Source organism: Podarcis vaucheri (genome assembly GCF_965113315.1).
Source record: "Podarcis vaucheri genome assembly, chromosome: 9".
Lineage (NCBI taxonomy): Eukaryota > Metazoa > Chordata > Lepidosauria > Squamata > Lacertidae > Podarcis > Podarcis vaucheri.
This window is the reverse complement of record NC_138767.1, coordinates 78,215,170-78,329,722: the sequence shown is the minus strand read 5'-3', so window position 1 is coordinate 78,329,722 and position 114,553 is coordinate 78,215,170. Positions and strand designations below refer to the sequence as shown.

Genomic DNA, 114,553 nt, shown 5'->3' with positions numbered 1-114,553 from the left:
AAGGAGGAGAATTAATACACAGGCTTTAGAATTTCTTGGAACGCCTGATGGAGGCATACAGAATTTGGACCCCCTTTGACTTTGAACTCCCTGCACATGAGTTAATGGTAAATGCCTCCCTCATAGGACAATGTGCAAAGGACATTAGAACCAAAATCCAAAAACAGCCTGGGTTCCAGGGCATGTCCAGATTTCAGGTCATGGCCATCGTTTAGAAGGTGTTTGAACAAAGAGGAGAGGCTGAGAAGAGGGAGAAAAAGCAGTGGAGGAAAGAAAAGGCAGCAGTGTTAGGCACAGCAATGGCTCACAGGCCAGGGACCCGAGGGGTCCGCCGTAGCCATTCAGAGACCCGCGGCCAAGGGGGAGGAAGATGCCTGTTCAGCAACAGCAAGGCCATAAGAATTACCCCTGTGAAAGGCTGCATGGAGCCAATTGGGAAGCCTGGTCAAAACGCATGTATTACTGGCTGGCAGAAAAGCAACTATGGGAAAGTACACAGGCTGAAACAGGCTTTGCCCAGCCCATTAAGAAGTTTACAGGCGCAGTGGAGGCTTGTGAAGGAGACGTGGCTGATGCTCTAGAGAAGCCCTGGGTTGCGTGGCAGGGATTGAAGACGGCATGTCAGGCTGCAGTGGAAGCCAGACCAGAGGGGCCTAGAGGATGCCCAGAAAGAGTACCAAGCCCAGAGGGGGCTGAGTACCAAGCCCAGAGGGGGCTGAGGCTGCTTTGGGAAGTTGTTTCTACGGTTCAACGCATCTGTGTGATGCACTGTGTGTTGGAGAAAGGCTGAAAAGGCAGTTGCAAGCTGTTCCTCAGGCAATGGAGCACCCAAAAGTGGGGGTGCAGGCCAGGCAAGCCATTCCAAGAGTTCTGAGGAGGCCAAAGTCTCCAAGAGTTATTTGTCCTCTGAGGTGAAGTCCAACAGCGAAAGGCATTGCCATGCAATTGGCAGCTGGATGCAAGGCTAACATCTATATTGATTCTAAATATGCCTTCTTAACCCTGCATGCGCATGGTGCCCTATGGAAAGAGCGGGGCTTGAGTGGAGCCCACGGGAAAGCTCTGAAATACGTTCCAGAAGTTGAGACGTTACTAGAAACTGTATGGGCCCCCAAAGAGATTGCTGTAATGCACTGCAAAGGCCATGATAGAGGTTGGGACATGGTCACCAGAGGCAACCGGAAAGCAGATAATGCAGCTTGTGAGGCAGCTCTGAAACCTCCACCAGTGGTCACCACCGCCCTCAACCCAGCTACCCTGTTGCCGGTAGGAGAAGGTGAGGAGCAGACGCACGATTGCATTGAGGTTATGGACACAAGACTGGACCAGGAGAAGTGGCCAGAGGAAATCGATTGGCAGACAGAGTGGCCAAGGAAGCAGCCCGGGAACCGGCCCCGCCTCAGTTATTGGAACAGTGGTCCCAGAAGGGATCTTGAGCACTGCTGACAAACCAGATACTATGTATCCACCCACATGAGGCCAGATGCCACAACCAAGCAGCTGGAGAAGTATGTCTATATAGCCAACCTTTATCAACTGGCAGCCCAGATTTCCAGGAAATGCCTGCTATGCCAAAAGAATAATCCCAGAACTCACTCCAGACGATGTGGAACCACGTTACACCCTTGATGAACAGCAGTGGACCAGCCAAGAAGGAGCAACGCTCCAGGAAGGACCAGACAGCCGTGTTTTTGTGCCCCAACATCTGGCCAGCACAATTGTAAAGAATTACCACGAGTCCACCCATTTGGGAGGCCCAGCTGCTAAAGCACACCTTGGGAGAATATTCTATCTCAACTAACTGCTGCTATAACTAACTGCTGCTATATCCCAAAACTGTGCCCTGTGCGCCAACCAAGAGACTGAGACTATCACCCTTTGAACTTCTATATGGCAGGCCAACCCCTTTCGTCCGAGACATCCCCGCCAGTTTGGGGCAGATGGGAGATCACATCACCCAAGAACAAGTGCAATCCCTGTGTTTGTTGTGTGTGTGTGTTTGCTTCCTTTCCAGGTATTCCCTCGAGCGTACACCTGCAGTCCCGCGGCAGTCTCGCTGAGCCGGTTCACCAGTTCCTCTGGGTGACAGCGTCTGGCGACCCCCTCATCCCCAACTGCAGTGAAAGTAGTCGAGGTGATCCCCTGGGTACATCACACGCATCTGAAGAAGGGTGTCTGGACTTGCAAGAGAAATCCTGCTGACCCTCTGAAGTTGATCATCACCTTGTGTCTGACGCTACCAGGGAAAAAGCGTTAGGCCACGGGCAACGAGATCCTGCGACTAATCATCACAAGGACAGTTACAAAGACTTTCTCTTTTCTCTCTTATTTTCTTTATTGACTTGCTAATGTCTTATTGCCCTGACCCTACCGAACCATACCAACCCTATTGGCCTGCTGACCTCTGCTATGACTGGTTTGTCTTGCCGGTGGTAAGAGACGGCATACTCGTAGGCTCTTGGGAACGAGGGTTCAATAGGGCGGCCGCAGTACAGCATCCCACTCTCCCACTGTGGCTCTTTATTCACTGCATTGCCCAGCGCACTTGGATGTGGCTCCTCCGGGGAGCTGCAGGATTGGTCGAAATCTATCGAGTTCTAGACCGCTCTTGTGGTTGTGGGAGAATAGCCTGCTGGTTGCAGGGTAGAGCACTGTACCAACCCCATTTGATAATCAGGTGCACATTAAAATTACTGAACAGGTGCCTGTAAGTTCTGCAGCCCCACCTGTGGTTGTCGTGGTGGCTCAAGCCTCCCAAAATCCCAGAATACTACCTGAACTACTGGGCCTGGTAACTCCACACCTAATACCCTTGAATGTGGCAGGGTATTCTTGTGGCTGCATAAGAGTTGCCGCCCAGTAGACAGACAGGGCACCTAGTTCCGGAAGAATTGGATGGGAGGGGTGCCCGCGGGCAGGGTCCCCAACGTAGAAACTTGCTCTCCAGCAAATTTAGAGGCACCACTAGGACTTTTGGTATTGGGACCAGAACCCCTTGATATAGTCACCCCGTGTGTCAGGCCGTTGCAGGGGTGGATATATTCTTGTGGGTGCATGGTGATATATGAAGAGGGGGAAGCCCCTTTTGGGTATAATCTCTTGAGGAGACAACATGAGGGCCCAGTCCACCCACAAGGGATTCTAGGGAAATTGCTCCATATAGTGGGTGCCTCAGCAAAAAGGTGGAGAGTCACCCCTGAGGCCCAGCGAATAATTGAATATGAATATCAGTGGGCCCTTCAGCAGTAAAAGAACATTAGGAATGGCCCCCGAGTATTGGTGGGAGGAACTATGGAAATATTGGGGTTGGTGGGTAGGCGTGGTATGTACTGCCCTACTTCTCTGGATACTCCTGTATTTTTGCTGGCATTGGCCAAAGCGGGAAAGAGTTCCCTGGTCTCCCCTGCCAACTTTTCCCGTCTAATGACTGAGTGGGGCGTCCATAACCCCTACACTAGGTGTTTACAAGTGGCTGAAGTGGTAACCCATTCTGCCAATAAGTCACCCCAACAGATGCCACGAGTGGACTACCACTCCTCCCACTACCAATTAACCGTTCCGCCATTGGTCAATGCAGCTACATGTACGCATGTCCTGGCTCTCTATGATGTGGTACCTATAGGTCCATCAAAATGAAAATGCAGAACCATAATCGGTCGGCATTTTCATGATGGAAAGGGGGGAATGAAGTAGTGAGGACCAGGGGTCCACCTGGGTCCACTTTGGAGAGCCGGGCTGGAGCCATGTTATAAGCTGAAAGCTAAAAAAGACATTTCTCTCTCCCCTGCTTGCCCCTGCTTGCAAAAACAATATTTTTGCAACACAGCGAGTTTGCAAGAGGATGCGGTCAGGGGATTTTGGAGCTGTTCTGAGAAACTGTTCGTTTGCCCAGGATGTCTAGCCCACCACAAGGTTCTAAGCCGAGCAACCTGTTAAAACCACAAAAGAGGAGGGGGTCAAGGAGCATTTACTGGAACCAGTAAAAGGGGTCAGAAAGATTTTAAACTCGCAGCGCCACCTAGTGTATAATGCAGTTTGGAACCGAAAGACCAACATCAATTATTTAATTGGTTGAGCTTCAATGAATATGCATAAAGGGGAATGTTTGAGGGCTGGGTCAAGGGTTGAACCATTGTTTTGCCTAAGGGGATAAAAACTGTTTGCCCCTGGTGTTCGGGGGCATTTTCTCTCATTTTGGCAGCTGAATGCACCCCTTTGCTTTGCTTGTCTGACAAATAAACCAAAGTCAATAAAACTTTTGTAATTAAAATATTGCTGCCTGGATTTTTTCCATTCTGGTCTGTATTCTGAAGTCTCTAACAAACACACTGATCCCTGGACCATCCGTGGGCCAGATTGAGAAGGCAATTGGGCCAGATCTGGCCCATGGGCCTTCGGTTGCCTGCCCCTGTACTAGAGGGATCCTGCATTTGTGAGCGCAGACTGGCTGAACCACTTCCAAGCGGAGGCAGCAGCCTGAACTGATGCTGGGGGTTAGTGGCAGCACTCCCTCCTTCCTCCTGAGCTTGGTACACACCTCAACAGAGAATCAGGTTCATATTTATTAGTTTACTTATTAATTAATTATTATTATCATTATTATTATACTCCACCTTTCCACCTGACATGGCTCAAGGCAGCTTCCTGATAAAAATAAGAACTGCTTAAAAACACAGGGGGAAAAAACAATCATTAAAAACAATTCAACATTGATAGAATTAGAATGATATACATATATAAAATCTTAAAACCATACAAATAATTGCAAGAAAAACAGCAGGGCACCAGCATTTTCATTAAAAAGCAGCGAGTTCCCCAATAATAAATAATAATAATAATTTTTTATTTATACCCCACCCTTCCTGGTTTAAAAACCGGGCTCAGGGCGGCTAACAGCAAACATAAAACATTGATTAAAGTGTGACTATAAAACAGCATAAAACACAACATAAAATGCAGCATCAATATCAATCAAATTCAAAAATTCAGGGGTCATTTGGGGGGGACGGACAACCCAGTCAGTAGACATCGAATGATCACCAGGGCTAACTGGCCCAAAGCCTGTTGCAACAGGAAAGTCCACCCGCCTGAGAAAGGACAGCAAGGAGGGGGCCAGTTTGGTTTCTCTAGGGAGGGAGGTCCAAACCATGGAGCCACCACTGAGAAGGCCCTCCCTCTCCCACGTCCCCACCAACCCAGGCACCCAATTGGCTTGCTCTGCCACTGGTTACCTGTACTGTAATGGATAAAAAGGTAAAGGTAAAGGGATCTCTGACCATTAGGTCCAGTTGTGCCTGACTCTGGGGTTGCGGCGCTTATCTCGCTTTATTGGCTGAGGGAGCCGGCGTACAGCATCCGGGTCATGTGGCCAGCATGACTAAGCCACTTCTGGCGAACAGAAACACCGTTTACCTTCCTGCCAGAGCGGTACCTATTTATCTACTTGCACTTTGACGTGCTTTCGAACTGCTAGGTGGGCAGGAGCAGGGACCGAGCAACAGGAGCTCAACCTGTCGCAGGGATTCAAACCGCCGACCTTCTGATCGGCAAGCCCTAGGCTCTGTGGTTTAGACCACAGCGCCACCCGCGTCCCTCTTGGGAGTGTTTAGGGGAGGTGAAAATGTTTTAATAAATAAATTTGTTTGTGGGTTTTTTAAACAAATAAAGGATGGACTTTAGCTTATTACTGTTTCTCTTTTGCCATCACAGAGGTGGGATTAAGGATGGAGATATCATTGTTAAGGTGAATGGGCGCCCATTGGAGACTTCTGCTGACCTGCAAGATGCAGTAATGAATGAATCACCTCTACTACTTGAAGTCAGAAGGGGAAACGATGACTTGTTGTTTAACATAGAACCTGAAGAGCTTATGTAAAACAAACTGAGGAAGATCATTGCAACACAATTAAACTCATTTATTCTGGAACATCAGATACCTGTAATGGATAGTCTTTAGCAAATACTTATCTCTGGCCCCACATATTTATCTCTGGTACAATTTTGTGCTTTATACTTGCTCTACTTACTAATCTGAAACAAAATGCTCCTTTAAGTCTTGCTCTGGGCATGTAGTATGGTCCATGCATCCTGATTGCCCCGGGCAGCTAAATGACTGGGGCCTGGTTTGGGTGTGCATTCATTCACTTTCAAATATAGGACAGGACAGTAAACACTGGGAGAACAACAGCTAAAAGTGAGCAACTTCTTTTTAGAAATAGACGTGTTTCTTTATGCCACCGTATCGCATGATTTGCGCATGTTCGGTTTGTTGCCCATTACAGATTTGAAACCTCTGAAATCCTGCCACCTGGTTCCTTAAACCCACAGTCTTTCCTCTGCAGAACCCTTCGCATTTGCTGCTGCTATCTGCCCAGCTAATTTTGAATGTATCCCCTTTCCACTAATGGTGATCCTACAAATCTCTTGACAGATGTCACAAAAAAGAGATGAATTCTTTCTTCCCTGAATAAAGGTTTGAAAAGGGTTTCAGGGAAAATAATTGAGAAAACTTGCTAACCAAATAAGGAGCTCTTGGAGCTTTTAAGTTATGTTCTGATATCACTATTATAAGCCAGTTAGCACACATATTTTATTGAGCAGCAGTATAAATATAGTGTAACAATAATAAATGGTTTCCCCTCACCTTCTTTTCTTACAACTCATTTTGAAGCCTTACTTTTGGACAGTTAAGTACTTGAGTCGTTGTTTAAAGCAAGATGTTTAATTGATTTAAAATAAATAACAAAGTAAGCACCCAGTTACTCTTTCTGTGTCTGTGTCAAAGACAAAAAAAAAAAAAAAAAAAAAAGGCTTATCACCAAGTCTGGGCTTTGTCTGAGGGAAAACTCTGGCAGCAGTAACTTGTTTCGGTCAAGTTTCGGTCAAGAGAATGAAAGCATGAGAGCTTCATTAGCTAGCTTATTCTGTTATTCCCAGAAAGAGGTATCACAAGCCCATCACATTACTCAGAATTTGATCAGAGTCCCAGCATAGTTAATGAGAAAACTTTAGTGGAAACTTGATATGAATCTTCTTAAAGTTAACATAGAAATTTGTGAGACCTCATGTATTCATAAAAGAGGCAGTTGTTCCATAAGAATGAGTGCAATACAATGATCCTGTAGATGGGGTTATCAACCAAGAGTGGTTTTCTTTCAGTTTAACCGGTTCTGCACAACCTGCTAGATAGTATATTTGACTACTAAAACAAGTGAGGGGGGGCTGTGCAATATTTACCCAGGATTCTGGCACAAAGTGGGTCGTGCTTTCTAGTTTCACCAATGGTGCCACAGAGGAGTTCCTTGGTCCTGTTGGCAATGGCCTGTCCCCTCTTGAGTTAGGGGTCCCATGGGTTGTGGTGGTCAGGTATAGAGTACAGGGAACTCACTGGTTCAGCTTACTGGTTAGGTCTTGAAGAACAGGAACCAAATAAGATAAGTCCAGAAGTTCAGTCTGGGCCAAGTGAAAGATCACAGAGAACCCTGGAGAGCTCCATCGTTGGCAACAACTCTCTGCAGTCCTGCGAAAGCTCTTCAGCCTGATACCTCCTGTTAGGCCTGGTCCCTTTGAGGAGCTGTTTGTTATTCAAAGGGCTGTGGTTCCACTAGCTCCTAGAGGTGCTAAGGAGGGATGTCCTCTGTGCTGTAGGAGGTGGACAAGGATGGTCCAGAAGTGGAGGACAATGGTGTCCTCTGCCTCTGAGCTGGATTGCATATTGTTGGCCCAAGAACAGGATACCCAAACATTTTGCTAGTGTCACTGAGTCCCAAGGTGTTGGCAAAGGAGGAGGAACAGAAGGGTGGCATTGCAGGGCGGGCTAAGACTGGGCAACAGATGGGAGGAGGCTTGGTAACCCCCTTCCAAGGAGATGGCTGCCTTGGCTGAGGATGCAGGACTCCCTACTGGGGAAAGGAGCACAGCAACAGACTCCAGGGAGGCTGCCAGACCAGTGCTGGAGGCTGAGGAACCAGAAAAGGGAAGGGCACAGCCTGGTTGCCCACGGCCTGCCTGGCAGTGCTCCCGTCACTGGGGATTGGTGCATCTTCCCCAATGCAGTGAGCATTTGCACACTCAGCCATCTCAAAAGGCACGCGGATCTTGTGAGTAAATGCTCAGCAGCTGGGAGTGCCAACCCGTTGGGACCATTCTGCAGTTCCCATGCAAATCTGAGCTCTTTGCCTTCTTTAATTATTATTTGCTGATATTTTGTGCATTATAATATTCCAAGGTTATTGATTATTTGATTCAAGTTGTTTATTTTAAGTCATATATTTTATTGCGTCTTATTTGAATGGCATTGGGTTATTATATGATGTATGGTCTTTGCTGTATATTTTGTAGCTTCTTCAGCTTGCAAACTGCCTTGTGTATAGCAATATAGCAAGGCGGTGTACAAATTAAAAGTTTGGATGCTGATGAAGAGGTTGGATCACTGCTTCTAGCCTGACTGCCCTCACATTTCCTGCATCAATCCTGAGCCTAACAGCTACTGTGATTCATCGCCTATTCCTGCAAGTCTGCAAGTCTTCTTCGCTTCAATAAAGGCCTCTTCCTTACTCTCAAGTAAGAGTCTCTGTTGCCTCAGCCTGGATAGGCATCAGGAGAGCGAGGACACTAGTGGGAGAATATGACAAGATCAATGGGATGCCAGGGAAGGGTGGCATTTAACAAAGATAATTCACACACACACATACTTCCACACGTGTGGGCCCTCTCCATTAGAAAGCCGATTCTGACTTGGTGCCACATGTGTAAAGCCAACTTAGAATGTGACAGGTCAAACAAGTCATACATAAGATCAGGGTGTCTCCTTGGCCCCCAGATTAACATTTACTGGAAGCAAATAACCAGTAGTCTAATGACTTAAGTACAAAACCAGTCAAAGGAAGAAAATGTTCCTTGCTTCCTTCTCAGCCTGCCATTGAATGAGTTAAGAATGAAGTCAGAAGGTGCCACAGCGCTGACTAGCAACTGCCTCATCCTTCAGTTGTTTCAAAACAATGTCTTGGCAATTCCTACATTTCTATGGTTACTAGAGAATAATGGGAAAATAGCTGAACTGAGTTGCTACAACCTGCTGGCAAAAAATAGTTTTGTAGGAAAAATACTATGAGAGAAAAACCTCGAGTTGTACATGACTACCCAACCAACAAATTTTGGGGACTTTAGCTTACAATTATAGAGCACCAAGGGGCCAAATTACACTTCTCTCAGGAGGACATAGCAATCAGACAACAGGCAAAAGTTTAGACTCAAAGAATATACTATTAGTGCAAAAGATAATTCTGTTTTTATGTTTGGATAGGGTTGGGGAACTTCCAGTTGACATGCCAGTCTTGGTCTGCCATGCATGCCAAACTGCAAAGATAATTCACGGCTATTTTCCCCAAATTACGCCCACCTAATGAAGTCCTACCTGATGGGTAGGAGGGGAGGGATAAATCCTGTGTTGGCTGTCCGTATCTGTTCCTAACCCTGCTCTTCAGGTTAAGTCCTGCTCAGTTTGGCAACTTCCAAGCAAACCCCTCCCAGGTTCAGAAAGGGGGTTGCGTTAAAAACCAGGCTCAAACAACCCACTTCCCACAGACATTTTAGCAGGGCTTTCCATATATCTGGAAGGGTTTTACATTCAAGCCTGCTGAAGCTTTGCTTTAGCAGTGGCTTGCAGGGTGCTTATACATTTATATTATGTCACTGTGTTGTCAGGTGACCGACAGGCTGGAAGCCCCACCCAATAAGGATCTGGCTTGGTAAGCACTAGATTAATCTATGATATGTAGCTATGGCAGGTGAAAATATGAATCGCTGATAAAAATGGGAGTCAGGTTACTTGCAGGAGCATGACCAACTTCAAGTTGATGAAGCCCAGGGGGCTGACAGGATGGGTCCAAAGAGCCTGGCACCTTGGAAGAGGCCGTGAGGCATCCTGTCCTTAAGAGGTCCTCCCTGGAATCTGAGGATTTAAATAACTACCATCCAGCCACCAGTACCTCAAGTATGCTACTCAAGAGGACTGTGACCACCCAACTCCAGGCACCCTTGGATTGAACTGATTATCTCCACCCATTCCATCATCATCACCATCATCACCATAATAATTTATTTATACCCCGCCCATCTGGCTGGGTTCCCCCAGCCACTCTGGGCGGCTTCCAACAAAATATTAAAATACAGTGGTCTGTTAAACATTAAAAGCTTCCCTAAACAGGGCTGTCTTCAGATGTCTTCTAAAAGTCTGGTAGTTGTTCTTCTCTTTGACATCTGGTGGGAGGGTGTTCCACAGGGCGGGTGCCACTACCGAGAAGGCCCTCTGCCTGGTTCCCTGTAACTTGGCTTCTCACAGTGAGGGAACCGTCAGAAGGTCTTCGGAGCTGGACCTCAGTGTCCTTTGACTTTTAGGCCTGGTTCTGGCATTGATACAGCTTTGGTTGTTGGGGTGGATAGGAGAGAGACCAGAGGAGGACAACCCTGTCAGTTCTTCTTGAACACTCAGCTACTTTGATACAATTGGTCCTGCTATTCTCCTGGAGCAGCTCTGTGGGTTGGGAGTGAAACCACAGAAATATGGTGGTTTCAATCCTATCTGGGGGCCATTTCCAGAAAGTAACTTACAGTTAATTCTGCTCAGCCCCAGAGCAGTTATTCTGTGGGGTCCCAGAGGGCTCCATCTTTTCACCAAGGCTATTTAACATTTATGAAGAACCATCAGCTGCAGTGGTCGTCAAAGAGTTTGCAGTTCGGTGCCATAAATATGCTGATGGCACCCAGCTCCAGCTCTCTCTATCATCTCATCCAGATGAATCTCTGTCTGTGATGAATCAGTTCCCGGAGGCAATAATGGGTTGGATGAGAGCCAATAAACTGAAAATGAGTCCCAGCATCTGCATCCAAGATTTAATCCGATGTTCCAGTGTTTTGCAATAGTACTCCAAGATTCAGTGGCTTGATAACATGACAACTTGGATCCTTAAGTCTAAACAGGCACACGCATTATTGTCTGACTACAATTCACCTTAACTGCCTTATCTGGATTCGACAGCCATATTTCCAAGAAATACGGACCTCACTTAGCAGGTTGGCACCATGTTCTTTGAGGCACATTCAGCAAAGGGAAGAAACAAGAATCCACCACAGGACCCACTCATCTCACATGGAAACTATTTTGATCCTCTTTTCACAACACCCACTTTTCCCTGCAGAATTAAAGGTACCAGCCATGATGGCAATGTTCTGCCCATATGTTCTGTTTACTAGTTGAGAGTTGTGAAGGGAGCACTCTTGCGCTCATGGCCCGCTTGCAGGCTTCCTCTTGGCATGTGGCTGGTCAATGTGGGAACAGGAGGCTGAGCTAGATTCAGGAGGGCTTCTCACTGGTTCTTAATGGAGCTGGGTCCTTAATCCACCCCCCTTTAAACACAGGGCTCCTAATCTGACAGAGGCAGCAGTTCTGGGAGTGGGGCCATTGACCCTTTCATCCTTGGTTATTTCTGCCTTCTAAACTGCCCACAAACCTCTGCTGTCAGTTTCCCATGTGTGTGGGGGGTGGGGAGACAGTAGCTTCTGGTGTTGGTGGGGATTTAGTTTGGGGAAATGATGAAGGAAGGAAGAGGCAGATACCTTTATCCTCAGTCCTGCTCATCCAAACAATTTAGGTCAGGCTTGGTAGTAGAGCAACTGTTTTGCATGCAGAAGGTTCCAGGTTAAATCCCCAGGATCTCTTCTTCTTCTTCTTCTTCTTCTTTGGCAATCCCTCGTAGCCAAGTAAGATTGTCTTCCATAAATATGGTTTTAGCAGTGAGTCGGTAAGTGACTGTGGAGGCCAATTCTGGATCCACACATCCTTCTACAGTGGGGACATTGGTTACCGGGCAGGAGTTGATCACGGTGAGTGGTTGGCAAGCGTGCCTTCCTCTTAGCATGCTTCTTCCTTTCATCCTGAGTTTGTGCTTCTTCAAAGTCAATGACACCTTTGGAAAGGCTGTTCTCCAATTGGAGTGCTCGCAGGCCAGTATTTCCTAATTGTCAGTGTTTATTCTACGTTTTTTTAAGATTTGCCTTGAGAGAGTCTTTAAACCTCTTTTGTTGACCACCAGCATTACGCTTTCCATTTTTAAGTTCAGAATAGAGTAGTTGCTTTGGAAGTCGATAATCAGACCTTCGAACAATATGACCAGTCCAATGAAGTTGATGTTGAAGAATCATTACTTTGACACTGGTGATCTTTGCTTCTTCCAGTACACTGGCATTGGTTTGCCTGTCTTCCCAAGTGATATGTAAATTTTTTCAGAGACACTGTTGATGGAATCTTTTGAGGAGTTGGAGGTGGTGTTTATAAGTGGTCCATGTTTCACAAGCATACAGTAAGGTTGGTAAGTACAATAGCTTTGTAAACAAGCATTTTGGTTTCCCTGCTAATATCCCGGTCCTCAAACACTCTGCACTTCAATTGGGAGAAAGCTGCACTCGCAGAGCTCAGGCGATGTTGGATTTTGGCATTAGTGTTGACCCTTGTTGAAAGATAACTGCCCAGGTAGGAGAAGTGATTGACACTTTCCAACGCTACACCATTGAGTTTGATTTGTGGTGCTGTAGTGGGATTGTTTTGTGCTTGTTGCTACAGCACTTTAGTTTTTTGGAAGTTGAGCAATAGGCCAAGCTTTTTGTAAGCTTCTGCAAAGATATTTAGGATGGTTTGGAGGTCATCCTCTGAGTGTGCACACACTACGTTGTCATCAACATATTGAAGCTCTGTGATGGAAGTTATGGTAACCTTACTCTTTGCTTTCAGCCTACACAGATTAAAGAGCTTTCCATCTGTTCTATATATGATTTCTACTCCGGTGGGGAGTTTCCCTTTGACAAAGTGTAGGATCATGGCGATGAAAATAATAAATAGAGTTGGGGCGATAACACAACCCTGTTTAACACCTGATCCCATAGTGAATGGTTTACTTTGAGAGCCATTGTTATCTGCAATTGTTGCTGTCATATTATTATGGAGGAACCGAAGGATGTTCACAAATTTATCTGGACAGCTGATTTTCAGGAAAGTCCACAGGGCATTACAATTTACAGCGTCGAAGGCCTTAGCCAAGTCAATAAATGCCATGTGCAGCAATTGGTTTTGCTCTCTGAATTTTTCTTGAAGCTGTGAGCAGTGAAAATCATGTCCACTGTCCCCCTAGAAGGTCGAAAACCATTTTGGGATTCAGGAAGCCTCAAATATTGTTAGGAGACAGTGTGCTAAGATCCTTGCAAGGATTTTGCCAGCCACAGCTAATAAAGAGATGCCGCAATAGTTTCCGCAATCCGTTCTATCACCTTTTTTTAAAAGAGATTGATAATTTTGGCATCCCTAAAGTCTGCTGGGATCTCCTCTGTCTCCCATTTTCCCCCGATGAGCTTGTGAAGTTGTTCTGTTAGTTCAATTCCACCCACTTTGAAGACTTTGGCAGGTATCCCATCAAGACCGCTGGCTTTGTTGTTTTTCATTTGGTTAATAGCTGTACACAACTCACCCAGATCTGGAGATACTGCAAGCTCATCTCCAATTTGTTTTTGTGGAATTTGTGAGAGGACCTCAGCAGCTGCGAAAGACTCCTGCATGAAGCCTTGGAGAGCTGCCAGTCACTGGAGACAGCAATGAGCCAGATGAACCAAGGGTGTGACTCAGTTTAGGGCAGCTTCCTATGTTCCTAACCCCAAACAGCTGCACCAAAGTTTCAAAAAACAAACAAAAGCACCCGGTGGAGATGCTGATCCCAGTCTTTCTGCGTCATGTCTAGTTTGTCTCCAAGAGAACACGACTAATTGAAAACTGACAGACCCTTCTAACCCTATTAGTGGCAGCTTCGGGGTGGTGGGAGAGAAACAAGATCTTTAGCATCTCTTTAAAGTAGGTCTAGCACCAGATTCATTGGCCTTGTCTTCTCAGGACAGAGATGATGACTTCCATTTGTGCCTGATCTTTTACCATGATTAAAGCACAGGTTGTCGTCATAGAGACTGTAAATGTGTACGGTACAAAAGTGGGTGTCATAAGTATACATTAAATAAATAATGCTTTTTTAAAAAATATGCTCAGCACTGACCACTTTCTTTCTCAGTTGCATTCAATTTCCACCAAGGGGATACCAGCTCAGCTCAGCAAAACTTTACATGCTCACTTGCCTCAGTTTATTTGCTGGCCGCCACTATGGAAGCAGAAGTTTTCTTTCATAAATATGTTATCATTCCACTTCAAGGGCCAACTTACTAATGACAAAGAGCATGCATGGTTGGCTCTGACTTCCAGTGTTGCAGGATGAAGGTTTTGGTTTCTTTCTTTGTTTGTAAACAGTTTCCATCATGTGCAAATGTTGCTCCCAAGAGCTTTCGGGAGAATATTATTATTATTATTATTATTATTATTATTATTATTATTATTATTATTATTCTACAGCCCTTCCTCCAAAGGTCACAGGGCAGTCCACAAATACAAACATATTGTGCCATCTTGTTTCATCCGCCGCAGCTAACAGTCGCTCTGGGGTATGCAACAGCTCTAACACAACCCCTCCTATGGCTGCTTCTTTAAAAAGAGAACACCATTTGATAGATCTGCTGACAGATCTCTTATATCATATTAAATCTGGCTTTAATATTTATCAGAAAATAATAGCTTAGACTTGCAGGTAACAGTTCTGCCCCACCCCTGAGGCTTGCCAGCTGGCTGCCAGCGAGGTCCTTGATTGCAAAATTAGCCAATCAGCTGCTTTTTATCATACAAGTGAGCGAGGCAAAGGGCTGTTAACCTGCAACTCCCTCCTCCAGAGTAAACAGCAACAATGAAGGCCGCCAGAAATAATTCAACCCACATTATCTGCCTCAGAAAGGGCCAAACTATACAGGACACTAAATCTATCCCTTGGAAGCAGGATAGGTTTGTAAAATGTTTGCTTGTTTATTCACAAAATTTATACACCGCTTGAGTGTAAAAAAACCCCCACAACCTCAAAGTGGTTTACAAAATGTTAAAACAAGGAAACACAGAAAAAATTACAATACTTTAAAATATACAAAAAATTAAAATACTCAAATAGATTAAAATTCATATGAGCACTGCTAAGCCAGTGTGTTTTTAGCCAGTGCTGAAAAGAAGAGAGCAAAAGTGCCTGCTTGATATCAATAGGCCAGTGTTTCCCAACCTTTTTTGGGCAAAGGCACACTTGTTTCATGAAAAAAATCTCGAGGCACACCACCATTACAGCCCCGTGACATCAGCGCGCAGCGTCACGCCGGGAGGGACATGAATTGCTAGCAAATTACATAATCACCTCCTTGAGGGCTGGCTCATCTTCTCCGAAGGCAGAACCCCATTAATTAACAGCACAGACTCACACCATAGCCAAGACGAGGGGGAAAAACCTCAGTCATGCACAGTCATGCACATGTGGGGGCTAAATGAGGACGAAGACCGGGCAGAGAGCAGGGTTCAAATCACCCCACCTGGCCAGGACAATCCCTGTGTGCTCCCTTGGGCCACTCGCCTGACCCACCTTGCAGGGCTGTTGTTGCGAGGATAACACGGGGAGAACCACGCGCGCCCCCGGGAGCTCCTTGGAGGAGAAAGCGGGCGATGAATGCAATGCACGAAATATATGAGAGGCGACCAGGTTTTGCAGGTGAGGGGCCCCCGCCAGCCTCCGCTTCCAACACCCGGCGCAACGACGCCGAAGTTTCCCCCCGGGCTCGGCTCGGGGAGCAGCGCTGCTCCCCCCCCGGCTCCCCTTCGCCCTCCCGGCTCTCTCTGCCGCCCACTGGGGACCCCCCTTACCTGCCAAGTCCAGAGCGCCGGTGGAAGTTGCATGCATGCATGCAAGCAGGGCGCCGCGTTGCCATTGCATTGCACTGCACTCCATGCAACGCCTGCACGCATGCATTGCCTTGCACGCCCGCCAAGGGGTCTCCCCGCGGTCCGATGCGTCCCCTCCGGCGCGGATGCAGCATTGCAAAAATAAAAAAACCCCGACGCAGCCCTACCTGGGGGGCAGCCTCCGCCTCCTCCGCTCCGCCTCCGCGGGGATCCCCGGGCTCCATCCTGCCGCCCGATCTCCGCGGGGGCGCAGGCAGGCTGCGCGGGGTCTGCGCGGAAGAGCCCCTGCCCGCCCGGCCGTCGCCGCTGCGCTCATTCCATGGCCGGGAGAAGAGCGCTTCAAAGAAAACACCCGGCCCGCCAGGCCACGCTGGGAAACGCTGGGCGCGGAGCCCAAGGGCGAGGGGACTACGGATCCCGGCAGCCCCCGTGCCGGGGACGGAGGGGGAGAGGCCGGGTGCAGGGATGGAGGGACGGGTGGGCGAGCGAGCGAGTGAGTGGCAGCCGCCAAGCCTTGGCCGAGAGCCAGGAAGGGCCTCCCCGGAGGAGGAGGGAGGCGCAGAGCGGGAGGGAGGGAACCCCAGGGGTCATCTAGTGACGGCGCCCCAATCGAAAATTTGACTTTAAAAAAAAATCTTTCAAATTTTTTAATTTTTCCCGCGGCACACCAGGCAACATCTCGCGGCACACTAGTGTGCCGCGGAACAGTGGTTGGGAAACACTGCAATAGGCAGGGAGTTCCACACTAAACGACTGAATCCTTTGCTGTGATCCTGGTGATTATTAGCAATTAGTCTTGAAAGAAAAGCTCCCATTGGTTCCCAGGCCCTGAGCAGCTGAAGCACATATGGAGAGCAGCTCTGCCAAAGCCTTGTTCCCACTGTAGAAAAGGGGATTAAAGAGCTTTGCCTTTGTTTTGGCTTGGGTGGGAGTGAGTCAGTAGGTGGAGCCCATATTACTGGCGGTTCAGCACTTGCTCCATTCAAATATGGCCCCTGGTATAAATTAAACCCTGCTATTGCCAGCAAGGCCAATTTACACATTGGATCTGCCTAGCCCCATGTGGGGATATATTTCTCCAGTATATAATATGTGAAGTCTAGCACAACTCTCTCACCCCAAGCCAGAGGGTCCAGACAGGGCAGCTGTTGCACACAATGGTTTGGCTCGAGATGAGATTTCTGGTGAGGCAGTAAGAAATCATAGATCCAGCCAGAAGATTTGCAAGGCAAGGTGCATAAGAACATCCTAAAGTTCTATAGCCTGGGTTATTCCCTACAGATACCATAGAAAAGTATCAGGGCAACAGGTAGCCAAAGTACTGGTATCATCACTCTCAACCCTTGTGCGTTTAAAAGTATGTTTGCTTAACCTAAACCATAAGGTATTCATTACATTAGATGTACAATAGGTTATGCTGCACAGACCTCGACAGTGGAGTCCCTTGAGCTGCCATAGTTTCCTCAAAACTATTAATCACTGACAAGATGTCTCACACATCCAGTAAAATGGTTTCATCCAAATTCTATGAGTTTTATTCCATATTAAACAGATTTAATAGGAATTTTATGTCCAACTATTGAGATATAACATTCTAATAACACGTTACTGGAGCTCCACCAACTCTAACATATGCTTAACATATGATGATGATGATATAATCTTTATTGTAACAACTATCATTTCAACTGCTCAAAATACACCCCACCCCCATATAAAAGGGAGTGTTTCTATTTTTAGAACATCTCGCCTAGTGCCCATCACATCTTTGGGCAGCAAATTCCTCCTTAACGATGAAGCATTTTCCTTTTGCCTGCCCTGAACCTGCTGCTAAGGGTGAGTCAACGGAGCACATTCCACTGCCCTGGGCACCTTCAGGAGGAAAGATGGGATATAGCATGGGTTGGCAAACTATGGCCCAGGGGGCCGGATCTGGCCCAATTGCCTTCTGGATCTGACCCATGGACGGTCCGGGAATCGCTGCGTGGATTGGCGTGGGGATTCTGATAGTTCGGGCTGCGCCATTCCCCCCCCCTCACTGCGGTGGCACCTCCTCCCTCCCTCCTCTGGGCTTCTCCCCGCCCTGTCTAGAGAAGGAAGGGGGCTGGGCTTTGTTGAGCCGCCGTTGGCTGATCCCCATTTTAAGCAGCCCCTCTCTGGAGCCAGCCCTTTTGCACCGCTCATTGTGCCTCTACTGCCGCCAGCTCCTGCCGCTCGCAAGGCACAGGTAAGCAGCCACCGGGGCCCGTCCAGTGCTGTGGAGAAGGGAGGGGAGAGTCGGGGGGATCCCCCCCAAAATATAGTCTGACCCCCCACAAGGTCTGAGGGACAGTGGACAGGCCCCTTGCGGAAAAAGTTTGCTGACCCCTGGGATACAGAGTGATTTAATTACAGTGGTGCCCCACAAGACGAATGCCTCGCAAGACGGAAAACTCGCTAGACGAAAGAGTTTTCCGTTTTGGAGGTGCTTCGCAAAACGAATCTCCTATGGGCTTGCTTCGCAAGACGAAAATGTCTTGCGAGTTCCTGTGGATTTCCGCCCTCCTTTTTCTAAGCCGCTAAGCTGCTTATCAGCTGATCCAATAAGCCGCTAAAAGCCGCTAATAGCGCTAATCCGCTAATCCGTCAATGGGCTTGCTTCGCAAGACGAAAAAACTGCTAGACGAAGAGACTCTCAGAACGGATTTTTTTCGTCTTGCGAGGCACCACTGTAATAAATCCATGCCCTTTTTAAGGCAGGGGCACAGGGGGCAATTATTCCAAGCCTCACATGGGGGGGTCCTTACACATGGAGGCCACATCAACTCTCCCAATGTGCTTCGGCTGTTTGTTACGCACCTATTAGAATTTGGACAATAACACTAAAGGCTTCAATGTCTAGTTTGCCAAGACATCAAATGTTCAACTGAGGGCAGAATGCAAAGCTGTAGAAAATACTGCTCTCCAACAAGCAGACAGCGTAGAGAAAACATTGTGTCTGAACCCGGCACGCCATATTTGCACATTGGACAGAGTTGCACACCATTAATTTTTTGTAATGGTTAGCAAAGCGAAGGTTGCCCGGGCCACTTGCAGCTCCTTGTCAAGCAGTTGCTGTTGGTTTGATCTGAAGAGAAGTGCCCTCTGGAGAGCAGGACCCCAGATCCGCTCAGGGAGACAGGGAATTTTCTGCTTGTGAAGAAGAGAAGCTTGAAGATCTTGTACTGGTCTCCTGTAGAATGCTTCCACTAGAGGGGAATGCTGAGCTTCTTTGGCTGAAAAACTACCAGTTGAAATTGACCTAGGAGGGGAAGCTTAGCACTACCCTAGACTCAGCTTAGCCATTTTTACTGCCTTCAGCTCCAGAGCCACAGAAACCACCCTCTGCTGCCACCTACTGGAGGCTCCCCAGTTGGGGCTGCAGCCTCTCTATTTGTGTACTGCACCTTATATTTTTAATCTCCGGTTGATATAGAGATTAGTGTGGTTGTTAGTTAGAATATCCCCTATACACTGGAACCTGGTCCTGGGTGCAACCCAAGGGGGGGGCTACACCACAATTTCCATTCATTTTACAGTGGTGCCTCGCAAGATGGAATTAATTCGTTCCGCAAGTTTTTTCTTCTTGCGAGTTTTTCGTCTTGCGAAGCACGGTTTCCCATAGGAATGCATTGAAAATCAATCAATGCGTTCCTATGGAGACCGTCCGGTGACAGAGGGGACCTGTTTTAAAGCAAGGGAAGGGGCAGCGGAGAGATCGCTTCTCCCCGTTGCCGCCGCTTGGTTCAAAAGGGGTCCGGGGACAGAGGGGAAGGCGCGTGCGCGCCTTCCCCTCTGTCCCCTCTTTTGAAGCAAGGGGCGGAGGGGAGAAGATCGCCCCTCTGTCCCCGGAGATTGCGGGGCTGGCAATGGGGAGAAGCGATCTTCTCCCCGCCGCCCCTTGCTTCAAAAGAGGTCCGGGGTGCGGGGGCAAGCTTCGTTTTGCGAAGCAAGCCCATAGGGAAATTCGTCTTGCGAAGCAACTCGAAAACGAAAAAACCTTTCGTCTTGCAAGTTTTTCGTCTTGCGAGGCCTTCGTCTTGCGGGGCACCACTGTATTCTGCCTCTGTGTGAGTCTCTCTCTCTCTCTCACACACACACCACTCACACAATTTTACCTAAAACGCTTATGAAAACAGTAAACCCCAGGAAATAAAACTGAGGAGCCCATTTTCTCAGGTTTCCTATAGAAAAAAACCTAAAACTTGATTGGTTCTTTGTGTCCCTATGTTTGCATTCTTTAAAGACAAGAACTAGAGCATAGTGGAAACAGAACAGGTAGAGCACTGTGTGATGGTTATGCTCAAACCGCGTGCTGATGTGCATGATCCTACAGGAAATAAATTTGACTTCCATGTATGAACCTGCAGTAAGTAAAACCTAGAGGTGGCAAGTCCACTTGGATAATAAGCCACAATTCTGTTAAAGTACATTTTGCAGGTAATCAGTAAAATCTCTGACTCTGTTTCCAGATTTGTAAAAGGTGCTTGTCATCAAAAGTGATTTGTGAAAAGAAGAAGCAGATAAGCTTTTACAAAACTGCAGGAGTATATCCCAGTGCTGGTTGTTGGTAAGAGTATATATCCAAGTGTTGCTTATCAGGTAATGGAGGTAGTAGGCATAGGGATAAATAATAAAAGCGTTCCACGCAATATTTGGTTTCAGAGTGTGCAGTGAGAATTTGTGACTTGTTTTTCCTTGAGATGGTCAATGTTTGTGGACTCAAGCTGCAGAAAAGCATTCAGATGACTGAATGCTCGTGTGTGCCTTCTCTGCACATGAAAACTAGAGGTCAGGAAGAGGTAAGGTTAAAGCCATTCTCTCTGACATCTATCAAAGTCATCTTGTGAAATAACATGCTGACTTTACCTTGTTAAAAACAACAACGGTCTTCTGAACAGTGTGAACAGAAAAGATCCTTGCGAGAGGCCGAGGTTTCTGCACTCAGCATTCAAGATTGTACTTCAAACTGCTTTTTTTATTTTCAGCATTTTTATCCTTTTCAAGGGAACCAATAGTGTAGCAGAAAATTAAAGCAGAAATGTTCATTAATTTTATGGATTTTAAAAAATGCATATAAAATAAAACCATTTTATTCATCATTGTTAACATTTGCTGTATCTTGTCAGCACAAAACATTTTCCCCAAAATATGTAGCAGGTATAATATATATTATGTTTACCTTTCACAGATTAGGATTTTCTGACACCAACTTACACTTAAAATTAAAAAGTGCGGATAAAAAGTGCAGACTGTTGGTAAGGTGATATAAAGTTCAACATTTTCACTAACTTCAATTAGACCATGAATTAAACAAGAAACTATAAAAACATTTGACTACAGATGTACAAGATACGACAATTAATCAAAGTTAGAAAGTCCTCATCTGCTCTGTATTCCAGGAGAGTGAACTTGTTTTAGGTCTTCGGGCGAAATTGTGCATGCCCTCTGCAGGAACTCTAAGGGAACTACATAAGTTTACATGAACAGAGCACACTGCTGACTTTGCAAAGGTATAATTTCCCTTCAATTTGTTATAGCTATTTCCATACCTGGAATCCAGACTTCAACTATCATGGCCACTTCAGGCTCTGAGTAGCAGCCCATTTTAAAGTGACTTCATTTCCGCAAATCCTGACTGACTGACGCAGGTGGGAAAGCTGTAAACTGGGCTGCACTGTCCCTCACTGTGCCAGTAGTCATGGAAATGGGCTGAAATCCTATTTCAAAAGCCTTTCCTTCACAAAAATTACCTTCTTCAACATGATCCTTTAACTAATAATTTTAGATTACGATTTATTATCCACGCTGTCAGGGAAGAGTTAGAAGTTTCCAGTTTCCCAGAGGGAGAAAGCATTCCCCAAGGGGGGAAGGGGAGCAGTGAATCTAATAGAAGGGAGCAAGAGGAACAAGAGGAAGGGACCGGCTGTTCCCAGGAAAGGCCAGGGTTCAGTTCTAGCTCAGATTGGGAGAAGGGGAGATCCAAGCCAGCTCTAGCCAGGAGGGTAGGAAAAAGAGCAGGAAGCGAAGGGAAGGGCGCCTTCGCCATTTTGAGAGTGGCTGGTCACGGAGAAGCAGAGCTCAGAAGGTATCTGAAAGAAGTGACTCTGAGGAAGAATAGTTAAGAACTGTTTATAAGATTGTTTTGTTAATATGCAATAAAAAGTTATAAAAGAACAAGAAGTGTTTGTGTGGTGATCTGAAGAGGACAACGACCAGTCCGGACACACGCCCTTGCTGGGCCTCTCCAATATATCATTCCATTTACATTCTTGATCTTAGCCTACCTACAACAGGTTTATTAGTACAAAATTCTGACCACCAGGATGGCCTTTCCAACACCTTATGGCCTTGAAGAACGGCGCTCCACAGGTTTTTATACAGCTGGAGGGGGAGAAAAACAGAAATGGTTTCAGCAACAGCATTCATTTCCAAAATGTTCAGTCTTTGCAGTGGTGTCACCTTGATCTCAAGGAGGCACAATGAGACCTTCATTTAATAGTTTCCCTGTATCTTTACATTTGCCCATATCTCTTTTCTAGGGTGACTCAACACAACAGAGAATTCTTGCAGGTGCCATTCAGCAGAGGCTACAATTCCTGCTAAAATCCTCCTTTCTATGCAGCAAATAAAAGGAAACGAGCTCTGCCTTCCCTCACTCTTTTTCTCGGGGTTTCTTAACATAATAATAATAATAATAATAATAATAATAATAATACCTTTATTGTCGATGTACAACCAGTGTACAATGAAATTAACCGAGCCTTCCCCCCAAACACTCAATCTCATTGTATTCTGTGTGCTTGTCGCACAACACACCAACCCCGAAAGTCAGTTGCACTATATTATTTTCCGTTCATATTTCTGCCTCTCTCCTTAAAATCCCCAAAAGCTAGATAAAAAAAGAGGGAATGGTGACGCCACCACAGCTTGTGCTAGGGCCCACTTGTGGGTATCAAGGCATCAGGAGAAGGCCAATGTTTAGAGTAAATAAACAGATAAATCATTTCAAAAGAACATTATGGCTAAATTGAATTGAGCTGCAGAGTCTGAACAATGCAGTCAGGTTTATTATCAAAGAGCTGGTGAGCACATCATATGGTTTCCTCGGTAGCCTGTGCTAACAGTCAAAGTTCTTCAGTTTGTTAAGTTACTTCATTTACTTTGGCCTGGCGGAATCGTCTTCTAAATCCGTCTTCTAAAACGGTTACCTTCCCCAAGCAGAGGTGCCTCAAACTCAAGGATCAGAAAGGCTGGAATGTGCGGTTTGAGGTGGATTTACTTCCAGCATCAGAAGAATGCAACAGACCGTATTTTTTGCTCTATAAGACTCACTTTTTCCCTCCTAAAAAGTAAGGGGAAATATGTGTGCGTCTTATGGAGCGAATGAAGGCTTGCGCAGCTATCCCAGAAGCCAGAACAGCAAGAGGGATCGCTGCTTTCATTGCACAGCGATCCCTCTTGCTGTTCTGGCTTCTGAGATTCAGAATATTTTTTTTCTTGTTTTCCTTCTCCAAAAACTAGGTGCGTCTTGTGGTCTGGTGCGTCTTATAGAGCGAAAAATATGGTATATTCATGCTGCTAGACTGTGGGTCTTCCCTCTCAGCCACTCCCAAACACACACAGTTTCTAACTGTGACACAACAAAGTACAAATATTGAAAACACAAAGTTCAAAAAGAGGCACAGTAAACAGTCAGAGGTTTGCAAAAAGACTTGTTTACCTCTCCATCAGCCCTGCCAATTGGCGAGTTGAGAATGAAGTCCGGAGGAGCAATCACATCTACCAAAGCCACAGCCTCTTGCTTCAGCTGTGCAGGAAAAAAAGTTATAGAAACTGGGTATTCTGATTAGGTTTCTACAACAAGCAGAGCTGTAGCATAACTATTTTGGCAAGCCACTAACAGCCAACAGTTTCAGATTTCTAATATGGAAAGCTCCATAATGTTCTCCGATTTTCACTATCATAGAACCTCATGGGTCATCGCGTCCAACCCCGTGCAATGCAGGAATCAAGTGTGAAAAAAGCTCAACTATTTTGGGGGTTTCCTTAAAAAAACACTAAGAAGGATGTTCCAGGTCATTTTGAAGCATTTTGGGGTCTTCACTTGGGCCTGTGTGCCTCCAAATTTCTCTGTCGTGCTCATCAATCACAGCTCTGACTTCACTCATAAGTTAACAACAATGAAAGGCAAGAGTAGGCTCATATACCTTGCAAACCAATTGCTCTGAATGATACCCACGCATTTTACTTCATAGCTTTCAATCTAAAGGCTAGAGCCTTGCACTTCTTGTTTAAAGGAAGCTCAGAGTCTGGGGTCCCTGCTGCCCCTGGACTCTTAGTCTACAGTTACTCAGCATAATATTTAAACCAAAAGGGAACATACCTTTGAACACAGTTCTAGAATTGCATCTTGCACAAATCTGCCAGCATTTGCACCTGAAATGTAGCCACCTGAAAGATATTTATGATGACAATGAAGTTAAAGGACTCATATTGGATCAAAAAATCTGCTAGATCTGTGGGGTATGAAGAATGTTATCTAAAAGTGAGCAGGTTTCCCCTTCATGGCTGAATGGGAAGAGGACTTGGAATCTGGTGTCCAAGTGCCTAATTGTGGCTCTCTGGAAAGTGAAGAATACTGCCGAGTGCCAAAGCTGAGCTGGCCGTGGTCAGCGACAGTCCTGGGAGGAACAGACAGAGATAAGGCAAAAACTTTGTTTTCTACCTTCAAGTTCCTATTCTCCTCACAGAGCTACAATTCTCAGAATGGTTTAACAATCAATCCCTCTTCCCAGAGAACTCTGGGAACTGTAGCTGTGTGATGGGAATGGGGTTTCCCTAATAACTCTCAGACACTTAAACTACAATTCCCAGGATGCTTTGAGGGAAGCCATGGCTGTTTAAAGTGGTATGGTACTGCTTCAGATGTGCAGTGCAGATGGGGCCTTTAGTTACCTTGCTAGTTTTGCCTTTAAGAAGATTGCACTCCACAGCTTAAGGCAAGTTTTGTAAGAGGCTGGATGTCAGAAGAAAAGGTTTAGGAAATTCAGTATTGTATCTTAAAACACAGCTCCCCCAAGCTGTGCAGTAGAAGAGAACTGGGGCTAAAAGATCAGAGCTGTAAGACTGTATAACGCATTTACTGCTTCCTTGGTGCAGAAACTACACTGGGTGGCTCAACTTACTTACTTACTTAAATGCAGTAGTAAATTTGTAAGAGCCTTGAAGTGTTTGCAGATTCTAAATTTTACCATGTAGGCAAAATGTTGATCTCACCTTGGTAGAGCACTGACATGTGCTTATTTAAAGACCATAATCCATACAGCGAACATATATTCTTCAGTACCGGCTGGAGGCTAGCTGGTGTGTTGGAACTGTGAACGTAGTCATGATATCTTTGCAAAACAGTGTGCTCAATAAATGCTATAGCTAAAGAACGACAATAGTACACCTTGAAAAAAGAAAGAAAAATTCAACCACAGCTACAAATCCAGGCAAAGATTACTAACTGTTCAATAGCAATAGTTAAGTAAAAGGCACCCAAAAAGAAGTTGAAAGGGCCATTCTTACTATCCTCTCTGTATCCTTCAGGGCAATCTGTGCTGCATAAAAGTGATGCAGATTGTACTCTGAAGCAACTGTGTGAAGGAATGCTGGTGGCATATATAGAACTCAACATGACTGCATCCCAGCTGAACATCTCTCATGCGATTTCAGGGGGACAGGTATGCAAGACGGATCGTGACAATTCTGTAATATGAGGCAAGGTTGGGCATCATGTCTTGCAACTTTCATCACTAATCCGTTATCTGCTATTCTCTTGTTCCTCCCCCGGAGCTTCCTTTCAGTGGTTGGGCCTGAGAACGAGGCCACTGTCTCTGGGAAGGCCATAAGATCCTGCCTCCAGGGGTACTGTACATCACATGGTGTCAGTCTGTTACAGCAAACAAGGAAGCCCTTTGGTATCCTTAATGAGTAACAGCACCGTGGGACTCTCTGCTGTATTTATTACACTGTAGGTACCTTGGCAAATATTAAACTAGGATGAACCATCATAACTAAGTGATAATATTGGTCCCTCCAGCTCTTTAGAAACGTCCATTTCCAACCTCTAGCTTCATGAACCCTTAATTTGGATTGGTCTGCCACCATGACCCACTTTCCCCTTTTTTCGCTAGTATCCGTTCCTGACTTACCCCCACTATTTGACATGCCCATTCATGTGCTGGAGCTGCTGGGCATCTCTGGAGGAAGTCCAAACACTGGACTGACTTTGCCGATTTTTTCTGCTCCTTCTCCCATTATTTTCTCATGTTCTGCCCCTTCTCTGTTATCTTCCTGATGGAGCAATGATACCCCGATCCACACTCACTTGTAACCGTCCTCAGCACCCCTTCTCTACCTTTGACTCTCTTCCAAAGGCTTTAGTCATACTCGTTTCCCACCAGTGGCAGACTTGAGTACTATAGCATGATGTGTGAGGCCAAAATTTGGTGCCCCCTCTCCAGCCCTTGCACTGCCTTCCCAAAGATGGCTAAGTGAGGTACTGGGTTTGGGAAAGGAGGCACAGGGCTCTGGCAGGGTCCTAGAGCCCTCCCATCTCCTTCCCAAAGCTGGGAAGTGCTAACTAGTCTTTGGGAAAAAGGCAGGAGGACCCTAGGACCTTCTCAGAGCCCTGTGCCTCCTTCCCAAAGCCCAGTCCCTCACTTACTGGGCTCTGAGATGGTGCCCCCTTGGCGCAGCACCCAGTGCATGAGCATCGCTTGCAAAGCCCTAAATCCATCCCTGTTCCCATATTCACTGGAATCTTTCTGCCTCAAGTTTGGATGAGCTCTTAGGAAAGGCAACAGCATAGTGGGCATGGATCTGAATTATTATTGTTGTCATAGAGAGGGAATGAACTGTTACTGCCTGGACACAAAACTTAATCCAGGACTTGGGGTGCTCTGGACACATTCCATAAGGTTTCAGCCCAGCATTTGGGATAAAGAAGTTTGTGGCTCATTACACAAGAAATCTCCTGATGTCTAGATCACATTTTCCACCACTTGGTGTTAATCTCACGAGTTATTTCTTTTAAAGTAAAAAATGCATGCAGGAGGTTATTTGGCTGTAAGCCTGACGGCAGGGTTTATTCTTTTTAACTTAGTTGCTGCACAACAAAGCATGAACTTTAGCTCCAGCTGAGTTTGAGGTCCTAGGTGCTTTACTTTTCATATTTTTGTGAAAGGAAGTGTGCAATGTATAGTGCGTATGTGTAGGGGAGAGGCAGTGGTAAAGGGCAACGTCCATTAAAATAGCCCCGTGCATGAAATTGCTCCGCAACATAAAATCATACAATGTGTTTACCTGACTGTTGTTCCTTGCCTCAAATTCACTGCAACCACATTTTTCTTGGTTTCTCAGCTTCTGGAAACTCTCTTGGAGCAAGTAACAAACCAGCCACTTGTATCCTCTCAGAAGTACTGAAAAAAGAAATGTCAAAGGTTTAATGTTTTCATTCAAGATAATAATAAATCCTTATAAAGCAGACTGCAAATAATGCTGATAGTTTGCATCAGAATCTGAGTTTCTGTAATGCACAGTCTGCGTTTTGCAGAAATAAGGTTGAAAAGCATCCACAAAATTAAATATTTTGCTGCTGAAACTTAGCTGTCCTTCCTCTGCTCCACCCCAACAATTTGCTGTTCATATAAAGACAGAAGAAATAATTTCGCATTATACCAACTAATAGAGGATAGAGGGTTTTTTTTTTTTGATACTTCTATTTAAGGCTAGTGAACTAATTCATGCACACTTCAAAGCCCCATTTTTCCTATGTAAGACTGTATTCTCCTTCATCTCCAAAGCATCCTCCTCTCTACTCTCATGTTCATCACTAACAACATCGTCTGTACTGAACGTCTTTCCCAGGCATCATCCGCCCACAGGTCCCAGTTTCCCTGCTGATTTACACGCTCCCATGCCTCAAGCCCATTCTCTCCTCACAGAGTTTTCGTTTCCACTGTAACATATGGCATAAAGCTCCAGTCATCAAAATCTCAGTCAATCTCTACAAAAGAACTTAAAATTTATTTTGTCAAGCGATTCCCTCCCATTCTACTATCTCCAGGATGGGACAACCTTCCTCCTCTAGCAACCCACCCTCTAAACTGGTACTTGCCATAACAACCCCAGGGGGCTGGTGTGTGAATTAAAGGGAAGAGAGAATGGACAAGGACTTAACCGCAAGCCCTGAAAGGAAGAATAGTCAATGGTTTGTAGGGGAAAGGGGCCACACTCAAAATTATAAGCACATGACAAGAATTTGAACAGTTACCAGAAGAATCCATGCAGTCTTGAACATTTGACACTGTGAACTTCTGGCAGAGAATATGATCACAGTCTTCCAAAAAATCTACCGATCCCAATGGTGAAGCAATAGGACCTTTGTCTGAAATGCCAATGATACGAAAACTAAATACCAAGTCAAAGTGTGTTAATGTCTATGCACTAATGGCTTTGAAAGTCAATACAAGTCAAAAATCTGCTCATCGGTGCATTCAGCATGGCTAATCTGATTAAGCTATTTCCCCCATTTCTCCAACTTCAACCAAGCAAACTCTTTAACACATCTATGCTTCTGAGACACGGCCCTTTTATTTCTAAGTTGGAAGCCTTAAAAACAACCTCTATTAAGCTGTACTTTGCACATGATGCACAACTGTGCACTCCTTAGCCTAATTGCATCACATTCAAATTACGTTTTAAGTTAATTGGTTTAGGAACTTGAGTCAACTCTTCTTGAACTCACCCTAAGCAGAATAAAAACAAGGTACTCAGCGTGAAACAGTAGTCAGCCCTCCCTGGTATTCTCACATGACAATTAGACTGCTGTTCTGTTGTTTGAGGAGACCAGGGAGCACAGACTACTGTTTCACACTGAGTACCTTGTTTTTATTCTGCTTGGGATGAGTTCAAGAAGAGTTGATCCAGGTTCCCAAACCACAGAATATTATGGGTGCTAATTAAGTACCCACACCATTGTGTGTTAAAAATCATGCTTTCTACAGGATGTGCCTATTCTGAGATGCATGCTTAGTTGTGAGGCAGCAAAGTTACAGGTCACCCTCAGTGAAAGTCCGAAACCTGCCAGAAGGAACAAGGATGTGGTCCAAGCTAGATCTTGAACCAGATTCCATGAGAAACATCTAAAATACATCAAGACCGCAAAGCCCACAGCTGGGTATTGCCTTTATCAAAATCAAGCAAAAGGGTCACAAAAATATGGCAAGCTGTTATGCAAAACAGTGAGAGGAGGAAAAACCAAGCTTGTTCAAACAGAGACCACAGGCTGAGTTAAGCCCATAGCAGGTGCTACTTGATAGCAGGTTACACACACTCTTTGAGAAAACAAAGCCTAGCTTATAACTTTTGGGTCTGTTCTAAAAAAGGTATCACCCAACTGTGGACTTCTGGATTTCTGCTTACACTGCTTTTTTGGCAATATTTCAGTTTCTGATTGGGAGGTTTCTCTCATCTCTAACATTAAAACTGTCAAAGACACTAACATTTGCATCTACGGAGTCCAATGAACTCAAATTAAGAGTTCAAGTAAGGTCATTGTGACCCAAAACAGTACTAAGAATAGTTAAAAACAGGGTGCTTGAGTGCTGACCACCATTTCAACAGAAACACTGATAGGAATGCAGTAGTTCAACTTGGCAAACACACAACTGCATCTGCTGGCAGTTTTACCCCGTACCCACTTGGTGGGCTTCTGAGTCAGTGCAACATCCAAGTTCTACATACTAACCTTGGAGTTTGGCATTCATCCAGCCCAATAAGTAGTTGCTAGTTTGCTGTAGCAGAACATTATTGTCTCCTTCATAGGTGCAATTTGGGTCGTTGTCGTTACGGATATCACCCAGTCGATTCACTTTTGGAAAGAACAGTTAACATGTATCAGTGAGCTGTGCTTGTGATTTAAATTTTATAAAACCACTTACTGACAATTATGGGAAACAATTATCTGTCAAGTTCACTTACTGGCCAGATAGCCATGTCCTCCACAAGCTTCTCTGCATTCCTGAGTTCCTTGTTGAGTCAGCCAGGAGGCCAGCGGTTTCCCCGAAGTAGATAAAGCATGGATTTCACGCCCGAGTTCCGCCTTGTAGAACCAGAACGAACAATGAATATAGAACACAATAGCCAACATGCTCCATTAACCTTCTGGGTCCTCCTAGACCTGAGGAACCATCAACTTCAGCACAGAGCAGAGCAGCTATGGCAGAGGCCAAGGACGTAAATCAGGGGTTGGCAAGGTTTACCTCACCTGGGCTGGTTCACTCCAGCGGAGATCCCTCTGTGGGCTGGATCGTGTGGGTGCGCACCCGCGATTTTCAGCATCTGCACAGACGTGATTTCCAGCGTCTGCGCATGCGCAGACATAATTTCCAGCAATGTGAAAGAAACTCCCCGCCCCATGCTGGTTTAGCGCAGCACGCGGGAACTCGCCAAGCGAGCGGCTCGGTTCGGCTCGTGGGCCAGTTAAACAACCCCTGTGGGCTGCTTGTGGTCCATGGGCCTTAGGTTGCCAACCCCTGACGTAAATGCTCAACTCTAAGCCTCTTTGCGCAGGCTTCTGCGTTACCAACAACCAGTGCTTTTTTCGGGGGGGGGGGGACTGGGGGTACACATACCCTTCAACATTTTGTGAATCTAAGTTTGGCCTCAATGAGGGGCAGTATTTCAATATGAGTAGGAAAATGAGAGTACCCCTAAACATTATTTTAGAAAAAAAAGCACTGCCAACAACTGTGGGAACTGCACAAGCAGGATTACCAACAAACATACTAGCAATTTCCTGCTCTTTAGAGAATACACCTCAGTGCCTGTGCATTTCATAGAATCATAGAATCCTAGAGTTGGAAGAGACCACAAGGGTCATCGAGTCCAACCCCCTGACAAGCAGGAAACACCATCAGAGCACTCCTGACATATGGTTGTCAAGCCTCTGCTTAAAGACCTCCAAAGTAGGAGACTCCACCACACTCCTTGGCAGCAAATTCCACTGTCGAACAGCTCTTACTGTCAGGAAGTTCTGGAGCAGCAGAAAACAACCTTTCTCCCTCCTCTATGTGACATCCTTTTATATATTTGAACATGGCTATCATATCACCCCTTAACCTCCTCTTCTCCAGGCTAAACATGCCCAGCTCCCTTAGCTGTTCCTCATAAGGCATCGTTTCCAGGCCTTTGACCATTTTGGTTGCCCTCCTCTGGACACGTTCCAGTTTAGAACATGCAACACCTCCCCCCCCCCAAAGGGCTCAACTGTAAAATTACTGTACTATTAAATTTATAGATGCAGTTAAAAGAAATTATAACCCTAGCAACAACAGTGCCCCTCCTTCATGCTTACAAGTGATGTGTTTTAAAGAATAAATGAAAGATGCATGAGGGAAAAACAGAAGGAATGTAAAAGAGGAGGAGATTCAGCTGAGGTAAACCAAGACTAACATGTTTCAACTATTTCTTTTATTTAACAAAATCTAGATACCGCTTGATTGTAATACAGTAAAACCTCTAGGCAGTTTACAAGAATATTAAATGTATCATTACGAACAATTTAAAATGTTTAAAGATAAACAAAAATAAACAACCTGTTTCACAGTTAATTAAAATGTAATTCAGATATGACAAGATGCTCTTCCCCAAACGAATAATAAAATTTGGCTTTCATGATGTGTTCTTTACTGCATTATCTTCTCACTATTTATTTGGAAAATACAACCTTTGTACTGCTCCTATGTTGTGTAACTTTGATTATGTACTTCATTAACTGTATTTTTGATTTCGCATTAATAAAAAAAAAACCTTTATATATGTAAAAACAAGGCACTGAAGAAACAATAGGCTATATTTGTGAAATTTGTTGTGCATACAGAACTGAGTGTTTTACTCATATTCAGAAAGGTAACAGTGCTGTGCATTTTCCCACAGCTGGCAATACAGTTACTGTTTTCCTATCATGAAATTGGGGTGCAAGTTGCCATGTTCTGGGCTGCGAAGCATTTAGAACCCTCTGGTGAGCAGAATAGGTACACTCTTCAGACAGCGGGATGCTTGAATCCTGCCAGTCCAATAATGGACCAACTCATTTCCCGCGCAATGGCTTATAACGAAGAATTACTGACAAAACCTTACCTGCTGTGGACTTTTGTCCTTCATGAGGAGGCCTATGTGGAATTCCATGGAGTTTATGAACAGCATTTTGGAGAAATGGTCTAAGACATAGGTGGCTGCTAAATACGGCAGCAAGCGCCATTGCTGGAAGAAAAATGAAATTTGCATGAGGAAAAACTGAGAGATACACATCCTTTTAAAACACTTTAAAAACACACAGAGGAGACATTTTTGTCCCCTTTGTAAAAGTGGTAATTTTCTTAACCTTCTTTCAGTGATCGATCACTCTGAGGGCCTTCTGGTGGTTCCCTCATTGCAAGAAGTGAGGTTACAGGGAGCCAGGCAAAGGGCCTTCTTGGTAGTGGCACCTGCCCGGTGGAACACCCTCCCACACATGTCAAAGGAAATAAACAATTATCTGACTTTTAGAAGACATCTGAAGGTAGCCCTGTATCGGGAAGTTTTTAATGTGTGGTGTTTTGCTGTGGTTTTATAATTTGCTGGAAGCCACCCAGAGCGGATGGCACAACCCAGTCAAATCGGTGGCATGTAAAAAAAATTACAATCCTGCTTTATTCTGCCCCTGCAGCCCTCCTCCGCAAGCACTACTTTGGATTTTTCTGAGCCAGGATTTTTAAAACTCCAAATAGCAAAACGAAAGCATCCCTCCTCATTTAACAAGGAGCCACCATCCAGTTCCAACAAAACAGTTATCCTTGTTCATGAAGGGTGTTTGTTTTTAAGGTGTTATATGTTAAAGGATGTTATGTACTGAGTTGAATAGGATCCAAACTGCAGCAGTCTGATTGGTCCTAGAACAATAGGATTCAGAATGCAGCAGTCTGATTGGTCCTAGAACAATGCAGCAGTATGATTGGTTGGCAGGAACCACCCAATCCTGCTCCAGATAGAAGTGAATCCACAACCTGATTGGCTTACAGTAGAATTCCGGAATTAGCCAATCATGTGCAGCCCATTGTGTAAATAATGTACATAAAGCAGATACTGTGAGGGGACTTTCATTCATTCCTCCTCACCACTATGAGCTGAATAAAGAGCATGAAATCACTTTGCGACTCTGAGTATGTTTCAAAGGAGGACCCACTGGCCTATGTCTAAGACTTATGCTTAATTAGGGGTCTCACTGGGTGCAAAATCTGGCACTTCAGGCTTTTAAGGAGCACTCTAGATTTTCACCTGCATTTGGTATTCAAGAACAGGTATTTCTTCATCATCTGTTGGTCCAAATTGGCGCCGGGTAGCTGAGAAGCGAATTGCTATTGATATGGCGAGCTTCAAATTGACCACAGACATGGATATAATCATAACTCTTCCATTGGACAAAGCACCAAGAGAAACTCCTAAGCGCTGCTTGCGATCCTGGAGAAATAAGATAGGATAAGCGGAAAGGCTTTAAGGATTTGTTTGAACATTTTGTACCCAGAAAATTCTCCCCAAGTACACCAAGTGTTAACATTCAAAGTATAATATTGTGTTTATGTTCTTAATTATACTGCGATAAACTCTGGAGAGCATGTGAGGAAGAACTAAACAGATTAAGCAATAAAAGGAATCCTTAGTCAAGTGCAATTACGTAAGTTTTGCATTAAGCACACGGAACTTAGTTAAGCACAATTCATACCTTGAAGGCACTTGCATACGCTCCCTCAGCTGTGACATCTCCGGTTCGGTTCAGCAAGTTCCTTTTGGGTATCCTGACATTGTGGAACATTGCAAAGCTGCCAGTCCAAAAAGAATGAATTAAGAGAGAACACCTGCACGTCCAATGAGCTGTATAAATCAAATGCTGAATACAGAGACAGTTATTAGTTTCACAGAACCAAGAGCAGACATGATGTTAAATGCATGAATGCATTTAGTGTGTTTGCTTCTCCTTTCAGAATAACAGCTGCAGGGGGACTCCTAGGAAGATCACGCTGCATGGAGCATTTTCAGTTGCAGGCAACAGGTCCTGTTGCACTACGAGTTCCGTCATCCTTGACCACTGGTCATGTGGCTGGGGCTATGGGAGTTCAACATCTGGAGGCACCGGGTTGGCTCCATGTGACTTAACTCTATCATTCTTACATTTCAAGTTCTGGTTATAGGCCTCCCTGGGGATGTGAAGGCTCAGGGGGAAATATGGAAACATTGCAGGAGGGGACTGTTCCCCATTAACAGCTGTACCCACTACTACAACTTACTAGTTGCGTCATTTTAAAGGAAGCAATCAGGAAAACTATGTGCAGCACAATCCAACTGTCTCTTGGCAGGTGATGAGTGTGTGTGTGTGTGTGCATACACATGTGAGTGTAACGCAAGGAAGTGACAGTGAGCAACACGTATTTTCTAGAATGTAAATTCCACAAATAATCCAGTCGGTGTCTTGGTTTACTTCCTCACACAATCTGGTTTGCATTTGTTTTGAAGCTTTGCCGGTCATCCTTGGGACCAGACTCTTCAAGTCAGTGCTTCCAACCTATAAAATGAGGGTTTTCTAGAACACATGTTAAATGTTTGTCAATAATAGGCTGTGCATTCCGGGTCATGTGGCCAGCATGACTAAGCCACTTCTGGTGAACCAGAGCGGTGCACAGAAACGCCGTTTACCTTCCCGCTGGAGCAGTACCTATTTATCTACTTGCACTTGACGTGCTTTTGAACTGCTAGGTTGGCAGGCGCAGGGACCAAGCAACGGGAGCTCACCCTGTTGTGGGGATTCGAACCGCTGACCTTCTGATTGGCCAGCCCTAGGCTCTGCGGTTTAACCCACAGCACCACCTGCATCCTGAATTAATTGTATCACTCTCCAATTTGGAATATTTCTGCTCTTTAGACTATCTTTTAGTTGACTTTGAAAAAATGTTTGGGTTTTGCAATCATTCCTTGAGAGGGAGCAGAGATGACTGTGAGATTCCAAAGCTTCTCTCCACTCTTTCATGTAATGGCGCACAATGATGTGGCAATGTGCTTGAACCATCTCAGACTGGGACAGATCAACCTGAAGGTCCTTTCACTGTGCGATGCACATGCTAGGATTTCTGTTCTCGAGGTCTGCAGAAGTGACTTGTAACTTTTGCAACATTACTTTGAAGTTCAGAGTATTTTGGTTCAAACTTACCCATTATCTAATCCATTCTGCCCAAGTTTTCTACCTATATCACCAACCAACACCCCTGGCATGGGAAGAAGTGTTTTCGGATCTCGGATCTGTAAGAAATGCCTCCATTAAAACATTTACAAGAAGTCATTGAACCACCTTTTTGTTCCGGTTCAGAACTCTATACAATTAATTAGAAAAGTGTGCACATCTGTTTCAATGCATGCAACTGGTTGGATTATATAGCTATGATCTAAAACCCAATACACAACAAACTTCACATTTCCCACAGGCGCTTCTATGGGGCTCACAATGTCTTTCAGTACACGGCTCATTGTATGATTGCACTGTCAGGTGCCCTTCAGAGAAATATTTTTGTATCTGCTACAAGGGCATATGATGCTCCCCATCTTCATGGGTCTAAAGTAACACAGGACTCAGCAGCCCAGAGCTGTGCTCATCTACAGCTGCACTGTCTCTGAACTTACTGTCCAAACGCATACTGAGGGAGCAATGCAGATATTGCACTGGGTTGTACATTACTTTCTGCTTGGCCAAAGCAGGGCAAGGGCACTTGCAAGCCTTTCATACCCAGTAGAAAGATATTTGCCTGAAGAGGCGCCCCCCCCCCTTTAGTGACTCCAGAGTGATCTTATGCAATTTCCAGGCTAGCAAGTGACCGTTCCACAAAAAGTGTTTACAACTAGGAAATAGTAATAGGCAAATGCCACCAATGATCCAGGATAATGAAAAAGCTCTTGGCTTATTCCAATATTCTAGATTTAGATGAATTCATTCTCACCTGTACGACAAAGGAATGCAATCCATGGCACTGGCCATCCGGAGTATATAGCTGTGCGTAGACAACTGCATGAGTTGCATTCTTCCCCATGTTGCCAACCCAGAACTTTGCTGCTTCAAAATCCGGTGAGTGAATAATGAATTCCTACATAGTTGATAAGAGGGGGATGGGGAGAAAATTCTAAACACACTGTATATCTTCTCTGAAATATGAAGTTGGATGAATCTATTGACAACCTCTGTTCTGTGCTGTCGCAGCACAACCCCTGTCTACTTGGCGTTCAGCAGGGCTTTCTCTGAACTAAATGGCCACAGGACTGCAGCCTCAGTGAGCAGGACAGAAACGCAATGGAAAATAGTTTCACAGGCGTAAACAATACATACATTTTAGGAGAAAGGCTTCAAACAAAGCCACAGAGGCATTTTTCTTTTTACCACTGCACCACAGTCATGGAGCTCTTTTCCAAACTATTTACCAGCAGAAATGTGAGGCTGTTGGGTAGGGCTCTTCCCATGACAGGTCCCAATACAGTGGCCTGTCTGGATCAGGCTTTGCCCTCCGCCCTGCTTACTGCACAAGGGCTCCGGAAGCATCTCAGGGCCCTTGTACCATCTTCTCAGAGCCTAGCCATCAAGGCAAAGGACTAAAAAAAGCTCTTTCCAGGTTGGAATTCTCCTGTGCCTCATTCATTCATTCATTGGACCTGAGCCTACGTTTGTGATCATATAAATAGGTTACATGTGAGTTGCAGGTCCACTGTATAGAAAAGATTAGAGTACCTGGGTTCAGAAGTACAATGTCCTATTTTAATAAAAAATTAAGTGAAGAATATTAGAGAACTTTACAGGGCACTGCTACTAACTTGAGTAGTCGGGTCATATCTAGCTGTAGTCCGCATGTTCTTGGTATTGCTGCCATGGCTTAATTCAGTCAGAGCAAAACATCCAAAGTTCTGGAGACAAAAGACACAAACTGAGTAAGAACTTGTATGATTCAAACCAGGGTGGCGTAAACATTAGGGCAATGGGGGATCTCTGTTGTGAAAGAGCTGCCCTGGAGCTCCAGCTTACAAACTTAAAGATGTTCATCTGTGAGCTTCAAAGTCTAGTCCTTAAATGATTCAGAGTGGGCACACTGCCCTGCAGCCGGGTAGAGGTCACCCACTGACCAGCGGCTGCCCTTTGGGAAAGGGCATCTCCTCTGGCAGGCTAGGACAAGGAGGTGCCAACCCTCTGGAGGCTGCATTTGACAGGTGTGGGGTGTAGAATCATAGAATCATAGAGTTGGAAGAGACCACAAGGGCCATCGAGTCCAACCCCCTGCCAAGCAGGAAACACCATCAGAGCACTCCTGACATATGGTTGTCAAGCCTCTGCTTAAAGACCTCCAAAGTAGGAGACTCCACCACACTCCTTGGCAGCAAATTCCACTGTCGAACAGCTCTTACTGTCAGGAAGTTCTTCCTAATCTTTAGGTGGAATCTTCTTTCTTGTCGTTTGGATCCATTGCTCCGTGTCCGCTTCTCTGGAGCAGCAGAAAACAACCTTTCTCCCTCCTCTATGTGACATCCTTTTATATATTTGAACATGGCTATCATATCACCCCTTAACCTCCTCTTCTCCAGGCTAAACATGCCCAGCTCCCTTAGCCGTTCCTCATAAGGCATCATTTCCAGGCCTTTGACCATTTTGGTTGCCCTCCTCTGGACACGTTCCAGTTTGTCAGTGTCCTTCTTGAACTGTGTGCCCATCTTTCAAGCTCCTGTCAGGTGGCACCTGGAAATGCATGCCAGGCGTGATCAGTTCCACTCAGGAGCTCTCAGCTGAAGTTTTGATCCCTTCTGGAAGCTGCACGGCTTGCATTAGGAGGCTGTTTAAATTTGGCACCCAGTGCAATGCCAGCATCCTTCTTTCGGCAAGGATTACAGCTACTGTCAAAAGTTCCTGATTGGAACTGGTCCTGCCTGGAAGAAGTGGGCAGCAGGGCAGCATCGTAACACAAATGAATTATCTGGATTGTCATCTGCCTCCTGATTTTTCCTTTGAAGCCACGGCTGTGCTTGTCCCACACCTGGCACCATATGATGTTGGGTTAGGGACAGGTGGCCACGCATGGCTATTGTGAGGCTGCAGCAGCTCTAAAGTGAGCCCTGAAATGCACTATATTTATCATTTTTTAGCCATTTATTAAATTTGGATACCGCCCTTCATCTGCAAATCTCAGGGCAGTTCCTCCTTTCCCTCTCCTCCCACCTATCTGAGCTCAGTGTTTATATCACAATTCACAGGTGTAAACGTTTAGGATCAAGTCAAAAGGTAAATGTTAACACCAGGTCACCACAGCAACAAGCAAAATCCAAAGCAGGCATAGGCAAACTCAGCTCTCCAGATGTTGTGGGACTACAACTCCCATCATCCCTAGCTAACAGGACCAGTGGTCAGGGGTGATGGGAATTGTAGTCCCAAAACATCTGGAGGGCCAAGTTTGCCTATGCCTGATCCAAAGCTTAGTCAATGTATTAACAGTGAAAAAACACAAAATGAAAAAGTTTCCTTAAGAAGTTAAAATAAAACTCTTTGCTTTATCCAAAGGAGTGTGCATAGAGTCCTTTAGAAGGAGGATCAGCTTTCTCCAATCCCACTGTTCAGAGAAGCAGTACTTCCCTTTCTGAACATTTTTTTTATGCCAGGGTGGGGATTCTGTGGCCCTGTATATGTTGCCAGACTACAACTCCCATAATCCCTGGCTGCTGGTTGCACTGGCTGGTGCTAATGGGAACTGGAGTTCAACAACATCTACATGGCAACAGGCTCTTCATCCCTTGGCTAAGTTCACACCTTTTGAAAACTGTTTGGTTGTGGGAATAGGGGTCATGCACACAGAATTGACGTATACAGCTTAGGATACGAATGTGGAATCCTGCTTCTACCTGCATCACCCTTAACTGAAGCAAGGTGAGCATCTTTTGGACAGGTATGTTTGTGGCTTTGTGCTGAAGGACTGCACTCTGCTGATTTGATGCTGCAAGGCACTTCTTGAACTACTGCCTTATAAATTTGTATTAGATATTAGTGAAGATCCTGCAGTAGTTTCATAAATGATGAATAAGCAAACTGATCCAGATAATTCATCCCTTCCACTGTAAGAAACTTTAATTATGGTTTTCCGACAGAAACAGAGAAGCACTAGTAAATCAAAATGAAGTAACTCCATAGGAGATACTATTTTACAAGAGATTTGCAGGTATTGCTTCATTAGTATACGTAGCTAATAATCTTGTTTTTAGAAACACCATTAACTCAAAATTAGTGGCAGTATATATACTGGTATTTTAAAGCAAAGATTGATTTAGGTAGTTTAAAGAGTACCTTCATATTTTCATTATCTTTAATAAATTCTTCATGTCTTTTTGAGCCAGAACTCTCAATTGCACTTTTGAACACCTGTAAACATTAAAGACAATTAGCTGATGTAAATGATAAATAGTAAAAATATTTTTGTTAAAGTAGAGGAAGGGGTCAAAATGACATGTTCAATAAAGATTTGAGATAGAAAAGCATCACTGCTCACAGCTCAAACCACAAGTCAAGTGTTAAGTTGCTCCCTTCCTAGGAGAAAATGCTATTCTGTGATATTTTACGCTATTCTGCATCAGGAAACACAACTTCATTACAAGAAAATAATTTTCCTCCTGGTTTCAGCTGCAAAGTGAAATAATGAAAATAAAAATGAATGATTCCTTGATCTCTGGATTATTATTAAGCAATAGTACAATATCTTCTCAAGGCCGGTGAAGAGAACAGGTTTCATCCTAGAGCACTTGCCACCATCCCACAACCCTCTCAATCAATTTTCCAAAAAAGGGGTATTTGTAACTGGGCAGTAGTCGTCACGAGGCAATGGGCCGAGGGTGATTTTTTCAAGGAGTGGCCGTATCACTGTCTCTTTCAAGATGACCAGAACCACTCCATCCCAAAAGGATGTGTTGGCCACACCCAGGATGCATGTGATCATACACCCAACATGAAAAGAAGGGCAGGAGCCAATAAAATATGTCCCCAGGACACATCCGTTGATCCCAAAAGGGTGATGAGGCTGAATTGAACTGTTGAGTAAGTTTGACAATCACAATAAAATAAAACATGGAATGTGTTCGTTTTCAACCTTTGACACGCAAAGGCTCTGGTAAAGATCTAGTGAGGATATAGAGGTAAATCCTTCCACTGCCATAATGATGATGACGAAAATGATAATGATAATAATAATAATAATAATAATATTGTATTTATATCCCGTCCTCCCCAGCCAAAGCCAGGCTCAGAGCGGCTAACAACAGTAAAATAATACAGCATTCCAAAATTAAATCATTATAAAATCAGTTCAAATCAAATTAAGGGCAACCATTGGGCTAGAGTTCTGTGAGGATTACCAAAGGAGGGTAAGGCCTGGTGGAACAGCTCTGTCTTGCAGGCCCTGCGGAAAGATGTCAAGTCCCGCAGGGCCCTAGTCTCTTGTGACAGTGTTCCACCAGATCAGGGCCACAGCCAAAAAGCCCTGGCTCTGGTTGAGGCCAGCGTAACCTCCCTGTGGCCCCGGACCTCCAATATGTTTTTGTTTGAAGACCATAAGGTCCTCTGTGGGACATACCAGGAGACATACCATGTTTCAGGTCTTCCCATCCTGCCTCCTCCTCCTAATGGGAAGCTGGGGAGAGTTTGTTCTTCCTATTCATCAGGACTTTTGTGTTGCTGCCCACTGGTGTCAGAATAATGATACTACTTGTTTAAAAGGGTTTGTCAGGTGGAATGTCAGGTGGGAATTCTGCCTGTGTGGCACCATCCGTGTCTGTCCAAAAGGGAGAACTTTAGGAAGATGCTACATACTCTTTACACCATTAGGTCCTTCTTAACCCTAAAGGTTTCTTGGCCAGCTCAGATCACTGCTGTAAGCGACTAGGAGGTTTTGTAGACTGTCTGCTTTGCTCCCTGTATGACAAAAACCAGCTTAGCTTAAACCCAAAGGAGACAGTGCAATTCTGTTAGCTTCAATCAGAATCTGACCTAGCTCTGTATCAACACAGGGAAATGGTTTAAATAAAAGTAGAGAAACAGTAGTTTAATCATTTCTCACAGTCAGATGATTAGATGACATGATGAGATAATGGTTTATAATTCTGATACCAGTTTTATAAATTTATTTATTTATAAAAATGTTTATATACCACTGTATCATAAAAACATATCACAATGGTTTACAACCATATAAAAATATACCGTAAAACCAAAGAATTGTTACAATATGAGTACATCGCAGCTGCAAACTGGCAGCTTGTTTACATCCCATGATGTGGCTAGTCCTGGGAAAGAATCTTCCAGGCAGTTCACGGGATACACAAGGCTTTGTTCCGTGTGTAATATGAGACCTTCCTGTTGCGTTTGTAAAGGAAGTCTGAGTCACTTACTTGGAGAAGTTTGAACTGATCGGGCATGTTTTCTGTAGAGTTGTACAGTCAGAAATAAACAAGATGTAAAAGGACTTTCTGACTATTCTTCTTTCCCCTGTGAAAGGGGAGAAGGGAGAAGGGGGTGTGCATCTTCCCCACTGGGAGATGTGGCCTATCAAGATCTCCCTGGTTTGTCTGGGATGCCAGCCAGAGGAAGATCACCGGTAAACAAGCTCCGGGAGCGGGGAGAGAGGCCAGCCTCTCCCGAGGGGGCTAGTTTTACAACAAGTGGTAGCAGAACCGATGGACACTGGTTGTGCAACAAGTGGTAGCACGCGGATGGTGGCTACGAAGTAACGGCTAAGGACGGCTGGAGCACCGGTGGAGGCGTTTTTTGCTGATAAGCGACGTTCCACGGACCCCTGACAGTTGCTGATTTATGGCTGATGGTGAACGCGGATTGAAAGTTCTCCGGTTCGCTCAGAGAGGCTCCTGTTTTCGGATTAAAACAGAGCGGAGAGAAGGCCACATACCAAGCATTCCAGGGGAGCTGATAAAACTGCCACTGCCTGCCAACAAGTCGTGAGTACTTTACGGGCTGATTTATGGGCTCATTAGCTTCAAAGGAAAGAGTGAAGCAAGCCAGAGCAGTAAAAAGCTCAGAAGCTGGAAAAAAAAAAGCTGTTGGATTTTTCAGCGTTAGCTTGCTGTCTCGCAGGCTGTTGGAAGAGACTTTCCAAGCTGAGCTAGCTGCCAGGTGCTTGCAGCTTGTAAACAGCTCATAGACTTTTGGATTTTTCAGCACGTAGCTGAAAGCTGTAACTTGGAATCAAGATGGATGCCAAGAAAGGGGCAGGTTTACCTTATCCACCTCCCCTAACTAATGACAATTATTCCTCATGGTCTGTGAAAATGAAAGCCCTGCTTCAGAGTCAGAGAGTATTTGGAGTGATTAAAAATCCCGTTCCAGCTGCACCCACAGTAGCTCGGAATTCTCAGAATGTGAAAGCCAGGTCGGCTATTATTTTGTGTGTCTCTGATGATCAGCTTGTGCATATAGCAGATTTGCAATTTGCACACGAGATTTGGGAAACGCTACAGCAAATCCATCAAAAGGATGCCGCAGGCACAGCGCTGCTGTGCTTTGAAAAGCTCACAAACATGCGACTAGCACCTGATGGTGATGTCCAAGTGCATTTGACAGAGATGAAATTCTTACGCCAGCAGATGGCGCAACGCAATTTCCCTCTTCAGGAAGAAATATTTTGCTTCATGATAATTAACAGTTTGAACTGTACGTACAAAACAGTTGCAAGTCAATTGGGTTCTCTACCTGCCCGGGATCTCACGGTGGAGAGAATTTGTTCTGTGGTTCTTAATGAGAGAGACCGCCTTGCTGCAATAGCTGTTGCTGACAGGGGGAGTGAAGTTCGGAGTTCAAGCACCCCCACTGTGGTTGCCACTGAGGAGCAAGCTGTAGCTCTGAATGTTGTTCGTTGTTACAATTGTGGCCAGCCAGGGCATATTCAGAAGAACTGTAAAAGGCCACGTCAGCAAAAAGGAGCTAAAGGGAGCTCTGCAAAGCCTGAGGCTTCAAGCAAAGGTCATGCCAAGTCAAAGGCAAGACCAGCAAAGGCTTTAATATCGCCGGGAGCCTCTTCATTAGTTGAAAATGCGTTTATTCTGGACACGGGCTGCACCCAGCACCTAGCATCACGCAGGGAATTGTTTTCTACGTTTGAGAAGCAAAGCTTCACTGTGAAACAAGCCAATGGTCAAGAGATTGAAGCGACCGGGTTTGGAGCTGTTTATCTGGAAAGCCTGAACTTGACTATAAACAATGTGTATTATGTTCCTGATTTAAAGTTCAATCTGCTGAGTGTTTCTCAGATGACAAAGAAAGGACTGGTGTTGTCCTATGATAAGGAGAGTTGCAAAATCTTTAAAGACGGAGAGCTGTTTCTTTCTGCCAGAGAGAAAGATGGACTGTATCTATTGATTTTTGATAAGTCAGATTACAGAATGTGCACTGAATGTGATACTAAAATGTTTTCTCTTGCAGGTGTATCCAAGGATAAGAAGGCTGCAAAGATAACCAGTGTTTTTCAGCGAGTGTATGCTGATGTAATTGGTCCTCTAGCACCATCTAGAGGCAATGCAAAATACTATCTTGTATGTGTTGATCATTATTCTCAATATGTATGGGTATATGTATTGAAATCACCAAAAGAAGCCTTAGCAAGGTTTCAGGAGTTTTGTGACAAGGTTAAAAATGTTCATAATGCTAATATTGATTATCTTTTCACAGATGAAAAGCCAATTTTCCTTTTACAGGATTTTCAGGATTTCCTTAAGAAGCAAGGGATAGAGCATAAGGTTGCTGTTTCTGAAACTTCATGGAACAAGAGTATTTCTGTAAAGGTAAACAAAAAGTTGCAAAATGGCATGAAGGCACAATTGCTGAGTTCACATTTGCCACATGAGTTTTGGTCTGAATCTTTATCTTCTTTCTGTTACACTTGGGTAAGAAAGGTTTCAAAAGGTATGGAAAGTTCTCCTTTTGAGGAGCTCTTCCATAGGAAACCTTTTGTAACACATTTTAAGGTTTTTGGATCTCACGTCCGTACTGAAACTCCACAGGGGGTTAAGAATGCCAAAGGCATTTTTGTGGGTTATGAAAAGGGTCTCTACAGAGTAATTTTGTCTGAATCTGGTGAGGTGATTCTCACAAAGTTTCTAGAGAACACTCCTGGACAGGAGAGAGAGGTTTTTTCACACATTTCCTACTGATAACAGTTCAGATGATAATTCTGATTATTCTGGTACTGAGAGTGACACAGAAAGCTCAGAGAGTTCTGTTGACACAGTCATTGAGAGGAGTTCTCACACAATGTCTAGACCTACTGTTGGAAAACTAGCCCCCTCGGGAGAGGCTGGCAACTCTCCCAGGCTCCCGGGAACTTGTTTACCGGCAATCTCCCTGGCTGGCATCCCCGCAAGTCCAGGGTAGATCTTGATAGGTGACATCTTCCAGCTCGGAAGGTGCACACCCCCTCCCTCCTTGCATGCCAGCAAGAGAAAGGAGATAGTCAGAAAGTCTACATCTCTACAGTTTATTTCTGACTTTATAGCTGTACAAAAACATGACCGATCTGCTCAGTCTCCATCGAGCAAGTGACACAGACTTCCTTTACATACGCAACAGGAAGGTCTCATATTACACACTGAACAAAGCTTTGTGAAGCCTGTGAACTTCCGGGAAGATTCTTTCCCACAGCTAGCCACATCATGTGATGTTTTCACCAAGCTGCCAGTTTGCAGCTGCGTTGTTCTCATATCGTAGCACCTACACAGGTTAAGGCTGAACTAGAAGTGAACTGAACCACTATTTACTGTTGGGCGTGGTTCTCCAAAAGGTCCTGAGGATAAACCAGTCAGCAAACAGGATCAGCACCTCATACGCAGGTCTGAGAGAATCACAAAGGGCGTACCACCAAAAAGGTATTCTCAAGAGTTTGCTAACTCTGCTGTTGCATGTGTTACTATTGTTGACAACTCTAGACAAGTTAAAGGTGTGTCTAAGTCAGAGACAAAGACACAACTGGGAGTTACTGAGCGCAACACAACTTTCCCTACCCAAGGTAATGCAGAAGCACTCATTCCTTGGAAAACAGACAACCAGAGAGTTACACTGGTGAAACCAGTGGCAGGTAGTTCCAAAGGTGGAACTGAAACAACAGGGGATTGTTACGTGTATAACAACTGTTTGTTTTCTTCTCTGGATGAAGCTTTGTTCGCAGCTAACGTTGATTCATATGGGGGAGGATGTTACAATATGAGTACATTGCAGCTGCAAACTGGCAGCTTGTTTACATCCCATGATGTGGCTAGTCCTGGGAAAGAATCTTCCAGGCAGTTCACGGGATACACAAGGCTTTGTTCCGTGTGTAATATGAGACCTTCCTGTTGCGTTTGTAAAGGAAGTCTGAGTCACTTACTTGGAGAAGTTTGAACTGATCGGGAATGTTTTCTGTAGAGTTGTACAGTCAGAAATAAACAAGATGTAAAAGGACTTTCTGACTATTCTTCTTTCCCCTGTGAAAGGGGAGAAGGGAGAAGGGGGTGTGCATCTTCCCCACTGGGAGATGTCGCCTATCAAGATCTCCCTGGTCTGTCTGGGATGCCAGCCAGAGGAAGATCACCGGTAAACAAGCTCCGGGAGCGGGGAGAGAGGCCAGCCTCTCCCGAGGGGGCTAGTTTTCCAACAAGAATAACATTCTAAAACCACCCTGAGACCTCCGGGTATAGGGCGGTATATAAATTCAATACTACTAATAATGATACAGTGGTACTTCTAGTTGCGGACACGATCCATTTCAGGGTGCCATTCGCACCCCAAAAAGTCCGCAACTAGAGCAGCGCTTCTGCGCAAGTGCAGAGTGCAATAGGGTGCTTCTGCGCATGTGTGAAGCGCACAGAACGCTGTGTATACACTTCCAGGTTTGCCACGTTCGCAATCCCAAAATCCACAACATGAAGCGAACGCAACTAGAGGTATGACTGTAATAATAAGTGAAATAATAATAAGTGAAAAGCAATTTAAAAGCAAAAAGAAATTAAAAACAAATATCAATAGACTATTGTGGAGGGTGTATGTTCAAGCAATGAAGTTTTCACTACAATTACCACGTGAAAAAAGTGTCAAGCCACTGTAGCCTCTAAATCAAAAGCGTACATAGAGCAGCTCAGATGAAATCTCCAAAAATATTTATCCAAAATAAAAATGGAATGCTTTGCTAGTAGGCTTGAGTCTTTAAGGAAATCTATAAAAGAGCTTACACCTGCATTGTACATACCTGGGAATTTAGCAAATATTTGGCTCCTAGAGACCAGTCATACATCCCCAGGCAAGTAATCACCGCTACAACTTTTAATGGTTTCTCAATTATGTCTTCTAGCCGTAGAAAATCATATTCAAAGAGTTTCCTACAGCGGAGGAAGGTTAGTTCACGGTATTTCTCAAGAGGTAATTCTTCTCCAGTGTGACGAGCAAAGAGAGGGTCATTTTCAAGAGCCGAGAATATTCTGCTCTTCATGGAAGAAACACATCAGAATAGTTGAACGTCAGATTTGAATTTATCATTGAACTGAAGTATTCATATTTTATATATTAACACATTTAGTCATTTCCCTATGCCATAAGAAATGTACAAGGACAATCAGGAAGCCGTTTAAAACTTAATAAATGTCAACCATCTTAAAAGCAATATTACATAAGTTCACATCCAAATGTTGCCTCACTGATTAAAAGCTCTTTGAATCATTATTATAGATATTGCATTTCATGTACTGCACTAAAAGCAGTAGAAGTTTGGATCTGATAAAGAAGTGCATAATTTCAATTTTATACCAATATAATTGTGAGGTTTTCCTCCAGATCAAAAACACAATACAGAAGAAATCTATCCCCTCCTCAAAAGGCTTCCAATATTTTTGAGAATATTGTTTTTACCCAGTCCTAGATGGAAAACCCTTTAAGCATGAACATCATGCACAGTCCTATCAAAATGTAAAGTAACTTACTGGACGGCCATTTACACTGACAAAAACAAAAACACCTCAAATCCCTGTTTATCAAGGATCATGGCTCTCTTGACCCAAGAAAAGGTCCCTGGCCATGTGAATCCCTTAACCCTAACCCCCCAGGAACCAGAATTTAATGGTACATATTGGATACTTTAAGGGGGGTTATGACAGATTGTGTTTAATTTGCAACATCGCTTTTAAAGAAATATTATTCTAAGCCTTACTTTAAAACGGAGGAGATCTTCTTCCTCTACGAAGAGTGCCATCTCTTTCCAGCTGAAGGATGCTTTCTTCCGGTAGGCATCCAGCGGTCCGCTGGGTAGGTCTGGGAGCACCAAAGTGTTCCAAGAGCTGACCTTTTCCCGATCACTGACAGATGCCATCTTAACATGCAATGTTCTGTAAGCAAACCCAAAAATCATTCAAAGCAAATGCCTTTTCAAAAAAGAAGAAATCCTTCAAAAGTTACTTGTGGAGGATAACAGAGCCAGTGTAGGCCATCCTCTCAGTGTACATTAACAGCTCCTGGTGCTGTGGGTTAAACCACAAAGCCTAGGACTTGCTGATTAGAAGGTCGGCAGTTCGAATCCGCACGACAGGGTGAGCGCCCGTTGTTCGGTCCCTTCTCCTGCCAACCTAGCAATACGAAAACACGTCAAAGTGCAAGTAGATAAATAGGTACCACTCCGGTGGGAAGGTAAACTGTGTTTCCGTGAGCTGCTCTGGTTCGCCAGAAGCGACTTAGTCCTGCTGGCCACATGACCCAGAAGCTGTACGCTGGCTCCCTCGGCCAGTAAAGCGAGATGAGCGCCACAACCCCAGAGTCGGCCACGACTGGACCTAATGGTCAGGGGTCCCTTTACCTTTAAAAGAGAGGTTGCTGCTGCTAAAAACGTTCCCTTTTCTCTCTCTGACTGGATACGGGAACTGTCTTTGGTCAATGTAAATAAACTTTGACCCTGCACAAAGAAAGCTACAAGGGGTGCTTAGATACAAGAAGGAGCAGCTGGTTTATGGGCCTGTTGACACGTTCACTGCCTCTCGTGCCATTGCTTTCATAAGCAGGTAATCGCTACTTATGCAAGGCAGCGCCCGAGTCCAACTTCCACGGACTGCGCAATCGGACAGGTTCGTTGGGCAAGCAGCTCCCACTCCGGGCAAGGGCGCTTCCCCAGCCAAGGCGCGCAAGGCGGCCCTCCAGCCCCCGCGGAGCCCCGGCGCACGCAGCAGCCAGCCGGGGCTCCTTTTCCAGCGACGCGTTTGCGCCCCTTCCCACTCGCGGCAAAGGTCCCCGAGGGGATCTTGCGGCGAGTCGCGCAAGCAGTGGCGTAGCGTGGGTTGTCAGCACCCGGGGCAAGGCAAGTAATTTGCGCCCCCTGACCCGTGGATTTGCGCCCCCTAACCCTAAACCCCAGATGTTGCGCCCGGTGCGCCCGGCCCCCCTGCACCTCCCACGCTACGCCACTGCGCGCAAGTGAGCGGGAGGCTGGGGGGGGGGGGAGGCGCCGCCAAGCAGCCCTTTTCTGCGCGAAGGGGAAAGAGGTGGGAGGCCCCCGCCGACTCCCCCGGGACTTGAGGCACCCGCACCCACCGTCTCTCCACGGTCACGGAAAACGCGAGGTCGCCGCGCTGCGCACCTTCCCCGACGGCGACAGACTTCGCTCCGCGCCCCGCCCCGAGCGCGCGCAAAGAAACACGCCCCGCCCTCTGATAGGACGCGCGCAGAAGCGCTCAGCGCCGCCTCCCGCGGAGCCCCGGGGCGCGCATCCAAGCCAGCCCCGGACTGAACGGGCTTCCTGCAGCGCGCCTGGGCTCTCCGTCGCCTCTGACGGGTCTCAATCCGTGTCTGAACTTACGAGACGCCGCCTCTCAGCCCAAGACCCCAGGGCGGCTTGCGGCGCGGAGAATCGCGCTGACTTCCGCACCTGCGGCTGCCTTTTCTTCGGCGGTGAGAGCTTTGCAGCCGCCGTGAAGTGACATGGAAATCCTGCCTTGCCCCCTGTTTGTTGGATGGCCACCTGCCGTGGATGCGTTGGTTCAGATTCCTGCATTGCCCGGGGGTTGGGCTAGATGACCTCTGGAGGTCCCTCCCAACTCCCCCAGGATTCTATGTTGCTTCCTCCAAATGGTGCCAAAGGGGAAGAGGTTTCTTATCTCTCGTTGTTGTTCTTGCAAGCGACTCCTCCCGGAATATCCCCACGAGCAAGGGAAGCGCGCCGCTCTTGACCTTTTTCATAGCTCTCTGGGTGAGATGGAGCGGAAGAGCGGGGCGGGGACAGCTCCTCGCCCGGATGTGACGTCGTCAACCCGCGCCGCCCGCCATGGAGCTGCTGGCGGAGGCCTCCCTGCGGGGCTCGGCGCTGCTCCCGGGGGGCTTCTGGGCGGCGGTGGGCGTGTGGCTGGAGAAGCCCCAGGTGGCCAACAAGCGGCTGTGCGGCGCTCGGCAGGACGGGGCTTGGCGGGCCGCTCGGCCCGGGGCAGGCGGGGAGGGGAGCCCCGGCAGGCGGGCGCTGGAGGCCGCGTGCGAGGCCTTCTGCCGCTGCTGCCGCGAGGACTTCGAAGCCCTGGGCCTCGCCGGCCCCGCCGAGGAGGAGCTGGAGGTGGTGCTCCGGACGCTCGTGCCCAAGGCTTGCTCTCCCGCGCCCGCCAGGGAGATGGTCGTCAAAGGTGACTTCGGGGCGGAAGGAGGAGGAGGGGGGGGGATCGGGGCGGCCGCTTCGGCCCTGCCTCGCGTCGGCTGCGGCTCCCCAGAGCGAGCTCGGACCTTGGGCGGGTTGAGGGGCTTTGCTTGTATGCCCCGCCGCGAAATGTAGGGCAGAGTGACAATAGAAGGCAGTCAGGTTTTCCGCCGTGGAAGGCTAATAATAATAATAATTTACACCCCGCCCATCTGGGCAGCTTCCAATCGAGTGTTAAAAACAATACAGCATCAGACATTAAAAACTTCCCTAAACTTCAGCTGTTTTTTAAAAGTAAAATAGTTGTTTATTGCCTTGACATCTGCTGAGAGGGTGTTCCACAGGGCGGGCGCCACCACCGAGAAGGTCCTCTGCCTGGTTCCCTGTAACATCACTTCTCGCAGCGAGGGAACTGCCAGAAGGCCCTCTTTGGAGCTGGACCTCAGTGTCCGGGCAGAACGATGGGGGTGGAGACGCTCCTTCAGGTATACAGGAGCCACTCTGTGCGGAGCAAACGGAGAACGCTAAGGGCTTGTCCACAGTTCCACTTGGCCCATGCCTAGAAAACACAGGTCTGAGCAGTTTCCCGTTTGGCCCACCACTTCCCCCAGGAAAACTTGCTCTTTGCTGCTGAATTGGGAGCAGTCGTCCATCTGCGGAAAATCCAGTTCACGTTTGCTCTGATTCAGCTGTAAAAAGCGGGTTTCTTGGGGCGGGTGGAAGCAATGTGGCAAGCGGAAGTTTGGGTGAGCCCTAGCTTTGTCCAAACTGGCCCAAAGCAAAGAGAAAACATTCAGAACATCCAAAATGAAAAGTATTGGATATATATATATCACACACACACACACACACAGAGAGAGAGAGAGAGAGAAAGTCAGTAAATTCAAAAATCAGCTATGTGCTTGATCTTGGTGGGCAGAGACACCTTATTACTACAGTGGTACCTCAGGTTACATACGCTTCAGGTTACAGACTCCGCTAACCCAGAAATAGTACCTCAGATTAAGAACTTTGCTTCAGGATGAGAACAGAAATTGCATGGCGGTGGCAGCGGGAGGCCCCATTAGCTAAAGTGGTGCTTCAGGTTAAGAGTGCACCTCTGGAACGAATTAAGTATGTAACCAGAGTTACCACTGTATAGGCAATGGCTTCCTTGTGTCAGTGTGGCTCCGCTAACTAGCAGCACTGTGTATTTCTATGTTCAGCGCAGGTGGGAAATTAAGCATTGGGCCTTGCTAGGAAAGGGCTTGAGCATCAAATGGCAAGAGCCTCCACAGCCATCCACAATAGGGTGTTGGCCTGCTTACAATGTTGTTGTAAAGGTTGCAGCAATATGATGCAATATAATGCTGCAATATGATGCAATATAATGCTGGCCTACTTACAATGTTATTGTAAAGTTTGCAGCAATATGATGTATGCTACGTAAGTCTTAAACACTACTCTGTTTCCCAAAGGTAAATAAAACCTACTGTTGTGAAATATTTACAGATATATTTAATGGGACCGTAACTTTTTTGCCATTGGTACAAACCCATGATGGGAAATACAAGATCATGAAGAGCAATATTTATCAAGTTCGACTTCTGCATACACAAGACAATGAATGGTGGGTGCTGAGAAGATTTTTCACTCTTTGGAATGTATTTGTCATGTGGAATTATTACGGTGTGTGTGGTGGCTAGAGTATAACATTTTTGGAAATTTATGAAACCATTAAATAAAAATCATGCACACCCAACTTACACATTGAAATATAAGCAGTTGACTGCTTCCTGACACACCTAAACCTATTTCACTACTTTGGTAGCATAAAAAGCATTTATAATTGAGGTGGCATACAGGCAACTCCCCATTTATGTGTGGGTTCAACTGCAGGTCTATCCTCTTCTGGGGCTGAAAACAGCGTATGTGTCAGCAGTCACGCATCACTTAAGCGCATAGAAAATAATTGCCACCTGTATATAATTTTTACTATTTAGCCTATATATGAAATTTAAAAAGCAGTCCTATCTCTGTATGTTTACTCAGACTTACCCTGATATATGGAGTGTTTCCCAGTTGTACACATAGGACTGCCGCCTCAAAAGTATGGAGGCCCAAATTAAGGCAAGCAAAATCATGAATACTCATCCTAGAAAAAGAGTGCTCCAAACTTCTGCACGGTGCTACAATAAAATTTATTTATACCAAAATTGTCTCCTGCTGTCATGGTATTAAGGGCAGAGCACAGCATATTACTTGTGGAAAATAAACACCCTTAAATGCTAGTATGCAAAACAGTAATATAGTAAGCCCACAACTTGCATAGGAGTTGCATTCCAAGGGTTTGCCTGCAAAGGCAAAACTTTGCAAAGTCCAGAAGACCCCTGGAACCACCCCTGCGTGACTGCATTACTAGGTTCTGAAAAGGTTTGAGGCCTCTGGAAGGCTGTGGGAGCCTCCCATGAGATCCAGTAAGCAAGGTGGTGGGCTTAAAAGCCCTTTTCGGGCAGGAAAATCTGGCACAGGAAAAGCTTTTTAAGTAATCTGTCTTGCTTGCCCAGCTCCGGGGAGGTCATGCAAGATCTAATGAGGCCTTTTGAGATCTCGAGATGGCTCATTCCGACCCGTGATAGAAACTCAGCTAATCACCAAATGGTACCTTAAAACCCAAGTTATGGTTGCCATAACGGAACGTATTTTTTAAAAAATGAAATTTATTGTTGTTATGATTAACATTTTCATTTCTATACCACTTTGAGAAAATAATCTCAAAGTGGTTTACCTACTTACTGGTAATTTATAGAGAAGCCCCATAGCAGAAGTCCTCTAGGAAGCCAGTGTGGTGGTGTGGTTAGTGTCGGACTAGGACCATGGATATTGGGGTTCAAATCCCCAGTCAGTCATAAAGCTCACAGGGTGACCTTGGGCCAGGCACAGCCTCTTAACTTACCTCACAGGGTTTTCGTAGGGATTAACTGAGGAGGGTGAACTGTGTACTCCTTGGAGGAAAAAGGTGGGAGAGAAATGCAGTAAATAATCTCCCCTTACCTGCTTAAGAAAGCTGGTGGGGCCAACCAGAAGGAGACATCAGTTGTCAGTCTGGCATCCAGAGATCTCCACATGGTCATAATTGGACCCTTGGCAGTTGCAAAATGTGCCTGGCACCTGGGGAATTCCTAACATTGCTTCTGGCACTTTTCCCTACTCCCCATTTATTAATTTTTCTGCCACTCATTCAAAGCTGCAATGGCATAGGTAAATTGTGTAAGTTGCAGCTCTGCGGTACCATAAATACTAGCATCTGTTTCTCCATGATTAATAACTTGTGATCCTGAATCCGAGGCTTCGTTTTTATCTCCATGGATGGCAAAAAAAACTTGAGTTTTGCACAGATGGGACCAATGTTTCTATCACATCTTGGTTATATCATTTGGTGTGAGAATTCTAAACATGGGTCAGTTTATTTCACATGAAGGAGTCTGAAGCATGTACATAACAGGAGTCAGAGGCTGCATCACACAGATCTAAGTGTTGTATATCTCTACAGAATACACAGAACTACAGGCGTCCCACACTTACATGAGGGTTATGTTCTGGGCCCCCACATGAATAAGTGAAAATGGGAAGCACCCTCTAAAAAGCCTCTAAATGCCATTCCCGCCCCCCACCCCCACTCTCTCTCCAATCAACTTTCAACTAGAGTTGAAGCTCTGCCGGCTGGAGGACATATGGAAAGTGGCGGCAGCTGCTGCGCTACCACCTGCGTCAGCTGCTAGACCTAAACAAAGCCCCACTGTGCCTCCAGTGTCTGGAGCTTCCACCATCCCTGAAGTCCTCTTTGGGCTCCTGGGGAGCCACAAGAACGCTCCACCTCTCTTGCCATTTCCTGGTTTGAATCTATTTCCAGACTCATGCGCAAATCAATTGCACTTAAGTTGGACGCATATATCGTTCTATAATGCTATTGATTGTATTACCTAAAACTCTTCCTGCAACACATTCTTTGAGAGTGTAAACCGTTGTCTTAAAAAGGATTTCACTAATACGAAATTCTTTATCGTCCTAATTTATCAGTTTTATCACTGGGGGGCAAGGTGATATTTCCTCCCCCCCCCATTGTTTTCCTTATAGACCTCTGAATCTCTATTACCCAGACAGCTAACTTGGGAAAAAATATTTCTTCAAAGTTTATTGAATTTGTTTCATTAATGTGGTTCAGTTATGCCAAGCTTCTCTCTTTTAAAAAATATCCAGCCTAAAACTTAAAATTGCATTTAATAGAAATTAGGAAGGTTGGACCCAGCCATGATGACATAGACCTTTGTTACGGCCAGATTGGTTTTGTTGCAATGTGTTTTGCATGGGGAAGTCCATGGAAACATAACCTCTGGCCACCTTTTAAATCCCTAAGTGGCTTGGGCCCATGGTACCTAAAGGACCATTTCTTTCCAATATGAGTCTGACCCTTCAGGGTCTAAAGGGAAGGCTGTTCTTCACATTCCCAGGAAAGTAAAGGCATGATTGCTTGGGATGCCACAGATCGTATTCTCTATGGCTGTTCCCAAACTGGAATTCCCTTTTCCAGGAAATTTGGTTGACCTCCCTTCTTCCAGACTTGTGGTCAAACATTTTTCCAGCAGGTGTTTTGGCCTTGTCAGACCGAGTAGTTTTTAAGAGACCAGTCCTCTGTAGGTTTTGAGGTTTATCTACTTTTCTTGCCTTTGATCTTCAAGGTTTTATGATTGTATTGATTTGTTTAATGGATTTTGTGGGTGTTTCTAAAAGCATTGTGTCTGCAGTGCAAGAGCAGGGTATATATATTCGTATATAAACTAAGAAAAATAGGTGGCATAAGTCCAGCTTGGCTTGTCTGTCATTTTTCTACCTTGTCTTCTGATAGGAATGAGCACATACAACATTGAGTAAGGTAGGCTAATGAGGTAGTGTGCTAGGCCCTCAAGTCATCTCAAAGCCTATTATCCTTTCTCTTATTTATTTCCTCCTTTCCTGGAAAGAAAGGTTTAGCTGACAGAGTTAAATTCATGCACCCATACCATAAACATGCAAGAGCCATTCCTCAAAGGCAGCTTCCTGTTTTTGATACCTGATCATTCATAGTCAGACGCACACTGAGCCACAGATGATTTCAAGCACTTTATTATTGAGCAGCTCTGATTTCCTTTTTTCTTTTTTTAACGTTGAAGGTCTATTTCAATGTTTACATCACCTCCAGAAAACTACATTTCAGATGGAATTCTGTGCCCTAAAACATCATGGCTTGGAAGTGAACTGCTGCCAAAACTTGCTAAATGGTCCACAGAGACCACAAAACGTGAATTTAAGAACACACTCTCTCTCATTTCTGTTGCTAGATACAGCAAAATTTATCAAGATCTAAAGGAAAAGTACAAAGACATTGTAAAGGTAAAGAGCAGAACGACCAGATAAGCTTTTTGCTATTCAATTTTTTATTAAAATGTATGTGACAGTGTTCGTATTTCAAATCTGAATCCATGCTAAAGAAACTTCATTGGAATCTTTCACTCCATATCTAGATATTTGTATGGTGGGGAATGTTAGTATTTGTAATATGGCACAGTGATGAGCAAAAAGCCTTGCCTTTAGGGATTTTCAAAACAGCTTGCCTCCAAAACATCCCTCCCTCAAAATGCTCCAACCTTGCCAAAGAGGCAAACTGCCATTGCTCAATTCCCGTCTTCTTATTCGTACAACTGGCTCTGTGGACCTACAGTGGAATCTACAAAAATGGGGCTCTTTCTAGAAAGGCCCACCATTCTGTTGAGTTTTCTGTGGGCTGTGTATGTGTGTATATTCCCTGCCCAGAAACCTATGTCCCCACTGTGGAAGGATCTGTGGATCCAGAATTGGCCTCCACAGTCACTTAGGGACACACCGTTAAGACCATATTCATGGAAGACAATCTTTCTCGGCTACAAGTGATCGCCAGAGAGGGATACTACTATCTACTATGTGTAGATATGTGTGGGTTTTTTGTATGTGTGTGTACAATTCTGAATATTCACAGTTAAATGAATTGTCATTTTTTCTCGTTTACCTGCAGGTATGGCCTGAAGTAACAGATCCAGAAAAATTTGTATATGAAGATGTTGCTATAGCTTCATACCTGCTGGTGCGTGGTGTACAAAATATCTCTAAAAATGGAGATTTATCTTTTTTTTGAAAAAAGAAACAGATTTCACATAGTGCTTGTAAAAGACAAGATGGAATTTTAACAAATGGAAATGTGAATTTGACTTTAAAATGCACAGCTGATATAAAAGTCTGAAATAGAGACAGAAATAATGGTCTCAGCTTGGAAATGCATTTCCAAGGGATGACTGATAATGAGAGATGATGGCTTTGGGTTTTAAAATATTTTATTTATCATGTGTATGTTATATGTATGAAAAGGAAAAGTACAAAACTCAGTGCACAAAAAGAAGAAAATGCATTGACACACAAGAAGACAAAGCAGTAAGAACTAAGCATTTGTCTTGTGTGTTTATGCATTTTCTTCTTTTTTTGTGCACTGAGCTGTGTTCTTTTCCTTTAAGAGCTATTCTTAGTACAGGCAACTCCCCACTTATGTGGGGGTTAATGAAGTCTCTAATCAGAGACTTACATTTCTTAAAGAATGTAGATGGACATTTCTTTATCCTTCTTGTCAAAATAGAATGTAGCCACGTACCCCTGTTGCAAACACCATTAGAAAATCATCTTGATTTCTGTAAACAAACCTTTTTATAGTTTTCATTAATGCTGGTTTTGCCACCAGTGGTTTTTTAAAAATCGGGTTTTGTCTTTTTCTTAGATCCTTTGGGAAGATGAGAGAGCTGAGAGAGGATTGTCCAAGAAACAGTCTTTTGTGGATCTTGGCTGTGGAAATGGTCTCCTGGTTCACATTTTAAACAACGAGGGGGTAAATAATTTGAAGTTGTCAACTTATTTTATTTCTTTATAAAGCATTTATATACTGCTACCTCATTATTGTGAATAACTTCAATATTTTTTTATAATACAATAAAAGCACACAAAAATTTAAAACTCAAGGCTACAACTAACTATTATAGAAAGATTTTGCTTCAGTGTCTGCAACAACCCAGCAGCATAGACAAGTTTTCAGCAGGCATTTAAAGGTTGAAACAGAAGGTGTCTGCTATATAAGCTGAATTACCACTGGGTTGCTATATCCCTCAGTGCTATGCCTGCCTGCTCAGAGTATATTTTCTCTCACTTCTGCAATCTCAGGACAATGGTCAGTTGGAGCAGAACGGTTTTCCTGGTAAGGTGGGTGTGATGGGATGATGAGCTGCTTGTGCGTAAAATCGTAGTCCCTCAGAGTTTGTTCAAGTCCACAAACCTCTGTCTGTGACGGAGCCCCTCAGACATGTCTGCTCTAGTCACTTGCAGATTCCGACAGTGGTTGCTTTCGGAATCGCTTCCAGCATAAAAGCTCCTTAACGGAAACACGTCTTCTGGACTCGCAGCGTGACAGTTTCCGGCGAGGAGTGGGTCTCCCTATGGGAGGTTCAGAAACCTCCCCACTGTTCTCGCTGGACGTGTCCCTGAGCCCTCCCTCTTGCTCGCTTTCCCTCTGAGACCCACCTCTCCCCCTGCTGGTTCCTGCTTCAGCTGCTGAGTCTCTCCCAGCCTCCGTGAGCCCTTCCACCAGAGACCCACCTCTCCCCCTGCTGGTTCCTGCTTCAGCTGCTGAGTCTCTCCCAGCCTCCGTGAGCCCTTCCACCACCTGTCCCTCGGATGGCAGTTCCCTGACAGTGGGGAAAAGCAGGTTCTCTACAGCTGCTTCTTGCCTGGTCGATGGTTGTGGCTCAGATGGTATTCTATTTGGGATTGAAGGTTTGCAGCCTCTGAATGGGCCTTTGGCTGCTGGCTGAGGCCATAGGGGACGTGGATCTGTTTATTTTTAAATGTATGTGTCTATTTATGTGTTATGATTTATTTTAAGCTTTTGGAAACCTTTTGGCAGAAAACCAGCTCCCAGATACGTATAATCACTGCTTCAGCCTCTAACAGTGCATAGTATTCTCGAAGGGACTTTAATAGGGGCATTTCTGTTAACAGGAGACAATGAACTGCAACATTTTGTTGTAGGACTCACATAAATACTGTATACAGTGGTGCCCCGCAAGACGAAATTAATTCGTTCCGCAATTTTTGTCGTCTAGCGAATTTTTCGTCTTGCGAAGCACGAAATCCCATAGGAATGCATTGAAAATCAATTAATGCGTTCCTATGGTCAAAAAAAGTCCAAACAAAGCCAAATTTGGTACAACAACAGTTTATTAACTGCTCTTTAAAGTCACACATACTGTAAAGAGCAGTTCAAAAATTTAAGGGAAAATAAATTAACTTTATAAACAAAACATGTCTTTGTTTTTAGTCAAAGAAAAAAAGTCGCGAGACGTTTTCATCTTGCGAAGCAAGCCCATAGGGGAAATTCGTCTTGCGAGGCAAATCGCGAACGGAAAAAACTTTCGTCTAGCGAGTTTTTTGTATTGCGAGGCATTCGTCTTGCGGGGCACCACTGTAAAAACTTGTCTTAGTGCTGATGAAGTAGAATCAGGCAATACATTGGGATGAGGGGTAAGGTAAAAATATGGTTTTACAATCAGGCATCGGTCCTGTGAGAGTCCCCTACTTTCCTTCCAATTTGTGCTCCATGTGCTGCCCTGGACTCCTTTAGGAGGAAGAACGGGGTATAAATTGAGCAAACACTAGTAGAATTTATGCTGATTTCAGGATGTATGGTGGCATTCTGTTCACTGTTTGTATCGTTTTTGGAAGGAGTATCTAAAAAGTAAGGTACAGTTTAACTGATAATTCACACATGGAATCTTTCAGCATCCAGGCAAAGGGATTGATGTCAGAAGAAGAAAAATATGGGACATGTACGGCCCACAGACACACTTGGAGGTATGGTTGAAACATGGGCTTTCTGGATGGAATCTTTATAAACTGCATCTAACTCAGAACTGCCTTTTGCAAACAAGCTCACTTACAGTACAGTCCTGTGCGTGATTACAAGGAAGTAATGTTTCATTGAGTTCAGTGAGGTTTATTCCAGGAAAATGGATATAGGATTGCAGCAGAAGGGCAAAAGACCCACAATTTTATGCAAAGCATATCAAAATGTAGCCCAGCCCATTTTGTAAGTCTGTATTTGTGCACAAGATTGTGCAGAGAAAACATTATATCAGCTTCTCTTCTCCAACCCCCCAATTGATTTTGTTGTTAACACTGGATACAGTGGTGCCTTGCAAGACGAAAAGAATCCGTTCTGTGATTCTCTTCGTCTAGCGGTTTTTTCGTCTTGCAAAGCAAGCCCATTGACGGATTAGCGGATTAGGGCTATTAGCAGCTTTTAGCGGCTTATCTGTTGATCGGATCAGCTGATAAGCGGATTAGCAGACCTGATGTTAATATACGTCATAAGGACTCTTTGTATTACCTGTATCATTTGTAACTGAGATTTTGTTGTTGCAGTGTTTTATGTTGTAAGCTCTCCTAGTTTCTTTTTAAAGAAGAGTGAGGTAGAAAATTTGTACAATGAAGAAGTAAAAACAAATTAATCCTGCATTCACTTTAATTTGGATTGTTGATTCTTTCTCTCACTGTCTCAACCTTCCCCATCAATGTGAGAGAGAACACCACACAGTAATTGACCTATACATTATGAGAGAATACGTAACATATTAAAATGGTTTAGGGGAAAGGTTGCATTTTATTTCATTTTTAATAGCCTTCGGAATCCGCTATGACCCATTGCATAAAAGCATCTTGCTCATAGTATAAGCTGCAATGGATACAGAGAAAGGGGGTGTATTAAACAATCTTTTTGCCTCAGGTGTGAGGTGGCACTGAAGTGAAGACCCTTTGCCGAAGTGATCAGGAAGAAATCCAGATTTTCTATTTAGTAGGAATGGATGATATGAAAAGAGATTTTGAGTCTTAAAGGTTTACTACCAAAACTTCTGTTAGAATTTCTCAGAAGGTAAAATAACCTTCAGTTTTCAACTTCCCTCTTGTTTTAAAAGAATAAGCTTAAGTACATTTGAATTGTTTTTTAAAATGTGAAAATAAGAGTAGTATAAATGTAGGCTTTGAAACATATAAGAAACGTAAGACTGCAAGGAGATCTCCTGGGTCAGAACAGAGGCTTCTACCCAGTCCAGTATTGTGTTCTCACCATGGCCTCTGAGAAGCCCATGGGAAGCCCAAAGAGATGAGTAAATCAAATGGTGAACCATTCTCACAACATCACTAACTCAAGCTATTTTGGAAATGTAATCAAACTGTAAATCTGATGTGAACGATAATGGATTTCAGTAGTAAAACACTTCTACCAGTTTTGTTTACTTTGTGTGACATGCTGTGTAAAAGACATTGTTTTGCTTCCTTTTAGGAAAATACAGTTAGTCCAGACAATCTGTATCCAGATGTTGACTGGCTGATTGGAAATCATTCTGATGAGCTGACACCATGGATACCTGTAATTGCAGCCAGGTACCAAACCTCAGTGCTTTTAAAAACAAAGTGGACACTCTTATCTTAGGATGAAGAACCAGTATGGAATGATATATCTACTAATCGCCTTTCTGCCATGGTACATGGAACAAATAAAAACAGAATAAGGATAGTATAAAAATCAGCTATGTCAAAAACAGCAACACACACCACAAAATATGGTTTTTGAGGAGAGGATCTGAGCTGAAGTAATGAAGCCAGTGAAAAAGCTGCAGTAAACGCAAAACTTGCAGAAATGAACTCCTCTGAAGCCTAGGAAAGTTGGGTTTCTTTAGAACAGGCTTCCTCAAGCTTGGCCCTCCAGATGTTTTGAGACTACAATTCCCATCATCCCTGACCACTGGTCCTGCTAGCTAGGGATCATGGGAGTTGTAGGCCAAAAACATCTGGAGGGCCTAGGTTGAGGAAGCCTGATTTAGAACATAATCCAGAGAAAAGAGCAACAGAGGTTTGAGTTTGCTTCAAGGGCCTTGAATGCCTGAAAGGTTCCTCCACATTTGCTGTACACCAAACGCCACGAGAATGTGGCTATTGGTGGGAGGGGGACAGACTTGGAAGGGCAGAGAAGCAAACTGAAGCAGTTGCTAAGGGATTGATGTGGAACTGCCAGTGGGTGGGCTGTTTGTGGTAATAATCTCTCTATGTTCTATTAATGTTTAATTGTTTTAAATGATGTTTTTAGCTATTTCTGTTTTATCTGTAAGCTGCCTTGAGTCCCTGCCGGAGAAAAAGACAGGATATAAAATTTTAAAAATTTAAATTCTTACTTCCTCTTCACCATAAGTTCCCAGGGCAGGTTAAACCAGTGTAAAATGCAATATTTAGATGAACTAAAAGCATTTGAAAATGGAAGAATAATAGGTAGAGGTTGGTGGTGATGGGGAGCAGAATTTTTGGTGACGAATAGTAGTGTGAACAGCCACCAGGGGGCAGCAGTCCATTTAGATGAGGTATATCAACTCAATTCAGTTTTATTTCTGTATTGGCTGTGGGCCATGAAAGAATACAACATTCTACTTAAAAGAATATCTATATCTTACTGATTCTAGAAAATGAGTCAAGAAAAAATATTTAAACGATCCCATTAGCAGTCTAAAATGCAAGGGAAATTGGAGCTTGAGATGGAATAGAATAAAAAGCTTTCGGGAATCTGGTGTCCTTTTAGCTGGAAACCAGATTCCAGGAAGTCAAGGCAGGCTTGGCTCTTCTATAGTCCAGCTTGCCAGGAAAATGCTCTGACCCAGGCTTCCTCAACCTCGGCCCTCCAGATGTTTTTGGCCTGCAACTCCCATGATCCCTAGCTAGCAGGGAACCAGGCAGAGGGCCTTCTCGGTGGTGGCGCCCGCCCTATGGAACGCCCTCCCATCAGATGTCAAGGAGATAAACAACTACCTGACATTCAGAAGACATCTGAAGGCAGCCCTGTTCAGGGAAGTTTTTAATATGTGACATTTTAGCGTATTTTTCATCTTTGTTGGAAGCCGCCCAGAGTGGCTGGGGAAACCCAGCCAGATGGGCGGGGTACAAATAATAAATTATTATTATTATTATTATTATTGTTATTGTTGTTGTTGTTGTTGTTGTTATTATTATTATTATTATTATTATTATTATTATTATTATTATTATTATAGCAGGACTAGTGTTCAGGGATGATGGGAATTGTAGTCTCAAAACATCTGGAGGGCTGAGGCTTTGAGGAAGCCTGCTCTGACCTTAGACTGCATGGCAGAGTGAAAGGGGAAATGGGAGATCAGTCTGATCTTCATAAACCCTAAACTGTGACACTTCTGTCAAATCCAGGAGGTGCAACAGCTTGTAGATTTTGCATAAGTATTTGCAGATGTAATTTCAATAGCTTCATCACATTTCCCTTATTGCAGGTCTTCCTATTCTTGCCGCTATTTTCTGTTGCCTTGCTGCTTCTTTGATTTCTATGGAAAGTACAACCGAAGGCAAAGTAAGAAGACCCAGTATAGAGAGTATCTTGATTTTGTTATGGAAGTGGGATTTGTATGTGGCTTTCGTGTGGAAGAAGATTGCCTTAGAATTCCTTCAACGAAAAGGGTAACTTCCACATTGTTACGGCTAAAATCTGGGTGTGGGGTTACTCTGCCACCCAGCTCATCGGACTAAGTCCGTGGGTCCCTGCGGAAGAAAATGAGCTCAGCCGGACGCAGGAGCAAACTGCAGAAGATCCAAGTTTATTGCGCAACAGGTTCAAGGCGAGATTGAACCCAGAGAAAGGGGTGACATGAACTTTTGAAATTTCCCTCCATATCCCAGAATACAGTGCAAAATACATCCCAGTTACATCATGAATACATTAAGAAGAGGTTGGGTTACACAGATTAACATATGGAGGAGGGAGGGGTGAATATGCAGAGAGCCGGATGGAGGAGGGAGGGGGAATATGCAGAGCTGGAGATATGCGCAGATAAGCACATCCTGAGAAGACAATGGTCCATGTACACATAGTCTGTCACCTGGCATTGCCCAGAGGAAAGGTTTGGCAGAGTGATTTTGACAGGATTACTTGAGAGATTATGGAGGACAGGGGAGGGGTGATGGAGTCCTAGAGAAATTGAGCAAATATATTGTAGTGAAGAAGACATGCCCCCCCCCTTCCGTAACAACATTCATTTTTCTTAATCCATTTTAATTGCTTCATATAGCCTTGGGTTTTAGAAGAATATCTTGCTGTAGCCTGGCTGAATCGGTGGTCTTGAAAGTAGCAATGGAAAGCTCTTGCTCCCCCCCCCCCCCGTATTTGCACTTCTCCCAGTCAATGTCTAATAATCCTGATGGGTTGAATTTCCCTTGAAAGTAAGGCAGGAAAGTGTTTGGTTAAGGAAGGCTGCTGCATGGTCAGAGAGCTAAAAACTGGCAGCATCTTAATAAACCTAGATTGTAGAGCTGTAGCAGTCCTATCAGTGCAATACATTTTAACAACTGTCTCATACAGAACAGTTGAGGGCACAGAATCTCACTGGTTTCAAGATGGACTTGAGTTAAATACAGGACACTGAAATTATCCAGACTAATTGGACATTTAAAGTATGTTATTAAGTTGGTGTGTTTTTAATCACTTCTTGTTTGCTGCCCTGCACTCCTTTGAGATGTAGGGCAGGATATAAATGCAGTAATTATTAATAAGAATCAATCATGTGGACCCTGCATAACACTTGCATGTGTGAGGAGCACCAGTCCCACCATAAACACCTGTCTGTAGACAAGTTTTCTTAGTGAGATAGCTGTTGCTTATCTATAAACGTTTTATAGTGCATCCACATGAAGTTGGCATCAAAATGCCAGCCCATAGCACAGTATGTTGTTTTGAACCTTGTAAGCTCAAATCAACTATTGCAAAGCAGACATAACAGATGGGGCTTTCATGTCATCTAATTCCCCACTGAACAATGCATCACACTGTAGGCACATCAGAAATGCAACTTAAAACGATCAAGTTATTACATGGTAGACTTTTAAGGTTAGGAGGGTGGCTGTTCTCTCTTGGTGGTCCTTTTCTCCTCTGAGTCTTCCACAACCAAAGACCGAATATTAAGGCAGGTTGGGCTAGTACAGTGGTGCCTCGCAAGACGAAATTAATTCGTTCCGCAAGTTTTTTCTTCTTGCGAGTTTTTCGTCTTGCGAAGCACGGTTTCCCATAGGAATGCATTGAAAATCAATCAATGCGTTCCTATGGAGACCGTCCGGGGACAGGGGAAGCGCTGCGGGCCTTCCCCTCTGTCCCCGGACCTGTTTTAAAGCAAGGGAAGGGGCAGCGGGGAGAATCGCTTCTCCCCGTTGCCGCCCCTTGGTTCAAAAGGGGTCCGGGGACAGAGGGGAAGGCGAGCACGCGCCTTCCCCTCTGTCCCCGGAGATTGCGGGGCTGGCAACGGGGAGAAGCAATCTTCTCCCCGCCGCCCCTTGCTTCAAAAGAGGTCCGGGGTGTGGGGGCAAGCTTCGTTTTGCGAAGCAAGCCCATAGGGAAATTCATCTTGCAAAGCAACTCGAAAACGAAAAAAGCTTTCGTCTTGCGAGTTTTTCGTCTCGCGAGGCGTTTGTCTTGCGGGGCACCACTGTATCCCGAGGAGTGTTTAGTGGTGAAGTTCTGATTGCATAGTTCCTTATTCTGGGATTGTGGGAGTGGGGGTGAAGCAACTTCTAGCCCAGTTTGGCTGGTGACTCTGCTGAGTTTTCCCCGTCCTCGAAGCTATAGTCACTTTAAACAAGAGGATCATGCTCTCTGCTTTGCAGTCATATCTGATGTGCTGAACATTGTCTGATCCAGATTTAATGTGGGAGGATAATACATTGGTTGTTGTTTGGAGGAGAGTGTTGCCTTATGGCCCTATAATACAATAAAATTGAGGCAAGCTGCTTGAGTGGGAGGGTCTCTTTGTTCAGGGCATATAATTTTGTGTTTTGTGTCTAAATAGCATTAATTCTGCTGCTCTTAGGTATGCCTCATCGGGACGTCTAGAACATATCTAGCAACGCAGGGTGCTGTACTTGATGAACAGCGAGCACAGTATATCAGTCGGCGCCAGTCAAGCATCATGGTAGCACCAGATCGTCAAATAGATGGAGTTCATCAACATGACAGCCTCCCAGCTGCAAGCGATGTCACCATCTGCCCAGCAGCAGATACAAAAGTATCCCAAAAGACAGATGTGGGGAAAGTCCTAATATCTGGATTTCTGCCCAGGGGAAAAGAACAAGTGAGAAACTGTACTACTCTCCCCCAGGATTTGGTAGACAAAGTGGTTTTGAAGGTAGCAAAATTACTGTTAAAGGAGACCAAAGGGAGTCCGCTTGAAATGTCCAACGCGTGGAATCGAGGAGGTGAGATTTTTGCTTCATATATTATTTTAAAATGGAAGTTTCCTATAAATTGAAATTGTCTATTATATTTGAATTCACAAACCTCATCTGAAGGATGTTAAAAAGCATTCTGGGTAATCACGCTGAATTCATCATCATACAGAACTGTAAATGGCAGGCACCCATTGTTTTCCAGCAACTCTTAAATATTATGGAGTTTCTGGAATGGAAAAAGCTGACATCCAGCAAGTCATAAAAATATATTGTATTATAACGGCACAGTAAAGGCTTGACACAGACAGCATGCCTGGAAAGAAATTATTCTTTAGATACAGCCCTTTATTAGCAAGAGATTTCTAGGCTTCTCTTGGGCCATAGCGCTCCTTGGGGGCACCCAAATAATGGTAGAATTGCTAATGTTTTGGGGAGAGGGTATTTCTTGGAGATAGGGGAGAAACAAAGAGTGGATTTTTGTAGATGATAAGATAAAGGGACCCCTGACCATTAGGTCCAGTCGTGGCCGACTCTGGGGTTGCGGCACTCATCTCGCTTTATTGGCTGAGGGAGCCGGCGTTTTTCATCAGGCAGCTTCTGGGTCATGTGGCCAGCATGACTAAGCCGCTTCTGGCACAACGGAACACTAAAACCAGAGCAGTGCACGGAAACGCTGTTTACCTTCCCGCCAGAGCGGTACCTATTTATCTACTTGCACTTTGACGTGCTTTTGAACTGCTAGGTTGGCAGGAGCAGGGACTGAGCAACGGGAACTCACCGCCGACCTTCTGATCGGCAAGCCCTAGGCTCTGTGGTTTAACCCACAGCGCCACCCGCATCCCTGTGTTGTAGATGATAAATGTGTATAATTCTAGTAGAGGAGATGGGGTCATGCTTCATTTCCAGAAGGAGGGGCTGGGGGCCGTGCCTGAGTAATATGTCTGGTGGTGAGCCTGGATTCTTGATTTTAAATGTATGTGGGTGGATAAGTTGTAATTCTTAGCAGTGTGTGAAATGCATTAGTCACATGCTCATAAGCAGTTCTTCCTCTTATATTCTAGGACTTAGCCAAGTATCATAAACAGATTTTAGGATTCATCCCTGGGAAGCTCAGCAATAAATAGTGCTCCGTCCAAGGCTTTGTTTTGTCTGTTTTCAACTTCTTGTTTTTGTACTGAATAAATGTGAGCATACAGCAGAGAGAAAGTTTTTGGAGACCTCGCCTCAGTTGGTTGAGATGGAACCAAAAAATAATGGTTTGATGCTGTGTGGACAAGCCTTGTGCTCCTGTGCTCTGACCTCCCCTCTTACACCTGACCTAATTTTCTGTTAGTCCAGTTCAGATTCAATGGTCTGTTCACACTATTGATTTAGGATGCATCTTTAACTATAGTTACCTAGTGGTTCCAAGATAAAGAAGCCTTTAGTCCTGGCAGGTACCACTCCTTGCTTGGCAGGCTGGATCCTCTAGCAAGATCACCAGGGAGGGGTGTCCATCAGCTTCAGGAGCAGCCCTGCTTGGTTAGGAGCAGCAGGGCTCCAGCATCATTCATATCACATCGTTTGAATTATACTGAGCTTTTGCTTTTCTGAGAGAAAGGCACATTTATAGGGACTCAGACGATCATTTTATTGCACCGCAGCCCTGAAGTTCTTGGCTCCCCACACTCAGTCTTGCCCTTTCTCCCTCAGAGCAGGAAAGCAACTGGTGCTGAACTAAAGGGTTACTATTCTTTTCTCTCGGCTTCCAGCAGAAGAGAGGTAAAAGGGCTGCTTGGTTGCAGAAACCACAGTCTGTCACTTGGCCAGATCCCCTGCTGTTCTTCACACAAGCGGCCATCAGTTTGTCTTGGAGGCACCATTGCTCTCCTCAACAACTAGAGAACACAGATGCCAAGAAAGCAGTGAGAAGTGTTACGAGTGATATCCCCAAGAAGTTTGATGTGTATTCTCCTGCTTTCTTTGCTTTATAAACACCAACATGGTTACCAGCAGTGAGATCACCACTTTCCCTGCAGTGATGGTACCTTGGGAAAGGATGGTAGGTCTCCGTTTCTCCTCTCTTTAGCAACATCCCTTCATCCCTTCAGTCCTCAGCTTCAAAAGGGGAAGTGTAGCAAGAGCCAGACAGCAGCCCTGAGGGCTGGCGGATCAAGTATCAACAAAAAAGGAGGAAGATGGCATCTCTGGGTCTCCCTTCTTCTCCTGAGTAAGCAGCTCCCCCTTCGCATTCTGAACACTGGGTTGTAATTCAGTATGAGTAAACAACAGAGTTGAGGGTGCATTCTTTTTAAAATCAATAGAGAAATTAATCCAATAGGCCCCATTTATTTCAGTTGAAAACAAATGTTACCATGTTCCAAATGGAAATGTGTTTCTCATTTGCCCTTATGTCTGTTTCCCATCTGCTCAGCTTTACCCCTTGGCCAGAGAATCCTCTTGCTTGTTCCCTTGTCTCCTATAGAAGACCATAACCTCCCAAGTACACCAATACTTGTAGATTCTCCCTTTTCAGATTTATTGTGTAAATTGTTAAGAGATGTTGTAAATTTACCACGACATCCTTTATTATGTTCATGACAGCTAGGAGACATGAGTTTCTCATTAAGTTTCTGTCTGTTCTACCCAAAAGCCTTTTTATGTTGACTATTGCTGCTTTGCCACATTTATAGAATCAGAGAACTGTAGAGTTGAAAGGGACGTCGAGGGCCATCTAGTCCACTCCCTGCCGTGCAAGAATCTCAACTAAAGTATCCGTGACAGATGACCATCCAACCTCTGCTTAAAAACCTCCAAGGAAGTCCACAAGTTCCCAAGGGAGGCCAATTTCCCGAGTTGAGCAGCTCTTACTGTCAGAAAGCTCTTCTGCATGTTATTCAGAACCATTTTTCTTGTAACTTGAATCCATTGGTTGGGTCCTAGGCTTCAAAGCAGGAGAAAATAAGCTTGTTCCATCTTCCACGTGACAGCCCTTGAGATATTTGAAGTAGGCTGTCATAACTCCTCTCAGTCTCCTTTTTTCCAGGCTAAACATACCCAACTCCCTCAACCATTCTTCATCAGTCTTGCTTTCCAGACCCTTGTTCCTCTTGGTTCCCCTCCTATGCACAGGTTCCAGCTTGCCAATATTCTTCTTAAATTGTGGCGCCCAGAACTGGACACAGTACTTCAGTTGTGGTCTGACCAAGGCAGAAGAAAATAGTACCATTGCTTCCCTTGATCGGGACTCTACTCTTCTGTTGATGTAGTCTAGAATAACATTAGCCAGTGGTTTTATTTCCAATATTTTCCTCTCTCTCCCTGGGCCATGATCTTCAAAAACCACCTGTGCCCCAAGGCCCTTCAGCTTCCTACCCAGAGTTTCATAGTCCCTTGCCATGTGTCAAAGGCTCTGTCTGGCACTTGTCTGGCACTTGTACCCACGTGAATCAGAAGGAAGGCGTTGCAGTCAGAAGGCTTTATAAAACTTGGCAACTTTTCTGTCACATTGTGAATCTTTGCACCTGGAAGACAGCACACCTCCCAGGACATCCTCCTCACACTGCTGCCTCTGTCCCTCTCAGTAGTGAGTCACTTATCAAAACCCCACGTCTCTTCCTCCTCTGGGGTGTGGCAAGAATTGTTCTGTGCACAGTGCCTTCCACAGCCTGTACCTTCGGTGGTCTGCAACTGCTGTTCTTGCTCCTCTGGCCCAGAATCAGTGACCGAGGTAAGGGCATGGAATCAATTTTGCATGGCTCCTGACAGTTCTGCTTCTGTGTGTCATCCTCCTCCAGAGGGTTGACTCCCCCATTGAGTGATCTTCCTCCCCTAGGGGCACCCCGCCTACATCTCTGTTCCACTCTGGTCTAGTGAGAAATTCCTCATGTGAATAGTTGGGCCTCAAGTTGCTGTACCTTCTCTTCCAGCAAGGCAGCCAACTTGCACTTCCTGCAGGTGTACCTTTGCACATTCCTAGGCAGGAAGACAAACATGGCACAGGTGTTGCCCATGACTTCAGCAGCTCCTTCACCATCCATGTCTCTTGGTCCTACATACACCATGAGACAGCACTCCAGGCTCTGCTTCAGAGACTGCAATAAGCTAAACAGAATAGCTGCTGGCTGCTAATGCCTCTGCCAGCTCACCTGCATTCAGTTGATGGTTGTAGGTTTCCTATAATGCCAAACTGGTCACCTGGTAAGTTTAATGATTCTATGATTCTATGATTCTAATGGTAGATTAATAGCAAAACAATTTGTTAGTTTTACCTCTTTGTTCTTGACGTGTTTCTCATAATACTTGCATACATAATACCCTGTAGAACAAATTTCAGGGAAGTCCTCCATTACCTTGTAATCCAAAGGTCACAAGGCAGAGCAAGATTCCCTCAGCACTATTACCATCTGGCAGCACCCATCCAGAAATGACCAGAACCACTGTAAGCCCTCTAAGCCCAACAATAATAGACAATCCAGAAGGATACCATGACTGATGGTCTTGAAAGTCTCCAAAGTGTCTAGAAGAACTAACTCTTCTTTTCTTTGCCCTCTCCTTGCATCCATTCTATGACATAAGTCATCCACCGCAGCAGTCAAGGCCATTTCTCTTTCAGACGTGGGCTTCAAGGTGATCAAAATAATCAGCAGCATGAAAAGTTTATGGTGTTACAAAGTCAAAACCCACACCAATACCTTGCTGAAGAATGACCAATGGCACAAGATCTGAATTTAGCCTTTTTAAAGGAGTGGCTTCACAACTACCATCTTAAAGCCCCAAAACCAAAGTCCAGACTTCCACTCTTGATTTTGCTGATTCAACCAGACAAGGTGGGCAGGGATCCAGCAAACAGGTGGCAGGGCTTCAAGAAAACTGCTAGATATAACGTTGGTCCTGTCTACCTGTGACTCTTATCATAACCATAGTGTCCAGGTCATCATGGCTGGGAGTGAATTTATCTGGGAAATGCTTAGCAAAATGGTCACAGCAACTCTTTGAAGGCTTTAGGTGGTACTCAGAAGATTCTTTACCACTTTCAAAAGTTGTCCTGGGTAACACTTCCAGGTGACAAAATAGTAAAACCTCTTAACCGCCATCACTGTATTGCCATTATATAACTGGGCAACATGTTCTCGCTGTGCACATCAACTTTACCAATGCAACACACATTCCATCTTGAAGTGAAGCATTTTCATTGAAACCTTAGACAGGATGCATTCACAGGGATAGATTTGATGCTTCACCACCAGCTATATCTCTTTTCTCCATATACCACTTTCTGTAGTCAGCATGCAAGATTAGGCCACAGACAGTGTTATTATACTGCAGAGGGAGTTTTGAATACCCTTTTTTTTGGACAAAGCTTAGCATCCTGTCATCACTTGCACAATAAGCACAGTGGTCCACAGACAGTTGTATAGAAAGAAGGGGATTGTTTAATGTTGATATACATCGTAGCAGCTTAGGCACATGAATTTGGAAGTTCTGTAACCATCAAAATTATAATATGCACGTATGAAAATTACAGAAAGTAGATTCCTTCAAATGGCAATAGTAGCTACATTGCTCTGTGTTGGTCAGAGCTCTTGTCTTATACAGGATGATAACTTAGTTAATGGATGGACAACTTCCAATTCTGAGTGCACAAACCTTGTGTCTGAGGAACAACTGACCTCTTAAAAGAGCAACTTACTGCTTAAAAGTAGTAGCTAAATATGCTGGTGCACACATGGCCAGTGAGAGCATCTTCCTTTAGTGCCTCTTGCAGCAAAATGAAGCATGCCGACTGGAGGCACAGGGTGTAATTTGTTTTATTTGCCTACATAGAGAAGGGTATTTTCCATAGCACTCTTAAGCGTCGTGGCCTGCTGTTCTCAGAAGCTCAGAACTGAAAATATTGCTGAGGGTTAGCAATTACTTTACATAAATATATTGTTTTCTGCAGAGAGTCTCCCCCTGAGTGAAATTGCAGAACATTTGGACAAAGACACTTTAAAAAGGCTGAAGAATGAGTATGGAGGCCTCCAGACCTTACTTAGAAACAATCATCAAGTGTTTGAAGGTAAGGACAAGATTTGTTCAGTGACTGGTAGTCTCTTATATGTTGGTTTAAGTATGTGGAAGATGAACGATCTTAGTCTAAGGACTGCTTCGCCGCTGTCACAAGCATGTTGGGTATTGGATTCAAACAAGAGCAGAGGCGTAGCTGGGGGGCGGGGGGCACTGGGTGCCACACCATGGGGGGGCACTTGCTGCCCCCGAGCCATGCGTCTCTTCTGGGAGTGACGCGGTGGCTCGGGGGCCTGTAGGCTCCACGCTGCTCAAAAAAGCAATGCGGGACTGCAGGGCACCAGAGTGGAACGGGGCTCGGGCACCGGGATTCTGGCATGTGGGCGCCTCGTCCCTGGTGCCCAAGTGGCTAGCTATGCCGCTGAACAGGCGTGTAGGCTTCCTAGGAGTCCTGAAGCTGTAAACTTGGTCTTGGTTCCACATCATATCTGCTCCTCTCTAGCCATGGCTTAATAATAATTTTATTATTTAAACCTTGCCCATCTGGCTGCGTTTCCCCTGCCGCTCTGGGCGGCTCTCAACAGAATATTAAAAACACGATAAAACATCAAACATTAAAAACGTCCCTAAACAGGGCTGCCTTCAGATGTCTTCTAAAAGTCAGGTGTTTATTTCCTTGACATCTGATGTGAGGGTGTTCCACAGGGCAGGTGCCACCACCGAGAAGGCACTCTGCCAGGTTCCTGTAACTTCCCTTTTCGCAGTGAGGGAACTGCCAGAAGGCCCTCGGTGCTGGACCTCAGTGTCCGGGCAGAACGATGGGGGTGGAGACGCTCCTTCAGGTATACTGGGCGGAGGCTGTTTTGGGCTTTAAAGGTCAACACCAACACTTTGTTGTTGATAATTATACCTTCACAAGCTCATGGGAGAGGATTGTGGATCATGACAGGAATGAAGTAAATCTACCTTGGAAACTTAGCTCAACAGATCCAGGCAGGCTGCAGTAATTTAGTCAAGATACAACTTGAGAAGATAACTCTTTATGGTACAGGATGGGTGTTCTTTGTGGAGATAATATGCTTTTTCAGTGCTGATGCCTAGCAGAAAATATTTTTCTAATTTGATGCATCAGTATGTAATTAATATCAAATTTGCCTTTTTTAATTGTAGTACTGTACTTCATTAAGTATTGGTTTACTTCCCCTCCAAGGCATCTCACAAATCAGCTAGAAAATATATAGTAAAAATATTTTAGGATGCATTGTATTCTCTTTTTCTCTCTCTTTTATTTTAAAAAAACAATGTTTAGAAAAGTAAAGTCTTTTTAGTAGCAATTAACATTTCCTGATAATGCAGGAGAGTATTCTATTTACAATAATTCCTCGATAGATTAGAGGGGCCTGTCTGTCACTCATCCTGAGAGATAGCAACTCCCAGTTTTGTTCTGTTTTCTGATTGGAAAGGCAGAGTGTTCCAGGATTTCCCCCTGCCTCCTTCCTCATAATGTGGAATAACAGAATTACCAGCTCACTGGAACATTCCCTTTACAGTGGTATCTTGGGTTACAGATGCTTCAGGTTACATATGCTTCAGGTTACAGACTCTGCTAACCCAGAAATAGTGCTTCAGGTTAAGAACTTTGCTTCAGGATGAGAACAGAAAACATGCTCCGGCGGCGCGGCAGCAGCAGGAGGCCCCATTAGCTAAAGTGGTGCTTCAGGTTAAGAACAGTTTCATGTTAAGAATGGACCTCCGGAATGAATTACCGTATTTTTCGCCCTATAGGACGCACCGGCCCATAGGACGCACCTAGGTTTTTTTGGGAGGGGAAATAAAGGGGGGGAAATCCCCCCAGCCGCGGGAACTCCCGCAGGGCTCCCTAGGCTGCGGATATCTGTCTGCTTCAGTGTGCCCCGCGCTCCGGACAAGCAGGCTGCGGATAGCTTCCTGAAGCGCAGGGCCCTCTGCTTCAGTGTGCCCCGCGCTCCAGACAAGCAGGCTGCTATCCGCAGCCTAGGGAGCCCTGCGGGAACTCCCACGGGCTCCCCAGGCTTACGGATAGCTTCCTGAAGCCTGGAGAGAGAGGGGTCGGTGCGCACCGACCCCTCTCGCTCTCCAAGCTTCAGTGAAAGCCTGTATTCACCCCATAGGACACACACACATTTCCCCTTCATTTTTGGAGGGGGAAAAGTGCGCCCTATAGGGCGAAAAATACGGTAAGTACTTAACCCGAGGTACCACTGTATATAGCTTATACTTTCTTATGTGTGGGCTGAAACTGAGTAATGGTGAATTAAGAGCACTGCAAGCACCACAGGGACACAAGGATAGACTCTCCAGGATTTCAAACAGGCATATTTTCCAGCCCTGCCTGGAGATAAAAGGAATTGAACTTGTGGCCTTTTGGCATGCAAAACATTCTGTACCACCGAGCAGTTTATGTTAAGTATGATCATGCACAAGGGAAGTTTCCCCCAGCTCCTTTAAAAAAACAAAACAAAAGCTGAGCATTTGAATTCAGCTTGAGATGTATTACAGAAATTGAGTTCATGTTGAAGGCACAAATTCTTTGAATTATTTTTTTTTTATTCTTTCCCCCGATCTTTTATTAGCAGAATGTTGGTACCTGTAACCCATTTGAGTTCTTCTATATTGCCATTCATATGCTTGCAGATGTAATGTAGTTTTTTCCATCCAAATATATATTTAGATTTTACACGCCAGCCTCATTCACGTGTATTGCCAAGCCAAATGATGCCCGTTTTGCTTCTCCCCCAGCTAAGCTAAGGGTTGTGGCACCTCAGAGACTAGCAAATCTCACATGCATATTTGTCGTGTTTAAATTTACCCACCCAAATTTCTTGTGGTTCTTATTCTGGCACTAATTCTTGTAACCCTTTGTTAATATTCTGGTCTGTGTGTTTCTCTCTCCTTTCCTTTCCCACCCTTTAATTTCAGTTCTAAATGGGAAAGTTCATATTCGTGATTGGCGAGAATGGAAACCACCAAGGAAAAACAAGCCTGGCAAGCAGCTTAAGCAAAGACTTCCTTCTAAAGCACTTAAAACACGCCTGTGTTGGTTTCACATCCACCATCCTCAGGGCTGTCCGTTGTCTTCGGAACTCTGTTGTTATGCTCACGGTAGTGAGGAGTTGAAGCCATCTCTGAAAAAAGCGACAAACGATAAAGGATTTGGGAGTTAAGCTTATGCTACTTGGATGGATTTCTGATGGAATTTTATGCACATTGATTGTACAGTGGTGACATTTATGTTTTGTTCCACTTTATGCCTGCTCTTCTCTGAGAATCCCCTCTGTGGTAAGAGAATAAAGGTTTTTTAAATCTCTTCTTGGCAGGATCCATAGTTGGATGGTCGATGTGCTTTCCTAACAATACGAAAGTCCATTGGTCTGTTGAATTTCAACCTTGATAGTCTTCTGAATTCTCTGAATAACTCAGAGGTTATAGTTTATAGTGTTCATTTTGTTTCAATCGTATCTCAGAACAACCTTGAGCCAAATCTGCCTCTGAAATTACATATCTGATGGGCAAATGTCACTGTATGACTTTGCGATGCCAGTTGCTTTTGCGCTGTCTCAAACACATCGAGGCACATACTCTTTTTACATGTTTGGTGTAATGAAAAGAACACAGAATGAATCATTTTTGTTTCTGTGAAAGAGGGAGGGGAGAAGAGTTTTGATATATAAGCTCTGAAGATGTGTCAGTGCGAGGGAGGCACAGATCTGAGCTTTCCTGAGCTATGTCCTGTAATTTCCTTTTGGACATAAGCGCCCCTTTGTTAACCTGCCCTGATTTCCATTTAAACAAGGTGAACTAACCTGTGTTGGGCAGAGGACCACATTCACCCATGACACACCTACCCGCTGTGGGTTTGCACATTAAAGTAGCTGGGGGTGGGGAACCTTTTTAATAAACTGACAAAATGGGGAAGGGGGCTTGGGGTCAGAACTATACTTTGACAGTTCTAAACCTCACACTAATAGGGTTTCAGCACTTTGGAGACCTGAATCTTAGTCTACTTCCTTCACAAATAAATAAAACTTTTACTGTTTGTGTCTGTTGTATTACGCTGCTTGTGGGGAGCCATGTTACAGAACCTTGAAGTCCCTAACATTAAAGGTAAAAGTAGGGTGTGTTTCTACAACAAACAAATGCTGATAAACTGAAGCTTCATTCAGGTAACTCTACTTTGTCTTGGGGGGATAGACTTTAGCCCAGACATAGGCAAACTCGGCCCTCCAGATTTTTTGGGACACAACTCCCATCATCCCTAGCTAACAGGACCAGTGGTCAGGGATGATGGGAGTTGTAGTTCCAAAACATCTGGAGGGCCGAGTTTGCCTATGCCTGCTCTAGCCTGCTCTGTTTGGCATTACTCTTCCTGAAAAGATCACATTCAGAACTTGACCAGTTTCCCTTTTGGCAGTTCTAACTTCCCAGGAAGGGGCATGAGCAAAGAATGCTGAGATGGGGCAATATTTAACTTCCTGTGACTCATGGAGATCATCTGGTCCCAGAAAAGCAGCTCCCCCACAGCTCTGTGACTGACTTCTTGTGTGGAGAAAGGAAAGAGGCTGGTTGGAGGCTAGAGCTTTTAAGAGAGAAAAAGGGGCAAGCCTGCCTGTGCCATTTCCCCTAAAGAGCTCCTGAGGCTCAATGGTCTGTCGCCTGGACCGCCTATCCACGCAGAACAGTTGGATGCTGCAGAAACTGAATGTGTCAAAACTTAGAATGGGCATGAGAGAAATGTGCACCAATGTACCCCACTCCCCAATAAAGCCATGCCATTTGAGGATATTCCAGGAGAGGGAAAAGCACCTTTGTTCCCTTCTACATTCCAGGACCCCTCCCTGCTAAATAGCAATGAAGCCCTCTAGTTTGGGGCTGGTATCCTTAAACAAGGTCGCCGGAACAGAGCTTCTGTTCCAGGTTGGCTTGGCTGGATCTCCGAACAGGTGCGCTCTTGCCGCCTTGCCTTCTACCTTTCCATGACTTGAGCGCTGAGCGAAGAGTTGGGGGTGGCTGGCCGAAAGATGCCTTGATCCTGGCGGGGGTGCGGCAAGGGCTGGCTTTGAAGCATCGGTGCACTAGCAGCTGCTGCAGCAAACGTGCTGCTGGGGTCTTGCTCGCTCAGGGAGGAGGAGGAGCGGCCAGATCTGGCAGGATGCGCGCGCCTGGCGGAGAAAGGAGCCCCCCACCCCCCGCTTCCTCCCCATTCCCCTTCCCAGCCCGAGGCTCCTATAAATCTGTTTTTCCACCCAGGAATACCAGCCGCTGTAACCCGATCCCCGCGCCGTATATCCCATAATACGCGGGCGCGCACTTGTAGCGCGCTCGGTCCCTTCGCGGCTGGCCAGAGAGCAGCGCGCGCGTGTGGCTCCATCGACGTGGAGGAGCCGCTGGCCGGTGCTGCCACATCACGGCGTCGGCCACGCGCGAAGGCCCCCCCCCCGGCATGTGGCTCCCTCTGCTCGTGGGCGCCCTCGTGGGCACCCTGTACCCCGCCGCCCCCGCCTGCCAGCCCGGCCAGGGGGCTCAAGGTAAGGCGATCAGCCACAAAGCGGCGCTTCGGGAGAGGGGGAGCTGGGCGCGGGGGGGGGGGCGTTTGCCATTGAAGCGCCGGCTCAAGGGCTGGTATCCTGCAGAGCATAGCAGGATCGCCCCGTCCCTGCAGCGGCTGAAGCCTCGGAGGATGCGGAGAGACGTGAGATTTCCTCTTTCCAGGAACAGAGTCTTGGCCAGACTCACTATTCAAAGGGGACGGTCCCTCGCCTGTGATTGTGCGCGCGCGCTTTTGGTCTCCTGTGCATTTAACTTTGAACGTGGACCCCTTCAAGTCTGAAAGAGATAAGGAGCAAAGGGCTCCTTAAAACCAGTAAGTTTCATTCCCCGGTGCCTCCGTCTGCTGCGCGCTCCATCGGGCCCTGGGAAGCCATAAGGGGACTTCAGCTCCTGGCTGGAGGAAGCAGAAAGAGGGGGCTAAAAGGGGGGCGGCGGCTCTGCTCATCTTCTCTTCTCCTACTCGCTGCCTTCAAGAACCAGGTTTTCAGAACCAGGCTGGCAAACTCTGTAAGATCATTCTTTTTCCTCCTGTATGATACTCATCTCCATTCTTTCTGTTTATTATTATAAATATTCGGAAGCATTTGTGGCAGCTCAAAAAGTTTTGGGGGAGGGAACTGGTTTCCTTCATTGTACCCAGTTCCACAACCTGCCCCTAGAACGCAGCCAGGGAACTGATCCCAGCCTTGACATTTAATGCTGGTAGGCTTGGGCCAGCAGCGCAGGCAGCAGGGTCCCTCGTGGCATATTTGCGTGGCATCCCATGGGTCTTTCAGAGCCAAGGAACCTGCTCCAACCCTGAACTGGCCTCCTTGGGCAATCTGAGCCAGTGGGGAGGGTTGGCTTCCTAGCAAGAGTCAGGAGAGGACCTTGGTGCAAGGATGGACGTCTTATCAAACATCAAGCTCTGTAAACCAGCACCTTGACTTGGAGCCAAAAATTGACTGGGAGCTGGTGAAGATGGCAAAACAATATGATGTGCTCAGTTAACAGTCTTTTAGCCATCATATAAACTAAGTGGAGTTTCTTCACTGTTTTCAAAGGCAGCTCTATGCCTACCATATCCGGGTAGGGCTGTAGTTGTCATGGCAGTCTAACCTGGAAAAAGGTGCTCCGGCTCACAGTGGCCACTAGGGCCGGGCTGGTCCATCCATAAGGCAAGGTGAGGTGACTGCCTCAGGCAGCAGGACCCACAGGGGCAAAAGATCAGACGTCCAAGGAATGCATCGCCCACTGCTGCCGTCACAGTGGTAGCAATGGCTACAGCACATTCATTGGAGGTCAGATCTACCTCCCTCCTCGGCAGCCCCCCCCCAATGCTGCCTCTACAGCAGCCTCTTGGGGAAATAGGAGGTGCTGCTGGTCTCCTACCCCTAGGGAGAAAATGATGGGGGGCTGCCTGCTGGGTTCTCCTGGGCTCTGCGTCCATCCAGCAGGATTCAGAGCAGGCCTCTTCTCTGCCCAGCCCTACCCCCCATGGCCTTTGATTCCCACAACTGTTGGATAAGGTTGATTTAACCCCCCATCCTGTTCCCGATGTAGATCTTTACTCCTCCCCCATGTTCCTGATGTAAATCTTCACTCACCCCTTCTTCCCTTGTGGTTCACCTCAGGCGCCAAAATGTCTCAGGCCAGCCTTGTTTCTGCAAGGTCAGCTTGACATGAAACAGGGCCTATCCTGGTGACGCTGGGGAATGGGCAGGTTCCTAAGGTAGGAGATGGTCCTTCCAGTATCCTAGTCACCAGCACTTTGAAGTGGGCCTACAACCTGGCTAGCAGGTCATGAAGATCTAGCAAAGAAGTCACATGTTCCTAGTATCTGGAATCAGTCAAAAGTCTGACTGCAGCATTTTGCAACCAGCTGAAGTTTCTGGACACTCTTCAAAGGTAGCTCCAAATGAAGAGCATTATAGGACTCTTTGATATGACTCAGTTATGTGTGACCATGGTCAAATCTGCCTTCTTTACAAATTGCTGAAGCTGGTGTGCCAGTCTCAGCTGGGCAAAGGCAGTCCTTGCCACAGCAGCTCCCTGAGCATTCATTCAGGAGTAGACCTGGGTCCAGGAACACTACCTAGCTGCACACCTGATTCTTCAAGAGGAGTGCAACTCCACAGCAGTGGAGCAAGCCCAAGCAAATGGCATCTGCACTGACAGATCTAGAGGTCCTACTAAGCAAGGGCATTTGTCTAGATGGATTTTCTCTCTCTCATTCATCCAGCCAGCCAGCCAATGACCTAGAGTGGCCACTTATGCACTGCCGCAAGGAGGATAAAGGTAAAGGTAAAGGACCCTGACAGTTAAGTCCAGTCGCAAATGACTCTGGGGTTGCGGCACTCATCTCGCTTTATTGGCCGAGAGAGGTGACGTTTGTCCACAGACAGTTTTTCTGGGTCAGGTGGCCAGCATGACTAAGCTGCTTCTGGTGAACCAGAGCAGCGCGCAGAAACGCCGTTTACCTTCCCGCCGGAGCGGTACCTATTTATCTACTTGCACTTCGACATACTTTTGAACTGCTGGGTTGGCAGGAGCTGGGACTGAGCGATGGGAGCTCACCCCGTCACGGTGATTCGAACTGCCGACCTTCCGATCGGCAAGCCCTAGGCTCTGTGGTTTAGACCACAGCGCCACCCACGTCTCACAGTGAGGATAAACATCACCAAAAAGAAGAAACAAATTTGCATAAAACATACATGCTAATGTATATATGGGTGCAAATTTCAAAATTAAAAACTGGAATTTAAATTTTGGTGGTACCTCCATCCCTTAAGACAAAAGAGCTACACACATATCCATAGCACCCCCAGTTTATCCGTAGCTGTTTCCATATATCTCTGTAAATTGAGTTGCTATTTTAAGGCCCCGGAACAATCTACACAGAGCTTGCCCACCCACCCATGAGGCAACGTGAGGTGGCCTCTTCAGACAGCAGATGTGGGTCTGAGGAGTGTGCTGCTGCCTCTTCTTCTGCTGTGAGTGCACCCCACCACTGCCTCCTCTGGCACAGGTATGGCCTGCCACTGCTGCTGCTGGTGGTGGTGGCATAGCACAGCTGTGGGGGAGACAGTGGTGCTGCTATGGCATGCTTGCAGTGGAGGAAAAGGAGGAGGCAGGGCATCCCAAACAAAATGTCTAGGGGCAAGATGGCCCTAGCCCAGGGGTCTGCAACCTTTAAGACAAAAAGAGCCACTTGGACCCGTTTCCGAAGGAAAAAAAACCTGGGAGCTGCAAAACTCGTCATTATAAAAATAACTTTTTTCTCACTTTTTTATTATTTCTTTGTTTGACCCCTCAGAATTACTCCTCCTCATAGAAATAAACGTTAAATTAACAAGTTATCTTTTTTTGTGCGTGTGTTCTTCACGCCCCTTCAAAACAGTGACCAGCGTACATGCCCCCTTTCAATGCAGTGACCAGCGTACATGCCCCTTACAATGTAGCAGGCGGGCAGGTGACGTCGGGACGGTGCGTGACTAACGCATGCACCGCCCCCATGCGACGTCACAGCCAGTACGTACAGCGCCCGCCACAGTGGGGAGTGTCGGGGCGCACAATGCGCCTCCTCCCCTCGCTAGTATCCACCCTGGAGCCACGGCAAAGGTGTAAAAGAGCCACATGCGGCTCCAGAGCCGCGGGTTGCAGACCCCTGCCCTGGCCAGCCCTGCTTCTCCCCATTACATGTGGGTCATCTGGGGCTGCCAGAGAGAAGAGGAGGGTGGCAGCCATGGCCAGAGCTCTCCACAACTAACTTGTGGTAGCCAAGGCCCCAGTTGTAGCTTGCAGGAGCAGTTAGAATAGCCCCATCTCTACTTCTAAGCGCTGGGTCAGCTCAGTGGCAGACACAGGCTCCAGTCATGTTGCCAGGCATGGTGAGGCCCCATCAGGGGAAAAGGAGAGGAAGTTCGAAAACCTGCCTCCTTTTCTTTGTTTATTTTTCCTTTCTATCCAGCTGTAGGACTTACCATTGTGCATTATGTCCATTCATCATTTCTATGTTATTTTATTTTTTAATATTTTTATTGGATTTTTGTATAAGCAAGCTTATAAAAAACGAAACAAAAGAGAACTCTGGATCAAAAACACAGGATATTGGATTCAGGTCAATAGTGCATATGTAAAGGGTACATGAAAGTTGCAAATAATAATAGTAGTAATGGTAATAATACTAATAATAATAATGTCAGTGCTTTTTTAAGGACCACATGCTCCATATGTCCAGGGAAGCAGCAGGTAACATTTGATGCAACTGATAGGTATTTGCATAAAAGATGAATTCCTCCCATGCAGAATGAAAAGAGACCAGTTTTGCAATGCCATTAATAGCCCTAAATGCCAAGTTATCTTTTCTAGCAAAGCAAAGTTCCAAACATTATTCAGTCATGAGGAAACACAGAGGCCAGATAACCTTTTCTATTTTTGGACGATAGAAAGGCTTGCAGAATTTAAAGTTTGTTGGATTTCATGTCATTATTACTACCTTCAAACAAAGGCAAAAGGGAAAGCTGTGGGGCAAACTGAATAAATTCAATTTCTTTGAAAACTGCCAACCTAAATGATTGAACCAGGGGGCACTCCCACCAAAGGTGGAGGTATGTACCCCATATCCTGCAATCTCTTTAGCAATCTGAGCCATGCAGGTGGTGCTGTGGTCTAAACCACTGAGCCTCGGGCTCGGGATCAGAAGGTCAGTGGTTTGAATCCCCGTGAAGGGGTGAGCTCCCGTTGCTCAGTCCCTGCTCCTGCCAACCTAGCAGTTCGAAAGCACGTCAAGTGCAAGTAGATAAATAGGTACCGCTCCGGTGGGAAGGTAAACGGTGTTTCCGTGCGCTGCTCTGGTTCACCAGAAGCAGCTTAGTCATGCTGGCCACATGACTTGGAAGCTGTACGCCAGCTCCCTCGACCAATAAAGTGCCGCAACCCCAGAGTCATCGGCGACTGGACCTAACAGTCAGGGGTCCCTTTACCTTTTACAAGTCATATTGGAAAGTTAGATTGGTTAAGTTTAACCTATGGTTAAGTTTTAGAGAAAGTTTCCTTCCATGTGCAGAGATAAATTCTGTTGGTCTACTTGTCACCCATCCATCATTCCTTACAGGGTAAATTCCAGAAATACAAAGCTGGAGAAACTATTTATTTAACTATGCCGCATTGGAATGTACATCCCGTTTTTTTAATGTGTGCAGTGGCCACAATATCTGCCTTGTATCTGCTGTGCTTTGAAACAGCTCCACCCGTTTTGAATCTGTGCTGTATCATTTTGATTCAGTATTTGGGTCCAACTCTGATATGTTAAATTTGAAGCTGTTTCACGCCCATTGACTATAATGGGAGATATAAAACTTGCTATTAATTCCCCCATTTCACATAAGTGGATGAAATTTGCAGTCAAAGGAGTGGTTTAAACCTGTTTGATCAGGCAGATCCATTCAGGGGTTTTTTTTGCTTAGGGAATCTTTAGGGCTGTATCCAAGTGAACAGTTATGCTTGTGCAATAACGTTTAGCTGTGCAATGTAACTTCCCCACTCCCTGCACTCCCCCCACAAAACAAATCTGCTCCAGAAGGTTGGGGGAACCCCTGGACCAAATTTGGCACAATACATTGTGCAGCTAAATGTTGTTGCACTAGCATAGCTGCTTAGTTGGGTACTGCCCAAAGTCTCAACTTTTTTCTGAATTAGATGCAAACCAAAGACAATTTAAAACTGAAGACAAGGCCCCCTCTTCTGAGGGGATGAAGACTGCCAGATTTCAGGGGGGGGGGGGAATAGACACAGCAGTTCTCCTACAAGCTCACACTTTTGTTTTCCCACCCTAAACTGGCAATCAAGTTCTCTCCCTCAGTTTGTTATGGGCAAAATCAGTTTGAAAACTGGGGATATGAATGTGGCAGTCCTGGGTAAGAAGCTCAACAAAGTTCATACAAAAGGTCCAGGGACTTTTTTGCTAGGTGATTTTCTCATCTCTCTCTCTCTCTCTCTCTCTCTCTCTCTCTCTCTCTCTCTCTCATCTATCTATCTATCTATCATCTATCTATCTATCTATCTATCATCTATCTATCATCTATCTATCTATCTATATCTATCTATCTATCTATCTATCTATCTATCTATCTATCTATCTATCTATCTATCTATCATCTATCTATCTATATCTATCTATGGAAATCATGCTTTTCAGTCCTTTCTGACAGTGCCCTTTGTGAAGAAGAGAAAGAGAAAGAAATGATTTTTAATTGTTTGGTAGGAGGAAGAATGATTGGGAAGGAAGCAAGCTATCCCAGTAGTCAATTCTAGCTGCTTGCTTTTCATAGCCAAATGGATTGTGTACAAGAATGACAACCCAACTGAAGAACAACTGTTTATTTACTTCAACATCTTTCCCCGCAAACACTGTGATTGCAGTGCACTGGGGAAATAATTAAACGTCTGTCGATCCCTTCTACCTCTCCACCCCCTCTGGAGTTCTGGGCGTTTCCCCAATCAGTCTGGTTTCATTTCTAAGAAAAGAAAAGGCGAAGTGGGGGCAGGGGGAAGGCTGCACATCTAACTTCTTTGAGGGGAAACAAGGCCACAGAGGGACCTTGAGAAGCCTTGTTAATTCCATTTGGGCACATGAAAACCTGCCAGAATCACTCCAATTTGCCATGTTATTTGGGGCACACTCAGAGCATATCTCTACTAAGGTAAGGCAAGGCAAAGGACTCCTGGACGGTTAAGTCCAGTCAAAGGCAACTATGGGGTGCAACATTCATCACACTTTTCAGGCTGAGGGAGCTGATGTTTGTCTACAGACAGCTTTCTTGGTCATGTGGTTAACATGATTAAACCACTTCTGGCGCAACGGAACACCGTGATGGAAACCAGAGCGCATGGAAACACTGCTTACCTTCCCGCCGCAGTGGTACCTATTTATCTACTTGCACTGGTGTGCTTTCCAACTGCTAGGTTGGCAGAAGCTGGGACAGAGCAACAGGAGCTCACCCCATCGCAGGGATTCAAACCGCCGACCTTCTGATCGGCAAGCCCAAGAGGCTTAGACCACAGCGTCACCCACATCCCTAGTATGCATCACTCACAGAGGCCTGCAACAAGTAAGGCCACAATTTCACACTAAAACCCCAATATCAAGATAACATACTCAGCAGGGCAAAAGCTGGTGGCCGTGCAAAGTGCAACATGACTTGCAGAACAGCAGGCAGGGAGGCAAGCAAGCAGCCCAGGCGAGCTGCAGAGGAACGGCCAGGACTATCCTACTCTGTTGACACTCTCTCACCTACCCTGTCACTAAGGCCACAGCAGTGCTGGAGGCTGAGGGAAGGCAGCAGAGCCCTGGTCTGCCCCACCTGTTATGGGCAGGGCTGTAAGGGGAGGGGAAGGGGCAAACAGAAGCAGGTGGGGTAGAAAAGGGGAGGCCCTATCAGTGCAGAGTGGCCTTTGCAAGCCTTCCTGTGGCTCTGCTGGCTGCAGGAGAAAGGCTACTGCTGTAGCCGCCAACTCTTAATTGATTGAGTTTACTTTAATGCCGCTTTTCCACAATGAAATGTACCCAAAGCGACCTAACAGCTAACATTAAAAGCATCAAATTACAGAACATAGGAAATACAAATGTACAAAATGTAGACCATGTCAGTACAGTGGTACCTCGGGTTACAGACACTTCAGGTTACAGACTCCGCTAACCCAGAAATAGTACCTCGGGTTAAGAACTTTGCTTCAGGATGAGAACAGAAATCATGCTCCGGCAGCAGGAGGCCCCATTAGCTTAAAGTGGTGCTTCAGGTTAAGAATAGCTTCAGGGGCAGAACGGACCTCCGGAACAAATTAAGTTCTTAACCCGAGGTACCACTGTAAATTAAAACATGACAAATATCAACAACTTGGCCAACAAGGAATAAATTCCATATATATTTATAAGGCCACAATCTGGGCTTAAGTACGTAAATACAAAGCAAAATGAGAGTTATATGCCAATAAATTCTCTGGTAATGTATTTCCTGTACTCCAAGGAGCCTGGCTTACAAACAATGGGGTGGGGGGAGCATTTCCAGAAGGTGGTGCTTTAACTTGGATCTTAGGCAAGTCAATCAAAAAATTGTGTTTTTATCGTTTTTGTAAAGAAAAGCTCAACAACAATTTCGGTGGTTTCCTAAAAAGAAGCTCAACAATGTTGAGGTCTTCCTAAAACCTCAACAACTTTCAGGGTGTACTGGTTTTTGCTTGGCAATCCTACTGGAACGACCAGCTGCTGCTGCAGGTGTTATTGTGCTTTGAATTATCTGGGCATGGCTTTGGCATCTGTGAAGGGTAGGTCAGGGTTTGGGTGATCTGTAAGGAGAAGGAATTGGGGCATGGGTAGCCGGGGGGGGGCAGTTGCCCCCCTAGATCAAGTAAAACAATAGAAATACTTAACTAACTGACCAATCACGTTGGTTCTGACCAAAGTCCCCCCCCCCCAAAGTCCTGCCTGCCCCTAACAAAAATCCTGGCAACCTCCATAGATTGGGGGAGGTGTAAAGGGAGGGGGTTGGCCAGGGAGGGATTTTGTGGTGTTGGTAAGCAATGTGAGCACAGCCTCTAGCAGTTTTGTAAATTGCAGGCTGCAAAGGCTCCTTTGAAGATCTATGTCTATTACAGTGGTAATACGCTTGGTCATGTGCTTCAGGTTACAGACTCCGCTAACCCAGAAATAGTACCTTGGGTTATGAACTTTGCTTCAGGATGAGAACAGAAATTGTGCTCTGGCGGCGTAGGGGCAGCAGGAGGCCCCATTAGCTAAAGTGATGCTTCAGGTTAAGAACAGTTTCAGGTTAAGAACGGACCTCCGGAACAAATTAAGTACTTAACCCGAGGTACCACTGTATATGTTTTCTGGTTCATCAACCTACATTCCCTCCCCTTCCCCGGACTTTCTATGCATCATGTACTAATGATGAGATCCGAGAATGAGTTTTGGAAATATTTTAACTCTCTCTGCTGCTGTCTGTATTGCCACCTAGTGACTAAAGTGCAGATTTAACCTACAATATTGAATCTTTAATACGGTATGTAAAGTTAAACGAACTGATGATGAGCGTTCTGCCTGAGCTTGTTACAGACCATAAGTTGTTTCTGCATTTTCATGGGCATTCAGATTTGGCATCCAATCACTGAACTCACCCTCAAAGCAGAAATTATACATTTAATATTTTCGGGTAGGCAGATGGTTCCGATGTGTAAAAATGGTTCCGATGTGTAAAAATGGTTTCGATGTGTAAAAATTCTATCTAATATGCTGCAATTTGAAGCAGTCATGTTTTAATTTATTTCATTGCAACCTGTTCCCCCCACCCTCTACCTTTGTTTTCCAGCTCAGTGTCAAACCCCATCAGAAAATAAAGGTAAGATATCTGTTTTTGTTCCTTTTTTGAATTTAAATCTAATGTGCAAATACTGAAAAATCTTCCCAGATTTTCTCACACAAAGAGAGACAAAAATGCCCATATTTCACTCAGAGTAATTAATGCTACTACTTCACCCCATGTAGGAACTTGGCCAACATATCTATGAACCTCTTCATATTTAACACAGGGGGTGCTTTGCCATATCACTATTTGCCTTCCTGAATAATAATAATAATAATAATAATAATAATAATAATAATAATAATAGTGCTCATGGAACCCTTGTTTTAAAACAGCTGTCCTGGATGCCAGTTTGCTTCTGGGCCCAATTCCATGTGCCAGTGGCGTAGCGTGGGTTGTCAGCACCCGGGGCAAGGCAAGTAATTTGCACCCCCTAACCTGTGAATTTGCGCCCCCTAACCCTAACCCCCAGATGTTGCGCCCGGTGCGGCCGGCCCCCCCTGCACCCCCCACGCTACGCCACTGCCATGTGCCAACATGTTTAAAGCCCTAAACAACCTAGATGCCTCAGTCCTGTGAAGAGTTTCCAGACAAGCCACTAATTAATAAATTCAAGGAAAGTGCTATGTTTAATACTAGATTGTTTTAGGTAGAATACTTAACAAGAAACATTTGTTTACCTATCTCCTGATTTCTTACAGCGACATGCGTGGACATCAGCTTGGGATCCTGCAATGATGTGTCCTATTCAAAAACAATTTTCCCTAATTTGCTGGATCAGAAGTCCAGAGGAGTGATTGAATACAGCTCCGAATATATCTTGATGAGTGTGCTCCATAACTTGCTGCAGGGAGAATGCAATCCTGATCTAAGGATTCTAGGCTGCTCCATTATGGCCCCAAAATGTGAAGAGGGGAAAATTGTTAAGCCTTGTCGTAAAGTTTGTGAAGCTCTGAGGAAAAATTGCCTTCCTGCCTTTGATGCGATTGACATGGCATGGCCATATTTCTTAGACTGCGATCGCTTTTTCGTCGATGAAGTAGAAGGATGCTTTGATCCATTAGCAAAGCTGCGAGGTAAGAGCCAAAGCCATGTCTGCATGGTGTATACAGTGATGCCCCGCAAGACGAATGCCTCGCAAGACGGAAAACTCGCTAGACGAAAGAGTTTTCCGTTTTGGAGGTGCTTCGCAAAACGAATCTCCTATGGGCTTGCTTCGCAAGACGAAAATGTCTTGCGAGTTCCTGCGGGGTTTTTTCCTCCCCCCCTTTTTTCTAAGCCACTAAGCCGCTTATCAGCTGATCCGATAAGCTGATAAGCCGCTAATAGCACTAATAGCGCTAATCCTCTAATCCGTCAATGGGCTTGCTTCGCAAGACGAAAAAACTGCTAGACGAAGAGAATCACAGAACGGATTCTTTTCGTCTTGCGAGGCACCACTGTATTATGCTGCGACGATCAGATCCAGTCAGCAGGCCTAGAAATTTGGCATGTCCTTGTAAATAAAAGGACTAAAGGCCCTGGCCAAAATCCGAAGTATTTATGTCTGTAGGCTACAGAATAATTCCTACCGATATAATTCCAACGTATTAGGGACTTTGACTAGAGGTCAACTGAATTACTCATTTTGTTACAATTGAATATTGGTTGCTGAAATCAACTTGTTTCAACCTGAGTTGAATCAGATGATGCATTTGTCATCTGTATTGCCAATCAGCCAGTATTTTAAGAAGGAAAGCGGAGATGTCAGTCACATAATTAGATATGTAGCTGATAATTTATGCACAAATAAACTAACCAGATTACTGGCATAGCCTGTACAAAACCACCTTGGGTTGACATCTGTTTAGGTCCATGTAAATCAGTCCTGAATGAAATAAAGTATTTGGTGTCCAGTTGGGACAAAGGTTTTTATTCTACATCACCTTGAGGCAATTGCATTGAAAGTGATCAATAAACTGATGATTTAACAATCTGCACACAGATTGGTTAAATCTCAATGTGATTTTAATGCCAAAAGGGTCAGATTAAGATTAGTTGATGTCTTGGAGTTGCAATCATTTGATCAGGAGGGAGCAGAAAAACATGTCTCTTTATAGTACAAAGAGGTATCACTCTAGCTAAAGGAACCAAGATTTTATGTCTTCAAGCATGAAGATCTCTTTTGCAACCATTTTATTCTTCCTTCATACTTCACAACAGCCGTGTGGGGCAGGCTAGCCTGAGAGCTGGTGATTGATCCAAGGCAGGAAGTGAGCAAAAACAATGATGAATTAAGTGGAAGTGTAAAACTGTATATGCTCAGATTATTTTCATTTTGGTTTTTAGGCTTGACAAAATGTTTTTTGCTTTGGTGTTTTGTTAAGATTTGTGAAACTCTACAGGCTCAGATTACTTTTTTGTAGTCCACAAAATCTTATGCCACAACAAACTTGTTAGTCTTTAAGATGCTACAAGACTTGTTTTCTGATATTCCAAATGCCTCTGAGACGTTCACAAACAGAGCATGATGGAGAATAAGGTCTGCTGGACATAGTTCTCAGAGACATATTTTCCTTAGGGACCACTCTGCCTGCAACCCAGGGAACAGGATGACTTAACATGGGGTGAGTGTGATCCTAAAATAGAATATTAACCGCCTACTTACAATTGGCTATCATGTTTGATTTACCCATATCTTTTCATTTCTTTGAATTACATTTGTCCCAATTGTGTTATGTCCTCAGATGTTGGGATAATCTTCTACATGGGCATAACAATTAGTGAGCAAACAAGGCTACCGTACATCAATTTTTTTGCATTGCAGGGGAAACTGAGTTTGTGGAAGATGCTCCCAGCGAGGTTCCTACTTTCATTCAGTTCACCCACCACTCATACTCACAAATGGTGAGAGAATTGAAAAAGGTAGCATCCAGATGTTCCCACATTGCTAAGTTGTACAGTATCGGCCGCAGCTTTGAAGGAAAAGACCTCTTTGTGATTGAGTTTTCTACTAGTCCTGGACACCATGAATTGCGTGAGTAATGGACACTAGAGGTATATGAGATTTGTTCAGAGTATTGGCATTGCTTGAACCATGGCAAACTGCAAAGAATACTCCTGTCCCTTACTGTTAACTACACTAGGGATTGAGACCTGCATCAGCGAATAACGACTAAATTAAATGTATTTATTTTGCTGTTTGGTAATAGCAGTGTTCAACTGCTGTAATATTTATAGAATGAGCATGTCAAATAACCATAAATGAACTATTGACTTATTGCATGTTTATACCAGATCCTGTTTCCACCCTCCAGCAGTGGCTTAGTGTGGGTTGCCAGAACCAGGGCTGCACCTGCTCTGTCTGAAACAGAGCCTACCCACCCCAGGAAAGAACTCTTTGGTGGTGGCACACCTGTGCCTCTCACCTTGAGGCATGAAAATGTGGGATGTGAAACACAAGAGCAGTCAAGTACAACATTCCTAGAGTGAACATGTTTACACATGGGGAGGGATGTTTGTCCAGCCAGCAGGTAAACTTCCTGTTTCCTTCTGGGCTGGGACAGATTTCCTCTGCAAGTGACTAGAGGTGGGTGTGGCCTCACCTGTGCAGGTAATGACAAAAGCACAGGGCAGGGCAGCCATCTCTCTCTCTTTCTCCACATGCATCGAAGAAGCAACATCTGCTTAACCAAAGATGCCCTCTTGGCTTCCAGCCAAGAGAGGACAAAAGGACTGTCTCCTTATGGAATAGTTTCCAAGTATATGTTACTTTTCTAAGCTAAGTTTGCCTTCTGCGATCCGATTGTGAACAGAATGTGTGAGTAAACCTTTTTATACTTTTATAGAAGACTGTCATGTCTTATCCTTTATGAGGGAATAAGGGGGAAATACCAGAACAGTTATTATAGAGGCTTTAGCGAGCCTGAGCAAACACATCCACTGCAAGGGGAATGTTACTCTGCTAAATTGTGAACTTGTTAACACAAGTTGGGAAAGGATATAATCAGACAATATATCCTCTCCTGCATCCCTGAAGATTCCCACAGAAAAGGCCAGCCTGGGGCAGGGAGAGATCAAATGTCTCCCAGTGGTTCTTACTTTGGCAGTTTGTGACAGACACCTTGATGAGGGCAGCACAAACCACAGTGACCACTGAGCCAAGTCTCACAGTCTGTTTCTTGAAAGTCATCTTGAAAGCCAGATAAAACATATCCTGGTTCATCTCTTCACAGTTAAGCCAGAGTTTAAATACATCGGCAACATGCATGGAAATGAAGTTGTGGGCAAAGAATTACTGATCTACCTTGCCCAGTATTTGTGCTCTGAATACCTTACTGGGAATTCCAGGATCCAGACGCTGATCAACAACACTCGAATTCATCTCCTTCCTTCCATGAATCCAGATGGATATGAACTCGCAGCAGAAGAGGTCAATACCTAGCAGGGGATTGGGCAGAACTTTTGTTTTGTTTTGAAAAAATAGAGTGGAAAAAAAATAAATAGTGCCCAAGGTGTCTTAACAATGAATTCACAAAACAATATTTAAAAAACTAAAAAACTTCTTTTGCTTTTCTTTGGCAATAGTGTGTGATTTGCATTTTTTATCTGAGTCATCCAGAACAATTTATTTCTGCTTCTTGGTCAGGAGTTTGTGGTCAGCAGTTCCTTCAGCTCTGTAAGGCTGTAGCACCCAAGCTACACTTCTTCTCTTTCCCCCTCCCCCCCCATAATCCCAGGTAGAAGGAGATCCTGCAACGTTAATATGTTGTGTCTTCTCCAGTTTTCAAAGACATGTGCAGGAAGATGAATCAAAGGAGATACTTTTGGAATTGTCATCACCCATCTCCTCCCCTCTGCTTCCCCCTAAGGTAAAATTCCTCCCCTTAGTGACCAGGGCAAAGTAGTGCAGGTAGGAAGCCCCCTCAGACACCCCAATATCTGAACTGACCACTTGAGTTTTCTACTTCATTTTCAGGGCAAGCATGCCCACTTCTAGCTGTGACTATTTTGAAGAAGAAGAAGAGTTTGGATTTGATATCCCGCCTTTCACTCCCTTTAAGGAGTCTCAAAGCGGCTAACATTCTCCTTTCCCTTCCTCCCCCACAACAAACACTCTGTGAGGTGAGTGGGGCTGAGAGACTTCAGAGAAGTGTGACTGGCCCAAGGTCACCCAGCAGCTGCATGTGGAGGAGCGGAGACTCAAACCCGGTTCCCCAGATTACGAGACTACCGCTCTTAACCACTACACCACACTGGCTCTGGCACACTGGCACATTTTGTTTAGATTACATGTTAGTTGCTGTTCTGGCTCTTCTGGATTTCCTCTGGTGCTTCAGTGCACCATCTCAAAGTAGCACCAGAGTTGTGGGGCTTATCCTTTTGTTCATTGCTTGACCAGGGGGCTGGCTACAATGGATGGACGAATGGAAGACAAACAGCGCAGAATCTGGATCTTAACAGGAACTTCCCAGATTTGACGTCTGAAGCTTACAGGCTATCAAGGATCCGAGGGGCTCGTACTGACCACCTCCCAGTTCCACAGTCTTACTGGTGGGGTAAGGTATGGATTGCAAAAGTTTATGAAACGTGTTCTATTTTATAGGCCATTAACATAGTATCTAAAAAGGTAAAGGTACCCCTGACTGTTAGGTCCACTTGCGGACGACTCTGGGGTTGCGGCGCTCATCTCACTATATTGGCCAAGGGAGCCAGCATACAGCTTCCGGGTCATGTGGCCAGCATGACTGAGCCGCTTCTGGCGAACCAGAGCAGCGCATGGAAACGCCGTTTACCTTCCTGCCGGAGCGGTACCTATTTATCTACTTGCACTTTGACGTGCTTTCAAACTGCTAGGTTGGCAGGAGCTGGGACCGAGGAACAGGAGCTCACCCCATTGCAGGGATTCAAACCCCCGACCTTCTGATCGGCAAGTCCTAGGCTCAGTGGTTTAGACCACAGCACCACCCGTGTCCCCTAACATAGTATCTAATTGCACATTTAAAAAATCCTTAGATCATCGGGGCTAAAATACCCTTTGGTGCATAGTCTGCCTTATTTCATAATAATAATAATAATTTATTATTTATACCCCACCCATCTGGCTGAGTTTCCCCAGCCACTCTGGGCGGCTCCCAATCAGTGTTAAAAACAGTACAGCGTTACATATTAAAAACTTCCCTGAACAGGGCTGCCTTTCAGTAATGCCTGTCAAAATGACCTCAGTTCTTAATTTCATGAGCTACGGTGATATCCTTCTTTACACAGAGCACTTTCATTGAAATGTTACAGCGGTAATCTTCAGGCTGTGTTTTCCATTCATAAGATCTCAGTGAGACCATATTAAATGCATCTTAATGTGGTCACTTTAAAATGTTCTTCAGGTTGCCCCTGAGACGAAAGCTGTGATGAAGTGGATCAAATCTATCCCGTTTGTCCTGTCTGCCAGTCTCCACGGGGGGGATCTGGTTGTTTCCTACCCTTACGATTACTCTGTACACCCCCTGGAAGAGAAAATGTTTTCCCCCACCCCCGATGAAAAGGTAATATTGCATGACAGACCCATTCGGAGTAATGCGAACCTGTGTGAATTTGCAAAATGGCTGACCAAAGAATTTGCTAAGAATTGCCTGACAAGAAAAGTGTGATAGTTCTACAAACAGCAATTGCTTGCATTTAAATGGCTCACCACGCACATCCATTGCAGTTTAGAACAAGAGTCATTGTATTTAAGAAGAAAATGTCTGAATCCATTGTCCCAGGAAAGCCAAGTCTTAGTCCCCAGGATCAGCAGGAAACATTGAAAGAGCGGCTCTGAGTAAAATTAAAAGGCAACAGAAGGGGGCAGTAATGTCATTTTTATTTAGTCTGTCAGAAGAAGCCCTTTTACTCACTTTCTTTGGGGTTGCAACTCGCAAAGCATCTTTATTTAGAAGCCTATGGGATCTCCTTCCAAGTAAATTTCTCTAAGATTAGAGTGAGCTATTACCCTCTGAAGAACTTTAAAATGCACATTTCTCATTTTCCTCTTGTGCATTTTATTGCCTTAAATCGCTGAATTACAAGAGAAATATTTCACTTTTATCTCATAAAATGCTCCCCACCCCTTTTAAGGCAATCATACATGTAGTATTATATATCTGGATTCATCACACCAGGCAGGTAAGATGTCTATAAGATGGAGCCCAATATATTTTGTGTGGATTCTCAGGGCCCAGGCATCATTTTGGGAAGGCCAGTATAGACTTGGAATATGGGTCTCTTTCCCACACATATATCATAATCCTATCCTGTACATTCAGTCTCAAGAGTCATGGAAGAAAAGTGTTTCTCCAAATTCTGAAATGACATTTCTAACATTTTTGAAATTGCACCATGGGCAATGCTAGTGTTTGTCTACTAATCCCCAAAACACACACATTTTTTCTTTGCTATTATTTTGCTTTTTTGGGTTATTTTTGTAACTTTGTGTTTGTCTCAGTAAAGGAATTATACCACCAATGTTTTGAATACCACCCCCCCTTAATGGATTCACAAGGCTGCAAACATTTTATAAAGCATGCCATTCCCTTCAAAGTTTTATTTTTATGGTCTTTTTTCATTGCAAAATCATGAATTATTTCCCAAAGGTCAATTTCTTCTGGCAAATATATACTTGATAGACAAAATAGCTAAGTGACTCACAGAGCAATCCTATGCATTAGAGATTAGGCTGACTTTGTTCAGTGGTGCTTACTTCCCCCTAAGTCAGCATGGCATTGCAGCCTTATCCACTCTGGGGTTCTGGTCGAGCACGTGCAGTTTTTAATGAGTGGCCCTTTACACTATTCGCAAGGCTGGATCTTTGCCAAAACAAACAAACAAACAAACAAACAAACAAACAAGAATCAGACAGTACAGCTCTATTCTCTCCTGTTTCTTGTGAGCCTTTTCAACGTGGTGATGCTAATGGTGCTATTACCTGTCTTTTGAAAGCATTAGACTGGAGGCACGTGATGCTTCATCATTTGCCAAAGACAGTCTCGACACTGAAATCATCTTATTCATCAACTTCCCTAGTTAGTGTATTACCCGAGTCAGACTGCAAAATGGGTTGTTTTTCTGGGAAAAGGCTAGAGGATTGTTGGTGTCGTTTAGCTCCCCTTATTTAACTTCCTTGCATTTCTGACTCCTTGACTGATATGTATAACCAGTCCCAGAAACAGTGATATGCCGTGTGAACGACACATTTACTCACATAGATTTTGGGCCTGTGATTCCTACCAGCATCACGGGCTATCACTCTCCCTGGTTATTATGGGTGCTTTGTCCCTTCCAGTGGCTGTATCCCTCTCCTGCTGTGCACAAGGAACCCAGGGACTTGCAGTTCTTGAGAACACAAGCACAAATATTTCTGTCTCTAAAGCTACAAATGCTAGCTTTTCTGCAGAAACACATTCTCCCTGTCCTAGACAAGGGTCCAGATGCACAACTCATTGTTTGGAAAGTTAGTTCTTCTTTCCTAACACAGAATCTGATTGACTGACTCCAGCAGATCTCACAATAGGTATGTAGATGTAGGTGTGGTACGCTGGTTTGACATCAGCGCAGTGGCGTAGCGTGGGGGTGCAGGGGGGGCCGGCCGCACTGGGTGCAACATCTGGGGGGGCGCGCTCGCACTCGCAGCTCTCTGCCCCTACTTGGCTCACTCACTCTATCTCACTGCAGTGCTGGCTGTGCGAATCCGATCCGAGCTGCTGGGTCGCCGCCCACTGTGGAGGGGGTGGGTGCCAGGCGTGCGGTGCGGAGAGAGAGCGAGGGACTATCTGGGGGAGGGACAGTGCAGTGGCCGCCCAGCGCAGCGCTGAGCGCGGGAGAGAACCACACCAGACCAGACCAGGCAGCAGCAAGAAGAAGCTGGCAGTGGCGGCAGGTTAGGGGTTAGGGGGCGCAAATTACTTGCCTTGCCCCGGGTGCTGACAACCCATGCTACGCTGCTGCATCAGCGGATAGGAAGTGCCTACAGAGGGTGGTGAATACAGCACAAGATAATATGGGCTGTCCCGTGAATCCGCTGGATTAAATAGCGGAAGAACGTTGCCTCAGGAGAGTGAGGAAAATTCTCAGGGACGATTCACACCCTGGCCGGCACTTTCTTGAACTCCTGCCCTCGGGCAGAAGATAAAGAAGCATGATTAGTCACACCAACAGGGTAAAGAACAGCTTCTATCTGTGGGCTGTTAGGCTACTGAATGAAAAGATAACAACAGGGCAACTGATTTTTGGGTTTGGTGGGTGTGCGTCAGTAAATGAGGGGAATTAAGACTAAGAGAGCTGAGTGGGGGGTGCTTGTGTAATCTCACTGTATACAAGTTGTACAAGTGACAATAAAGTATTTCAATATTTCAATTTCAATAGATACAGGAAAAATAATTTCCCAGAAATATTCTGAAGCATGATCTGCAATTTAGTCAGCTTGGACCAGGCTGTGCTGGTTTGCCTGATGGGAGAGTCAAGGGCTCCCACAGTTTGATCAAGTGCTGGAGCCAATGCAAGACTGGATTCACCTAACCTGAATGTCCTGCTGCCTAATCCCAGATGTGTTGGATTGTGCTGTAGTCATTCAGTCAGGAGGAAAATGCACGCTGTCTTTCTCAGAGGCAACTTTTCCAGTTCTAGCGAGTCCTGGCATAGATGAAGACCTGATAGCCTCGTTTCAGTGCATGGAGCAGACTGGGAGGCATTCTCTGACACCCTGCAGTGTTGGGTATCCAGCTGAAAGGGGAGCTAGTCAGGCAAGAAGAGGTATTGAGGGGAGAGCTAAGGACACAGTGTCCCTCAGCCCAACAGGGGATAAAGGTGGGGTGGGAGATACATTGGGTGGGGGCCCCAGTCACTAAGAAAGCAAAACCCCCAACCCAAAAAGGGTGAGAGTCTCACCAGATAGCGCTGAACGTTAGAGACGTACTGGAGCTCTGAAGGCATTTGCGACCCACAAAGAAGTAAGATGTGAACCCTCAGGATCTGTTTGCCCATTGTCAGCCTTGGCTTTTGGAGCCCAGAAAAATCTAGCCTTGTTCCTTATCCACAGCTGCTTCACATACTGCCCAGAAGCAAAAACAAAGAGAGTGTGAGCCACCTGCTTCAGGTTGTTGTGCAAAGGCAAAAACAGTTGACAAGGTTTTAGTTTGGCTAAACACCCGACACCATCTTTACAGAAGAACTGCTGCCACTTCTGGGTTCTATGTGACGTGGACCTCAAAATATAAACAAGGGGAAGCTTAATGCGTTTTAGTCAACGGCCTGCAGCCTGCTTTGTCTGTGGTTCCTGCTATTAGTTAACCTAGAACTCGGAGTGAAATGTGCTTCACCAAGGGAGGCTTGCCTCTTCTTGCTGCTGCAGCCTGTCTGCCCTTCATCCAGAAGCTGCTCCTCAGCTGCAGCCCCTCTGCCGGCTGCCCGGTCACAAGTCCTTGGGCCTTGCTGTCTCCCCCTCTTAATCTCCACAGCACATGTGCTTCTTTGTGCCTCCATAGCATTTGCTGGTTTCTCTCCTCCAGACACTTCACCACCAGAATATTTTAGCTAGGCAAATGCACAGCTGAGTGCCTTTCTCTTGAGGTTTTTCAAAGGCTGTTAGCAGAATATCTGCAGTCTAGTGCAACTGACATCAAACCAGGGCTGAAATAAGCCTTTTTAATTTATGCCAACAGAACAGAGGTGCCCTAGAATGGGCATTTGTGACTTCGCTTGCCAGATCTAGTCAAAGAAATGCTGAGCATTTAACACCTTTGGAAACCTATAAGAGAGGTTTTTAAACTTTGTTTTATACCATCACTGCTCGTTGCCTAGAGAATCTATTTTTATTAGGCATCTAATGAAAATAAGCGTAACAACCCGAAGCATTTGCAGTTAGAAATTGTGCTGCAGTTTAAAACACACAAATTCTAAGTGGTGGTTGGACACAGATGTGGAATCATTATTAATGACAATATGGTAATGAAAAAAATTAATGACCAAGAATCCTCACTCTGCTGATGTAAAATTAAAATAGCAACAAAAACTTCACACAGAACAGACAAGGATCCAGGAGGGAGACTGACAATCAAGGTTCCTTTGTTGCACCTACAAACGAATCTCATCGGGTTCAAAACTAGACTGCTTCCTCTCTCTTTTTTATTCATTAAAAGAAGAAGAAATGAAGTGAGCAACAGAAAGTAACATGATAGGAAATTATACAGGATCAGAAACTGTAAAATTTTCCTTTTTCTCTCTCTTTTTCTCTTTGTAAATGGCTTTGAGGGTTCCCCCACCAACAATCAAACTCCGTCTAAATTTAAAGAAAGAAACAAGCAAGCCAGCAAGCCAGCCAAAACGTTATGCCAAACATTTTCAGCCCATTTAACTAGAATAGTCTGGGGGTGTTTCCCATAATATCCCAGTACTGGTGGGCTGCTGTGCAGGTCACAACCTGTTTGAAATGTCCAAATGCAAGTGGTAACATCAGGAATTTAATGGACATGTGCTTGCAACATGTGTGTTTCAACAACTGGAAGGCAAACAGCATTTGGAGTAAATAAAAATAATTTAACTCTCTCTTGTTTTTTTAGATGTTCAAATTGCTGTCTAAAGCCTACGCAGATGCACACCCCGGCATCTCGGACAAGTCAGAAATGCGTTGTGGTGGAAATTTTGTGAAGCGAGGAGGCATCATAAATGGTGCTGAGTGGTACAGCTTTGCAGGAGGTACGTCTCTTTAGCAATCTGATAACTCTGCAAGAAGTCTGAAGTTTCTAATCTTAAATTCTCAAAGGAAATTTCAGTAAGGCTTTTGACAAAGTCCTCCATAATAGTCTCAGGAGGAAGCTGGTAAAATGTGGGTTGAATGAGGAAGCTGTTAGGTGGATTTGTAGCTGGTTGACTGACTGAACCCAAAGAGTGTTCATTAATGGTTCCTCGTAATCCTGGAAGAAAGTGACAAGTGGGGTGCCACAGGGTTCTGTGCTGGGCCTGTTGTTGTTCAACTCTTTATAAATGACCTGGAAGAAGGAATTGAGGGGATGCTTATCAAATTTGTAGATGACACCAAACTGGGAGGGGTAGCTAATGCCACAGAAGACAGAATCATAATTGATAAATGACTTTGATAAATTGGAGAATTGGGTACAAGCTAACAAAATGAATTTCAATATGAACAACTATAAGGTTCTGCGCTTAGGCAGGAAGAACCAGGTGCACAAATCTAAGATGGGGAACACCTGGCTTACTAGTTGTACACGTGAAAAGGACCTAGGGGGTCTTAGTGGACCACAAGCTTAACAGTGTGATGCAGCAGCAAGAAAAGCTCATGCTATTCTAGGCTGCATCAACAGAAGCATAGTGTCCAGATCAAGGGAAGTCATGGTCCCACTCTATTCTGCTTTGGTCAGACCACACCTGGGAATCCTGTGTTCAATTCTGGGCATCACAATTTAAGAAGGATGTTGACAAGTTGGAATGTATGCAGAGGAGGGCAACCAAGATGATCAAGGCTCTGGCAACTAAGCCTTACGGGGAACGCTTGAAGGAGCTGGGTATGTTTAGCCTGGAGAAAGGGAAGCTGAGAGGAGATACGATAGCCATCTTCAGATATCTAAAGGGCTGTCACATGGAAAAGGGAGCATGCTTGCTTTCTCCTGCTCCAGAGGGTAGGATCTGAATCAATGGTTACAAGAAAGGAGATTCTGTCTAAACATCAGGAAGAACTTTCTGACAGTAAGAACTGTTCAGCAGTGAAACAGACTCCCACAAGAGGTGCTGGACTCTCCATCCTGGAAGGTTTTTATAGGTTGGATGGCTTTAGCTGATATTCTTGCATTGCAAGGGGTTGGACTAGATCACCCTTGGATCCCTTCCAATTCTAAGATTCTATAAAATAGACTCTTAAGATGGACAAACCACACAATATTTTCACATATTATAGCAATTCCTAGAATTCCATGGGTCAGTGTCATCGTAGTGTGTCAATGAAGCTATTGCGAGTTGAGAAAGAGAAACTTTGGCTAAGTGTGCTTATTTGTTACTGATTTCATTTCTCTCCCACTTTCCCCTCCAAGGAGCTCCTGCTCCTCATTTAATCCCCACAACAAGAACCCTGTGAGGTATAATAAAAAAATTCCTTCCAGTAGCACCTTAAAGACCAACTAAGTTAGTTGTTGGTATGAGCTTTCGTTTGCATACCAGTATCTGAAGAAGTGTGCATGCACACGAAAGCTCATACCAAGAACTAACTTAGTTGGTCTTTAAGGTGCTACTGGAAGGAATTTTTTTATTTTGACTATGGCAGACCAACACGGCTACCTATCTGTACCTGTGAGGTATGTTAGGCTGAGAGGAAGTGACTGGCCCAGGTTACCCAGTGAGCCTCACGTGGAGATTTGAATCTAAGGCTGGATCAACACTGATAAAAAAAACGCTAAGAAAAAAAGTTATATCTGTCAATGCAATTTCCCATTGGCTGCTGGTGTCACATTTTTATACTGCATTTATAATGTTATAGCTCACCAGTATAGATTAGTCCTAAGGACTTAGCTTCCCAAGTCCTAGTCTAATACTCTAACTGCTACACCACACTGGCTCTAATGTAGGCTTGACTAATTTGTGATCCATCAAACCAAATGTATTAAAAGGGAGAGAATGATATATCTGCCAGCATTTCACAGATGGAAACGGTGATGTGTTTTTATCTTACCAAGAATTACGTACTTCACACTGTTGACAAGACACAACACTACCTGCTTTATTCGCTTGTTTTGCAGTAATCTGTCCTCTGCTGAATTTAGAGCCAAAAGTGTGATTCACTGGAAGCAGGGAAATGCTGTGGGCACATAATTGCCCCACAATCTGTTATGGATAGTTCAAAATATCTTAGCAACTGTACAGTGTGAAACAACAATAACAACAATAACAATGTTTATATCCTGCCTCTTTTCTATAAAGAGATCCAAGGTGGCTTATGGATAAAACAGAAACAGCTGAAAGCATAGAAAAAATTAAAATTAAAAGCAATGAAACACTGATTATTATTTAAAACAGTGATTTTTTCAGGGGGTACTTGAGGGTACACAGTACTGGCACCTTGTTGTTGTTGTTGTTAAAAAGTGTGACGCTTACTGTAACAGCTTCATAGTGAGTACTGGCACCTATTTCTCTAGAAAACAAAGCACTGATTAAACACACAGACATATAAACACACACATATAAAAGATATATTAAAACATACAGATAATAACAACAAGAACATCACAACACCAGCCCTTTCCTTAAAAACAGTCAGGCAGAAATGGCAGGCTGTGCTGTATTTTTCACGCACAGATATTTATCTGCATGTGCACTAGAGACAAAGTGCATCCGTGCACCCTCCTAAGAGCTCTAATCTTGACGAGGGAGCCAAGCACTGAAGACTGACTACTCCAGCCATTCACCCTAACAAAAACGTAGCATGGCATCCCTAAGGGGAGAATGCTTTGCCAGGGACAGGAGCCAGACAATAGGCTCTTTCTCTGGCTGATACTGTGCGTGAATGGGAAGGTTTCTGAGGAATCGTTGTTCTTCAGGCATCTGTTTCCAGAACGGCTAATGAGACAAGCGAAAAGTGCGAGTGAACCAGGCGATTTCAAGCTACACTGGATCCACCTCCCATGTGGAGACATGACTATCTGAATAGGGAACTGGGCATTTGGAATGGACTGAAGAAGTCCTAGTGGAGCCCGGAAGTGGTCTCTCCCCCACCCTCAGTGAGACCTCCTGTGTACCAGGAAGCGGTGAGACTGCTACCCACCTGGCACAGAGATAACCACAGTGGGTTGTGGGATCTATTCCAGATGATACAAATCCATTCCAGAGTTTTGGCAGAAGAGAATGAACTCACAGAGGTATAGAATGATAGAGTTGGAAGGGACCCCAAGGGTCATCTAGTCCAACCCCCTGCAATGGAGGAATCTCAACTAAAGTGTCCATGGCAGATGGCCATAATTCCTCCCAAATTTTTCAGAGTTGAACTCCAAATCCCTACTTAAGTCATATTCACATTTCACATGACTATATGAATCTACATTGATTAGAATGTGATTCTGTTCCAAAAATAATCTCCCATTTTCTGTTCCACATTCACACAATGCGGCAGCTAGACTGGTGACTGGGAGTGGCCACCATGACCATATAACACTGGTCCTGAAAGATCTTCATTGGCTCCCAGTATGTTTCCGAGCACAATTCAAAGTGTTGGTGCTGACCTTGAAAGCCCTAAACGGCCTCGGTCCAGTATACCTGAAGGAGTGCCTCCACCCCCATCGTTCTGCCCAGACACTGAGATCCAGCAGGGAACCAGGCAGAGGGCCTTCTCGGTGGTGGCGCCTGCCCTGTGGAATGCCCCCCCCCCAGCAGATGTCAAGGCAATAAACAACTATTTTACTTTTAAAAGAGGCGGCCCTGTTTAGGGAAGTTTTTAATGTCTGATGCTGTATTGTATTTAATATTCAGTTGGAAGCCGCCCAGAGTGGCTGGGGAAACCCAGCCAGATGGGCGGGCTATAAATAATAAATTGTTGTTGTTGTTGTTGTTGTTGTTTGTTATTGTTATTATAGAACTAAACCCTGGGAGGCTCCAAGTTGCTTTAGTGTCGTATCAAAATGCCCCCATCAAATACCATCACTGATGAACCTTCCAATCTTCCTCTTTTCAAGGAATGGCAGATTTTAACTACCTTCACACAAACTGTTTCGAAGTTACGGTGGAGCTTGGTTGCGAGAAGTTTCCCCTGGAAGAAGAACTGTATTCACTCTGGCAGCAAAACAAAGAAGCTCTTCTGAAGTTCATAGAAATGGTAGAGTTTCTTCTGACTTCTTTCTTTCTCCTTCCTTTTACTGAGCTGCTCACCAAGGATGGTTTGTGACACGATTTGACTCAAGGGACCCAGCTGCCTTTTCCACAAATGGGCTGCAAGTAGCAGTCCACAGATAACTCTGATGTAACTTCCTCCCTTATTTGAGATTATAGCTGAAGACCGAGGGCAAGCAGTGTCCAAATTCCTGCTGTCAAGCCAGTTACGTGTGCTCATTTTTCATTCTGTTCATCCTGGGCAGGGCCGGCCTGTCCATGAAGCAGACTGAGGCAGCTGCCTCAGGTAGCGGAATCCAAGGGGCACCGCCATGAGCCCCCATCGCCGCCGCTGCCAGAGAAGTGAGGAGAAGCAGTTGCGCTCTACAGTTCTTTGATTCTAATGTGTAGTGCAGACAGTGTTTTTTTCTGGGTGTGCTAAAAGGGTATGCAGTGCAGGTACCTTTTTCTAGAAGAAAAGCACTGAATTCAAATATCATTTTTACAAAATAAAAAATTCCTTCCAGTAGCACCTTAGGTACCCCTGCCCGTACGGGCCAGTCTTGACAGACTCTAGGGTTGTGCGCTCATCTCACTCTATAGGCCGGGAGCCAGCGCTGTCCGCAGACACTTCCGGGTCACGTGGCCAGTGTGACATTGCTGCTCTGGCGAGCCAGCACCAGTGCCGCACATGGAAACGCCGTTTACCTTCCCGCTATAAAGCGGTACCTATTTACCGTATTTTTCGCTCTATAACACGCAGATTTTTTCTCCTAAAAAGGAAGGGGAAATGTCTGTGCGTGTTATGGAGCGAATGTGTGGTCCCTGGAGCCGAAAAATAAGGCAAAAATCAAACCGCGCTTCAGGGAGAAGGGAGCTCCGTGAGAGAGGAAGCTGTTGCTTTCCTGCATTCTGCCTCAGGGTCTTACTGCCCGCCCTCTCTGTTTCGTTACTGTGTTTGCTCAAACGGAACAAAGAGCAGGGAAAGCCCCTCCCCTCCAGGCAAGAAGAGGGGAAAGCAGAGCGTCCGTCCTTCTATCCTCTCCCTGCTCCGGAGGAACAATGTTTGTGAAGGGAAGAGAGATTACAGGTTCGGCTTAAAATTCTGATTTGACTTCCTGCTTTTTGTTTTTGGAGACACACAGCATTCAAATATGCTTTCTTCCATTTAAAGAGGGAGAGAGAGAGCACACGCTGGCTGGCTTGTGTGGGTGGGTGGGGGGAAACTTTTGCCTTCCTTTCCTCACGTTATAGCCCTCTCCTGCATTCTTAGCCTTCTGTGTTTTTCCTTCCCTCCCCACTTAAAATGTGGTTACAAAGCATGGATCCACATGGATCCTCAGGATCTTTGCATTGGGTCAGCCAAAATTCCCCATCAGAGCACATAGCATGTCCATGACTACAGCCTGTCCCCCCCAAAAAAAATCACGCACCCACTGTTGCCTGGGGCTGCAATGGTGCAAAAACGTGGTTAAAAAGTATGGGTCCACATGGATCCTCAGGATCTTTGCATTGGGTCAGCCAAAATTCACCATCAGAGCACATAGCATGTCCATGGCTACAGCCTGCCCCCCCCCAAAAAAAATCACGCACCCACTGTTGCCTGGGGCTGCAATGGTGCAAAAACGTGGTTACAAAGCATGGATCCACAGGGATTCTCAGGATTTTTGCATTGGGTCACCCCAAATTCACCATCAGATCACATGTCTGTGGCCACAGCATGAAGCACAAAAATGATACGTCCACTGTTTCATTCAGAATATTTTTTCCCTTGTTTTCCTCCTCTAAAAACGATGTGCGTGTTATGGTCAGGTGCGTGTTATAGAGCGAAAAATACGGTATCTACTTGCACTTAAGAGTGCTTTCGAACTGCTAGGTGGGCAGGAGCTGGGACCGAAAGACGGGAGCTCACCCCGCTGCTGGGATTCAAACCGCCGACCATACGATCGGCAAGTCCTAGGCCCTGTGGTTTTACCCACAGCGCCACCCGTGGCCCATAGTAGCACCTTAGAGACCAACTAAGTTAGTTCTTGGTATGAGCTTTCGTGTGCATGCACACTTCTTCAGATACACTGAAACAGAAGTTGCCAGATCCTTCTATATAGTGAGAAGGTGGGGAGGGGTATTACTCAGAAGGGTGGTGGGAATGGGAGATTGGCAGATAGCTGAGATAAGCCTGTTGACGACTCTTAACGACTGCAATAGGTCTTACAGGAAAAGGCAAGGGGTGAGAAGGCGAAAAATGGCTTAGTCATGTATAATGAGATAAGAATCCAATGTCTTTGTTCAGACCAGGTCTCTCCATGGTTTTAAGTTTGGTAATGAGTTGCAATTCAGCAGCTTCTCTTTCCAGTCTATTTCTGAAATTCCTTTGTAGTAAAACAGCTACTTTGAGATATTGTATAGAATGTCCTGGGAAAATGTCCTGGGAGATCATTTTTACAGTCATTCTTGTACAGGGCACTTCAGAACAGACCTTCTTGAAACCCTTATTGGGGAGGCTGCAGCTTATGTTTTTGAAGCAAATGCTATCTTAGATCAGTGGCCTGGCAAGTCTACCAGAACAATAAGTGGCTGCAAAATTAGGAGCAACAAGACATCCCTTACCAGGTCATTAGCAGGTATCTGTTGTGTATTGTTCTGAGGAGCCTGGTCATAATAGGGATTTAAAGTAGTTAGGAATATGCCCGTTTCCCTTCACGGGCATTAAGTTCCTCCTCATTAAGCATCCCTGTTTTATTTGCAGTATCATCTTTCAATACAAAGTCCAGTCCAGACCCATAAATTTATTTTTATTTTACAGCTGATCTGCTTTAGAGAATCCAAATGGGACTCACTCGAGACAAAAGGGCCTACGAATAAATGAGCCCCTAATAGAGATGACTGAGTCAAGTCACTTTGTGTTTAGCCATAGGCCATTGTAACAAAACACTGACCTCACCCAGTAAAGTCTGGGAAGCACTGGAGGAAGAACAGGAGTGCGGAGGGAGCGACCCACCCCCGGTGCCACTATTCCGGTAGGGTGCTGTCACAGCGGGCCCCCTGGACACGTGCCACGCAGCCCCCCACGCCCCAGGAGCCATGCCCCCAGAACACGCACCACACCCTCACGGGTGGCGTGTCACACCTCTGCGGATGGCGTGCTATGCCCCCGGGATGCGCATCATGCCCCTGGGGCGCTAGCTAATGTCCCCGCCTGCTCTCCACCCCTAGTAGCAGAGCATGCAGCTTCGCCACTGCTGGGAGGAGCCCTGAATATAGCACTTAGGGAAGCAATAAACCAAGGAAATTTCCTGAACAACCAAGGGTCCTCTCAGTCAAAACTTTTGCCTCATTCTGCCCCCGCTCCCCAGTCATCGCAAAAAGGGCCACTCTGTGCATGATAGATAAATCTTCACATGATAATCAATCCTAAAAATTCCTGGGCTCAACCACCTTTTTCAAGTTCAGTGGATGGTATTGTGCCATATCATAAAGTTTCACCTGAAACAGAAATGTAGATTGATGGATCTCGCAGCAATAGATGGAAATCCACTCTCTGCTCTGTGGCAACCCCTCAGGGGAAAGCCTTACTCACCAACATCTCTTCTTCGTTCAATAAGCAGCAATTAACTTCATAGCGAAGTAAAAATTAGAAACATGAGCTATTTACAAAAATGTTTCATACTCGAAATATTTTGAAGCCAACAACCAAACACAGTTACTATTTTTTTAAGTACACAATTTTTAATAAAACCATGGAAGATTGGGGGAGGATGATTAACTAATGAATTTGTAACATTGAAGAAGTTGCACCCATCATCAAAACCTGATGAAAAGTCAGTTAATTCTGTCCCGCACCTTTCCGTCTTCACATCTACTTCATGTCAAGAAGATGGAGAAACATGGACATGATTGGAATACGCTCTCTCTTGCAGACAACAGCCCAGGCCCAAGCAGCAACTTTATTTGTAGTTTCAAACAAGGTTGATGGGGCTGATCAGTTGGTTTTACTCAGTCCTGGGTTGAATATACATTCCTCTGCAGGCCTGACAAAGTCACTCTAGAGTGCCTGCTGTGGCTGCAGACACCAGTGTGGGAGAGACATGTTTTTGTTTTTTTTATATAATATTTAATTGCAGATTTTAAACAAAAGAAAATCACCAAACATATACAATACCTTCACCAAAGAATAACAGACAAAAGAAACATAAGTAAACAAAGACATAAACATAGAATAAAAAAGATCACAGTCGTTCATACATCATTTTTTCATGACTATTTGGACTTCCTCACATCTCCCTTTCCTGTGTTCTCCATAATAAAGTTATAAACAGCAATTTATTACCTTATTTCAGTTCTTATTTTGTAATTCTCATATATTATGTCTCAAACTTTAAGCGTTTTTATCAAATACTTAACTGCTTGGTTTAAACATAACATTACTTCAAGTTTCATCTTTATCATTAAATTCCACTTATTCTCATATATCTTTCAACTAAATTGCTGATGCCATGTTACTTCCTTTCGTGCATTTTCTTAGCATTCATACAGCTTATAATGTTTTTGTAAATAGTCTTTGAACTTTTTCCAGTCCTCTGGGAGAGACATGTTTTGTTGCAGCTGGAGCAGATGAAACATCCAGAAGTGTTGCTACAGGTGCATGATGGCATTTCTTCACGCCTCCCAGAGGTCATTCCTCCTCTGGTCACTGCACAACATGAGTGTCAGTCTCTAGGCACTGTGGTCGTCTGCAAGGCATTCCCACATGGTGGGGGTGATGTTGCCAACCTTCATGTCACGTTTGCAGACATCTCTGCCTTCTTCTTTGGCAATCCCCCGTAGCCGAGTAAGATTGTCTTCCATAAACACGGTTTTAACAATGAGTCCGTAAGTGACTGTGGAGGCCAATTCTGGATCCACACATCCTTCCGCAAGTGGGGACATAGGCTTCTGGGCAGGAGTAACACAGAGTTGGTCTGCCAATGGGCCTGGTGTCTGAAGCCAGCTCCCTGCAGATCACATCCTATCATCTTCCATTCTGTGGATATGACCAAGCCAGTGTAGACGTCGCCGAGACAGAAGGGTGAACATACGGGGAATGTGGCCTCAAGAGAGCACATCTTTAAGGCTCTGTCCTGCCATGTAATGCCCAAAATCTTCTAGACGCAGTGCATGAGATGTCACTCCTAGCAGTTGTAAGTTGCCTACATATAGCAGCATGTTCAACACACAAGCCTGGTTGACCTTCATCTTGTTATTGGATATAGGCATCACATTCTGCCATACCCTTTTGGAGAGGTGAGCCATTACCATAGCTGCCTTGCCAATATGCTTGTCCAGCAGTTGGTTATGATGGAGCCTATGTAGACAAAATTGTCTACCGTGTGCGGTCAACAGTGCTGATGTGTGGGGTCCTGGCGATGTCCTGACCCAGGATGTTGGTCTTTGCCAGGCTGGTGGTAAGGCTGAACTCCCCAAAGACTTGGGGAAATGGTTGATGAGTCTCTGTAGAGCTTCCTCAGAGAGCGCTGTCAAGGCTGTGTCATTTGCAAACAAGACCTCTTGGATAAGGACTTTTGTCTTGGTGTGGGTCATGACTGTTTGAACAGACCCCCGTCACTCCTCAAATGAAAGTCCACACTGTCTTCAGTTGAGCTGAAGGCAAAAGAGAGCAGCAGGGAGAAGAATATGTTAAAGAGAGCTGGGATGAGAACACAACCCTGTTTCACACCATACAATTAAAATCATAAAATAAAAACCGCAAACAACCACAGAGGTAAAATGCCATTAAACTCTCACTACACATTCAGATTTTAATGGGGCTAGTGAGGAATAGATACAATAAGTTACTCTATTACCACCTGTTAAAATTGCTGTCTCTTTCTTTGTAGGCTCATCGTGGAATAAAAGGAATTGTATCTGACAAATTTGGAAACCCGATAAAGAATGCCCGAATTTCAGTCAAAGGCATCCGTCATGATACACTTGCAGGTAATAGAGTTCGATGGAGAAACAAATTAAAGCCTGAAACTGGGAGGTGGGATTCATCTGAATATCACAATATAATTTTTTCATTTCAAATACAGTAATATTTTATTAATTGATTCACTTATGCAACAACTTCTTTACCTTCAAGTCAATTTACAAAATCCAAAAGCAATAAAATGACTCGGACATTAATTGTAACTAATAAATTAAACTATCAAAATACAGTACTTCCTCGGTTTATGAACTTAATCCATTCTGGAAATCCGTTCTTAAACCGAAACTGTTCTTAAACTGAGGCATGCTTTCCCTAATGGGGCCTCCCACCACCGGTGCCCTTCCACCGTTCAGCTTCCATTCTTAGACCAAGGTAAAGTTCGCAAACCGGGACACTACTTCTGGTTTTGTGGAGTTCATAAACCAAATAGTTCATAAACAGGGCTGTTCTTAAACCGAGGTACCACTGTATCAAAGGAAAGATCAAAACAAGGGAAAAGCCAATGTGATGCTCTCCAGATGTTGGATTGCAGTTCCCATCAGCTCTGACCATCGGCCATGCTGACTAGGGCCGATGGAAATTGTGGTCGCTTCAGGCAGTGGAATCTGTGGGGGGGGGGCTCCATCTGCCCCTGCCACCACAGCAGAACTCACAGAACTCTTGTGGAAGTCTTGACACCAGTAGGTGAAACTTTGGGGTGGCAAAGTAGGATGGGCTGCCCCTGATTGTAGGGCAACAACATTTTGGGGGCCACATGTTCCCCAGGCCTGTGTGAGAATAACATGGAAAGAAGCATCCCTGTCTGTGGTTCTCCAGTCTTGGTCTCAAACTGCTATAAAGGTTTAATAGTGACAGGAAAGTTAAACGAGCATGGTTTCAAACTAGAACTGAGATATGAATTTCAACAGGGACAAATATAAGATTCTGCACTTAGGCAGGAAGAACCAGAGTGGGGGCTTAAAGCTGGGTCCCCTCCGTCCTAGTCTACGACTACATTATACCATCTCCAGAGCATCTCACTTTCAATAAATCCTATACTACTGAAATGGACCAATGAATATGCATATGTGGAAGTATCATTCTATAATGTTTGAAAATTTAAAACAAGACATTTGTTTCCTTTAGCTGCCGGCGGAGACTACTGGAGACTGCTGCCTCCTGGTACATACGTTGTCAGTGCTCAAGCTCGCGGCTACAGTAAAGTCCTGAAGAAAGTGACTTTGCCTGCCAAGATGACCAAGGCTGGACGGGTGGACTTTGTCTTGCGACCCCTCCTTAGTAAGCCCCCTCGAATTGGCCATGGGGCCATGGGCACAGCATATGAGCGTTATGACCCACTGGAACACTTTGACCCTCATGCTCAACATGCCCAACCGGAACCAAGAGATGATGGAGGGCAGTCTGTCCAGCCGAGAGAAAAACCCTGGTGGTGGTCTTACTTCAGCTCTCTTGATCAACACAAACCTTTGTGGCTGCTTAAACATCACTAAACTGTTCCATGTCGCACTCTTCATCTGAGCACACTAGCAGTAAATTGCATTTCCAGCTCTACTTTTGATGATAACAGAAGTATTTGAATCCGATTCCATTGTGAATATAACATTGCCTTGCTTTCCCCCTCCCTGCATTTTCTTTACTTCAAAATACAAAGAAAATATTAAAATTAGTATGCTCTTAAAGCTGGATGTAGCGGTTAATATTCCCCAGTACTTTGCTTCCCTTGTGCCATTGTTGTTAATCATCAGATTTATTATTTATTAGGACCCTAAAGTACCTGAAGAGAAATCTTTCTGATCCTTTAATGCATTTTCATACATGTCTTAACACATTCATTACTGCAAGTGAAAACACCCTTTAGGAAAAATTGGAAAAGCCTTTTCTTCTATACACATTACTTCTACTTAACTTGGTACATTAATTTCCCCATCTGAAATGGTTTCTTAAAAAATATCACTTAACGTCTACATTGGTTTCCATGTAGGCTTTTGAAAAGTATGAAAGAAGAGATCCTCATTTAAGCCGGCAATGACTTAAATGGGGTAGCCGGATTCTTTCAGACTGAAAAGGACATCATGCTCTTGCTGAAACGAAGATTCAGCATGCGTTTCTCAAAAACAAGTCATGCTAGATGAATCTCCTTTCTTTTTTTGATAGAGTTAGAAGCTTGGTGGATCAGAGGAATGCTGTGGATGTAGCGTATCTTGATTTCAGAGAAGTCCCCAGTGATATTCTTTTGAAGAAGCTGGTAAAATGTGGGATGGACGAGGCAACTGTTAGGTGAGTTTGTAGCTGGTTGACTGACCGAGCCCAAAGAGTGCTTATGAATGGTTTCTCCATCCTCGGTTTTCTGAAGCTTTAATTTTGATGCCATTGTCTCCTCTTGTTATTTAATTCAGATGGAACTACTGAGGAAAGTGCTTCTGGTAGTTTTTGAGACCCACCAGCCGCCCGACAGTTTGTGTCAGAGCACATCAAACAAGGACAGGGAAGCAAATACTGGGAATAAGGATCCCAGATAGATACAGGAAGGAGCCAGGCCAGACCATGATTTCAGCTCAGTATCATTTAACTATTTGTGTTCTGGATAGGACAAGGTGTATTTGTGTTCACTCCTGACCGTGTCATCATGCGTCCTGAGGGAAGCAATTAAGATGCAAATATGGGGGGGGTGTATATGGAGGGGGATTTCCCTCTCACTAAACATTGCTGTTTTGAATGCTCAGGAAATGCAAATCCCCTGATGAAAGAAGCTTGAGAAAGGACATCTGGATGACATACAAGCCAGCTTCCTGAAAATAAAACCATATAATAAAGAAATGCAATGCAAACTTGCGCACACACCTCTCTGGCCAAGTGAGAAAATGCACAGAAACATTTGAACCTCTTCAAGTTGCAACAAAGCTGATGCGAGCACATATGGATGGGGTTTTCTCAGGCATGGAAGCAGACAGGTCAGCTAGAAGGGAGGGAGCAGGTCCATGTGGCCCCAACATGTGGCCTGCAGGGCCCAGAAGGAGGCACTCCAGGAAAGCCAAAGGCCATGAGAAGCTGGGGGTTGCCCCCTCCTGCTCCCAACACTCCCAGGCAAAGCAAGCTGCCCATCTTGAATAGATTAAGTTGGGATTTTTCTGAGAGGCAAACATGGAGAGCAGCAAAAGGAAAATCATAATAGGGTTTCACGTGCAAATAACGGTATAATGGTGTTGCCAAATGCAGATGTTATTACCAAGGGAGTTTTTTTTTTTTACTATATAATGTTGGACGAAATTAGGATAAAGGCAGAGATTCTACATGCACTTACCTGGAAGGTTCTGGGAATGACTGACTTGCATGCTTTCTAACTGGGCTCTAACTTAGAATCATAGAATCATAGAGTTGGAAGAGACCACAAGGGCCATCGAGTCCAACCCCCTGCCAAGCAGGAAGCACCATTAGAGCACTCCTGACATATGGTCGTCAAGCCTCTGCTTAAAGACCTCCAAAGTAGGACCACCACACTCCTTGGCAGCAAATTCCACTGTCAAACAGCTCTTACTGTCAGGAAGTTCTTCCTAATGTTTAGGTGGAATCTTCTTTCTTGTAGTTTGGATCCATTGCTCCGTGTCCGCTTCTCTGGAGCAGCAGAAAACAACATTTCTCCCTCCTCTATATGACATCTTTGAAGCTCAAAAGCCTCTCTCTCCCACCCCCGCCCCCACCTCCCAAGAAGAAAGGCATTTTCTTTGCATTTCTATTCAGTTCTATTAACCCACTTCTATTAACCATTTCTAAAATAAAAATAAGTTTAGGTTCCCGAATTGCAGCATATAAACCTTTCAGATTGGAAGCAAGCTTGTTTTGTTTTAGAAATTGTTACTCTGCTTTTCGTTATTCTTCTTCTTATTCTTCAAATCCTCAAAGCAGCCTTTATCATAGCAAATACAAATTGAGTAAAGCTAATGACCTGGGGAAAACTTTGCAATTCTTTGCCATCAATCATTGTTTTGTAGAAGCAGAGGGAAATCTTCTCATCTCATACTGAATGAACTTCAATGGAGCATTGATAATTTGTTTACTTTGCAATTATCTTCCATCAGTGGAGACAAATTGATTTGAACAATAAAATTTATGGCAAGTGCAGTACAAATGTCGTCCAAAACTGAAGAAAGACATAACTAGTTTCAATACCTGGGAGCACAAATTTACTCAGAAAATACATATCTTATTTGATAGTGCACTGCATTGTGTATTAGGACTAGGAGATTTGCATATAAGGTATATTTTGTACATTTAAGCAGTCTAAAGATTCAATTTTAGAACTTATTGTCAATGTAATTACTAATCCCTCACTGGTTTTTAGAGGTTCATTTTTTAAAAGAAGAAAATAATGTCAAGAAATATTTAAAGGAAGCAAAGTAATTGAATGGGCTTCCTTTTTTATATACCGGTAATATAATACTTTTGCTGGATAAAAGAAAATGAAGTTAACACATTGGATAATAATTGATAAAATATTATGAATAAAAAGCATCTCAAAATACATACCAACTAAAATGAGGTTTGCATATTAGAAAAGAGCAGAACAATCTTTTACGCACATTGCACTAGGACGCCTTAGGCTGTCTGTGGGTTTTACCCTGTTTTTGCATTTACTGGCTGTGTGTTTTTCCCTGCTCCTCATTGACTGTGCTGGACACAGCAGCCGTTCTGCTGGAACAGAAGAGATTGCAATGTATGCAAAATTATATTATGTTAATTACTGCATTTTCCCATGTATAAGACAATGGTTTTTTGCTTTAAAAAAAGTCAAAAATTGGGGGTTGTCTTATACATGGATGGGGAATGCATAGGGGTTAAAAAAACCCCCGCACTACTTCCCTTCCCATGGCTGCTGTGAAGAAGTTGCCAGAAACCCCGGAGTGCTGGAGATACTCCCGGGTGCCCAAATCTGGGTGCTCTTGGGTGTTGGTGGGGCACACTCTGCTGCTGGCCACACCCCCACTCACACCCCCACACACCCCAGTGTCCCAGGCACCAGCAGGGGTTGCTACGCCAGTGCCAGTGCTTTGAATAGTTAATAAAATATAAAAGTTGTTCTGTTTGATGTTTAAAATATTGATTCCTTAATTTTGGTTTCAAAAAAATAGGGGTTTTCTTACACATGGGGGCATCTTATACACGAAAAAATACAGTATAAGCATTACTAACCCTACTTGCCACCATGACCTTAATAATTGTGCTAAATAATGCACATCTTTCCTTCCCAAAAAGGAGAGCCCTGCAGGAGCAAACCAATGGCCCGTCAAGTTCTCACAGTGGCCAACCAGATGTCTCTTGGGAAGCCCAAAATCAGGACCTCAGCGAATCAGCACTCTCCCTCCCCCCTTGCGAGTCCTAATAACTAGCATCCAGAGACATATGTCTCAAAAGATGACACTAGGAAATTTACTATTTTATTTCTAATATTTGTATCCTATACAATTCACCGTTATTAAAATACAATTGCAAATATTGTACAATTTAATACATTAGCCCTGCAATCCTATATCCTCTGAGGCAATAGGAGAGATCTTCCTCTCCAAGGTCAGAAAGAGAGAGCCAAACTTAAAGAACTTTGGGCTCACTTTTCCAAACCCAGGTGGCATCAAATATGGCAGAACCTGAACAAACCATAGATGACGCAGGAGTAGCTTAGTAGCTTAGTAGCCATGCAAGTCTAGACTATGGGGGAGGCATGAATAATAAATTCAAGAGAATTGCCTTTTTACTACTTTAAATGTCAAAGGAATTTGGGGAAGTGTACTGTATTTAGAAATAAAACCCAGGATAACTGCCTTTTAAGGAACTCCAGTAGAGTGTAGAATCACAGATGCTCAAGGGGGCACCATTGGTCTAAGTCAGAAAATAGGCTTTGTCACTGTACCTAATTAATTGATATTTTCTTACTCTTTTCTTTTTTTTCTTAGGATTTACAGTACTTGCACCATTTGGTTTCCAAGGGTATCTTGGAATATTTTCAATTGGACCTGCTCCAAAAATCCTTTTTAAAAAAACAAAAAACCAGTAAATGCTTGTAAATTATTTTCTCAACTTCCTTTGTTGTGGAAATTTGCTGAGACAGGTTGAAACACCCAAGAGAGTGAGATATTGAAACTTCCGTGCATTAAACCATGGAACCGTGTGGCATGAGGCTGGTTCTAAAAATCGCAGTGTTAACATGAACACTGGAAACGGCAAAATCTCATCTATTCTCAGAATCTGCGCTTTAAAAGTTCATCAGGGTTGCATTACTAATGTTGTCAACTTGGCAGAAATGCAAGATCACTGTTAAATGATAACAGTATTTCTTTTTGCAAACTTTAAAGTCTGGAGGAAAACGATACTTCACAGTTCAAGCACATTTGACTGGGCTAATTTACAAGGTAAACAAATCATTCTGAGCCCTGATCAAAGTGCAGATCTAGGGCCCAGTGACCTGATCTTTAGGTGTGAGAAAGAAAATTGGAGGAAGAAAGTCCCATGCTTGAAGCCTTAGCCATTGGACTTTGACTTGACCTGCCCGCTTAGCTAGGAGTGGTTCCCCCAGCTACTAATATGGGATAAGGTGAAAGGTTACCAATTAGTTGGAGAAGCTAAGAAAGTTGTAAGCAGTTGCTCTCGGCTGTCGTTTCAAATTAGTATTGGGCCACTAGTAGGTAGGTTATAGCGGTCAATGCTTCACTGCACTGCATTGGTTGCTGATTCAGAGACAGTAACAAGGAGACATTTTTCTATCGGTTTATTGTGCCAGACTGCTGTAATTTACAGTAGGATTTTACTAGGGAAACCCATCATAATGATTTCTGTTATTTCCACGTCA

The 114,553-nt window shown here is 44.8% G+C and overlaps 3 protein-coding genes and 1 long non-coding RNA gene across 5 annotated transcripts; 2 read left to right on the top strand and 2 right to left on the bottom strand.

Annotated features, from left to right (window-relative positions):
• Positions 1–20,948: 20,948 nt before the first annotated feature.
• On the bottom strand, positions 20,949–49,023 carry ACOX3 (acyl-CoA oxidase 3, pristanoyl; the record flags this gene model as incomplete). The annotated part of the gene is given in 21 exon segments (XM_082238532.1): positions 20,949–21,680; positions 22,104–22,255; positions 23,595–23,681; positions 24,258–24,325; positions 25,151–25,325; positions 27,224–27,339; positions 28,194–28,307; positions 29,670–29,792; positions 29,903–30,023; positions 32,063–32,185; positions 33,239–33,421; positions 33,684–33,780; positions 35,163–35,251; positions 35,944–36,087; positions 36,806–36,895; positions 39,312–39,386; positions 46,243–46,476; positions 47,197–47,371; positions 48,829–48,889; positions 48,892–48,945; positions 48,948–49,023. Coding segments are annotated over 20 exon segments (2,325 nt in total). The 3' UTR covers positions 20,949–21,680; positions 22,104–22,135.
• Positions 30,533–32,056, bottom strand: LOC309541159. Its single transcript, XR_014223653.1, has 2 exons — positions 31,143–32,056; positions 30,533–30,747 (listed from the first exon to the last, which is right to left on the bottom strand). It is a non-coding gene; the product is annotated as an uncharacterized lncRNA (long non-coding RNA).
• Positions 49,024–49,097: 74 nt separating the features above from the next.
• On the top strand, positions 49,098–75,085 carry TRMT44 (tRNA methyltransferase 44 homolog; the record flags this gene model as incomplete). 2 transcript variants are annotated; one of them, XM_082238540.1, is made up of 11 exons in its annotated part: positions 49,287–49,639; positions 51,142–51,259; positions 54,840–55,059; positions 55,718–55,786; positions 56,468–56,575; positions 58,519–58,590; positions 60,080–60,180; positions 62,085–62,268; positions 64,665–65,049; positions 70,946–71,062; positions 73,969–75,085. In XM_082238540.1, the coding sequence occupies 11 exons, from the start codon at positions 49,294–49,296 to the stop codon at positions 74,211–74,213; spliced, it is 1,965 nt and encodes a 654-aa protein (XP_082094666.1). In that variant the 3' UTR covers positions 74,214–75,085. The 2 variants fall into 2 exon arrangements, with proteins under 2 accessions (XP_082094665.1, XP_082094666.1); XM_082238539.1 differs by lacking the exon at positions 51,142–51,259 and having other exon boundaries at positions 49,098–49,639.
• A 1,307-nt stretch (positions 75,086–76,392) lies between these two features.
• CPZ (carboxypeptidase Z) lies at positions 76,393–109,394 on the top strand. The gene is made up of 11 exons (XM_082238552.1): positions 76,393–76,574; positions 85,944–85,973; positions 86,639–87,013; positions 88,744–88,953; positions 90,152–90,348; positions 91,318–91,479; positions 92,300–92,458; positions 97,505–97,640; positions 101,618–101,757; positions 107,624–107,723; positions 108,841–109,394. Exons 1-11 carry the CDS (start codon positions 76,490–76,492, stop codon positions 109,203–109,205), a joined length of 1,959 nt encoding a protein of 652 aa, XP_082094678.1. The 5' UTR covers positions 76,393–76,489; the 3' UTR covers positions 109,206–109,394.
• The last annotated feature ends 5,159 nt before the right edge of the window (positions 109,395–114,553 follow it).

Coding starts and splice junctions, on each gene's coding strand:
- CPZ (XM_082238552.1), top strand. CDS start 76,490: ATGTGGCTCCCTCTGCTCGTGGGCGCCCTCGTGGGCACCCTGTACCCC. Junction 76,575..85,943: donor GCCCGGCCAGGGGGCTCAAG/GTAAGGCGATCA, acceptor TTTGTTTTCCAG/CTCAGTGTCAAACCCCATCA. Junction 87,014..88,743: donor TCCATTAGCAAAGCTGCGAG/GTAAGAGCCAAA, acceptor TTTGCATTGCAG/GGGAAACTGAGTTTGTGGAA.